This window comes from Lissotriton vulgaris, chromosome 4_1, assembly GCF_964263255.1.
Source record: "Lissotriton vulgaris chromosome 4_1, aLisVul1.2, whole genome shotgun sequence".
NCBI lineage: Eukaryota > Metazoa > Chordata > Amphibia > Caudata > Salamandridae > Lissotriton > Lissotriton vulgaris.
In genome coordinates, this window is record NC_141691.1 from 1,084,465,671 (window position 1) to 1,084,609,849 (window position 144,179).

The window sequence follows — 144,179 nt, forward strand, 5'->3', positions numbered from 1 at the left end:
GCGCAGTACTGATCCTGAAAAGCGTTTCCAACCCCACTTACAAGTAAAACTAGCTAAAATGTGCCTGGCTTCTCTTCACTGAAAAGCTCATTCTGAGTACATTTTTAGCATATGTTTGCTCCTGCCGAGTCAGCTGAGCAGCGAATTTCTATTTAACCACCTGCTATCATGAGAGACCTCAGGGCTGCATGTTTTGAGCCCAGTACTGATCCTGAAAAGCGTTTCCAACCCCACCTACAAGTAAAACTAGCTAAAATGTGCCTGGCTGCTATTCACTGAAAAGCTCATTCTGAGTACATTTTTGGCATACGTTTGCTCCTACCGGGTCAGCTGAGCAGCGAATTTCTATTTAACCACCTTCTTTCATGAGAGACCTCAGGGCTGCATGTTTTGATCCCAGTCATGAGCCTGAAAAGCGTTTCCAACCCCACTTACAAGTAAAACTAGCTAAAATGTGCCTGGCTTCTCTTCACTGAAAAGCTCATTCTGAGTACATTTTTAGCATACGTTTGCTCCTACCGGGTCAGCTGAGCAGCGAATTTCTATTTAACCACCTGCTTTCATGAGAGACCTCAGGGCTGCATGTTTTGAGCCCAGTACTGAGCCTGAAAAGCGTTTCCAACCCCACTTACAAGTAAAACTAGCAAAAATGTGCCTGGCTTCTCTTCACTGAAAAGCTCATTCTGAGTACATTTTTGGCATACGTTTGCTCCTGCCGGGTCAGCTGAGCAGCGAATTTCTATTTAACCACCTGCTATCATTAGAGACCTCAGAGCTGCATGTTTTGAGCGCAGTACTGATCCTGAAAAGCGTTTCCAACCCCACTTACGAGTAAAACTAGCTAAAATGTGCCTGGCTTCTCTTCACTGAAAAGCTCATTCTGAGTACATTTTTAGCATACGTTTGCTCCTGCCGAGTCAGCTGAGCAGCGAATTTCTATTTAACCACCTGCTATCATGAGAGACCTCAGGGCTGCATGTTTTGAGCCCAGTACTGATCCTGAAAAGCGTTTCCAACCCCACTTACAAGTAAAACTAGCTAAAATGTGCCTGGCTGCTATTCACTGAAAAGCTCATTCTGAGTACATTTTTGGCATACGTTTGCTCCTACCGGGTCAGCTGAGCAGCGAATTTCTATTTAACCACCTTCTTTCATGAGAGACCTCAGGGCTGCATGTTTTGAGCCCAGTACTGAGCCTGAAAAGCGTTTCCAACCCCACTTACAAGTAAAACTAGCTAAAATGTGCCTGGCTTCTCTTCACTGAAAAGCTCATTCTGAGTACATTTTTAGCATACGTTTGCTCCTGCCGGGTCAGCTGAGCAGCGAATTTCTATTTAACAACCTGCTATCATGAGAGACCTCAGGGCTGCATGTTTTGAGCCCAGTACTGATCCTGAAAAGCGTTTCCAACCCCACTTACAAGTAAAACTAGCTAAAGTGCCTGGCTGCTAATCACTGACAAGCTCATTCTGTGTACATTTTTGGCATACGTTTGCTCCTACCGGGTCAGCTGAGCAGCGAATTTCTATTTAACCACCTGCTTTCATGAGAGACCTCAGGGCTGCATGTTTTGAGCCCAGTACTGAGCCTGAAAAGCGTTTTCAACCCCACTTACAAGTAAAACTAGCTAAAATGTGCCTGGCTTCTCTTCACTGAAAAGCTCATTCTGAGTACATTTTTAGCATACGTTTGCTCCTGCCGGGTCAGCTGAGCAGCGAATTTCTATTTAACCACCTGCTATCATGAGAGACCTCAGGGCTGCATGTTGTGAGCCCAGTACTGATCCTGAAAAGCATTTCCAACCCCACTTACAAGTAAAACTAGCTAAAATGTGCCTGGCTGCTATTCACTGAAAAGCTTATTCTGTGTACATTTTTGGCATACGTTTGCTCCTACCGGGTCAGCTGAGCAGCGAATTTCTATTTAACCACCTGCTTTCATGAAAGACCTCATGGCTGCATGTTTTGAGCCCAGTACTGAGCCTGAAAAGCATTTCCAACCCCACTTACAAGTAAAACTAGCTAAAATGTGCCTGGCTTCTCTTCACTAAAAAGCTCATTCTGAGTACATTTTTAGCATACGTTTGCTCCTGCCGGGTCATCTGAGCAGGGAATTTCTATTTAACCACCTGCTATCATGAGAGACCTCAGGGCTGCATGTTTTGAGCCCAGTACTGATCCTGAAAAGCGTTTCCAACCCCACTTACAAGTAAAACTAGTTAAAATGTGCCTGGCTGCTATTCACTGAAAAGCTCATTCTGTGTACATTTTTGGCATACGTTTGCTCCTACCGGGTCAGCTGAGCAGCGAATTTCTATTTAACCCCCTGCTTTCATGAGAGACCTCAGGGCTGCATGTTTTGAGCCCAGTACTGAGCCTGAAAAGCATTTCCAACGCCACTTACAAGTAAAACTAGCTAAAATGTGCCTGGCTTCTCTTCACTGAAAAGCTCATTCTGAGTACATTTTTAGCATAAGTTTGCTCCTGCCGGGTTAGCTGAGCAGCGAATTTCTATTTAACCACCTGCTTTCATGAGAGACCTCAGGGCTGCATGTTTTGAGCCCATTACTGAGCCTGAAAAGCATTTCCAACCCCACTTACAAGTAAAACTAGCTAAAATGTGCCTGGCTTCTCTTCACTGAAAAGCTCATTCTGTGTACATTTTTAGCATACGTTTGCTCCTACCTGGTCAGCTGAGCAGCGAATTTCTATTTAACCACCTGCTTTCATGAGAGACCTCAGGGCTGCATGTTTTGAGCCCAGTACTGAGCCTGAAAAGCATTTCCAACCCCACTTACAAGTAAAACTAACTAAAATGTGCCTGGCTGCTATTCACTGAAAAGCTCATTCTGTGTACATTTTTGGCATACGTTTGCTCCTACCGGGTCAGCTGAGCAGCGAATTTCTATTTAACCACCTGCTTTCATGAGAGACCTCAGGGCTGCATGTTTTGAGCCCAGTACTGAGCCTGAAAAGCGTTTCCAACCCCACTTACAAGTAAAACTAGCTAAAATGTGTCTGGCTTCTCTTCACTGAAAAGCTCATTCTGAGTACATTTTTGGCATACGTTTGCTCCTGCCGGGTCAGCTGAGCAGCGAATTTCTATTTAACCACCTGCTATCATGAGAGACCTCAGGGCTGCATGTTTTGAGCCCAGTACTGATCCTGAAAAGGGTTTCCAACCCCACTTACAAGTAAAACTAGCTAAAATGTGCCTGGCTGCTATTCACTGAAAAGCTCATTCTGTGTACATTTTTGGCATACATTTTCTCCTACCGGGTCAGCTGAGCAGCGAATTTCTATTTAACCACCTGCTTTCATGAGAGACCTCAAGGCTGCATGTTTTGAGCCCAGTACTGATCCTGAAAAGCGTTTCCAACCCCACTTACAAGTAAAACTAGCTAAAATGTGCCTGGCTGCTATTCACTGAAAAGCTCTTTCTGTGTACATTTTTGGCATATGTTTGCTCCTACCGGGTCAGCTGAGCAGCGAATTTCTATTTAACCACCTGCTTTCATGAGAGACCTCAGGGCTGCATGTTTTGAGCCCAGTACTGATCCTGAAAAGCATTTCCAACCCCACTTACAAGTAAAACTAGCTCAAATGTGCCTGGCTTCTCTTCACTGAAAAGCTCATTCTGTGTACATTTTTGGCATACGTTTGCTCCTACCGGGTCAGCTGAGCAGCGAATTTCTATTTAACCACCTGCTTTCATGAGAGACCTCAGGGCTGCATGTTTTGAGCCCAGTACTGAGCCTGAAAAGCATTTCCAACCCCACTTACAAGTAAAACTAGCTAAAATGTGCCTGGCTGCTATTCACTGAAAAGCTCATTCTGTGTACATTTTTGGCATACGTTTGCTCCTACCGGGTCAGCTGAGCAGCGAATTTCTATTTAACCACCTGCTTTCATGAGAGACCTCAGGGCTGCATGTTTTGAGCCCAGTACTGAGCCTGAAAAGCATTTCCAACCCCACTTACAAGTAAAACTAGCTAAAATGTGCCTGGCTTCTCCACTGAAAAGCTCATTCTGAGTACATTTTTAGCATACGTTTGCTCCTGCCGGGTCAGCTGAGCAGCGAATTTCTATTTAACCACCTGCTATCATGAGAGACCTCAGGGCTGCATGTTTTGAGCCCAGTACTGATCCTGAAAAGCGTTTCCAACCCCACTTACAAGTAAAACTAGCTAAAATGTGCCTGGCTGCTATTCACTGAAAAGCTCATTCTGTGTACATTTTTGGCATACGTTTGCTCCTACCGGGTCAGCTGAGCAGCGAATTTCTATTTAACCACTTGCTTTCATGAGAGACCTCAGGGCTGCATGTTTTGAGCCCAGTACTGAGCCTGAAAAGCGTTTCCAACCCCACTTACAAGTAAAACTAGCTAAAATGTGCCTGGCTTCTCTCCACTGAAAAGCTCATTCTGAGTACATTTTTAGCATACGTTTGCTCCTGCCGGGTGAGCTGAGCAGTGAATTTCTATTTAACCACCTGCTATCATGAGAGACCTCAGGGCTGCATGTTTTGAGCCCAGTACTGATCCTGAAAAGCGTTTCCAACCCCACTTACAAGTAAAACTAGCTAAAATGTGCCTGGCTGCTATTCACTGAAAAGCTCATTCTGTGTACATTTTTGGCATACGTTTGCTCCTTACCGGGTCAGCTGAGCAGCAAATTTTTATTTAACCACATGCTTTCATGAGAGACCTCAGGGCTGCATGTTTTGAGCCCAGTACTGAGCCTGAAAAGCATTTCCAACCCCACTTACAAGTAAAACTAGCCAAAATGTGCCTGGCTGCTCTTCACTGAAAAGCTCATTCTGAGTACATTTTTGGCATACGTTTGCTCCTACCGGGTCAGCTGAGCAGCGAATTTCTATTTAACCACCTGCTTTCATGAGAGACCTCAGGGCTGCATGTTTTGAGCCCAGTACTGAACCTGAAAAGCATTTCCAACCCCACTTACAAGTAAAACTAGCTAAAATGTGCCTGGCTTCTCTTCACTGAAAAGCTCATTCTGAGTACATTTTTAGCATACGTTTTCTCCTGCCGGGTCAGCTGAGCAGAGAATATCTATTTAACCACCTGCTATCATGAGAGACCTCAGGGCTGCATGTTTTGAGCCCAGTACTGATCCGGAAAAGCGTTTCCAACCCCACTTACAAGTAAAACTTGCTAGAATGTGCCTGGCTGCTCTTCACTGAAAATCTCATTCCGCGTACATTTTTGGCATACATTTGCTCCTGCCGGGTCAGCTGAGCAGCGAATTTCTATTTAACCACCTGCTATCATGAGAGACCTCAGGGCTGCATGTTTTGAGCCCAGTACTGATCCTGAAAAGCGTTTCCAACCCCACTTACAAGTAAAACTAGCTAAAATGTGCCTGGCTGCTCTTCACTGAAAATCTCATTCTGCGTACATTTTTGGCATACATTTGCTCCTGCCGGGTCAGCTGAGCAGCGAAGTTTTACTTAACTACCTTCTATCAGGAGAGACCTTAGGGCTGCATGTTTTGAGCCCAGTACTGAGCCTGAAAAGCATTTATAACCCCACTTACAAGTAAAACTAGCTAAAATGTGCCTGGCTGCTATTCACTGAAAATCTCATTCTGGGTAAATTTTTGGCATACGTTTGCTCCTTCCGGGTCAGCTGAGCAGCGAATTTCTATTTAACCACCTGCTATCATGAGAGACCTCAGGGCTACATGATTTAAGCCCAGTACTGATCTTGAAAAGCGTTTCCAACCCCACTTACAAGTAAAACTAGCTAAAATGTGCCTGGCTGCTATTCACTGAAAAGCTCATTCTGTGTACATTTTTGGCATACGTTTGCTCCTGCTGGGTCAGCCAAGTGGCAAATTTCTACTTAACCACGTGCTATCATGAGAGACCACAGGGCTGCATCTTTTGAGCGCAGTACTGAGCCTGAAAAACGTTTCCAACCCCACTTACAAGTAAAACTTGCTAGAATGTGCCTGGCTGCTCTTCATTGAAAAGCTTATTCTGCGTACATTTTTGGCATACGTTTGCTCCTGCTGGGTCAGCCAAGTGGCAAATTTCTACTTAACCACCTGCTATCATGAGAGACCTCAGGGCTGCATGTTTTGAGCCCAGTACTGATCCTAAAAAGCGTTTCCAACCCCACTTACAAGTAAAACTAGCTAAAATGTGCCTGGCTGCTATTCACTGAAAAGCTCATTCTGCGTACATTTTTGGCATACGTTTGCTCCTGCCGGGTCAGCTGAGCAGCGAATTTCTATTTAACCACCTGCTATCATTAGAGACCTCAGAGCTGCATGTTTTGAGCGCAGTACTGATCCTGAAAAGCGTTTCCAACCCCACTTACAAGTAAAACTAGCTAAAATGTGTCTGGCTTCTCTTCACTGAAAAGCTCATTCTGAGTACATTTTTAGCATATGTTTGCTCCTGCCGAGTCAGCTGAGCAGCGAATTTCTATTTAACCACCTGCTATCATGAGAGACCTCAGGGCTGCATGTTTTGAGCCCAGTACTGATCCTGAAAAGCGTTTCCAACCCCACTTACAAGTAAAACTAGCTAAAATGTGCCTGGCTGCTATTCACTGAAAAGCTCATTCTGAGTACATTTTTGGCATACGTTTGCTCCTACCGGGTCAGCTGAGCAGCGAATTTCTATTTAACCACCTTCTTTCATGAGAGACCTCAGGGCTGCATGTTTTGATCCCAGTCATGAGCCTGAAAAGCGTTTCCAACCCCACTTACAAGTAAAACTAGCTAAAATGTGCCTGGCTTCTCTTCACTGAAAAGCTCATTCTGAGTACATTTTTAGCATACGTTTGCTCCTGCCGGGTCAGCTGAGCAGCGAATTTCTATTTAACCACCTGCTATCATGAGAGACCTCAGGGCTGCATGTTTTGAGCCCAGTACTGATCCTGAAAAGCGTTTCCAACCCCACTTACAAGTAAAACTAGCTAAAGTGCCTGGCTGCTATTCACTGAAAAGCTCATTCTGTGTACATTTTTGGCATACGTTTGCACCTACCGGGTCAGCTGAGCAGCGAATTTCTATTTAACCACCTGCTTTCATGAGAGACCTCAGGGCTGCATGTTTTGAGCCCAGTACTGAGCCTGAAAAGCGTTTTCAACCCCACTTACAAGTAAAACTAGCTAAAATGTGCCTGGCTTCTCTTCACTGAAAAGCTCATTCTGAGTACATTTTTAGCATACGTTTGCTCCTGCCGGGTCAGCTGAGCAGCGAATTTCTATTTAACCACCTGCTATCATGAGAGACCTCAGGGCTGCATGTTGTGAGCCCAGTACTGATCCTGAAAAGCATTTCCAACCCCACTTACAAGTAAAACTAGCTAAAATGTGCCTGGCTGCTATTCACTGAAAAGCTCATTCTGTGTACATTTTTGGCATACGTTTGCTCCTACCGGGTCAGCTGAGCAGCGAATTTCTATTTAACCACCTGCTTTCATGAGAGACCTCAGGGCTGCATGTTTTGAGCCCAGTACTGAGCCTGAAAAGCGTTTCCAACCCCACTTACAAGTAAAACTAGCTAAAATGTGCCTGGCTTCTCTTCACTGAAAAGCTCATTCTGAGTACATTTTTGGCATACGTTTGCTCCTGCCGGGTCAGCTGAGCAGCGAATTTCTATTTAACCACCTGCTATCATTAGAGACCTCAGAGCTGCATGTTTTGAGCGCAGTACTGATCCTGAAAAGCGTTTCCAACCCCACTTACAAGTAAAACTAGCTAAAATGTGCCTGGCTTCTCTTCACTGAAAAGCTCATTCTGAGTACATTTTTAGCATACGTTTGCTCCTGCCGAGTCAGCTGAGCAGCGAATTTCTATTTAACCACCTGCTATCATGAGAGACCCCAGGGCTGCATGTTTTGAGCCCAGTACTGATCCTGAAAAGCGTTTCCAACCCCACTTACAAGTAAAACTAGCTAAAATGTGCCTGGCTGCTATTCACTGAAAAGCTCATTCTGAGTACATTTTTGGCATACGTTTGCTCCTACCGGGTCAGCTGAGCAGCGAATTTCTATTTAACCACCTTCTTTCATGAGAGACCTCAGGGCTGCATGTTTTGAGCCCAGTACTGAGCCTGAAAAGCGTTTCCAACCCCACTTACAAGTAAAACTAGCTAAAATGTGCCTGGCTTCTCTTCACTGAAAAGCTCATTCTGAGTACATTTTTAGCATACGTTTGCTCCTGCCGGGTCAGCTGAGCAGCGAATTTCTATTTAACCACCTGCTATCATGAGAGACCTCAGGGCTGCATGTTTTGAGCCCAGTACTGATCCTGAAAAGCGTTTCCAACCCCACTTACAAGTAAAACTAGCTAAAGTGCCTGGCTGCTATTCACTGACAAGCTCATTCTGTGTACATTTTTGGCATACGTTTGCTCCTACCGGGTCAGCTGAGCAGCGAATTTCTATTTAACCACCTGCTTTCATGACAGACCTCAGGGCTGCATGTTTTGAGCCCAGTACTGAGCCTGAAAAGCGTTTTCAACCCCACTTACAAGTAAAACTAGCTAAAATGTGCCTGGCTTCTCTTCACTGAAAAGCTCATTCTGAGTACATTTTTAGCATACGTTTGCTCCTGCCGGGTCAGCTGAGCAGCGAATTTCTATTTAACCACCTGCTATCATGAGAGACCTCAGGGCTGCATGTTGTGAGCCCAGTACTGATCCTGAAAAGCATTTCCAACCCCACTTACAAGTAAAACTAGCTAAAATGTGCCTGGCTGCTATTCACTGAAAAGCTCATTCTGTGTACATTTTTGGCATACGTTTGCTCCTACCGGGTCAGCTGAGCAGTGAATTTCTATTTAACCACCTGCTTTCATGAGAGACCTCATGGCTGCATGTTTTGAGCCCAGTACTGAGCCTGAAAAGCATTTCCAACCCCACTTACAAGTAAAACTAGCTAAAATGTGCCTGGCTTCTCTTCACTAAAAAGCTCATTCTGAGTACATTTTTAGCATACGTTTGCTCCTGCCGGGTCATCTGAGCAGGGAATTTCTATTTAACCACCTGCTATCATGAGAGACCTCAGGGCTGCATGTTTTGAGCCCAGTACTGATCCTGAAAAGCGTTTCCAACCCCACTTACAAGTAAAACTAGTTAAAATGTGCCTGGCTGCTATTCACTGAAAAGCTCATTCTGTGTACATTTTTGGCATACGTTTGCTCCTACCGGGTCAGCTGAGCAGTGAATTTCTATTTAACCCCCTGCTTTCATGAGAGACCTCAGGGCTGCATGTTTTGAGCCCAGTACTGAGCCTGAAAAGCATTTCCAACCCCACTTACAAGTAAAACTAGCTAAAATGTGCCTGGCTTCTCTTCACTGAAAAGCTCATTCTGAGTACATTTTTAGCATAAGTTTGCTCCTGCCGGGTTAGCTGAGGAGCGAATTTCTATTTAACCACCTGCTATCATGAGAGACCTCAGGGCTGCATGTTTTGAGCCCAGTACTGATCCTGAAAAGCGTTTCCAACCCCACTTACAAGTAAAACTAGCTAAAATGTGCCTGGCTGCTATTCACTGAAAAGCTCATTCTGTGTACATTTTTGGCATACGTTTGCTCCTGCTGGGTCAGCTGAGCAGCGAATTTCTATTTAACCACCTGCTTTCATGAGAGACCTCAGGGCTGCATGTTTTGAGCCCATTACTGAGCCTGAAAAGCATTTCCAACCCCACTTACAAGTAAAACTAGCTAAAATGTGCCTGGCTTCTCTTCACTGAAAAGCTCATTCTGTGTACATTTTTGGCATACGTTTGCTCCTACCTGGTCAGCTGAGCAGCGAATTTCTATTTAACCACCTGCTTTCATGAGAGACCTCAGGGCTGCATGTTTTTAGCCCAGTACTGAGCCTGAAAAGCATTTCCAACCCCACTTACAAGTAAAACTAGCTAAAATGTGCCTGGCTGCTATTCACTGAAAAGCTCATTCTGTGTACATTTTTGGCATACGTTTGCTCCTACCGGGTCAGCTGAGCAGCGAATTTCTATTTAACCACCTGCTTTCGTGAGAGACCTCAGGGCTGCATGTTTTGAGCCCAGTACTGAGCCTGAAAAGCGTTTCCAACCCCACTTACAAGTAAAACTAGCTAAAATGTGCCTGGCTTCTCTTCACTGAAAAGCTCATTCTGAGTACATTTTTGGCATACGTTTGCTCCTGCCGGGTCAGCTGAGCAGCAAATTTCTATTTAACCACCTGCTATCATGAGAGACCTCAGGGCTGCATGTTTTGAGCCCAGTACTGATCCTGAAAAGGGTTTCCAACCCCACTTACAAGTAAAACCAGCTAAAATGTGCCTGGCTGCTATTCACTGAAAAGCTCATTCTGTGTACATTTTTGGCATACATTTTCTCCTACCGGGTCAGCTGAGCAGCGAATTTCTATTTAACCACCTGCTTTCATGAGAGACCTCAAGGCTGCATATTTTGAGCCCAGTACTGATCCTGAAAAGCGTTTCCAACCCCACTTACAAGTAAAACTAGCTAAAATGTGCCTGGCTGCTATTCACTGAAAAGCTCTTTCTGTGTACATTTTTGGCATATGTTTGCTCCTACCGGGTCAGCTGAGCAGCGAATTTCTATTTAACCACCTGCTTTCATGAGAGACCTCAGGGCTGCATGTTTTGAGCCCAGTACTGATCCTGAAAAGCATTTCCAACCCCACTTACAAGTAAAACTAGCTCAAATGTGCCTGGCTTCTCTTCACTGAAAAGCTCATTCTGTGTACATTTTTGGCGTACGTTTGCTCCTACCGGGTCAGCTGAGCAGCGAATTTCTATTTAACCACCTGCTTTCATGAGAGACCTCAGGGCTGCATGTTTTGAGCCCAGTACTGAGCCTGAAAAGCGTTTCCAACCCCACTTACAAGTAAAACTAGCTAAAATGTGCCTGGCTGCTATTCACTGAAAAGCTCATTCTGTGTACATTTTTGGCATACGTTTGCTCCTACCGGGTCAGCTGAGCAGCGAATTTCTATTTAACCACCTGCTTTCATGAGAGACCTCAGGGCTGCATGTTTTGAGCCCAGTACTGAGCCTGAAAAGCATTTCCAACCCCACTTACAAGTAAAACTAGCTAAAATGTGCCTGGCTTCTCCACTGAAAAGCTCATTCTGAGTACATTTTTAGCATACGTTTGCTCCTGCCGGGTCAGCTGAGCAGCGAATTTCTATTTAACCACCTCCTATCATGAGAGACCTCAGGGCTGCATGTTTTGAGCCCAGTACTGATCCTGAAAAGCGTTTCCAACCCCACTTACAAGTAAAACTAGCTAAAATGTGCCTGGCTGCTATTCACTGAAAAGCTCATTCTGTGTACATTTTTGGCATACGTTTGCTCCTACCGGGTCAGCTGAGCAGCGAATTTCTATTTAACCACCTGCTTTCATGAGAGACCTCAGGGCTGCATGTTTTGAGCCCAGTACTGAGCCTGAAAAGCGTTTCCAACCCCACTTACAAGTAAAACTAGCTAAAATGTGCCTGGCTTCTCTCCACTGAAAAGCTCATTCTGAGTACATTTTTAGCATACGTTTGCTCCTGCCGGGTGAGCTGAGCAGCGAATTTCTATTTAACCACCTGCTATCATGAGAGACCTCAGGGCTGCATGTTTTGAGCCCAGTACTGATCCTGAAAAGCGTTTCCAACCCCACTTACAAGTAAAACTAGCTAAAATGTGCCTGGCTGCTATTCACTGAAAAGCTCATTCTGTGTACATTTTTGGCATACGTTTGCTCCTTACCGGGTCAGCTGAGCAGCAAATTTTTATTTAACCACCTGCTTTCATGAGAGACCTCAGGGCTGCATGTTTTGAGCCCAGTACTGAGCCTGAAAAGCATTTCCAACCCCACTTACAAGTAAAACTAGCCAAAATGTGCCTGGCTGCTCTTCACTGAAAAGCTCATTCTGAGTACATTTTTGGCATACGTTTGCTCCGGCCGGGTCAGCTGAGCAGCAAATTTCTATTTAGCCACCTGCTATCATGAGAGACCTCAGGGCTGCATGTTTTGAGCCCAGTACTGATCCTGAAAAGCATTTCCAAACCCACTTACAAGTAAAATTAGCTAAAATGTGCCTGGCTGCTATTCACTGAAAAGCTCATTCTGAGTACATTTTTGGCATACGTTTGCTCCTACCGGGTCAGCTGAGCAGCGAATTTCTATTTAACCACCTGCTTTCATGAGAGACCTCAGGGCTGCATGTTTTGAGCCCAGTACTGAACCTGAAAAGCATTTCCAACCCCACTTACAAGTAAAACTAGCCAAAATGTGCCTGGCTGCTCTTCACTGAAAAGCTCATTCTGAGTACATTTTTGGCATACGTTTGCTCCGGCCGGGTCAGCTGAGCAGCAAATTTCTATTTAGCCACCTGCTATCATGAGAGACCTCAGGGCTGCATGTTTTGAGCCCAGTACTGATCCTGAAAAGCATTTCCAAACCCACTTACAAGTAAAATTAGCTAAAATGTGCCTGGCTGCTATTCACTGAAAAGCTCATTCTGAGTACATTTTTGGCATACGTTTGCTCCTACCGGGTCAGCTGAGCAGCGAATTTCTATTTAACCACCTGCTTTCATGAGAGACCTCAGGGCTGCATGTTTTGAGCCCAGTACTGAACCTGAAAAGCATTTCCAACCCCACTTACAAGTAAAACTAGCTAAAATGTGCCTGGCTTCTCTTCACTGAAAAGCTCATTCTGAGTACATTTTTGGCATACGTTTGCTCCTGCCGGGTCAGCTGAGCAGCAAATTTCTATTTAACCACCTGCTATCATGAGAGACCTCAGGGCTGCATGTTTTGAGCCCAGTACTGATCCTGAAAAGGGTTTCCAACCCCACTTACAAGTAAAACCAGCTAAAATGTGCCTGGCTGCTATTCACTGAAAAGCTCATTCTGTGTACATTTTTGGCATACATTTTCTCCTACCGGGTCAGCTGAGCAGCGAATTTCTATTTAACCACCTGCTTTCATGAGAGACCTCAAGGCTGCATATTTTGAGCCCAGTACTGATCCTGAAAAGCGTTTCCAACCCCACTTACAAGTAAAACTAGCTAAAATGTGCCTGGCTGCTATTCACTGAAAAGCTCTTTCTGTGTACATTTTTGGCATATGTTTGCTCCTACCGGGTCAGCTGAGCAGCGAATTTCTATTTAACCACCTGCTTTCATGAGAGACCTCAGGGCTGCATGTTTTGAGCCCAGTACTGATCCTGAAAAGCATTTCCAACCCCACTTACAAGTAAAACTAGCTCAAATGTGCCTGGCTTCTCTTCACTGAAAAGCTCATTCTGTGTACATTTTTGGCGTACGTTTGCTCCTACCGGGTCAGCTGAGCAGCGAATTTCTATTTAACCACCTGCTTTCATGAGAGACCTCAGGGCTGCATGTTTTGAGCCCAGTACTGAGCCTGAAAAGCGTTTCCAACCCCACTTACAAGTAAAACTAGCTAAAATGTGCCTGGCTGCTATTCACTGAAAAGCTCATTCTGTGTACATTTTTGGCATACGTTTGCTCCTACCGGGTCAGCTGAGCAGCGAATTTCTATTTAACCACCTGCTTTCATGAGAGACCTCAGGGCTGCATGTTTTGAGCCCAGTACTGAGCCTGAAAAGCATTTCCAACCCCACTTACAAGTAAAACTAGCTAAAATGTGCCTGGCTTCTCCACTGAAAAGCTCATTCTGAGTACATTTTTAGCATACGTTTGCTCCTGCCGGGTCAGCTGAGCAGCGAATTTCTATTTAACCACCTCCTATCATGAGAGACCTCAGGGCTGCATGTTTTGAGCCCAGTACTGATCCTGAAAAGCGTTTCCAACCCCACTTACAAGTAAAACTAGCTAAAATGTGCCTGGCTGCTATTCACTGAAAAGCTCATTCTGTGTACATTTTTGGCATACGTTTGCTCCTACCGGGTCAGCTGAGCAGCGAATTTCTATTTAACCACCTGCTTTCATGAGAGACCTCAGGGCTGCATGTTTTGAGCCCAGTACTGAGCCTGAAAAGCGTTTCCAACCCCACTTACAAGTAAAACTAGCTAAAATGTGCCTGGCTTCTCTCCACTGAAAAGCTCATTCTGAGTACATTTTTAGCATACGTTTGCTCCTGCCGGGTGAGCTGAGCAGCGAATTTCTATTTAACCACCTGCTATCATGAGAGACCTCAGGGCTGCATGTTTTGAGCCCAGTACTGATCCTGAAAAGCGTTTCCAACCCCACTTACAAGTAAAACTAGCTAAAATGTGCCTGGCTGCTATTCACTGAAAAGCTCATTCTGTGTACATTTTTGGCATACGTTTGCTCCTTACCGGGTCAGCTGAGCAGCAAATTTTTATTTAACCACCTGCTTTCATGAGAGACCTCAGGGCTGCATGTTTTGAGCCCAGTACTGAGCCTGAAAAGCATTTCCAACCCCACTTACAAGTAAAACTAGCCAAAATGTGCCTGGCTGCTCTTCACTGAAAAGCTCATTCTGAGTACATTTTTGGCATACGTTTGCTCCGGCCGGGTCAGCTGAGCAGCAAATTTCTATTTAGCCACCTGCTATCATGAGAGACCTCAGGGCTGCATGTTTTGAGCCCAGTACTGATCCTGAAAAGCATTTCCAAACCCACTTACAAGTAAAATTAGCTAAAATGTGCCTGGCTGCTATTCACTGAAAAGCTCATTCTGAGTACATTTTTGGCATACGTTTGCTCCTACCGGGTCAGCTGAGCAGCGAATTTCTATTTAACCACCTGCTTTCATGAGAGACCTCAGGGCTGCATGTTTTGAGCCCAGTACTGAACCTGAAAAGCATTTCCAACCCCACTTACAAGTAAAACTAGCTAAAATGTGCCTGGCTTCTCTTCACTGAAAAGCTCATTCTGAGTACATTTTTAGCATACGTTTTCTCCTGCCGGGTCAGCTGAGCAGAGAATATCTATTTAACCACCTGCTATCATGAGAGACCTCAGGGCTGCATGTTTAAGCCCAGTACTGATCCGGAAAAGCGTTTCCAACCCCACTTACAAGTAAAACTTGCTAGAATGTGCCTGGCTGCTCTTCACTGAAAATCTCATTCCGCGTACATTTTTGGCATACATTTGCTCCTGCCGGGTCAGCTGAGCAGCGAATTTCTATTTAACCACCTGCTATCATGAGAGACCTCAGGGCTGCATGTTTTGAGCCCAGTACTGATCCTGAAAAGCGTTTCCAACCCCACTTACAAGTAAAACTAGCTAAAATGTGCCTGGCTGCTCTTCACTGAAAATCTCATTCTGCGTACATTTTTGGCATACATTTGCTCCTGCCGGGTCAGCTGAGCAGCGAAGTTCTACTTAACTACCTCCTATCAGGAGAGACCTTAGGGCTGCATGTTTTGAGCCCAGTACTGAGCCTGAAAAGCATTTATAACCCCACTTACAAGTAAAACTAGCTAAAATGTGCCTGGCTGCTATTCACTGAAAATCTCATTCTGGGTACATTTTTGGCATACGTTTGCTCCTTCCGGGTCAGCTGAGCAGCGAATTTCTATTTAACCACCTGCTATCATGAGAGACCTCAGGGCTACATGATTTAAGCCCAGTACTGATCTTGAAAAGCGTTTCCAACCCCACTTACAAGTAAAACTAGCTAAAATGTGCCTGGCTGCTATTCACTGAAAAGCTCATTCTGTGTACATTTTTGGCATACGTTTGCTCCTGCTGGGTCAGCCAAGTGGCAAATTTCTACTTAACCACGTGCTATCATGAGAGACCACAGGGCTGCATCTTTTGAGCGCAGTACTGAGCCTGAAAAACGTTTCCAACCCCACTTACAAGTAAAACTTGCTAGAATTTGCCTGGCTGCTCTTCATTGAAAAGCTCATTCTGCGTACATTTTTGGCATACGTTTGCACCTGCTGGGTCAGCCAAGTGGCAAATTTCTACTTAACCACCTGCTATCATGAGAGACCTCAGGGCTGCATGTTTTGAGCCCAGTACTGATCCTAAAAAGCGTTTCCAACCCCACTTACAAGTAAAACTAGCTAAAATGTGCCTGGCTGCTATTCACTGAAAAGCTCATTCTGCGTACATTTTTGGCATACGTTTGCTCCTGCCGGGTCAGCTGAGCAGCGAATTTCTATTTAACCACCTGCTATCATTAGAGACCTCAGAGCTGCATGTTTTGAGCGCAGTACTGATCCTGAAAAGCGTTTCCAACCCCACTTACAAGTAAAACTAGCTAAAATGTGCCTGGCTTCTCTTCACTGAAAAGCTCATTCTGAGTACATTTTTGGCATACGTTTGCTCCTGCCGGGTCAGCTGAGCAGCGAATTTCTATTTAACCACCTGCTATCATTAGAGACCTCAGAGCTGCATGTTTTGAGCGCAGTACTGATCCTGAAAAGCGTTTCCAAACCCACTTACAAGTAAAACTAGCTAAAATGTGCCTGGCTTCTCTTCACTGAAAAGGTCATTCTGAGTACATTTTTAGCATACGTTTGCTCCTGCCGAGTCAGCTGAGCAGCAAATTTCTATTTAACCACCTGCTATCATGAGAGACCCCAGGGCTGCATGTTTTGAGCCCAGTACTGAGCCTGAAAAGCGTTTCCAACCCCACTTACAAGTAAAACTAGCTAAAATGTGCCTGGCTGCTATTCACTGAAAAGCTCATTCTGAGTACATTTTTGGCATACGTTTGCTCCTACCGGGTCAGCTGAGCAGCGAATTTCTATTTAACCACCTTCTTTCATGAGAGACCTCAGGGCTGCATGTTTTGAGCCCAGTACTGAGCCTGAAAAGCGTTTCCAACCCCACTTACAAGTAAAACTAGCTAAAATGTGCCTGGCTTCTCTTCACTGAAAAGCTCATTCTGAGTACATTTTTAGCATACGTTTGCTCCTGCCGGGTCAGCTGAGCAGCGAATTTCTATTTAACCACCTGCTGTCATGAGAGACCTCAGGGCTGCATGTTTTGAGCCCAGTACTGATCCTGAAAAGCGTTTCCAACCCCACTTACAAGTAAAACTAGCTAAAGTGCCTGGCTGCTATTCACTGAAAAGCTCATTCTGTGTACATTTTTGGCATACGTTTGCTCCTACCGGGTCAGCTGAGCAGCGAATTTCTATTTAACCACCTGCTTTCATGAGAGACCTCAGGGCTGCATGTTTTGAGCCCAGTACTGAGCCTGAAAAGCGTTTCCAACCCCACTTACAAGTAAAACTAGCTAAAATGTGCCTGGCTTCTCTTCACTGAAAAGCTCATTCTGAGTACATTTTTGGCATACGTTTGCTCCTGCCGGGTCAGCTGAGCAGCGAATTTCTATTTAACCACCTGCTATCATTAGAGACCTCAGAGCTGCATGTTTTGAGCGCAGTACTGATCCTGAAAAGCGTTTCCAAACCCACTTACAAGTAAAACTAGCTAAAATGTGCCTGGCTTCTCTTCACTGAAAAGGTCATTCTGAGTACATTTTTAGCATACGTTTGCTCCTGCCGAGTCAGCTGAGCAGCAAATTTCTATTTAACCACCTGCTATCATGAGAGACCCCAGGGCTGCATGTTTTGAGCCCAGTACTGATCCTGAAAAGCGTTTCCAACCCCACTTACAAGTAAAACTAGCTAAAATGTGCCTGGCTGCTATTCACTGAAAAGCTCATTCTGAGTACATTTTTGGCATACGTTTGCTCCTACCGGGTCAGCTGAGCAGCGAATTTCTATTTAACCACCTTCTTTCATGAGAGACCTCAGGGCTGCATGTTTTGAGCCCAGTACTGAGCCTGAAAAGCGTTTCCAACCCCACTTACAAGTAAAACTAGCTAAAATGTGCCTGGCTTCTCTTCACTGAAAAGCTCATTCTGAGTACATTTTTAGCATACGTTTGCTCCTGCCGGGTCAGCTGAGCAGCGAATTTCTATTTAACCACCTGCTGTCATGAGAGACCTCAGGGCTGCATGTTTTGAGCCCAGTACTGATCCTGAAAAGCGTTTCCAACCCCACTTACAAGTAAAACTAGCTAAAGTGCCTGGCTGCTATTCACTGACAAGCTCATTCTGTGTACATTTTTGGCATACGTTTGCTCCTACCGGGTCAGCTGAGCAGCGAATTTCTATTTAACCACCTGCTTTCATGAGAGACCTCAGGGCTGCATGTTTTGAGCCCAGTACTGAGCCTGAAAAGCGTTTTCAACCCCACTTACAAGTAAAACTAGCTAAAATGTGCCTGGCTTCTCTTCACTGAAAAGCTCATTCTGAGTACATTTTTAGCATACGTTTGCTCCTGCCGGGTCAGCTGAGCAGCGAATTTCTATTTAACCACCTGCTATCATGAGAGACCTCAGGGCTGCATGTTGTGAGCCCAGTACTGATCCTGAAAAGCATTTCCAACCCCACTTACAAGTAAAACTAGCTAAAATGTGCCTGGCTGCTATTCACTGAAAAGCTCATTCTGTGTACATTTTTGGCATACGTTTGCTCCTACCGGGTCAGCTGAGCAGCGAATTTCTATTTAACCACCTGCTTTCATGAGAGACCTCATGGCTGCATGTTTTGAGCCCAGTACTGAGCCTGAAAAGCATTTCCAACCCCACTTACAAGTAAAACTAGCTAAAATGTGCCTGGCTTCTCTTCACTAAAAAGCTCATTCTGAGTACATTTTTAGCATACGTTTGCTCCTGCCGGGTCATCTGAGCAGGGAATTTCTATTTAACCACCTGCTATCATGAGAGACCTCAGGGCTGCATGTTTTGAGCCCAGTACTGATCCTGAAAAGCGTTTCCAACCCCACTTACAAGTAAAACTAGTTAAAATGTGCCTGGCTGCTATTCACTGAAAAGCTCATTCTGTGTACATTTTTGGCATACGTTTGCTCCTACCGGGTCAGCTGAGCAGCGAATTTCTATTTAACCCCCTGCTTTCATGAGAGACCTCAGGGCTGCATGTTTTGAGCCCAGTACTGAGCCTGAAAAGCATTTCCAACCCCACTTACAAGTAAAACTAGCTAAAATGTGCCTGGCTTCTCTTCACTGAAAAGCTCATTCTGAGTACATTTTTAGCATAAGTTTGCTCCTGCCGGGTTAGCTGAGCAGCGAATTTCTATTTAACCACCTGCTATCATGAGAGACCTCAGGGCTGCATGTTTTGAGCCCAGTACTGATCCTGAAAAGCGTTTCCAACCCCACTTACAAGTAAAACTAGCTAAAATGTGCCTGGCTGCTATTCACTGAAAAGCTCATTCTGTGTACATTTTTGGCATACGTTTGCTCCTGCCGGGTCAGCTGAGCAGCGAATTTCTATTTAACCACCTGCTTTCATGAGAGACCTCAGGGCTGCATGTTTTGAGCCCATTACTGAGCCTGAAAAGCATTTCCAACCCCACTTACAAGTAAAACTAGCTAAAATGTGCCTGGCTTCTCTTCACTGAAAAGCTCATTCTGTGTACATTTTCGGCATACGTTTGCTCCTACCTGGTCAGCTGAGCAGCGAATTTCTATTTAACCACCTGCTTTCATGAGAGACCTCAGGGCTGCATGTTTTGAGCCCAGTACTGAGCCTGAAAAGCATTTCCAACCCCACTTACAAGTAAAACTAGCTAAAATGTGCCTGGCTGCTATTCACTGAAAAGCTCATTCTGTGTACATTTTTGGCATACGTTTGCTCCTACCGGGTCAGCTGAGCAGCGAATTTCTATTTAACCACCTGCTTTCATGAGAGACCTCAGGGCTGCATGTTTTGAGCCCAGTACTGAGCCTGAAAAGCGTTTCCAACCCCACTTACAAGTAAAACTAGCTAAAATGTGCCTGGCTTCTCTTCACTGAAAAGCTCATTCTGAGTACATTTTTGGCATACGTTTGCTCCTGCCGGGTCAGCTGAGCAGCGAATTTCTATTTAACCACCTGCTATCATGAGAGACCTCAGGGCTGCATGTTTTGAGCCCAGTACTGATCCTGAAAAGGGTTTCCAACCCCACTTACAAGTAAAACTAGCTAAAATGTGCCTGGCTGCTATTCACTGAAAAGCTCATTCTGTGTACATTTTTGGCATACATTTTCTCCTACCGGGTCAGCTGAGCAGCGAATTTCTATTTAACCACCTGCTATCATGAGAGACCTCAGGGCTGCATGTTTTGAGCCCAGTACTGAGCCTGAAAAGCGTTTCCAACCCCACTTACAAGTAAAACTAGCTAAAATGTGCCTGGCTTCTCTCCACTAAAAATCTCATTCTGAGTACATTTTTAGCATAGGTTTGCTCCTGCCGGGTGAGCTGAGCAGCGAATTTCTATTTAACCACCTGCTATCATGAGAGACCTCAGGGCTGCATGTTTTGAGCCCAGTACTGATCCTGAAAAGCGTTTCCAACCCCACTTACAAGTAAAACTAGCTAAAATGTGCCTGGCTGCTATTCACTGAAAAGCTCATTCTGTGTACATTTTTGGCATACGTTTGCTCCTTACCGGGTCAGCTGAGCAGCAAATTTTTATTTAACCACCTGCTTTCATGAGAGACCTCAGGGCTGCATGTTTTGAGCCCAGTACTGAGCCTGAAAAGCATTTCCAACCCCACTTACAAGTAAAACTAGCTAAAATGTGCCTGGCTGCTCTTCACTGAAAAGCTCATTCTGAGTACATTTTTGGCATACGTTTGCTCCGGCCGGGTCAGCTGAGCAGCAAATTTCTATTTAGCCACCTGCTATCATGAGAGACCTCAGGGCTGCATGTTTTGAGCCCAGTACTGATCCTGAAAAGCATTTCCAAACCCACTTACAAGTAAAATTAGCTAAAATGTGCCTGGCTGCTATTCACTGAAAAGCTCATTCTGAGTACATTTTTGGCATACGTTTGCTCCTACCGGGTCAGCTGAGCAGCGAATTTCTATTTAACCACCTGCTTTCATGAGAGACCTCAGGGCTGCATGTTTTGAGCCCAGTACTGAACCTGAAAAGCATTTCCAACCCCACTTACAAGTAAAACTAGCTAAAATGTGCCTGGCTTCTCTTCACTGAAAAGCTCATTCTGAGTACATTTTTAGCATACGTTTGCTCCTGCCGGGTCAGCTGAGCAGAGAATATCTATTTAACCACCTGCTATCATGAGAGACCTCAGGGCTGCATGTTTTGAGCCCAGTACTGATCCGGAAAAGCGTTTCCAACCCCACTTACAAGTAAAACTTGCTAGAATGTGCCTGGCTGCTCTTCACTGAAAATCTCATTCCGCGTACATTTTTGGCATACATTTGCTCCTGCCGGGTCAGCTGAGCAGCGAATTTCTATTTAACCACCTGCTATCATGAGAGACCTCAGGGCTGCATGTTTTGAGCCCAGTACTGATCCTGAAAAGCATTTCCAACCCCACTTACAAGTAAAACTAGCTAAAATGTGCCTGGCTGCTCTTCACTGAAAATCTCATTTTGCGTACATTTTTGGCATACATTTGCTCCTGCCGGGTCAGCTGAGCAGCGAAGTTCTACTTAACTACCTCCTATCAGGAGAGACCTTAGGGCTGCATGTTTTGAGCCCAGTACTGAGCCTGAAAAGCATTTATAACCCCACTTACAAGTAAAACTAGCTAAAATGTGCCTGGCTGCTATTCACTGAAAATCTCATTCTGGGTACATTTTTGGCATACGTTTGCTCCTTCCGGGTCAGCTGAGCAGCGAATTTCTATTTAACCACCTGCTATCATGAGAGACCTCAGGGCTACATGATTTAAGCCCAGTACTGATCTTGAAAAGCGTTTCCAACCCCACTTACAAGTAAAACTAGCTAAAATGTGCCTGGCTGCTATTCATTGAAAAGCTCATTCTGTGTACATTTTTGGCATACGTTTGCTCCTGCTGGGTCAGCCAAGTGGCAAATTTCTACTTAACCACGTGCTATCATGAGAGACCACAGGGCTGCATCTTTTGAGCGCAGTACTGAGCCTGAAAAACGTTTCCAACCCCACTTACAAGTAAAACTTGCTAGAATGTGCCTGGCTGCTCTTCATTGAAAAGCTCATTCTGCGTACATTTTTGGCATACGTTTGCTCCTGCTGGGTCAGCCAAGTGGCAAATTTCTACTTAACCACCTGCTATCATGAGAGACCTCAGGGCTGCATGTTTTGAGCCCAGTACTGATCCTAAAAAGCGTTTCCAACCCCACTTACAAGTAAAACTAGCTAAAATGTGCCTGGCTGCTATTCACTGAAAAGCTCATTCTGCGTACATTTTTGGCATACGTTTGCTCCTGCCGGGTCAGCTGAGCAGCGAATTTCTATTTAACCACCTGCTATCATTAGAGACCTCAGAGCTGCATGTTTTGAGCGCAGTACTGATCCTGAAAAGCGTTTCCAACCCCACTTACAAGTAAAACTAGCTAAAATGTGCCTGGCTTCTCTTCACTGAAAAGCTCATTCTGAGTACATTTTTAGCATACGTTTGCTCCTGCCGAGTCAGCTGAGCAGCGAATTTCTATTTAACCACCTGCTATCATGAGAGACCTCAGGGCTGCATGTTTTGAGCCCAGTACTGATCCTGAAAAGCGTTTCCAACCCCACTTACAAGTAAAACTAGCTAAAATGTGCCTGGCTGCTATTCACTGAAAAGCTCATTCTGAGTACATTTTTGGCATACGTTTGCTCCTACCGGGTCAGCTGAGCAGCGAATTTCTATTTAACCACCTTCTTTCATGAGAGACCTCAGGGCTGCATGTTTTGAGCCCAGTACTGAGCCTGAAAAGCGTTTCCAACCCCACTTACAAGTAAAACTAGCTAAAATGTGCCTGGCTTCTCTTCACTGAAAAGCTCATTCTGAGTACATTTTTAGCATACGTTTGCTCCTGCCGGGTCAGCTGAGCAGCGAATTTCTATTTAACCACCTGCTATCATGAGAGACCTCAGGGCTGCATGTTTTGAGCCCAGTACTGATCCTGAAAAGCGTTTCCAACCCCACTTACAAGTAAAACTAGCTAAAGTGCCTGGCTGCTATTCACTGAAAAGCTCATTCTGTGTACATTTTTGGCATACGTTTGCTCCTACCGGGTCAGCTGAGCAGCGAATTTCTATTTAACCACTTGCTTTCATGAGAGACCTCAGGGCTGCATGTTTTGAGCCCAGTACTGATCCTGAAAAGCGTTTCCAACCCCACTTACAAGTAAAACTAGCTAAAATGTGCCTGGCTTCTCTTCACTGAAAAGCTCATTCTGAGTACATTTTTAGCATACGTTTGCTCCTGCCGGGTCAGCTGAGCAGCGAATTTCTATTTAACCACCTGCTATCATGAGAGACCTCAGGGCTGCATGTTTTGAGCCCAGTACTGATCCTGAAAAGCGTTTCCAACCCCACTTACAAGTAAAACTAGCTAAAGTGCCTGGCTGCTATTCACTGAAAAGCTCATTCTGTGTACATTTTTGGCATACGTTTGCTCCTACCGGGTCAGCTGAGCAGCGAATTTCTATTTAACCACCTGCTTTCATGAGAGACCTCAGGGCTGCATGTTTTGAGCCCAGTACTGAGCCTGAAAAGCGTTTTCAACCCCACTTACAAGTAAAACTAGCTAAAATGTGCCTGGATTCTCTTCACTGAAAAGCTCATTCTGAGTACATTTTTAGCATACGTTTGCTCCTGCCGGGTCAGCTGAGCAGCGAATTTCTATTTAACCACCTGCTATCATGAGAGACCTCAGGGCTGCATGTTGTGAGCCCAGTACTGATCCTGAAAAGCATTTCCAACCCCACTTACAAGTAAAACTAGCTAAAATGTGCCTGGCTGCTATTCACTGAAAAGCTCATTCTGTGTACATTTTTGGCCTACGTTTGCTCCTACCGGGTCAGCTGAGCAGCGAATTTCTATTTAACCACCTGCTTTCATGAGAGACCTCAGGGCTGCATCTTTTGAGCCCAGTACTGAGCCTGAAAAGCATTTCCAACCCCACTTACAAGTAAAACTAGCTAAAATGTGCCTGGCTTCTACTCACTAAAAAGCTCATTCTGAGTACATTTTTAGCATACGTTTGCTCCTGCCGGGTCATCTGAGCAGGGAATTTCTATTTAACCACCTGCTATCATGAGAGACCTCAGGGCTGCATGTTTTGAGCCCAGTACTGAGCCTGAAAAGCATTTCCAACCCCACTTACAAGTAAAACTAGCTAAAATGTGCCTGGCTTCTCTTCACTAAAAAGCTCATTCTGAGTACATTTTTAGCATACGTTTGCTCCTGCCGGGTCATCTGAGCAGGGAATTTCTATTTAACCACCTGCTATCATGAGAGACCTCAGGGCTGCATGTTTTGAGCCCAGTACTGATCCTGAAAAGCGTTTCCAACCCCACTTACAAGTAAAACTAGTTAAAATGTGCCTGGCTGCTATTCACTGAAAAGCTCATTCTGTGTACATTTTTGGCATACGTTTGCTCCTACCGGGTCAGCTGAGCAGCGAATTTCTATTTAACCCCCTGCTTTCATGAGAGACCTCAGGGCTGCATGTTTTGAGCCCAGTACTGAGCCTGAAAAGCATTTCCAACCCCACTTACAAGTAAAACTAGCTAAAATGTGCCTGGCTTCTCTTCACTGAAAAGCTCATTCTGAGTACATTTTTAGCATAAGTTTGCTCCTGCCGGGTTAGCTGAGCAGCGAATTTCTATTTAACCACCTGCTATCATGAGAGACCTCAGGGCTGCATGTTTTGAGCCCAGTACTGATCCTGAAAAGCGTTTCCAACCCCACTTACAAGTAAAACTAGCTAAAATGTGCCTGGCTGCTATTCACTGAAAAGCTCATTCTGTGTACATTTTTGGCATACGTTTGCTCCTGCCGGGTCAGCTGAGCAGCGAATTTCTATTTAACCACCTGCTTTCATGAGAGACCTCAGGGCTGCATGTTTTGAGCCCATTACTGAGCCTGAAAAGCATTTCCAACCCCACTTACAAGTAAAACTAGCTAAAATGTGCCTGGCTTCTCTTCACTGAAAAGCTCATTCTGTGTACATTTTCGGCATACGTTTGCTCCTACCTGGTCAGCTGAGCAGCGAATTTCTATTTAACCACCTGCTTTCATGAGAGACCTCAGGGCTGCATGTTTTGAGCCCAGTACTGAGCCTGAAAAGCATTTCCAACCCCACTTACAAGTAAAACTAGCTAAAATGTGCCTGGCTGCTATTCACTGAAAAGCTCATTCTGTGTACATTTTTGGCATACGTTTGCTCCTACCGGGTCAGCTGAGCAGCGAATTTCTATTTAACCACCTGCTTTCATGAGAGACCTCAGGGCTGCATGTTTTGAGCCCAGTACTGAGCCTGAAAAGCGTTTCCAACCCCACTTACAAGTAAAACTAGCTAAAATGTGCCTGGCTTCTCTTCACTGAAAAGCTCATTCTGAGTACATTTTTGGCATACGTTTGCTCCTGCCGGGTCAGCTGAGCAGCGAATTTCTATTTAACCACCTGCTATCATGAGAGACCTCAGGGCTGCATGTTTTGAGCCCAGTACTGATCCTGAAAAGGGTTTCCAACCCCACTTACAAGTAAAACTAGCTAAAATGTGCCTGGCTGCTATTCACTGAAAAGCTCATTCTGTGTACATTTTTGGCATACATTTTCTCCTACCGGGTCAGCTGAGCAGCGAATTTCTATTTAACCACCTGCTATCATGAGAGACCTCAGGGCTGCATGTTTTGAGCCCAGTACTGAGCCTGAAAAGCGTTTCCAACCCCACTTACAAGTAAAACTAGCTAAAATGTGCCTGGCTTCTCTCCACTAAAAATCTCATTCTGAGTACATTTTTAGCATAGGTTTGCTCCTGCCGGGTGAGCTGAGCAGCGAATTTCTATTTAACCACCTGCTATCATGAGAGACCTCAGGGCTGCATGTTTTGAGCCCAGTACTGATCCTGAAAAGCGTTTCCAACCCCACTTACAAGTAAAACTAGCTAAAATGTGCCTGGCTGCTATTCACTGAAAAGCTCATTCTGTGTACATTTTTGGCATACGTTTGCTCCTTACCGGGTCAGCTGAGCAGCAAATTTTTATTTAACCACCTGCTTTCATGAGAGACCTCAGGGCTGCATGTTTTGAGCCCAGTACTGAGCCTGAAAAGCATTTCCAACCCCACTTACAAGTAAAACTAGCTAAAATGTGCCTGGCTGCTCTTCACTGAAAAGCTCATTCTGAGTACATTTTTGGCATACGTTTGCTCCGGCCGGGTCAGCTGAGCAGCAAATTTCTATTTAGCCACCTGCTATCATGAGAGACCTCAGGGCTGCATGTTTTGAGCCCAGTACTGATCCTGAAAAGCATTTCCAAACCCACTTACAAGTAAAATTAGCTAAAATGTGCCTGGCTGCTATTCACTGAAAAGCTCATTCTGAGTACATTTTTGGCATACGTTTGCTCCTACCGGGTCAGCTGAGCAGCGAATTTCTATTTAACCACCTGCTTTCATGAGAGACCTCAGGGCTGCATGTTTTGAGCCCAGTACTGAACCTGAAAAGCATTTCCAACCCCACTTACAAGTAAAACTAGCTAAAATGTGCCTGGCTTCTCTTCACTGAAAAGCTCATTCTGAGTACATTTTTAGCATACGTTTGCTCCTGCCGGGTCAGCTGAGCAGAGAATATCTATTTAACCACCTGCTATCATGAGAGACCTCAGGGCTGCATGTTTTGAGCCCAGTACTGATCCGGAAAAGCGTTTCCAACCCCACTTACAAGTAAAACTTGCTAGAATGTGCCTGGCTGCTCTTCACTGAAAATCTCATTCCGCGTACATTTTTGGCATACATTTGCTCCTGCCGGGTCAGCTGAGCAGCGAATTTCTATTTAACCACCTGCTATCATGAGAGACCTCAGGGCTGCATGTTTTGAGCCCAGTACTGATCCTGAAAAGCATTTCCAACCCCACTTACAAGTAAAACTAGCTAAAATGTGCCTGGCTGCTCTTCACTGAAAATCTCATTTTGCGTACATTTTTGGCATACATTTGCTCCTGCCGGGTCAGCTGAGCAGCGAAGTTCTACTTAACTACCTCCTATCAGGAGAGACCTTAGGGCTGCATGTTTTGAGCCCAGTACTGAGCCTGAAAAGCATTTATAACCCCACTTACAAGTAAAACTAGCTAAAATGTGCCTGGCTGCTATTCACTGAAAATCTCATTCTGGGTACATTTTTGGCATACGTTTGCTCCTTCCGGGTCAGCTGAGCAGCGAATTTCTATTTAACCACCTGCTATCATGAGAGACCTCAGGGCTACATGATTTAAGCCCAGTACTGATCTTGAAAAGCGTTTCCAACCCCACTTACAAGTAAAACTAGCTAAAATGTGCCTGGCTGCTATTCATTGAAAAGCTCATTCTGTGTACATTTTTGGCATACGTTTGCTCCTGCTGGGTCAGCCAAGTGGCAAATTTCTACTTAACCACGTGCTATCATGAGAGACCACAGGGCTGCATCTTTTGAGCGCAGTACTGAGCCTGAAAAACGTTTCCAACCCCACTTACAAGTAAAACTTGCTAGAATGTGCCTGGCTGCTCTTCATTGAAAAGCTCATTCTGCGTACATTTTTGGCATACGTTTGCTCCTGCTGGGTCAGCCAAGTGGCAAATTTCTACTTAACCACCTGCTATCATGAGAGACCTCAGGGCTGCATGTTTTGAGCCCAGTACTGATCCTAAAAAGCGTTTCCAACCCCACTTACAAGTAAAACTAGCTAAAATGTGCCTGGCTGCTATTCACTGAAAAGCTCATTCTGCGTACATTTTTGGCATACGTTTGCTCCTGCCGGGTCAGCTGAGCAGCGAATTTCTATTTAACCACCTGCTATCATTAGAGACCTCAGAGCTGCATGTTTTGAGCGCAGTACTGATCCTGAAAAGCGTTTCCAACCCCACTTACAAGTAAAACTAGCTAAAATGTGCCTGGCTTCTCTTCACTGAAAAGCTCATTCTGAGTACATTTTTAGCATACGTTTGCTCCTGCCGAGTCAGCTGAGCAGCGAATTTCTATTTAACCACCTGCTATCATGAGAGACCTCAGGGCTGCATGTTTTGAGCCCAGTACTGATCCTGAAAAGCGTTTCCAACCCCACTTACAAGTAAAACTAGCTAAAATGTGCCTGGCTGCTATTCACTGAAAAGCTCATTCTGAGTACATTTTTGGCATACGTTTGCTCCTACCGGGTCAGCTGAGCAGCGAATTTCTATTTAACCACCTTCTTTCATGAGAGACCTCAGGGCTGCATGTTTTGAGCCCAGTACTGAGCCTGAAAAGCGTTTCCAACCCCACTTACAAGTAAAACTAGCTAAAATGTGCCTGGCTTCTCTTCACTGAAAAGCTCATTCTGAGTACATTTTTAGCATACGTTTGCTCCTGCCGGGTCAGCTGAGCAGCGAATTTCTATTTAACCACCTGCTATCATGAGAGACCTCAGGGCTGCATGTTTTGAGCCCAGTACTGATCCTGAAAAGCGTTTCCAACCCCACTTACAAGTAAAACTAGCTAAAGTGCCTGGCTGCTATTCACTGAAAAGCTCATTCTGTGTACATTTTTGGCATACGTTTGCTCCTACCGGGTCAGCTGAGCAGCGAATTTCTATTTAACCACTTGCTTTCATGAGAGACCTCAGGGCTGCATGTTTTGAGCCCAGTACTGATCCTGAAAAGCGTTTCCAACCCCACTTACAAGTAAAACTAGCTAAAATGTGCCTGGCTTCTCTTCACTGAAAAGCTCATTCTGAGTACATTTTTAGCATACGTTTGCTCCTGCCGGGTCAGCTGAGCAGCGAATTTCTATTTAACCACCTGCTATCATGAGAGACCTCAGGGCTGCATGTTTTGAGCCCAGTACTGATCCTGAAAAGCGTTTCCAACCCCACTTACAAGTAAAACTAGCTAAAGTGCCTGGCTGCTATTCACTGAAAAGCTCATTCTGTGTACATTTTTGGCATACGTTTGCTCCTACCGGGTCAGCTGAGCAGCGAATTTCTATTTAACCACCTGCTTTCATGAGAGACCTCAGGGCTGCATGTTTTGAGCCCAGTACTGAGCCTGAAAAGCGTTTTCAACCCCACTTACAAGTAAAACTAGCTAAAATGTGCCTGGATTCTCTTCACTGAAAAGCTCATTCTGAGTACATTTTTAGCATACGTTTGCTCCTGCCGGGTCAGCTGAGCAGCGAATTTCTATTTAACCACCTGCTATCATGAGAGACCTCAGGGCTGCATGTTGTGAGCCCAGTACTGATCCTGAAAAGCATTTCCAACCCCACTTACAAGTAAAACTAGCTAAAATGTGCCTGGCTGCTATTCACTGAAAAGCTCATTCTGTGTACATTTTTGGCCTACGTTTGCTCCTACCGGGTCAGCTGAGCAGCGAATTTCTATTTAACCACCTGCTTTCACGAGAGACCTCAGGGCTGCATCTTTTGAGCCCAGTACTGAGCCTGAAAAGCATTTCCAACCCCACTTACAAGTAAAACTAGCTAAAATGTGCCTGGCTTCTCTTCACTGAAAAGCTCATTCTGAGTACATTTTTAGCATACGTTTGCTCCTGCCGGGTCAGCTGAGCAGCGAATTTCTATTTAACCACCTGCTATCATGAGAGACCTCAGGGCTGCATGTTTTGAGCCCAGTACTGATCCTGAAAAGCGTTTCCAACCCCACTTACAAGTAAAACTAGCTAAAGTGCCTGGCTGCTATTCACTGAAAAGCTCATTCTGTGTACATTTTTGGCCTACGTTTGCTCCTACCGGGTCAGCTGAGCAGCGAATTTCTATTTAACCACCTGCTTTCATGAGAGACCTCAGGGCTGCATGTTTTGAGCCCAGTACTGAACCTGAAAAGCATTTCCAACCCCACTTACAAGTAAAACTAGCTAAAATGTGCCTGGCTTCTCTTCACTGAAAAGCTCATTCTGAGTACATTTTTAGCATACGTTTGCTCCTGCCGGGTCAGCTGAGCAGAGAATATCTATTTAACCACCTGCTATCATGAGAGACCTCAGGGCTGCATGTTTTGAGCCCAGTACTGATCCGGAAAAGCGTTTCCAACCCCACTTACAAGTAAAACTTGCTAGAATGTGCCTGGCTGCTCTTCACTGAAAATCTCATTCCGCGTACATTTTTGGCATACATTTGCTCCTGCCGGGTCAGCTGAGCAGCGAATTTCTATTTAACCACCTGCTATCATGAGAGACCTCAGGGCTGCATGTTTTGAGCCCAGTACTGATCCTGAAAAGCATTTCCAACCCCACTTACAAGTAAAACTAGCTAAAATGTGCCTGGCTGCTCTTCACTGAAAATCTCATTTTGCGTACATTTTTGGCATACATTTGCTCCTGCCGGGTCAGCTGAGCAGCGAAGTTCTACTTAACTACCTCCTATCAGGAGAGACCTTAGGGCTGCATGTTTTGAGCCCAGTACTGAGCCTGAAAAGCATTTATAACCCCACTTACAAGTAAAACTAGCTAAAATGTGCCTGGCTGCTATTCACTGAAAATCTCATTCTGGGTACATTTTTGGCATACGTTTGCTCCTTCCGGGTCAGCTGAGCAGCGAATTTCTATTTAACCACCTGCTATCATGAGAGACCTCAGGGCTACATGATTTAAGCCCAGTACTGATCTTGAAAAGCGTTTCCAACCCCACTTACAAGTAAAACTAGCTAAAATGTGCCTGGCTGCTATTCATTGAAAAGCTCATTCTGTGTACATTTTTGGCATACGTTTGCTCCTGCTGGGTCAGCCAAGTGGCAAATTTCTACTTAACCACGTGCTATCATGAGAGACCACAGGGCTGCATCTTTTGAGCGCAGTACTGAGCCTGAAAAACGTTTCCAACCCCACTTACAAGTAAAACTTGCTAGAATGTGCCTGGCTGCTCTTCATTGAAAAGCTCATTCTGCGTACATTTTTGGCATACGTTTGCTCCTGCTGGGTCAGCCAAGTGGCAAATTTCTACTTAACCACCTGCTATCATGAGAGACCTCAGGGCTGCATGTTTTGAGCCCAGTACTGATCCTAAAAAGCGTTTCCAACCCCACTTACAAGTAAAACTAGCTAAAATGTGCCTGGCTGCTATTCACTGAAAAGCTCATTCTGCGTACATTTTTGGCATACGTTTGCTCCTGCCGGGTCAGCTGAGCAGCGAATTTCTATTTAACCACCTGCTATCATTAGAGACCTCAGAGCTGCATGTTTTGAGCGCAGTACTGATCCTGAAAAGCGTTTCCAACCCCACTTACAAGTAAAACTAGCTAAAATGTGCCTGGCTTCTCTTCACTGAAAAGCTCATTCTGAGTACATTTTTAGCATACGTTTGCTCCTGCCGAGTCAGCTGAGCAGCGAATTTCTATTTAACCACCTGCTATCATGAGAGACCTCAGGGCTGCATGTTTTGAGCCCAGTACTGATCCTGAAAAGCGTTTCCAACCCCACTTACAAGTAAAACTAGCTAAAATGTGCCTGGCTGCTATTCACTGAAAAGCTCATTCTGAGTACATTTTTGGCATACGTTTGCTCCTACCGGGTCAGCTGAGCAGCGAATTTCTATTTAACCACCTTCTTTCATGAGAGACCTCAGGGCTGCATGTTTTGAGCCCAGTACTGAGCCTGAAAAGCGTTTCCAACCCCACTTACAAGTAAAACTAGCTAAAATGTGCCTGGCTTCTCTTCACTGAAAAGCTCATTCTGAGTACATTTTTAGCATACGTTTGCTCCTGCCGGGTCAGCTGAGCAGCGAATTTCTATTTAACCACCTGCTATCATGAGAGACCTCAGGGCTGCATGTTTTGAGCCCAGTACTGATCCTGAAAAGCGTTTCCAACCCCACTTACAAGTAAAACTAGCTAAAGTGCCTGGCTGCTATTCACTGAAAAGCTCATTCTGTGTACATTTTTGGCATACGTTTGCTCCTACCGGGTCAGCTGAGCAGCGAATTTCTATTTAACCACTTGCTTTCATGAGAGACCTCAGGGCTGCATGTTTTGAGCCCAGTACTGATCCTGAAAAGCGTTTCCAACCCCACTTACAAGTAAAACTAGCTAAAATGTGCCTGGCTTCTCTTCACTGAAAAGCTCATTCTGAGTACATTTTTAGCATACGTTTGCTCCTGCCGGGTCAGCTGAGCAGCGAATTTCTATTTAACCACCTGCTATCATGAGAGACCTCAGGGCTGCATGTTTTGAGCCCAGTACTGATCCTGAAAAGCGTTTCCAACCCCACTTACAAGTAAAACTAGCTAAAGTGCCTGGCTGCTATTCACTGAAAAGCTCATTCTGTGTACATTTTTGGCATACGTTTGCTCCTACCGGGTCAGCTGAGCAGCGAATTTCTATTTAACCACCTGCTTTCATGAGAGACCTCAGGGCTGCATGTTTTGAGCCCAGTACTGAGCCTGAAAAGCGTTTTCAACCCCACTTACAAGTAAAACTAGCTAAAATGTGCCTGGATTCTCTTCACTGAAAAGCTCATTCTGAGTACATTTTTAGCATACGTTTGCTCCTGCCGGGTCAGCTGAGCAGCGAATTTCTATTTAACCACCTGCTATCATGAGAGACCTCAGGGCTGCATGTTGTGAGCCCAGTACTGATCCTGAAAAGCATTTCCAACCCCACTTACAAGTAAAACTAGCTAAAATGTGCCTGGCTGCTATTCACTGAAAAGCTCATTCTGTGTACATTTTTGGCCTACGTTTGCTCCTACCGGGTCAGCTGAGCAGCGAATTTCTATTTAACCACCTGCTTTCACGAGAGACCTCAGGGCTGCATCTTTTGAGCCCAGTACTGAGCCTGAAAAGCATTTCCAACCCCACTTACAAGTAAAACTAGCTAAAATGTGCCTGGCTTCTACTCACTAAAAAGCTCATTCTGAGTACATTTTTAGCATACGTTTGCTCCTGCCGGGTCATCTGAGCAGGGAATTTCTATTTAACCACCTGCTATCATGAGAGACCTCAGGGCTGCATGTTTTGAGCCCAGTACTGATCCTGAAAAGCGTTTCCAACCCCACTTACAAGTAAAACTAGTTAAAATGTGCCTGGCTGCTATTCACTGAAAAGCTCATTCTGTGTACATTTTTGGCATACGTTTGGTCCTACCGGGTCAGCTGAGCAGCGAATTTCTATTTAACCCCCTGCTTTCATGAGAGACCTCAGGGCTGCATGTTTTGAGCCCAGTACTGAGCCTGAAAAGCATTTCCAACCCCACTTACAAGTAAAACTAGCTAAAACGTGCCTGGCTTCTCTTCACTTAAAAGCTCATTCTGAGTACATTTTTAGCATACGTTTGCTCCTGCCGGGTCAGCTGAGCAGCGAATTTCTATTTAACCACCTGCTATCATGAGAGACCTCAGGGCTGCATGTTTTGAGCCCAGAACTGATCCTGAAAAGCGTTTCCAACCCCACTTACAAGTAAAACTAGCTAAAATGTGCCTGGCTGCTATTCACTGAAAAGCTCATTCTGTGTACATTTTTGGCATACGTTTGCTCCTGCCGGGTCAGCTGAGCAGCGAATTTCTATTTAACCACCTGCTTTCATGAGAGACCTCAGGGCTGCATGTTTTGAGACCATTACTGAGCCTGAAAAGAATTTCCAACCCCACTTACAAGTAAAACTAGCTAAAATGTGCCTGGCTTCTCTTCACTGAAAAGCTCATTCTGAGTACATTTTTGGCATACGTTTGCTCCTGCCGGGTCAGCTGAGCAGCGAATTTCTATTTAACCACCTGCTATCATTAGAGACCTCAGAGCTGCATGTTTTGAGCGCAGTACTGATCCTGAAAAGCGTTTCCAACCCCACTTACAAGTAAAACTAGCTAAAATGTGCCTGGCTTCTCTTCACTGAAAAGCTCATTCTGAGTACATTTTTAGCATACGTTTGCTCCTGCCAAGTCAGCTGAGCAGCGAATTTCTATTTAACCACCTGCAATCATGAGAGACCTCAGGGCTGCATGTTTTGAGCCCAGTACTGATCCTGAAAAGCGTTTCCAACCCCACTTACAAGTAAAACTAGCTAAAATGTGCCTGGCTGCTATTCACTGAAAAGCTCATTCTGAGTACATTTTTGGCATACGTTTGCTCCTACCGGGTCAGCTGAGCAGCGAATTTCTATTTAACCTCCTTCTTTCATGAGAGACCTCAGGGCTGATGTTTTGAGCCCAGTACTGAGCCTGAAAAGCGTGTCCAACCCCACTTACAAGTAAAACTAGCTAAAATGTGCCTGGCTTCTCTTCACTGAAAAGCTCATTCTGAGTACATTTTTAGCATACGTTTGCTCCTGCCGGGTCAGCTGAGCAGCGAATTTCTATTTAACCACCTGCTATCATGAGAGACCTCAGGGCTGCATGTTTTGAGCCCAGTACTGATCCTGAAAAGCGTTTCCAACCCCACTTACAAGTAAAACTAGCTAAAGTGCCTGGCTGCTATTCACTGAAAAGCTCATTCTGTGTACATTTTTGGCATACGTTTGCTCCTACCGGGTCAGCTGAGCAGCGAATTTCTATTTAACCACCTGCTTTCATGAGAGACCTCAGGGCTGCATGTTTTGAGCCCAGTACTGAGCCTGAAAAGCGTTTTCAACCCCACTTACAAGTAAAACTAGCTAAAATGTGCCTGGCTTCTCTTCACTGAAAAGCTCATTCTGAGTACATTTTTAGCATACGTTTGCTCCTGCCGGGTCAGCTGAGCAGCGAATTTCTATTTAACCACCTGCTATCATGAGAGACCTCAGGGCTGCATGTTGTGAGCCCAGTACTGATCCTGAAAAGCATTTCCAACCCCACTTACAAGTAAAACTAGCTAAAATGTGCCTGGCTGCTATTCACTGAAAAGCTCATTCTGTGTACATTTTTGGCATACGTTTGCTCCTACCGGGTCAGCTGAGCAGCGAATTTCTATTTAACCACCTGCTTTCATGAGAGACCTCAGGGCTGCATGTTTTGAGCCCAGTACTGAGCCTGAAAAGCATTTCCAACCCCACTTACAAGTAAAACTAGCTAAAATGTGCCTGGCTTCTCTTCACTAAAAAGCTCATTCTGAGTACATTTTTAGCATACGTTTGCTCCTGCCGGGTCATCTGAGCAGGGAATTTCTATTTAACCACCTGCTATCATGAGAGACCTCAGGGCTGCATGTTTTGAGCCCAGTACTGATCCTGAAAAGCGTTTCCAACCCCACTTACAAGTAAAACTAGTTAAAATGTGCCTGGCTGCTATTCACTGAAAAGGTCATTCTGTGTACATTTTTGGCATACGTTTGCTCCTACCGGGTCAGCTGAGCAGCGAATTTCTATTTAACCCCCTGCTTTCATGAGAGACCTCAGGGCTGCATGTTTTGAGCCCAGTACTGAGCCTGAAAAGCATTTCCAACCCCACTTACAAGTAAAACTAGCTAAAATGTGCCTGGCTTCTCTTCACTGAAAAGCTCATTCTGAGTACATTTTTAGCATAAGTTTGCTCCTGCCGGGTCAGCTGAGCAGCGAATTTCTATTTAACCACCTGCTATCATGAGAGACCTCAGGGCTGCATGTTTTGAGCCCAGTACTGATCCTGAAAAGCGTTTCCAACCCCACTTACAAGTAAAACTAGCTAAAATGTGCCTGGCTGCTATTCACTGAAAAGCTCATTCTGTGTACATTTTTGGCATACGTTTGCTCCTGCCGGGTCAGCTGAGCAGCGAATTTCTATTTAACCACCTGCTTTCATGAGAGACCTCAGGGCTGCATGTTTTGAGCCCATTACTGAGCCTGAAAAGCGTTTCCAACCCCACTTACAAGTAAAACTAGCTAAAATGTGCCTGGCTTCTCTTCACTGAAAAGCTCATTCTGTGTACATTTTTGGCATACGTTTGCTCCTACCTGGTCAGCTGAGCAGCGAATTTCTATTTAACCACCTGCTTTCATGAGAGACCTCAGGGCTGCATGTTTTGAGCCCAGTACTGAGCCTGAAAAGCATTTCCAACCCCACTTACAAGTAAAACTAGCTAAAATGTGCCTGGCTGCTATTCACTGAAAAGCTCATTCTGTGTACATTTTTGGCATACGTTTGCTCCTACCGGGTCAGCTGAGCAGCGAATTTCTATTTAACCACCTGCTTTCATGAGAGACCTCAGGGCTGCATGTTTTGAGCCCAGTACTGATCCTGAAAAGCGTTTCCAACCCCACTTACAAGTAAAACTAGCTAAAATGTGCCTGGCTGCTATTCACTGAAAAGCTCATTCTGTGTACATTTTTGGCATACGTTTGCTCCTACCGGGTCAGCTGAGCAGCGAATTTCTATTTAACCACCTGCTTTCATGAGAGACCTCAGGGCTGCATGTTTTGAGCCCAGTACTGATCCTGAAAAGCGTTTCCAACCCCACTTACAAGTAAAACTAGCTAAAATGTACCTGGCTGCTATTCACTGAAAAGCTCATTCTGTGTACATTTTTGGCATATGTTTGCTCCTACCGGGTCAGCTGAGCAGTGAATTTCTATTTAACCACCTGCTTTCATGAGAGACCTCAGGGCTGCATGTTTTGAGCCCAGTACTGATCCTGAAAAGCGTTTCCAACCCCACTTACAAGTAAAACTAGCTCAAATGTGCCTGGCTTCTCTTCACTGAAAAGCTCATTCTGTGTACATTTTTGGCATACGTTTGCTCCTACCGGGTCAGCTGAGCAGCGAATTTCTATTTAACCACCTGCTTTCATGAGAGACCTCAGGGCTGCATGTTTTGAGCCCAGTACTGAGCCTGAAAAGCGTTTCCAACCCCACTTACAAGTAAAACTAGCTAAAATGTGCCTGGATGCTCTTCACTGAAAAGCTCATTCTGAGTACATTTTTGGCATACGTTTGCTCCTGCCGGGTCAGCTGAGCAGCGAATTTCTATTTAGCCACCTGCTATCATGAGAGACCTCAGGGCTGCATGTTTTGAGCCCAGTACTGATCCTGAAAAGCATTTCCAACCCCACTTACAAGTAAAATTAGCTAAAATGTGCCTGGCTGCTATTCACTGAAAAGCTCATTCTGAGTACATTTTTGGCATACGTTTGCTCCTACCGGGTCAGCTGAGCAGCGAATTTCTATTTAACCACCTGCTTTCATGAGAGACCTCAGGGCTGCATGTTTTGAGCCCAGTACTGAACCTGAAAAGCATTTCCAACCCCACTTACAAGTAAAAATAGCTAAAATGTGCCTGGCTTCTCTTCACTGAAAAGCTCATTCTGAGTACATTTTTAGCATACGTTTGCTCCTGCCGGGTCAGCTGAGCAGCGAATTTCTATTTAACCACCTGCTATCATGAGAGACCTCAGGGCTGCATGTTTTGAGCCCAGTACTGATCCGGAAAAGCGTTTCCAACCCCACTTACAAGTAAAACTTGCTAGAATGTGCCTGGCTGCTCTTCACTGAAAATCTCATTCCGCGTACATTTTTGGCATACATTTGCTCCTGCCGGGTCAGCTGAGCAGCGAATTTCTATTTAACCACCTGCTATCATGAGAGACCTCAGGGCTGCATGTTTTGAGCCCAGTACTGATCCTGAAAAGCGTTTCCAACCCCACTTACAAGTAAAACTAGCTAAAATGTGCCTGGCTGCTCTTCACTGAAAATCTCATTCTGCGTACATTTTTGGCATACATTTGCTCCTGCCGGGTCAGCTGAGCAGCGAAGTTCTACTTAACTACCTCCTATCAGGAGAGACCTTAGGGCTGCATGTTTTGAGCCCAGTACTGAGCCTGAAAAGCATTTATAACCCCACTTACAAGTAAAACTAGCTAAAATGTGCCTGGCTGCTATTCACTGAAAATCTCATTCTGGGTACATTTTTGGCATACGTTTGCTCCTTCCGGGCCAGCTGATCAGCAAATTTCTATTTAACCACCTGCTATCATGAGAGACCTCAGGGCTACATGATTTAAGCCCAGTACTGATCCTGAAAAGCGTTTCCAACCCCACTTACAAGTAAAACTTGCTAGAATGTGCCTGGCTGCTCTTCATTGAAAAGCTCATTCTGCGTACATTTTTGGCATACGTTTGCTCCTGCTGGGTCAGCCAAGTGGCAAATTTCTACTTAACCACCTGCTATCATGAGAGACCTCAGGGCTGCATGTTTTGAGCCCAGTACTGATCCTAAAAAGCGTTTCAAACCCCACTTACAAGTAAAACTAGCTAAAATGTGCCTGGCTTCTCTTCACTGAAAAGCTCATTCTGAGTACATTTTTGGCATACGTTTGCTCCTGCCGGGTCAGCTGAGCAGCGAATTTCTATTTAACCACCTGCTATCATGAGAGACCTCAGGGCTGCATGTTTTGAGCCCAGTACTGATCCTGAAAAGCGTTTCCAACCCCACTTACAAGTAAAACTAGCTAAAATGTGCCTGGCTGCTATTCACTGAAAAGCTCATTCTGTGTACATTTTTGGCATACGTTTGCTCCTACCGGGTCAGCTGAGCAGCGAATTTCTATTTAACCACCTGCTTTCATGAGAGACCTCAGGGCTGCATGTTTTGAGCCCAGTACTGATCCTGAAAAGCGTTTCCAACCCCACTTACAAGTAAAACTAGCTAAAATGTACCTGGCTGCTATTCACTGAAAAGCTCATTCTGTGTACATTTTTGGCATATGTTTGCTCCTACCGGGTCAGCTGAGCAGCGAATTTCTATTTAACCACCTGCTTTCGTGAGAGACCTCAGGGCTGCATGTTTTGAGCCCAGTACTGATCCTGAAAAGCGTTTCCAACCCCACTTACAAGTAAAACTAGCTCAAATGTGCCTGGCTTCTCTTCACTGAAAAGCTCATTCTGTGTACATTTTTGGCATACGTTTGCTCCTACCGGGTCAGCTGAGCAGCGAATTTCTATTTAACCACCTGCTTTCATGAGAGACCTCAGGGCTGCATGTTTTGAGCCCAGTACTGAGCCTGAAAAGCGTTTCCAACCCCACTTACAAGTAAAACTAGCTAAAATGTGCCTGGCTGCTATTCACTGAAAAGCTCATTCTGTGTACATTTTTGGCATACGTTTGCTCCTACCGGGTCAGCTGAGCAGCGAATTTCTATTTAACCACCTGCTTTCATGAGAGACCTCAGGGCTGCATGTTTTGAGCCCAGTACTGAGCCTGAAAAGCATTTCCAACCCCACTTACAAGTAAAACTAGCTAAAATGTGCCTGGCTTCTCCACTGAAAAGGTCATTCTGAGTATATTTTTAGCATACGTTTGCTCCTGCCGGGTCAGCTGAGCAGCGAATTTCTATTTAACCACCTGCTATCATGAGAGACCTCAGGGCTGCATGTTTTGAGCCCAGTACTGATCCTGAAAAGCGTTTCCAACCCCACTTACAAGTAAAACTAGCTAAAATGTGCCTGGCTGCTATTCACTGAAAAGCTCATTCTGTGTACATTTTTGGCATACGTTTGCTCCTACCGGGTCAGCTGAGCAGCGAATTTCTATTTAACCACCTGCTTTCATGAGAGACCTCAGGGCTGCATGTTTTGAGCTCAGTACTGAGCCTGAAAAGCGTTTCCAACCCCACTTACAAGTAAAACTAGCTAAAATGTGCCTGGCTTCTCTCCACTGAAAAGCTCATTCTGAGTACATTTTTAGCATACGTTTGCTCCTGCCGGGTGAGCTGAGCAGCAAATTTCTATTTAACCACCTGCTATCATGAGAGACCTCAGGGCCGCATGTTTTGAGCCCAGTACTGATCCTGAAAAGCGTTTCCAACCCCACTTACAAGTAAAACTAGCTAAAATGTGCCTGGCTGCTATTCACTGAAAAGCTCATTCTGTGTACATTTTTGGCATACGTTTGCTCCTTACCGGGTCAGCTGAGCAGCAAATTTTTATTTAACCACCTGCTTTCATGAGAGACCTCAGGGCTGCATGTTTTGAGCCCAGTACTGAGCCTGAAAAGCATTTCCAACCCCACTTACAAGTAAAACTAGCTGAAATGTGCCTGGCTGCTCTTCACTGAAAAGCTCATTCTGAGTACATTTTTGGCATACGTTTGCTCCTGCCGGGTCAGCTGAGCAGCGAATTTCTATTTAGCCACCTGCTATCATGAGAGACCTCAGGGCTGCATGTTTTGAGCGCAGTACTGATCCTGAAAAGCATTTCCAACCCCACTTACAAGTAAAATTAGCTAAAATGTGCCTGGCTGCTATTCACTGAAAAGCTCATTCTGAGTACATTTTTGGCATACGTTTGCTCCTACCGGGTCAGCTGAGCAGCGAATTTCTATTTAACCACCTGCTTTCATGAGAGACCTCAGGGCTGCATGTTTTGAGCCCAGTACTGAACCTGAAAAGCATTTCCAACCCCACTTACAAGTAAAACTAGCTGAAATGTGCCTGGCTTCTCTTCACTGAAAAGCTCATTCTGAGTACATTTTTAGCATACGTTTGCTCCTGCCGGGTCAGCTGAGCAGCGAATTTCTATTTAACCACCTGCTATCATGAGAGAACTCAGGCCTGCATGTTTTGAGCCCAGTACTGATCCGGAAAAGCGTTTTCAACCCCACTTACAAGTAAAACTTGCTAGAATGTGCCTGGCTGCTCTTCACTGAAAACCTCATTCCGCGTACATTTTTGGCATACATTTGCTCCTGCCGGGTCAGCTGAGCAGCGAATTTCTATTTAACCACCTGCTATCATGAGAGACCTCAGGGCTGCATGTTTTGAGCCCAGTACTGATCCTGAAAAGCGTTTCCAACCCCACTTACAAGTAAAACTAGCTAAAATGTGCCTGGCTGCTCTTCACTGAAAATCTCATTCTGTGTACATTTTTGGCATACATTTGCTCCTGCCGGGTCAGCTGAGCAGCGAAGTTCTACTTAACTACCTCCTACCAGGAGAGACCTTAGGGCTGCATGTTTTGAGCCCAGTACTGAGCCTGAAAAGCATTTATAACCCCACTTACAAGTAAAACTAGCTAAAATGTGCCTGGCTGCTATTCACTGAAAATCTCATTCTGGGTACATTTTTGGCATACGTTTGCTCCTTCCAGGTCAGCTGAGCAGCAAATTTCTATTTAACCACCTGCTATCATGAGAGACCTCAGGGCTACATGATTTCAGCCCAGTACTGATCCTGAAAAGCGTTTCCAACCCCACTTACAAGTAAAACTAGCTAAAATGTGCCTGGCTGCTATTCACTGAAAAGCTCATTCTGTGTACATTTTTGGCATACGTTTGCTCCTGCTGGGTCAGCCAAGTGGCAAATTTCTACTTAACCACGTGCTATCATGAGAGACCACAGGGCTGCATCTTTTGAGCGCAGTACTGAGCCTGAAAAGCGTTTCCAACCCCACTTACAAGTAAAACTTGCTAGAATGTGCCTGGCTGCTCTTCATTGAAAAGCTCATTCTGTGTACATTTTTGGCATACGTTTGCTCCTGCTGGGTCAGCCAAGTGGCAAATTTCTACTTAACCACCTGCTATCATGAGAGACCTCAGGGCTGCATGTTTTGAGCCCAGTACTGATCCTAAAAAGCGTTTCCAACCCCACTTACAAGTAAAACTAGCTAAAATGTGCCTGGCTGCTATTCACTGAAAAGCTCATTCTGCGTACATTTTTGGCATACGTTTGCTCCTGCCGGGTCAGCTGAGCAGCGAATTTCTATTTAACCACCTGCTATCATTAGAGACCTCAGAGCTGCATGTTTTGAGCGCAGTACTGATCCTGAAAAGCGTTTCCAACCCGACTGACAAGTAAAACTAGCTAAAATGTGCCTGGCTTCTCTTCACTGAAAAGCTCATTCTGAGTACATTTTTAGCATACGTTTGCTCCTGCCGAGTCAGCTGAGCAGCGAATTTCTATTTAACCACCTGCTATCATGAGAGACCTCAGGGCTGCATGTTTTGAGCCCAGTACTGATCCTGAAAAGCGTTTCCAACCCCACTTACAAGTAAAACTAGCTAAAATGTGCCTGGCTGCTATTCACTGAAAAGCTCATTCTGTGTACATTTTTGGCATACGTTTGCTCCTACCGGGTCAGCTGAGCAGCGAATTTCTATTTAACCACCTGCTATCATTAGAGACCTCAGAGCTGCATGTTTTGAGCGCAGTACTGAGCCTGAAAAGCGTTTCCAACCCCATTTACAAGTAAAACTAGCTAAAATGTGCCTGGCTTCTCTTGACTGAAAAGCTCATTCTGAGTACATTTTTAGCATACGTTTGCTCCTGCCGGGTCAGCTGAGCAGCGAATTTCTATTTAACCACCTGCTATCATGAGAGACCTCAGGGCTGCATGTTTTGAGCCCAGTACTGATCCTGAAAAGTGTTTCCAACCCCACTTACAAGTAAAACTAGCTAAAGTGCCTGGCTGCTATTCACTGAAAACCTCATTCTGTGTACATTTTTGGCATACGTTTGCTCCTACCGGGTCAGCTGAGCAGCGAATTTCTATTTAACCACCTGCTTTCATGAGAGACCTCAGGGCTGCATGTTTTGAGCCCAGTACTGAGCCTGAAAAGCGTTTTCAACCCCACTTACAAGTAAAACTAGCTAAAATGTGCCTGGCTTCTCTCCACTGAAAAGCTCATTCTGAGTACATTTTTAGCATACGTTTGCTCCTGCCGGGTGAGCTGAGCAGCAAATTTCTATTTAACCACCTGCTATCATGAGAGACCTCAGGGCCGCATGTTTTGAGCCCAGTACTGATCCTGAAAAGCGTTTCAGACCCCACTTACAAGTAAAACTAGCTAAAATGTGCCTGGCTGCTATTCACTGAAAAGCTCATTCTGTGTACATTTTTGGCATACGTTTGCTCCTTACCGGGTCAGCTGAGCAGCAAATTTTTATTTAACCACCTGCTTTCATGAGAGACCTCAGGGCTGCATGTTTTGAGCCCAGTACTGATCCTGAAAAGCATTTCCAACCCCACTTACAAGTAAAATTAGCTAAAATGTGCCTGGCTGCTATTCACTGAAAAGCTCATTCTGAGTACATTTTTGGCGTACGTTTGCTCCTACCGGGTCAGCTGAGCAGCGAATTTCTATTTAACCACCTGCTTTCATGAGAGACCTCAGGGCTGCATGTTTTGAGCCCAGTACTGAACCTGAAAAGCATTTCCAACCCCACTTACAAGTAAAACTAGCTGAAATGTGCCTGGCTTCTCTTCACTGAAAAGCTCATTCTGAGTACATTTTTAGCATACGTTTGCTCCTGCCGGGTCAGCTGAGCAGCGAATTTCTATTTAACCACCTGCTATCATGAGAGAACTCAGGGCTGCATGTTTTGAGCCCAGTACTGATCCGGAAAAGCGTTTTCAACCCCACTTACAAGTAAAACTTGCTAGAATGTGCCTGGCTGCTCTTCACTGAAAATCTCATTCCGCGTACATTTTTGGCATACATTTGCTCCTGCCGGGTCAGCTGAGCAGCGAATTTCTATTTAACCACCTGCTATCATGAGAGACCTCAGGGCTGCATGTTTTGAGCCCAGTACTGATCCTGAAAAGCGTTTCCAACCCCACTTACAAGTAAAACTAGCTAAAATGTGCCTGGCTGCTCTTCACTGAAAATCTCATTCTGCGTACATTTTTGGCATACATTTGCTCCTGCCGGGTCAGCTGAGCAGCGAAGTTCTACTTAACTACCTCCTACCAGGAGAGACCTTAGGGCTGCATGTTTTGAGCCCAGTACTGAGCCTGAAAAGCATTTATAACCCCACTTACAAGTAAAACTAGCTAAAATGTGCCTGGCTGCTATTCACTGAAAATCTCATTCTGGGTACATTTTTGGCATACGTTTGCTCCTTCCGGGTCAGCTGAGCAGCAAATTTCTATTTAACCACCTGCTATCATGAGAGACCTCAGGGCTACATGATTTAAGCCCAGTACTGATCCTGAAAAGCGTTTCCAACCCCACTTACAAGTAAAACTAGCTAAAATGTGCCTGGCTGCTATTCACTGAAAAGCTCATTCTGTGTACATTTTTGGCATACGTTTGCTCCTGCTGGGTCAGCCAAGTGGCAAATTTCTACTTAACCACGTGCTATCATGAGAGACCACAGGGCTGCATCTTTTGAGCGCAGTACTGAGCCTGAAAAGCGTTTCCAACCCCACTTACAAGTAAAACTTGCTAGAATGTGCCTGGCTGCTCTTCATTGAAAAGCTCATTCTGTGTACATTTTTGGCATACGTTTGCTCCTGCTGGGTCAGCCAAGTGGCAAATTTCTACTTAACCACCTGCTATCATGAGAGACCTCAGGGCTGCATGTTTTGAGCCCAGTACTGATCCTAAAAAGCGTTTCCAACCCCACTTACAAGTAAAACTAGCTAAAATGTGCCTGGCTGCTATTCACTGAAATGCTCATTCTGCGTACATTTTTGGCATACGTTTGCTCCTGCCGGGTCAGCTGAGCAGCGAATTTCTATTTAACCACCTGCTATCATTAGAGACCTCAGAGCTGCATGTTTTGAGCGCAGTACTGATCCTGAAAAGCGTTTCCAACCCCACTTACAAGTAAAACTAGCTAAAATGTGCCTGGCTTCTCTTCACTGAAAAGCTCATTCTGAGTACATTTTTAGCATACGTTTGCTCCTGCCGAGTCAGCTGAGCAGCGAATTTCTATTTAACCACCTGCTATCATGAGAGACCTCAGGGCTGCATGTTTTGAGCCCAGTACTGATCCTGAAAAGCGTTTCCAACCCCACTTACAAGTAAAACTAGCTAAAATGTGCCTGGCTGCTATTAATTGAAAAGCTCATTCTGAGTACATTTTTGGCATACGTTTGCTCCTACTGGGTCAGCTGAGCAGCGAATTTCTATTTAACCACCTTCTTTCACGAGAGACCTCAGGGCTGCATGTTTTGAGCGCAGTACTGATCCTGAAAAGCATTTCCAACCCCACTTACAAGTAAAATTAGCTAAAATGTGCCTGGCTGCTATTCACTGAAAAGCTCATTCTGAGTACATTTTTGGCATACGTTTGCTCCTACCGGGTCAGCTGAGCAGCGAATTTCTATTTAACCACCTGCTTTCATGAGAGACCTCAGGGCTGCATGTTTTGAGCCCAGTACTGAACCTGAAAAGCATTTCCAACCCCACTTACAAGTAAAACTAGCTGAAATGTGCCTGGCTTCTCTTCACTGAAAAGCTCATTCTGAGTACATTTTTAGCATACGTTTGCTCCTGCCGGGTCAGCTGAGCAGCGAATTTCTATTTAACCACCTGCTATCATGAGAGAACTCAGGCCTGCATGTTTTGAGCCCAGTACTGATCCGGAAAAGCGTTTTCAACCCCACTTACAAGTAAAACTTGCTAGAATGTGCCTGGCTGCTCTTCACTGAAAACCTCATTCCGCGTACATTTTTGGCATACATTTGCTCCTGCCGGGTCAGCTGAGCAGCGAATTTCTATTTAACCACCTGCTATCATGAGAGACCTCAGGGCTGCATGTTTTGAGCCCAGTACTGATCCTGAAAAGCGTTTCCAACCCCACTTACAAGTAAAACTAGCTAAAATGTGCCTGGCTGCTCTTCACTGAAAATCTCATTCTGTGTACATTTTTGGCATACATTTGCTCCTGCCGGGTCAGCTGAGCAGCGAAGTTCTACTTAACTACCTCCTACCAGGAGAGACCTTAGGGCTGCATGTTTTGAGCCCAGTACTGAGCCTGAAAAGCATTTATAACCCCACTTACAAGTAAAACTAGCTAAAATGTGCCTGGCTGCTATTCACTGAAAATCTCATTCTGGGTACATTTTTGGCATACGTTTGCTCCTTCCAGGTCAGCTGAGCAGCAAATTTCTATTTAACCACCTGCTATCATGAGAGACCTCAGGGCTACATGATTTCAGCCCAGTACTGATCCTGAAAAGCGTTTCCAACCCCACTTACAAGTAAAACTAGCTAAAATGTGCCTGGCTGCTATTCACTGAAAAGCTCATTCTGTGTACATTTTTGGCATACGTTTGCTCCTGCTGGGTCAGCCAAGTGGCAAATTTCTACTTAACCACGTGCTATCATGAGAGACCACAGGGCTGCATCTTTTGAGCGCAGTACTGAGCCTGAAAAGCGTTTCCAACCCCACTTACAAGTAAAACTTGCTAGAATGTGCCTGGCTGCTCTTCATTGAAAAGCTCATTCTGTGTACATTTTTGGCATACGTTTGCTCCTGCTGGGTCAGCCAAGTGGCAAATTTCTACTTAACCACCTGCTATCATGAGAGACCTCAGGGCTGCATGTTTTGAGCCCAGTACTGATCCTAAAAAGCGTTTCCAACCCCACTTACAAGTAAAACTAGCTAAAATGTGCCTGGCTGCTATTCACTGAAAAGCTCATTCTGCGTACATTTTTGGCATACGTTTGCTCCTGCCGGGTCAGCTGAGCAGCGAATTTCTATTTAACCACCTGCTATCATTAGAGACCTCAGAGCTGCATGTTTTGAGCGCAGTACTGATCCTGAAAAGCGTTTCCAACCCGACTGACAAGTAAAACTAGCTAAAATGTGCCTGGCTTCTCTTCACTGAAAAGCTCATTCTGAGTACATTTTTAGCATACGTTTGCTCCTGCCGAGTCAGCTGAGCAGCGAATTTCTATTTAACCACCTGCTATCATGAGAGACCTCAGGGCTGCATGTTTTGAGCCCAGTACTGATCCTGAAAAGCGTTTCCAACCCCACTTACAAGTAAAACTAGCTAAAATGTGCCTGGCTGCTATTCACTGAAAAGCTCATTCTGTGTACATTTTTGGCATACGTTTGCTCCTACCGGGTCAGCTGAGCAGCGAATTTCTATTTAACCACCTGCTATCATTAGAGACCTCAGAGCTGCATGTTTTGAGCGCAGTACTGAGCCTGAAAAGCGTTTCCAACCCCATTTACAAGTAAAACTAGCTAAAATGTGCCTGGCTTCTCTTGACTGAAAAGCTCATTCTGAGTACATTTTTAGCATACGTTTGCTCCTGCCGGGTCAGCTGAGCAGCGAATTTCTATTTAACCACCTGCTATCATGAGAGACCTCAGGGCTGCATGTTTTGAGCCCAGTACTGATCCTGAAAAGTGTTTCCAACCCCACTTACAAGTAAAACTAGCTAAAGTGCCTGGCTGCTATTCACTGAAAACCTCATTCTGTGTACATTTTTGGCATACGTTTGCTCCTACCGGGTCAGCTGAGCAGCGAATTTCTATTTAACCACCTGCTTTCATGAGAGACCTCAGGGCTGCATGTTTTGAGCCCAGTACTGAGCCTGAAAAGCGTTTTCAACCCCACTTACAAGTAAAACTAGCTAAAATGTGCCTGGCTTCTCTCCACTGAAAAGCTCATTCTGAGTACATTTTTAGCATACGTTTGCTCCTGCCGGGTGAGCTGAGCAGCAAATTTCTATTTAACCACCTGCTATCATGAGAGACCTCAGGGCCGCATGTTTTGAGCCCAGTACTGATCCTGAAAAGCGTTTCAGACCCCACTTACAAGTAAAACTAGCTAAAATGTGCCTGGCTGCTATTCACTGAAAAGCTCATTCTGTGTACATTTTTGGCATACGTTTGCTCCTTACCGGGTCAGCTGAGCAGCAAATTTTTATTTAACCACCTGCTTTCATGAGAGACCTCAGGGCTGCATGTTTTGAGCCCAGTACTGATCCTGAAAAGCATTTCCAACCCCACTTACAAGTAAAATTAGCTAAAATGTGCCTGGCTGCTATTCACTGAAAAGCTCATTCTGAGTACATTTTTGGCGTACGTTTGCTCCTACCGGGTCAGCTGAGCAGCGAATTTCTATTTAACCACCTGCTTTCATGAGAGACCTCAGGGCTGCATGTTTTGAGCCCAGTACTGAACCTGAAAAGCATTTCCAACCCCACTTACAAGTAAAACTAGCTGAAATGTGCCTGGCTTCTCTTCACTGAAAAGCTCATTCTGAGTACATTTTTAGCATACGTTTGCTCCTGCCGGGTCAGCTGAGCAGCGAATTTCTATTTAACCACCTGCTATCATGAGAGAACTCAGGGCTGCATGTTTTGAGCCCAGTACTGATCCGGAAAAGCGTTTTCAACCCCACTTACAAGTAAAACTTGCTAGAATGTGCCTGGCTGCTCTTCACTGAAAATCTCATTCCGCGTACATTTTTGGCATACATTTGCTCCTGCCGGGTCAGCTGAGCAGCGAATTTCTATTTAACCACCTGCTATCATGAGAGACCTCAGGGCTGCATGTTTTGAGCCCAGTACTGATCCTGAAAAGCGTTTCCAACCCCACTTACAAGTAAAACTAGCTAAAATGTGCCTGGCTGCTCTTCACTGAAAATCTCATTCTGCGTACATTTTTGGCATACATTTGCTCCTGCCGGGTCAGCTGAGCAGCGAAGTTCTACTTAACTACCTCCTACCAGGAGAGACCTTAGGGCTGCATGTTTTGAGCCCAGTACTGAGCCTGAAAAGCATTTATAACCCCACTTACAAGTAAAACTAGCTAAAATGTGCCTGGCTGCTATTCACTGAAAATCTCATTCTGGGTACATTTTTGGCATACGTTTGCTCCTTCCGGGTCAGCTGAGCAGCAAATTTCTATTTAACCACCTGCTATCATGAGAGACCTCAGGGCTACATGATTTAAGCCCAGTACTGATCCTGAAAAGCGTTTCCAACCCCACTTACAAGTAAAACTAGCTAAAATGTGCCTGGCTGCTATTCACTGAAAAGCTCATTCTGTGTACATTTTTGGCATACGTTTGCTCCTGCTGGGTCAGCCAAGTGGCAAATTTCTACTTAACCACGTGCTATCATGAGAGACCACAGGGCTGCATCTTTTGAGCGCAGTACTGAGCCTGAAAAGCGTTTCCAACCCCACTTACAAGTAAAACTTGCTAGAATGTGCCTGGCTGCTCTTCATTGAAAAGCTCATTCTGTGTACATTTTTGGCATACGTTTGCTCCTGCTGGGTCAGCCAAGTGGCAAATTTCTACTTAACCACCTGCTATCATGAGAGACCTCAGGGCTGCATGTTTTGAGCCCAGTACTGATCCTAAAAAGCGTTTCCAACCCCACTTACAAGTAAAACTAGCTAAAATGTGCCTGGCTGCTATTCACTGAAATGCTCATTCTGCGTACATTTTTGGCATACGTTTGCTCCTGCCGGGTCAGCTGAGCAGCGAATTTCTATTTAACCACCTGCTATCATTAGAGACCTCAGAGCTGCATGTTTTGAGCGCAGTACTGATCCTGAAAAGCGTTTCCAACCCCACTTACAAGTAAAACTAGCTAAAATGTGCCTGGCTTCTCTTCACTGAAAAGCTCATTCTGAGTACATTTTTAGCATACGTTTGCTCCTGCCGAGTCAGCTGAGCAGCGAATTTCTATTTAACCACCTGCTATCATGAGAGACCTCAGGGCTGCATGTTTTGAGCCCAGTACTGATCCTGAAAAGCGTTTCCAACCCCACTTACAAGTAAAACTAGCTAAAATGTGCCTGGCTGCTATTAATTGAAAAGCTCATTCTGAGTACATTTTTGGCATACGTTTGCTCCTACTGGGTCAGCTGAGCAGCGAATTTCTATTTAACCACCTTCTTTCACGAGAGACCTCAGGGCTGCATGTTTTGAGCCCAGTACTGAGCCTGAAAAGCGTTTCCAACCCCACTTACAAGTAAAACTAGCTAAAATGTGCCTGGCTTCTCTTCACTGAAAAGCTCATTCTGAGTACATTTTTAGCATACGTTTGCTCCTGCCGGGTCAGCTGAGCAGCGAATTTCTATTTAACCACCTGCTATCATGAGAGACCTCAGGGCTGCATGTTTTGAGCCCAGTACTGATCCTGAAAAGTGTTTCCAACCCCACTTACAAGTAAAACTAGCTAAAGTGCCTGGCTGCTATTCACTGAAAACCTCATTCTGTGTACATTTTTGGCATACGTTTGCTCCTACCGGGTCAGCTGAGCAGCGAATTTCTATTTAACGAATTTCTATTTAACTAACCTGCATTGCGCCTCGCACCCGGCGCTCGGATTCTTCTTGGCTGCCCCTTCCCTGCATGCGACCAGGGACCAGACCGCCGCCGCTCATCGCCCCCTCCTCGCCTGACTCTCGGAGGGGACGGGCGGCTCCACCATCTTGGGCGGGTCTGGCCTCGGCGCTGCAGCGCTTTGGCTCCTCCCCCCCTGGGCTGACCTCTTAAGGAGCTCACTCACCTGGGCTCGCTGACCTGCTGCTGATCTCCCGAGGCGTCTCCGGGAGCAACGTGACTTTTTAGCAACTTTTGCTTTTAAAACCTGCACACTAACCTGCATTGCGCCTCGCACCCGGCGCTCGGATTCTTCTTGGCTGCCCCTTCCCTGCATGCGACCAGGGACCAGACCGCCGCCGCTGATCGCCCCCTCCTCGCCTGACTCTCGGAGGGGACGGGCGGCTCCACCATCTTGGGCGGGTCTGGCCTCGGCGCTGCAGCGCTTTGGCTCCTCCCCCCCTGGGCTGACCTCTTAAGGAGCTCACTCACCTGGGCTCGCTGACCTGCTGCTGATCTCCCGAGGCGTCTCCGGGAGCAACGTGACTTTTTAGCAACTTTTGCTTTTAAAACCTGCACACTAACCTGCATTGCGCCTCGCACCCGGCGCTCGAATTCTTCTTGGCTGCCCCTTCCCTGCATGCGACCAGGGACCAGACCGCCGCCGCTGATCGCCCCCTCCTCGCCTGACTCTCGGAGGGGACGGGTGGCTCCACCATCTTGGGCGGGTCTGGCCTCGGCGCTGCAGCGCTTTGGCTCCTCCACCCCCTGTCACGCCCCCTTGCTCCTCCCTCGCCATGTGTCGTCCCCTCATAACTGTTCCTGTCTTCCGGCGGCGCAGCGGGCGGGCGCAGCGGGCGCGACGAAGGCGCGCCGAAGTTGCGCCTAAGTTAAGCCCGTCTGCGCCCGTCCGCGACGGGCCGGGACCAGGGGCCACACACTCTGCCTCTCGTTTGGTTTACACTGCTGCCCAACTTACTGCCCTATCCGCCTTTCCTTCGCTCTCCCCTCTTCCCTCTCATCACCTACAATCACTCGGTATTCTCTCTTCTTCTTTACCCCACCCTACCCTTCTTCCTTCTGATTCCCCCCTCTCCCCTCTATTTTACCTACGGTTCCTTGTCCCCCTCCTGCCCCTACGGTTGCCTCTGCTTATCTACTTAACACCCGGTCCGCAGTTAAACACCAGACTGCACTTTTCAACCTCTTAACCACTGATTTTCCTGATTTTTTATTTCTGACTGAAACCTGGTTCACTACTGACTCCCTTCCTGATCTTCTAGCCATCCTCCCTGACACCTACTATGCCCTCCGAGCTGACCGCCCGGATGGTAAGGCAGGTGGGGGGGTGGCAATGATTGTCCGGTCGCAACTGAAATTTCAGCTTCTTCCTCACCCCCCCATTTCTAACGTGGACTACCTGGTGGCCCGTTCCCTCAACCTCCCTTCCCCTCTCACTGTGGTTCTTGTCTATCGCCCCCCTCAATCGATGCCTTCTTTTGTAGCCTCTATTCAGGAGTTGCTGGCCACCCTGGTGGTCAATAACTCCTCTGTACTTCTGCTTGGTGACTTCAATTTCCGGCCAGGAGACCCTAAGGAAGACTTTTCTTCCAAAGACTTCTCTGCCACTCTTCACTGTCTGAACTTTACTTCTCACGTCACTGTCCCGACCCACGTGCATGGCCATATACTTGACCAAATCTGGTCGTCTTGCCCCCTAGCCTCACCTCCCTCCATCTCTCCTTGTATCTGGTCCGATCACTTTATCATTTCTTTTTCTGTTCACCTAGGTGTGGTTGACAAACCCTCCCCCCCTAAAAACCTTCTAGCCCGTAATTGGAATCAAACCGATCTGGATTCCCTCTCACTTTCTCTGGTTTCCTCTGCTCCTGACCTTACCTGTCTACCCCTTGAATCCCAGGCCAAAGCCTTGGGTTCATGGCTTGCTGCTTCGTGTGACCATGTGGCCCGCTTAAAAAGATCAAAGCGGTTCGCCCATACGACGCGCACAAATGGTTCTCCACTGAGCTCAAGGCACTAAAACTTGATCTCAGGCGGGCGGAACGCCTCTGGAGACGCCAGTATTCCCCTCCTCTGCGCGTTCAGTATAGACAACTTCTTACCAACTACAAAAAAGCAGTCCTTAATGCCAAAACCTCTTATTTCACGGAGAGAGTATCGCTCTCCGTGAATAAACCCCTCGAAATCTTCTCTTTGGTCCGCAATCTTGCCACTTCCGATCGCTCCTCCCCCGGCTTGGTTCCCTCTCAATCCCTCTGTCTTTCACTCAATAACTTTTTTATTGACAAGAGTGGGAAAATTAAAGCTAACATTCCTTCTGTGCCTCAGCCTATCCTCACCAGCCCTGTCACTCCCTCTTCCTCTTCCCTCGACATTTTTCCCCCTATCTCCTCTGACTTGTTTCACAACTACCTGATTAAAGTCAAATCTGGCTCTCCTGTGGACGGCGCTCCTGCGCGCATTCTCAAAACCCTTTTCACCAATTGTCCTGGCCCTCCCCTCACTCTTCTCAATTCCTCACTGGCCTCCGGTGCTGTCCCCTCTTCCTTTAAATCTGCTGTTGTCCTCCCTATTCTAAAAAAATCTGGCCTAGATCCCTCCCTTCCCGCTAACTTCCGTCCCATTTCCCTTCTCCCCTACCTGGGTAAGATCCTAGAGACCCACGTTACCTCCTGCCTCTCCTAATACATCGAGGACAATGGCCTCTTAGCTTCCCACCAGGCAGGCTTCCGCCCTGGCCACTCTACAGAAGCGGTGGTTCTCGCGGTTTTGGATGAACTTAAGGGCAAGGCAGATGTTAACCTTCCCCAAGCCCTGGTGCTTCTCGACTTGTCCGCTGCGTTTGACACGGTCGACCACTCTATTCTTCTCGACCGTGTCAGCGCAGCGGGCATTCGGGGCGCGGCCTTCTCCTGGCTAGCATCCTTTCTTCAGGATAGACATCAGGCCGTTCATCTCTCTGGTTTCTCTGCCCCCTCCCGTCCGGTCACCTGTGGTGTTCCTCAGGGCTCCTCTCTTTCCCCTCTCCTCTTTAATCTGTACATTTGTCCTCTTGTTTCTTCCCTTCTCAAGCTGGGGGTCTCTGTATATAACTACGCAGATGACCTCCAGCTTGTCTTTGATCTGTCTTCTTCTCCCGACTCTATTCCCAAGTTCAGCTCCACTCTTATTTTTATCTCTGAGTGGATGAGCGCTAACCATCTTAAGCTCAACCCTGATAAAACGGAACTTGTCCTCACGGGTGGCCCTTCCAACCCTTGGTCCCCTGCTCACTGGCCCCCTTCTTTTGGCCCTCCCCCCACGCCCTCCTCCTCCGTTCGTACCCTTGGTATTAAAGTCAGCTCTGACTTAACCATGCACAGCCAGATTAGCTCTGTTGTGTCCTCATGTTTCCTTTCCCTTCGCCTTATCCGCAAAATCTCTCGTTTTTTTACCATCGACGCGCTTAAAACCATAGTCCTGGCTTTAGTCATCTCTCGCCTCGACTATGGCAATGGTCTGTACGTGGGCATCCCTTCCCACGAATCTCGACGTTTACAGGCCATTCAAAACCAAGCTGCTCGCCTTATTCTCTCCCTCCCCAAATCCTCTCGCATCACTCCGGCTTTGAAATCCCTTCACTGGCTCCCCATCCGCTTCAGATCTCTTTTCAAATTAGCCTGCTTTGCCTTTCGTGCCCACTCTCGCTCTGCCCCAGCTTACATCACTTCCCTTATTTCTTCCTACGTTCCTAGTCGTACCCTCCGGTCTTCTTCTCTCTCCCTTCTTCACATTCCCCGTTTCCGCAAAGCCAGATCCGGGGGCACTCGTCTTTCTGTCTTGGCCCCCCAGTTCTGGAACAGTCTCCCACTTCATCTTCGCTCCATCCCGATCTTCAGTCATTTACGTAAAGCCTTAAAACCTTTTCTTTTTTCTTTGGCTTTTCCTTCTTAGGTTCCCTGTGTCCCCCTCTGTGAGTTCTGACCCAGGTCTCCCAGCGCCTGGAAGCCGCTTGGCAGCAGTGCGCTTTATTAAATATTGTTTTCTTTCTTTCTTTCTTTCTTTCTGCTTTCATGAGAGATCTCAGGGCTGCATGTTTTGAGCCCAGTACTGAGCCTGAAAAGCGTTTTCAACCCCACTTACAAGTAAAACTAGCTAAAATGTGCCTGGCTTCTCTTCACTGAAAAGCTCATTCTGAGTACATTTTTAGCATACGTTTGCTCCTGCCGGGTCAGCTGAGCAGCGAATTTCTATTTAACCACCTGCTATCATGAGAGACCTCAGGGCTGCATGTTGTGAGCCCAGTACTGATCCTGAAAAGCATTTCCAACCCCACTTACAAGTAAAACTAGCTAAAATGTGCCTGGCTGCTATTCACTGAAAAGCTCATTCTGTGTACATTTTTGGCATACGTTTGCTCCTACCGGGTCAGCTGAGCAGCGAATTTCTATTTAACCGCATCGCTGCGGCGACTTTTCCCGATGTGCTCGGCATTTTCAAAAATCCCGCGTAACGTGACAAAGCCAGCTCGTCATCCGCGCAGCGCAGGTAACGCCCATGACGAGCTGGCTTTGTCATTAGCGTCGAAGGGGTTAACCACCTGCTTTCATGAGAGACCTCAGGGCTGCATGTTTTGAGCCCAGTACTGAGCCTGAAAAGCATTTCCAACCCCACTTACAAGTAAAACTAGCTAAAATGTGCCTGGCTTCTACTCACTAAAAAGCTCATTCTGAGTACATTTTTAGCATACGTTTGCTCCTGCCGGGTCATCTGAGCAGGGAATTCTATTTAACCACCTGCTATCATGAGAGACCTCAGGGCTGCATGTTTTGAGCCCAGTACTGATCCTGAAAAGCGTTTCCAACCCCACTTACAACTAAAACTAGTTAAAATGTGCCTGGCTGCTATTCACTGAAAAGCTCATTCTGTGTACATTTTTGGCATACGTTTGCTCCTACCGGGTCAGCTGAGCAGCGAATTTCTATTTAACCCCCTGCTTTCATGAGAGACCTCAGGGCTGCATGTTTTGAGCCCAGTACTGAGCCTGAAAAGCATTTCCAACCCCACTTACAAGTAAAACTAGCTAAAATGTGCCTGGCTGCTATTCACTGAAAAGCTCATTCTGTGTACATTTTTGGCATACGTTGCTCCTACCGGGTCAGCTGAGCAGCGAATTTCTATTTAACCACCTGCTTTCATGAGAGACCTCAGGGCTGCATGTTTTGAGCCCAGTACTGAGCCTGAAAAGCGTTTCCAACCCCACTTACAAGTAAAACTAGCTAAAATGTGCCTGGCTTCTCTTCACTGAAAAGCTCATTCTGAGTACATTTTTAGCATACGTTTGCTCCTGCCGGGTCAGCTGAGCAGCGAATTTCTATTTAACCACCTGCTATCATGAGAGACCTCAGGGCTGCATGTTTTGAGCCCAGTACTGATCCTGAAAAGCGTTTCCAACCCCACTTACAAGTAAAACTAGCTAAAGTGCCTGGCTGCTATTCACTGAAAAGCTCATTCTGTGTACATTTTTGGCATACGTTTGCTCCTACCGGGTCAGCTGAGCAGCGAATTTCTATTTAACCACCTGCTTTCATGAGAGACCTCAGGGCTGCATGTTTTGAGCCCAGTACTGAGCCTGAAAAGCGTTTTCAACCCCACTTACAAGTAAAACTAGCTAAAATGTGCCTGGCTTCTCTTCACTGAAAAGCTCATTCTGAGTACATTTTTAGCATACGTTTGCTCCTGCCGGGTCAGCTGAGCAGCGAATTTCTATTTAACCACCTGCTATCATGAGAGACCTCAGGGCTGCATGTTGTGAGCCCAGTACTGATCCTGAAAAGCATTTCCAACCCCACTTACAAGTAAAACTAGCTAAAATGTGCCTGGCTGCTATTCACTGAAAAGCTCATTCTGTGTACATTTTTGGCATACGTTTGCTCCTACTGGGTCAGCTGAGCAGCGAATTTCTATTTAACCACCTGCTTTCATGAGAGACCTCAGGGCTGCATGTTTTGAGCCCAGTACTGAGCCTGAAAAGCATTTCCAACCCCACTTACAAGTAAAACTAGCTAAAATGTGCCTGGCTTTTCTTCACTAAAAAGCTCATTCTGAGTACATTTTTAGCATACGTTTGCTCCTGCCGGGTCATCTGAGCAGGGAATTTCTATTTAACCACCTGCTATCATGAGAGACCTCAGGGCTGCATGTTTTGAGCCCAGTACTGATCCTGAAAAGCGTTTCCAACCCCACTTACAAGTAAAACTAGTTAAAATGTGCCTGGCTGCTATTCACTGAAAAGCTCATTCTGTGTACATTTTTGGCATACGTTTGCTCCTACCGGGTCAGCTGAGCAGCGAATTTCTATTTAACCCCCTGCGTTCATGAGAGACCTCAGGGCTGCATGTTTTGAGCCCAGTACTGAGCCTGAAAAGCATTTCCAACCCCACTTACAAGTAAAACTAGCTAAAATGTGCCTGGCTGCTATTCACTGAAAAGCTCATTCTGTGTACATTTTTGGCACACGTTTGCTCCTGCCGGGTCAGCTGAGCAGCAAATTTCTATTTAACCACCTGCTTTCATGAGAGACCTCAGGGCTGCATGTTTTGAGCCCATTACTGAGCCTGAAAAGCATTTCCAACCCCACTTACAAGTAAAACTAGCTTAATTGTGCCTGGCTTCTCTTCACTGAAAAGCTCATTCTGTTTACATTTTTGGCATACGTTTGCTCCTACCTGGTCAGCTGAGCAGCGAATTTCTATTTAACCACCTGCTTTCATGAGAGACCTCAGGGCTGCATGTTTTGAGCCCAGTACTGAGCCTGAAAAGCATTTCCAACCCCACTTACAAGTAAAACTAGCTAAAATGTGCCTGGCTGCTATTCACTGAAAAGCTCATTCTGCGTACATTTTTGGCATACGTTTGCTCCTGCCGGGTCAGCTGAGCAGCAAATTTCTATTTAACCACCTGCTTTCATGAGAGACCTCAGGGCTGCATGTTTTGAGCCCATTACTGAGCCTGAAAAGCATTTCCAACCCCACTTACAAGTAAAACTAGCTTAATTGTGCCTGGCTTCTCTTCACTGAAAAGCTCATTCTGTGTACATTTTTGGCATACGTTTGCTCCTACCTGGTCAGCTGAGCAGCGAATTTCTATTTAACCACCTGCTTTCATGAGAGACCTCAGGGCTGCATGTTTTGAGCCCAGTACTGAGCCTGAAAAGCATTTCCAACCCCACTTACAAGTAAAACTAGCTAAAATGTGCCTGGCTGCTATTCACTGAAAAGCTCATTCTGTGTACATTTTTGGCATACGTTTGCTCCTACCGGGTCAGCTGAGCAGCGAATTTCTATTTAACCACCTGCTTTCATGAGAGACCTCAGGGCTGCATGTTTTGAGCCCAGTACTGATCCTGAAAAGCGTTTCCAACCCCACTTACAAGTAAAACTAGCTAAAATGTGCCTGGCTGCTATTCACTGAAAAGGTCATTCTGTGTACATTTTTGGCATACGTTTGCTCCTACCGGGTCAGCTGAGCAGCGAATTTCTATTTAACCACCTGCTTTCATGAGAGACCTCAGGGCTGCATGTTTTGAGCCCAGTACTGATCCTGAAAAGCGTTTCCAACCCCACTTACAAGTAAAACTAGCTAAAATGTACCTGGCTGCTATTCACTGAAAAGCTCATTCTGTGTACATTTTTGGCATATGTTTGCTCCTACCGGGTCAGCTGAGCAGCGAATTTCTATTTAACCACCTGCTTTCATGAGAGACCTCAGGGCTGCATGTTTTGAGCCCAGTACTGATCCTGAAAAGCGTTTCCAACCCCACTTACAAGTAAAACTAGCTCAAATGTGCCTGGCTTCTCTTCACTGAAAAGCTCATTCTGTGTACATTTTTGGCATATGTTTGCTCCTACCGGGTCAGCTGAGCAGCGAATTTCTATTTAACCACCTGCTTTCATGAGAGACCTCAGGGCTGCATGTTTTGAGCCCAGTACTGAGCCTGAAAAGCGTTTCCAACCCCACTTACAAGTAAAACTAGCTAAAATGTGCCTGGCTACTATTCACTGAAAAGCTCATTCTGTGTACATTTTTGGCATACGTTTGCTCCTACCGGGTCAGCTGAGCAGCGAATTTCTATTTAACCACCTGCTTTCATGTGAGACCTCAGGGCTGCATGTTTTGAGCCCAGTACTGAGCCTGAAAAGCATTTCCAACCCCACTTACAAGTAAAACTAGCTAAAATGTGCCTGGCTTCTCCACTGAAAAGCTCATTCTGAGTACATTTTTAGCATACGTTTGCTCCTGCCGGGTCAGCTGAGCAGCAAATTTCTATTTAACCACCTGCTTTCATGAGAGACCTCAGGGCTGCATGTTTTGAGCCCAGTACTGAGCCTGAAAAGCGTTTCCAACCCCACTTACAAGTAAAACTAGCTAAAATGTGCCTGGCTGCTATTCACTGAAAAGCTCATTCTGTGTACATTTTTGGCATAGGTTTGCTCCTACCGGGTCAGCTGAGCAGCGAATTTCTATTTAACCACCTGCTTTCATGAGAGACCTCAGGGCTGCATGTTTTGAGCCCAGTACTGATCCTGAAAAGCGTTTCCAACCCCACTTACAAGTAAAACTAGCTAAAATGTACCTGGCTGCTATTCACTGAAAAGCTCATTCTGTGTACATTTTTGGCATATGTTTGCTCCTACCGGGTCAGCTGAGCAGCGAATTTCTATTTAACCACCTGCTTTCATGAGAGACCTCAGGGCTGCATGTTTTGAGCCCAGTACTGATCCTGAAAAGCGTTTCCAACCCCACTACAAGTAAAACTAGCTCAAATGTGCCTGGCTGCTAATCACTGAAAAGCTCATTCTGTGTACATTTTTGGCATACGTTTGCTCTTACCGGGTCAGCTGAGCAGCGAATTTCTATTTAACCACCTGCTTTCATGAGAGACCTCAGGGCTGCATGTTTTGAGCCCAGTACTGATCCTGAAAAGCGTTTCCAACCCCACTTACAAGTAAAACTAGCTAAAATGTACCTGGCTGCTATTCACTGAAAAGCTCATTCTGTGTACATTTTTGGCATATGTTTGCTCCTACCGGGTCAGCTGAGCAGCGAATTTCTATTTAACCACCTGCTTTCATGAGAGACCTCAGGGCTGCATGTTTTGAGCCCAGTACTGATCCTGAAAAGCGTTTCCAACCCCACTTACAAGTAAAACTAGCTCAAATGTGCCTGGCTTCTCTTCACTGAAAAGCTCATTCTGTGTACATTTTTGGCATATGTTTGCTCCTACCGGGTCAGCTGAGCAGCGAATTTCTATTTAACCACCTGCTTTCATGAGAGACCTCAGGGCTGCATGTTTTGAGCCCAGTACTGAGCCTGAAAAGCATTTCCAACCCCACTTACAAGTAAAACTAGCTAAAATGTGCCTGGCTGCTATTCACTGAAAAGCTCATTCTGTGTACATTTTTGGCATACGTTTGCTCCTACCGGGTCAGCTGAGCAGCAAATTTCTATTTAACCACCTGCTTTCATGAGAGACCTCAGGGCTGCATGTTTTGAGCCCAGTACTGAGCCTGAAAAGCGTTTCCAACCCCACTTACAAGTAAAACTAGCTAAAATGTGCCTGGCTTCTCTTCACTGAAAAGCTCATTCTGAGTACATTTTTGGCATACGTTTGCTCCTGCCGGGTCAGCTGAGCAGCGAATTTCTATTTAACCACCTGCTATCATGAGAGACCTCAGGGCTGCATGTTTTGAGCCCAGTACTGATCCTGAAAAGCGTTTCCAACCCCACTTACAAGTAAAACTAGCTAAAATGTGCCTGGCTGCTATTCACTGAAAAGCTCATTCTGTGTACATTTTTGGCATACGTTTGCTCCTACCGGGTCAGCTGAGCAGCGAATTTCTATTTAACCACCTGCTTTCATGAGAGACCTCAGGGCTGCATGTTTTGAGCCCAGTACTGATCCTGAAAAGCGTTTCCAACCCCATTTACAAGTAAAACTAGCTAAAATGTACCTGGCTGCTATTCACTGAAAAGCTCATTCTGTGTACATTTTCGGCATATGTTTGCTCCTACCGGGTCAGCTGAGCAGCAAATTTCTATTTAGCCACCTGCTTTCATGAGAGACCTCAGGGCTGCATGTTTTGAGCCCAATACTGATCCTGAAAACGTTTCCAACCCCACTTACAAGTAAAACTAGCTCAAATGTGCCTGGCTTCTCTTCACTGAAAAGCTCATTCTGTGTACATTTTTGGCATATGTTTGCTCCTACCGGGTCAGCTGAGCAGCGAATTTCTATTTAACCACCTGCTTTCATGAGAGACCTCAGGGCTGCATGTTTTGAGCCCAGTACTGAGCCTGAAAAGCGTTTCCAACCCCACTTACAAGTAAAACTAGCTAAAATGTGCCTGGCTGCTATTCACTGAAAAGCTCATTCTGTGTACATTTTTGGCATACGTTTGCTCCTACCGGGTCAGCTGAGCAGCGAATTTCTATTTAACCACCTGCTTTCATGAGAGACCTCAGGGCTGCATGTTTTGAGCCCAGTACTGAGCCTGAAAAGCATTTCCAACCCCACTTACAAGTAAAACTAGCTAAAATGTGCCTGGCTTCTCCACTGAAAAGCTCATTCTGAGTACATTTTTAGCATACGTTTGCTCCTGCCGGGTGAGCTGAGCAGCGAATTTCTATTTAACCACCTGCTATCATGAGAGACCTCAGGGCTGCATGTTTTGAGCCCAGTACTGATCCTAAAAAGCATTTCCAACCCCACTCACAAGTAAAACTAGCTAAAATGTGCCTGGCTGCTATTCACTGAAAAGCTCATTCTGTGTACATTTTTGGCATACGTTTGCTCCTTACTGGGTCAGCTGAGCAGCAAATGTTTATTTAACCACCTGCTTTCATGAGAGACCTCAGGGCTGCATGTTCTGAGCCCAGTACTGAGCCTGAAAAGCATTTCCAACCCCACTTACAAGTAAAACTAGCTAAAATGTGCCTTGCTGGTCTTCACTGAAAAGCTCATTCTGAGTACATTTTTGGCATACGTTTGCTCCTGCCGGGTCAGCTGAGCAGCGAATTTCTATTTAGCCACCTGCTATCATGAGAGACCTCAGGGCTGCATGTTTTAAGCCCAGTACTTATCCTGAAAAGCATTTCCAACCCCACTTACAAGTAAAATTAGCTAAAATGTGCCTGGCTGCTATTTACTGAAAAGCTCATTCTGAGTACATTTTTGGCATACGTTTGCTCCTACCGGGTCAGCTGAGCAGCGAATTTCTATTTAACCACCTGCTACCATGAGAGACCTCAGGGCTGCATGTTTTGAGCCCAGTACTGATCCGGAAAAGCGTTTCCAACCCCACTTACAAGTAAAACTTGCTAGAATGTGCCTGGCTGCTCTTCACTGAAAATCTCATTCCGCGTACATTTTTGGCATACATTTGCTCCTGCCGGGTCAGCTGAGCAGCGAATTTCTATTTAACCACCTGCTATCATGAGAGACCTCAGGGCTGCATGTTTTGAGCCCAGTACTGATCCTGAAAAGCGTTTCCAACCCCACTTACAAGTAAAACTAGCTAAAATGTGCCTGGCTGCTCTTCACTGAAAATCTCATTCTGCGTACATTTTTGGCATACATTTGCTCCTGCCGGGTCAGCTGAGCAGCGAAGTTCTACTTAACTACCTCCCATCAGGAGAGACCTTAGGGCTGCATGTTTTGAGCCCAGTACTGAGCCTGAAAAGCATTTATAACCCCACTTACAAGTAAAACTAGCTAAAATGTGCCTGGCTGCTATTCACTGAAAATCTCATTCTGGGTACATTTTTGGCATACGTTTGCTCCTTCCGGGTCAGCTGAGCAGCGAATTTCTATTTAACCACCTGCTATCATGAGAGACCTCAGGGCTACATGATTTAAGCCCAGTACTGATCCTGAAAAGCGTTTCCAACCCCACTTACAAGTAAAACTAGCTAAAATGTGCCTGGCTGCTATTCACTGAAAAGCTCATTCTGTGTACATTTTTGGCATACCTTTGCTCCTGCTGGGTCAGCCAAGTGGCGAATTTCTACTTAACCACGTGCTATCATGAGAGACCACAGGGCTGCATCTTTTGAGCGCAGTACTGAGCCTAAAAGCGTTTCCAACCCCACTTACAAGTAAAACTTGCTAGAATGTGCCTGGCTGCTCTTCATTGAAAAGCTCATTCTGCGTACATTTGTGGCATACGTTTGCTCCTGCTGGGTCAGCCAAGCGGCAAATTTCTACTTAACCACCTGCTATCACGAGAGACCTCAGGGCTGCATGTTTTGAGCCCAGTACTGATCCTAAAAAGCGTTTCCAACCCCACTTACAAGTAAAACTAGCTAAAATGTGCCTGGCTGCTATTCACTGAAAAGCTCATTCTGCGTACATTTTTGGCATACGTTTGCTCCTGCCGGGTCAGCTGAGCAGCGAATTTCTATTTAACAACCTTCTTTCATGAGAGACCTCAGGGCTGCATGTTTTGAGCCCAGTACTGAGCCTGAAAAGCGTTTCCAACCCCACTTACAAGTAAAACTAGCTAAAATGTGCCTGGCTTCTCTTCACTGAAAAGCTCATTCTGAGTACATTTTTAGCATACGTTTGCTCCTGCCGGGTCAGCTGAGCAGCGAATTTCTATTTAACCACCTGCTATCATGAGAGACCTCAGGGCTGCATGTTTTGAGCCCAGTACTGAGCCTGAAAAGCGTTTTCAACCCCACTTACAAGTAAAACTAGCTAAAATGTGCCTGGCTTCTCTTCACTGAAAAGCTCATTCTGTGTACATTTTTGGCATACGTTTGCTCCTACCTGGTCAGCTGAGCAGCGAATTTCTATTTAACCACCTGCTTTCATGAGAGAACTCAGGGCTGCATGTTTTGAGCCCAGTACTGAGCCTGAAAAGCATTTCCAACCCCACTTACAAGTAAAACTAGCTAAAATGTGCCTGGCTGCTATTCACTGAAAAGCTCATTCTGTGTACATTTTTGGCATACGTTTGCTCCTACCGGGTCAGCTGAGCAGCGAATTTCTATTTAACCACCTGCTTTCATGAGAGACCTCAGGGCTGCATGTTTTGAGCCCAGTACTGAGCCTGAAAAGCGTTTCCAACCCCACTTACAAGTAAAACTAGCTAAAATGTGCCTGGCTTCTCTTCACTGAAAAGCTCATTCTGAGTACATTTTTGGCATACGTTTGCTCCTGCCGGGTCAGCTGAGCAGCGAATTTCTATTTAACCACCTGCTATCATGAGAGACCTCAGGGCTGCATGTTTTGAGCCCAGTACTGATCCTGAAAAGCGTTTCCAACCCCACTTACTAGTAAAACTAGCTAAAATGTGCCTGGCTGCTATTCACTGAAAAGCTCATTCTGTGTACATTTTTGGCATACGTTTGCTCCTACCGGGTCAGTTGAGCAGCGAATTTCTATTTAACCACCTGCTTTCATGAGAGACCTCAGGGCTGCATGTTTTGAGCCCAGTACTGATCCTGAAAAGCGTTTCCAACCCCACTTACAAGTAAAACTAGCTAAAATGTACCTGGCTGCTATTCACTGAAAAGCTCATTCTGTGTACATTTTTGGCATATGTTTGCTCCTACCGGGTCAGCTGAGCAGCGAATTTCTATTTAACCACCTGCTTTCATGAGAGACCTCAGGGCTGCATGTTTAGAGCCCAGTACTGATCCTGAAAAGCGTTTCCAACCCCACTTACAAGTAAAACTAGCTCAAATGTGCCTGGCTTCTCTTCACTGAAAAGCTCATTCTGTGTACATTTTTGGCATATGTTTGCTCCTACCGGGTCAGCTGAGCAGCGAATTTCTATTTAACCACCTGCTTTCATGAGAGACCTCAGGGCTGCATGTTTTGAGCCTAGTACTGAGCCTGAAAAGCGTTTCCAACCCCACTTACAAGTAAAACTAGCTAAAATGTGCCTGGCTGCTATTCACTGAAAAGCTCATTCTGTGTACATTTTTGGCATACGTTTGCTCCTACCGGGTCAGCTGAGCAGCGAATTTCTATTTAACCACCTGCTTTCATGAGAGCCCTCAGGGCTGCATGTTTTGAGCCCAGTACTGAGCCTGAAAAGCATTTCCAACCCCACTTACAAGTAAAACTAGCTAAAATGTGCCTGGCTTCTCCACTGAAAAGCTCATTCTGAGTACATTTTTAGCATACGTTTGCTCCTACCGGGTCAGCTGAGCAGCGAATTTCTATTTAACCACCTGCTTTCATGAGAGACCTCAGGGCTGCATGTTTTGAGCCCATTACTGAGCCTGAAAAGCATTTCCAACCCCACTTACAAGTAAAACTAGCTTAATTGTGCCTGGCTTCTCTTCACTGAAAAGCTCATTCTGTGTACATTTTTGGCATACGTTTGCGCCTACCTGGTCAGCTGAGCAGCGAATTTCTATTTAACCACCTGCTTTCATGAGAGACCTCAGGGCTGCATGTTTTGAGCCCAGTACTGAGCCTGAAAAGCATTTCCAACCCCACTTACAAGTAAAACTAGCTAAAATGTGCCTGGCTGCTATTCACTGAAAAGCTCATTCTGTGTACATTTTTGGCATACGTTTGCTCCTACCGGGTCAGCTGAGCAGCGAATTTCTATTTAACCACCTGCTTTCATGAGAGACCTCAGGGCTGCATGTTTTGAGCCCAGTACTGATCCTGAAAAGCGTTTCCAACCCCACTTACAAGTAAAACTAGCTAAAATGTGCCTGGCTGCTATTCACTGAAAAGCTCATTCTGTGTACATTTTTGGCATACGTTTGCTCCTACCGGGTCAGCTGAGCAGCGAATTTCTATTTAACCACCTGCTTTCATGAGAGGCCTCAGGGCTGCATGTTTTGAGCTCAGTACTGAGCCTGAAAAGCGTTTCCAACCCCACTTACAAGTAAAACTAGCTAAAATGTGCCTGGCTTCTCTCCACTGAAAAGCTCATTCTGAGTACATTTTTAGCATACGTTTGCTCCTGCCGGGTGAGCTGAGCAGCAAATTTCTATTTAACCACCTGCTATCATGAGAGACCTCAGGGCCGCATGTTTTGAGCCCAGTACTGATCCTGAAAAGCGTTTCCAACCCCACTTACAAGTAAAACTAGCTAAAATGTGCCTGGCTGCTATTCACTGAAAAGCTCATTCTGTGTACATTTTTGGCATACGTTTGCTCCTTACCGGGTCAGCTGAGCAGCAAATTTTTATTTAACCACCTGCTTTCATGAGAGACCTCAGGGCTGCATGTTTTGAGCCCAGTACTGAGCCTGAAAAGCATTTCCAACCCCACTTACAAGTAAAACTAGCTGAAATGTGCCTGGCTGCTCTTCACTGAAAAGCTCATTCTGAGTACATTTTTGGCATACGTTTGCTCCTGCCGGGTCAGCTGAGCAGCGAATTTCTATTTAGCCACCTGCTATCATGAGAGACCTCAGGGCTGCATGTTTTGAGCGCAGTACTGATCCTGAAAAGCATTTCCAACCCCACTTACAAGTAAAATTAGCTAAAATGTGCCTGGCTGCTATTCACTGAAAAGCTCATTCTGAGTACATTTTTGGCATACGTTTGCTCCTACCGGGTCAGCTGAGCAGCGAATTTTTATTTAACCACCTGCTTTCATGAGAGACCTCAGGGCTGCATGTTTTGAGCCCAGTACTGAACCTGAAAAGCATTTCCAACCCCACTTACAAGTAAAACTAGCTGAAATGTGCCTGGCTTCTCTTCACTGAAAAGCTCATTCTGAGTACATTTTTAGCATACGTTTGCTCCTGCCGGGTCAGCTGAGCAGCGAATTTCTATTTAACCACCTGCTATCGTGAGAGAACTCAGGCCTGCATGTTTTGAGCGCAGTACTGATCCGGAAAAGCGTTTTCAACCCCACTTACAAGTAAAACTTGCTAGAATGTGCCTGGCTGCTCTTCACTGAAAACCTCATTCCGCGTACATTTTTGGCATACGTTTGCTCCTACCGGGTCAGCTGAGCAGCGAATTTTTATTTAACCACCTGCTATCATGAGAGACCTCAGGGCTGCATGTTTTGAGCCCAGTACTGATCCTGAAAAGCGTTTCCAACCCCACTTACAAGTAAAACTAGCTAAAATGTGCCTGGCTGCTCTTCACTGAAAATCTCATTCTGCGTACATTTTTGGCATACATTTGCTCCTGCCGGGTCAGCTGAGCAGCGAAGTTCTACTTAACTACCTCCTACCAGGAGAGACCTTAGGGCTGCATGTTTTGAGCCCAGTACTGAGCCTGAAAAGCATTTATAACCCCACTTACAAGTAAAACTAGCTAAAATGTGCCTGGCTGCTATTCACTGAAAATCTCATTCTGGGTACATTTTTGGCATACGTTTGCTCCTTCCGGGTCAGCTGAGCAGCAAATTTCTATTTAACCACCTGCTATCATGAGAGACCTCAGGGCTACATGATTTCAGCCCAGTACTGATCCTGAAAAGCGTTTCCAACCCCACTTACAAGTAAAACTAGCTAAAATGTGCCTGGCTGCTATTCACTGAAAAGCTCATTCTGTGTACATTTTTGGCATACGTTTGCTCCTGCTGGGTCAGCCAAGTGGCAAATTTCTACTTAACCACGTGCTATCATGAGAGACCACAGGGCTGCATCTTTTGAGCGCAGTACTGAGCCTGAAAAGCGTTTCCAACCCCACTTACAAGTAAAACTTGCTAGAATGTGCCTGGCTGCTCTTCATTGAAAAGCTCATTCTGTGTACATTTTTGGCATACGTTTGCTCCTGCTGGGTCAGCCAAGTGGCAAATTTCTACTTAACCACCTGCTATCATGAGAGACCTCAGGGCTGCATGTTTTGAGCCCAGTACTGATCCTAAAAAGCGTTTCCAACCCCACTTACAAGTAAAACTAGCTAAAATGTGCCTGGCTGCTATTCACTGAAAAGCTCATTCTGCGTACATTTTTGGCATACGTTTGCTCCTGCCGGGTTAGCTGAGCAGCGAATTTCTATTTAACCACCTGCTATCATTAGAGACCTCAGAGCTGCATGTTTTGAGCGCAGTACTGATCCTGAAAAGCGTTTCCAACCCCACTTACAAGTAAAACTAGCTAAAATGTGCCTGGCTTCTCTTCACTGAAAAGCTCATTCTGAGTACATTTTTAGCATACGTTTGCTCCTGCCGAGTCAGCTGAGCAGCGAATTTCTATTTAACCACCTGCTATCATGAGAGACCTCAGGGCTGCATGTTTTGAGCCCAGTACTGATCCTGAAAAGCGTTTCCAACCCCACTTACAAGTAAAACTAGCTAAAATGTGCCTGGCTGCTATTAATTGAAAAGCTCATTCTGAGTACATTTTTGGCATACGTTTGCTCCTACTGGGTCAGCTGAGCAGCGAATTTCTATTTGACCACCTTCTTTCACGAGAGACCTCAGGGCTGCATGTTTTGAGCCGAGTACTGAGCCTGAAAAGCGTTTCCAACCCCATTTACAAGTAAAACTAGCTAAAATGTGCCTGGCTTCTCTTCACTGAAAAGCTCATTCTGAGTACATTTTTAGCATACGTTTGCTCCTGCCGGGTCAGCTGAGCAGCGAATTTCTATTTAACCACCTGCTATCATGAGAGACCTCAGGGCTGCATGTTTTGAGCCCAGTACTGATCCTGAAAAGTGTTTCCAACCCCACTTACAAGTAAAACTAGCTAAAGTGCCTGGCTGCTATTCACTGAAAACCTCATTCTGTGTACATTTTTGGCATACGTTTGCTCCTACCGGGTCAGCTGAGCAGCAAATTTCTATTTAACCACCTGCTTTCATGAGAGACCTCAGGGCTGCATGTTTTGAGCCCAGTACTGAGCCTGAAAAGCGTTTTAAACCCCACTTACAAGTAAAACTAGCTAAAATGTGCCTGGCTTCTCTCCACTGAAAAGCTCATTCTGAGTACATTTTTAGCATACGTTTGCTCCTGCCGGGTGAGCTGAGCAGCAAATTTCTATTTAACCACCTGCTATCATGAGAGACCTCAGGGCCGCATGTTTTGAGCCCAGTACTGATCCTGAAAAGCGTTTCCAACCCCACTTACAAGTAAAACTAGCTAAAATGTGCCTGGCTGCTATTCACTGAAAAGCTCATTCTGTGTACATTTTTGGCATACGTTTGCTCCTTACCGGGTCAGCTGAGCAGCAAATTTTTATTTAACCACCTGCTTTCATGAGAGACCTCAGGGCTGCACGTTTTGAGCCCAGTACTGATCCTGAAAAGCATTTCCAACCCCACTTACAAGTAAAATTAGCTAAAATGTGCCTGGCTGCTATTCACTGAAAAGCTCATTCTGAGTACATTTTTGGCATACGTTTGCTCCTACCGGGTCAGCTGAGCAGCGAATTTCTATTTAACCACCTGCTTTCATGAGAGACCTCAGGGCTGCATGTTTTGAGCCCAGTACTGAACCTGAAAAGCATTTCCAACCCCACTTACAAGTAAAACTAGCTGAAATGTGCCTGGCTTCTCTTCACTGAAAAGCTCATTCTGAGTACATTTTTAGCATACGTTTGCTCCTGCCGGGTCAGCTGAGCAGCGAATTTCTATTTAACCACCTGCTATCATGAGAGAACTCAGGGCTGCATGTTTTGAGCCCAGTACTGATCCGGAAAAGCGTTTTCAACCCCACTTACAAGTAAAACTTGCTAGAATGTGCCTGGCTGCTCTTCACTGAAAATCTCATTCCGCGTACATTTTTGGCATACATTTGCTCCTGCCGGGTCAGCTGAGCAGCGAATTTCTATTTAACCACCTGCTATCATGAGAGACCTCAGGGCTGCATGTTTTGAGCCCAGTACTGATCCTGAAAAGCGTTTCCAACCCCACTTACAAGTAAAACTAGCTAAAATGTGCCTGGCTGCTCTTCACTGAAAATCTCATTCTGCGTACATTTTTGGCATACATTTGCTCCTGCCGGGTCAGCTGAGCAGCGAAGTTCTACTTAACTACCTCCTACCAGGAGAGACCTTAGGGCTGCATGTTTTGAGCCCAGTACTGAGCCTGAAAAGCATTTATAACCCCACTTACAAGTAAAACTAGCTAAAATGTGCCTGGCTGCTATTCACTGAAAATCTCATTCTGGGTACATTTTTGGCATACGTTTGCTCCTTCCGGGTCAGCTGAGCAGCAAATTTCTATTTAACCACCTGCTATCATGAGAGACCTCAGGGCTACATGATTTAAGCCCAGTACTGATCCTGAAAAGCGTTTCCAACCCCACTTACAAGTAAAACTAGCCAAAATGTGCCTGGCTGCTATTCACTGAAAAGCTCATTCTGTGTACATTTTTGGCATACGTTTGCTCCTGCTGGGTCAGCCAAGTGGCAAATTTCTACTTAACCACGTGCTATCATGAGAGACCACAGGGCTGCATCTTTTGAGCGCAGTACTGAGCCTGAAAAGCGTTTCCAACCCCACTTACAAGTAAAACTTGCTAGAATGTGCCTGGCTGCTCTTCATTGAAAAGCTCATTCTGTGTACATTTTTGGCATACGTTTGCTCCTGCTGGGTCAGCCAAGTGGCAAATTTCTACTTAACCACCTGCTATCATGAGAGACCTCAGGGCTGCATGTTTTGAGCCCAGTACTGATCCTAAAAAGCGTTTCCAACCCCACTTACAAGTAAAACTAGCTAAAATGTGCCTGGCTGCTATTCACTGAAATGCTCATTCTGCGTACATTTTTGGCATACGTTTGCTCCTGCCGGGTCAGCTGAGCAGCGAATTTCTATTTAACCACCTGCTATCATTAGAGACCTCAGAGCTGCATGTTTTGAGCGCAGTACTGATCCTGAAAAGCGTTTCCAACCCCACTTACAAGTAAAACTAGCTAAAATGTGCCTGGCTTCTCTTCACTGAAAAGCTCATTCTGAGTAAATTTTTAGCATACGTTTGCTCCTGCCGAGTCAGCTGAGCAGCGAATTTCTATTTAACCACCTGCTATCATGAGAGACCTCAGGGCTGCATGTTTTGAGCCCAGTACTGATCCTGAAAAGCGTTTCCAACCCCACTTACAAGTAAAACTAGCTAAAATGTGCCTGGCTGCTATTAATTGAAAAGATCACTCTGAGTACATTTTTGGCATACGTTTGCTCCTACTGGGTCAGCTGAGCAGCGAATTTCTATTTAACCACCTTCTTTCACGAGAGACCTCAGGGCTGCATGTTTTGAGCCCAGTACTGAGCCTGAAAAGCGTTTCCAACCTAACTTACAAGTAAAACTAGCTAAAATGTGCCTGGCTTCTCTTCACTGAAAAGCTCATTCTGAGTACATTTTTAGCATACGTTTGCTCCTGCCGGGTCAGCTGAGCAGCGAATTTCTATTTAACCACCTGCTATCATGAGAGACCTCAGGGCTGCATGTTTTGAGCCCAGTACTGATCCTGAAAAGTGTTTCCAACCCCACTTACAAGTAAAACTAGCTAAAGTGCCTGGCTGCTATTCACTGAAAACCTCATTCTGTGTACATTTTTGGCATACGTTTGCTCCTACCGGGTCAGCTGAGCAGCGAATTTCTATTTAACGAATTTCTATTTAACTAACCTGCATTGCGCCTCGCACCCGGCGCTCGGATTCTTCTTGGCTGCCCCTTCCCTGCATGCGACCAGGGACCAGACCGCCGCCGCTGATCGCCCCCTCCTCGCCTGACTCTCGGAGGGGACGGGCGGCTCCACCATCTTGGGCGGGTCTGGCCTCGGCGCTGCAGCGCTTTGGCTCCTCCCCCCCTGGGCTGACCTCTTAAGGAGCTCACTCACCTGGGCTCGCTGACCTGCTGCTGATCTCCCGAGGCGTCTCCGGGAGCAACGTGACTTTTTAGCAACTTTTGCTTTTAAAACCTGCACACTAACCTGCATTGCGCCTCGCACCCGGCGCTCGAATTCTTCTTGGCTGCCCCTTCCCTGCATGCGACCAGGGACCAGACCGCCGCCGCTGATCGCCCCCTCCTCGCCTGACTCTCGGAGGGGACGGGCGGCTCCACCATCTTGGGCGGGTCTGGCCTCGGCGCTGCAGCGCTTTGGCTCCTCCCCCCCTGGGCTGACCTCTTAAGGAGCTCACTCACCTGGGCTCGCTGACCTGCTGCTGATCTCCCGAGGCGTCTCCGGGAGCAACGTGACTTTTTAGCAACTTTTGCTTTTAAAACCTGCACACTAACCTGCATTGCGCCTCGCACCCGGCGCTCGAATTCTTCTTGGCTGCCCCTTCCCTGCATGCGACCAGGGACCAGACCGCCGCCGCTGATCGCCCCCTCCTTGCCTGACTCTCGGAGGGGACGGGTGGCTCCACCATCTTGGGCGGGTCTGGCCTCGGCGCTGCAGCGCTTTGGCTCCTCCACCCCCTGTCACGCCCCCTTGCTCCTCCCTCGCCATGTGTTGTCCCCTCATAACTGTTCCTGTCTTCCGGCGGCGCAGCGGGCGGGCGCAGCGGGCGCGACGAAGGCGCGACGAAGTTGCGCCTAAGTTAAGCCCGTCTGCGCCCATCCGCGACGGGCCGGGACCAGGGGCCACACACTCTGCCTCTCGTTTGGTTTACACTGCTGCCCAACTTACTGCCCTATCCGCCTTTCCTTCGCTCTCCCCTCTTCCCTCTCATCACCTACAATCACTCGGTATTCTCTCTTCTTCTTCTTTACCCCACCCTACCCTTCTTCCTTCTGATTCCCCCCCTCTCCCCTCTATTTTACCTCCGGTTCCTTGTCCCCCTCCTGCCCCTACGGTTGCCTCTGCTTATCTACTTAACACCCGGTCCGCAGTTAAACACCAGACTGCACTTTTCAACCTCTTAACCACTGATTTTCCTGATTTTTTATTTCTGACTGAAACCTGGTTCACTACTGACTCCCTTCCTGATCTTCTAGCCATCCTCCCTGACACCTACTATGCCCTCCGAGCTGACCGCCCGGATGGTAAGGCAGGTGGGGGGGTGGCAATGATTGTCCGGTCGCAACTGAAATTTCAGCTTCTTCCTCACCCCCCCATTTCTAACGTGGACTACCTGGTGGCCCGTTCCCTCAACCTCCCTTCCCCTCTCACTGTGGTTCTTGTCTATCGCCCCCCTCAATCGATGCCTTCTTTTGTAGCCTCTATTCAGGAGTTGCTGGCCACCCTGGTGGTCAATAACTCCTCTGTACTTCTGCTTGGTGACTTCAATTTCTGGCCAGGAGACCCTAAGGAAGACTTTTCTTCCAAAGACTTCTCTGCCACTCTTCACTGTCTGAACTTTACTTCTCACGTCACTGTCCCGACCCACGTGCATGGCCATATACTTGACCAAATCTGGTCGTCTTGCCCCCTAGCCTCACCTCCCTCCATCTCTCCTTGTATCTGGTCCGATCACTTTATCATTTCTTTTTCTGTTCACCTAGGTGTGGTTGACAAACCCTTCCCCCCTAAAAACCTTCTAGCCCGTAATTGGAATCAAACCGATCTGGATTCCCTCTCACTTTCTCTGGTTTCCTCCGCTCCTGACCTTACCTGTCTTCCCCTTGAATCCCAGGCCAAAGCCTTGGGTTCATGGCTTGCTGCTTCGTGTGACCGTGTGGCCCGCTTAAAAAGATCAAAGCGGTTCGCCCATACGACGCGCACAAATGGTTCTCCACTGAGCTCAAGGCACTAAAACTTGATCTCAGGCGGGCGGAACGCCTCTGGAGACGCCAGTATTCCCCTCCTCTGCGCGTTCAGTATAGACAACTTCTTACCAACTACAAAAAAGCAGTCCTTAATGCCAAAACCTCTTATTTCACGGAGAGAGTATCGCTCTCCGTGAATAAACCCCTCGAAATCTTCTCTTTGGTCCGCAATCTTGCCACTTCCGATCGCTCCTCCCCCGGCTTGGTTCCCTCTCAATCCCTCTGTCTTTCACTCAATAACTTTTTTATTGACAAGATTGCGAAAATTAAAGCTAACATTCCTTCTGTGCCTCAGCCTATCCTCACCAGCCCTGTCACTCCCTCTTCCTCTTCCCTCGACATTTTTCCCCCTATCTCCTCTGACTTGTTTCACAACTACCTGATTAAAGTCAAATCTGGCTCTCCTGTGGACGGCGCTCCTGCGCGCATTCTCAAAACCCTTTTCACCAATTGTCCTGGCCCTCCCCTCACTCTTCTCAATTCCTCACTGGCCTCCGGTGCTGTCCCCTCTTCCTTTAAATCTGCTGTTGTCCTCCCTATTCTAAAAAAATCTGGCCTAGATCCCTCCCTTCCCGCTAACTTCCGTCCCATTTCCCTTCTCCCCTACCTGGGTAAGATCCTAGAGACCCACGTTACCTCCTGCCTCTCCTCATACATCGAGGACAATGGCCTCTTAGCTTCCCACCAGGCAGGCTTCCGCCCTGGCCACTCTACAGAAGCGGTGGTTCTCGCGGTTTTGGATGAACTTAAGGGCAAGGCAGATGTTAACCTTCCCCAAGCCCTGGTGCTTCTCGACTTGTCCGCTGCGTTTGACACGGTCGACCACTCTATTCTTCTCGACCGTGTCAGCGCAGCGGGCATTCGGGGCGCGGCCTTCTCCTGGCTAGCATCCTTTCTTCAGGATAGACATCAGGCCGTTCATCTCTCTGGTTTCTCTGCCCCCTCCCGTCCGGTCACCTGTGGTGTTCCTCAGGGCTCCTCTCTTTCCCCTCTCCTCTTTAATCTGTACATTTGTCCTCTTGTTTCTTCCCTTCTCAAGCTGGGGGTCTCTGTATATAACTACGCAGATGACCTCCAGCTTGTCTTTGATCTGTCTTCTTCTCCCGACTCTATTCCCAAGTTCAGCTCCACTCTTATTTTTATCTCTGAGTGGATGAGCGCTAACCATCTTAAGCTCAACCCTGATAAAACGGAACTTGTCCTCACGGGTGGCCCTTCCAACCCTTGGTCCCCTGCTCACTGGCCCCCCTCTTTTGGTCCTCCCCCCACGCCCTCCTCCTCCGTTCGTACCCTTGGTATTAAAGTCAGCTCTGACTTAACCATGCACAGCCAGATTAGCTCTGTTGTGTCCTCATGTTTCCTTTCCCTTCGCCTTATCCGCAAAATCTCTCGTTTTTTTACCATCGACGCGCTTAAAACCATAGTCCTGGCTTTAGTCATCTCTCGCCTCGACTATGGCAATGGCCTGTACGTGGGCATCCCTTCCCACGAATCTCGACGTTTACAGGCCATTCAAAACCAAGCTGCTCGCCTCATTCTCTCCCTCCCCAAATCCTCTCGCATCACTCCGGCTTTGAAATCCCTTCACTGGCTCCCCATCCGCTTCAGATCTCTTTTCAAATTAGCCTGCTTTGCCTTTCATGCCCACTCTCGCTCTGCCCCAGCTTACATCACTTCCCTTATTTCTTCCTACGTTCCTAGTCGTACCCTCCGTTCTTCTTCTCTCTCCCTTCTTCACATTCCCCGTTTCCGCAAAGCCAGATCCGGGGGCACTCGTCTTTCTGTCTTGGCCCCCCAGTTCTGGAACAGTCTCCCACTTCATATTCGCTCCATCCCGATCTTCAGTCATTTCCGTAAAGCCTTAAAAACTTTTCTTTTTTCTTTGGCTTTTCCTTCTTAGGCTCCCTGTGTCCCCCTCTGTGAGTTCTGACCCAGGTCTCCCAGCGCCTGGAAGCCGCTTGGCAGCAGTGCGCTTTATTAAATATTGTTTTCTTTCTTTCTTTCTTTCTTTCTGCTTTCATGAGAGATCTCAGGGCTGCATGTTTTGAGCCCAGTACTGAGCCTGAAAAGCGTTTTCAACCCCACTTACAAGTAAAACTAGCTAAAATGTGTTTGCTCCTACCGGGTCAGCTGAGCAGCGAATTTCTATTTAACCGCATCGCTGCGGCGGCTTTTCCCGATGTGCTCAGCATTTTCAAAAATCCCGCGTAACGTGACAAAGCCAGCTCGTCATCCGCGCAGCGCAGGTAACGCCCATGACGAGCTGGCTTTGTCATTAGCGTCGAAGGGGTTAACCACCTGCTTTCATGAGAGACCTCAGGGCTGCATGTTTTGAGCCCAGTACTGAGCCTGAAAAGCATTTCCAACCCCACTTACAAGTAAAACTAGCTAAAATGTGCCTGGCTTCTACTCACTAAAAAGCTCATTCTGAGTACATTTTTAGCATACGTTTGCTCCTGCCGGGTCATCTGAGCAGGGAATTCTATTTAACCACCTGCTATCATGAGAGACCTCAGGGCTGCATGTTTTGAGCCCAGTACTGATCCTGAAAAGCGTTTCCAACCCCACTTACAACTAAAACTAGTTAAAATGTGCCTGGCTGCTATTCACTGAAAAGCTCATTCTGTGTACATTTTTGGCATACGTTTGCTCCTACCGGGTCAGCTGAGCAGCGAATTTCTATTTAACCCCCTGCTTTCATGAGAGACCTCAGGGCTGCATGTTTTGAGCCCAGTACTGAGCCTGAAAAGCATTTCCAACCCCACTTACAAGTAAAACTAGCTAAAATGTGCCTGGCTGCTATTCACTGAAAAGCTCATTCTGTGTACATTTTTGGCATACGTTTGCTCCTACCGGGTCAGCTGAGCAGCGAATTTCTATTTAACCACCTGCTTTCATGAGAGACCTCAGGGCTGCATGTTTTGAGCCCAGTACTGAGCCTGAAAAGCGTTTCCAACCCCACTTACAAGTAAAACTAGCTAAAATGTGCCAGGCTTCTCTTCACTGAAAAGCTCATTCTGAGTACATTTTTAGCATACGTTTGCTCCTGCCGGGTCAGCTGAGCAGCGAATTTCTATTTAACCACCTGCTATCATGAGAGACCTCAGGGCTGCATGTTTTGAGCCCAGTACTGATCCTGAAAAGCGTTTCCAACCCCACTTACAAGTAAAACTAGCTAAAGTGCCTGGCTGCTATTCACTGAAAAGCTCATTCTGTGTACATTTTTGGCATACGTTTGCTCCTACCGGGTCAGCTGAGCAGCGAATTTCTATTTAACCACCTGCTTTCATGAGAGACCTCAGGGCTGCATGTTTTGAGCCCAGTACTGAGCCTGAAAAGCGTTTTCAACCCCACTTACAAGTAAAACTAGCTAAAATGTGCCTGGCTTCTCTTCACTGAAAAGCTCATTCTGAGTACATTTTTAGCATACGTTTGCTCCTGCCGGGTCAGCTGAGCAGCGAATTTCTATTTAACCACCTGCTATCATGAGAGACCTCAGGGCTGCATGTTGTGAGCCCAGTACTGATCCTGAAAAGCATTTCCAACCCCACTTACAAGTAAAACTAGCTAAAATGTGCCTGGCTGCTATTCACTGAAAAGCTCATTCTGTGTACATTTTTGGCATACGTTTGCTCCTACTGGGTCAGCTGAGCAGCGAATTTCTATTTAACCACCTGCTTTCATGAGAGACCTCAGAGCTGCATGTTTTGAGCCCAGTACTGAGCCTGAAAAGCATTTCCAACCCCACTTACAAGTAAAACTAGCTAAAATGTGCCTGGCTTTTCTTCACTAAAAAGCTCATTCTGAGTACATTTTTAGCATACGTTTGCTCCTGCCGGGTCATCTGAGCAGGGAATTTCTATTTAACCACCTGCTATCATGAGAGACCTCAGGGCTGCATGTTTTGAGCCCAGTACTGATCCTGAAAAGCGTTTCCAACCCCACTTACAAGTAAAACTAGTTAAAATGTGCCTGGCTGCTATTCACTGAAAAGCTCATTCTGTGTACATTTTTGGCATACGTTTGCTCCTACCGGGTCAGCTGAGCAGCGAATTTCTATTTAACCCCCTGCGTTCATGAGAGACCTCAGGGCTGCATGTTTTGAGCCCAGTACTGAGCCTGAAAAGCATTTCCAACCCCACTTACAAGTAAAACTAGCTAAAATGTGCCTGGCTGCTATTCACTGAAAAGCTCATTCTGTGTACATTTTTGGCATACGTTTGCTCCTGCCGGGTCAGCTGAGCAGCAAATTTCTATTTAACCACCTGCTTTCATGAGAGACCTCAGGGCTGCATGTTTTGAGCCCATTACTGAGCCTGAAAAGCATTTCCAACCCCACTTACAAGTAAAACTAGCTTAATTGTGCCTGGCTTCTCTTCACTGAAAAGCTCATTCTGTGTACATTTTTGGCATACGTTTGCTCCTACCTGGTCAGCTGAGCAGCAAATTTCTATTTAACCACCTGCTTTCATGAGAGACCTCAGGGCTGCATGTTTTGAGCCCAGTACTGAGCCTGAAAAGCATTTCCAACCCCACTTACAAGTAAAACTAGCTAAAATGTGCCTGGCTGCTATTCACTGAAAAGCTCATTCTGTGTACATTTTTGGCATACGTTTGCTCCTACTGGGTCAGCTGAGCAGCGAATTTCTATTTAACCACCTGCTTTCATGAGAGACCTCAGGGCTGCATGTTTTGAGCCCAGTACTGATCCTGAAAAGCGTTTCCAACCCCACTTACAAGTAAAACTAGCTAAAATGTGCCTGGCTGCTATTCACTGAAAAGGTCATTCTGTGTACATTTTTGGCATACGTTTGCTCCTACCGGGTCAGCTGAGCAGCGAATTTCTATTTAACCACCTGCTTTCATGAGAGACCTCAGGGCTGCATGTTTTGAGCCCAGTACTGATCCTGAAAAGCGTTTCCAACCCCACTTACAAGTAAAACTAGCTAAAATGTACCTGGCTGCTATTCACTGAAAAGCTCATTCTGTGTACATTTTTGGCATATGTTTGCTCCTACCGGGTCAGCTGAGCAGCGAATTTCTATTTAACCACCTGCTTTCATGAGAGACCTCAGGGCTGCATGTTTTGAGCCCAGTACTGATCCTGAAAAGCGTTTCCAACCCCACTTACAAGTAAAACTAGCTCAAATGTGCCTGGCTTCTCTTCACTGAAAAGCTCATTCTGTGTACATTTTTGGCATATGTTTGCTCCTACCGGGTCAGCTGAGCAGCGAATTTCTATTTAACCCCCTGCGTTCATGAGAGACCTCAGGGCTGCATGTTTTGAGCCCAGTACTGAGCCTGAAAAGCATTTCCAACCCCACTTACAAGTAAAACTAGCTAAAATGTGCCTGGCTGCTAATTACTGAAAAGCTCATTCTGTGTACATTTTTGGCATACGTTTGCTCCTGCCGGGTCAGCTGAGCAGCAAATTTCTATTTAACCACCTGCTTTCATGAGAGACCTCAGGGCTGCATGTTTTGAGCCCATTACTGAGCCTGAAAAGCATTTCCAACCCCACTTACAAGTAAAACTAGCTTAATTGTGCCTGGCTTCTCTTCACTGAAAAGCTCATTCTGTGTACATTTTTGGCATACGTTTGCTCCTACCTGGTCAGCTGAGCAGCGAATTTCTATTTAACCTCCTGCTTTCATGAGAGACCTCAGGGCTGCATGTTTTGAGCCCAGTACTGAGCCTGAAAAGCATTTCCAATCCCACTTACAAGTAAAACTAGCTAAAATGTGCCTGGCTGCTATTCACTGAAAAGCTCATTCTGTGTACATTTTTGGCATACGTTTGCTCCTACCGGGTCAGCTGAGCAGCGAATTTCTATTTAACCACCTGCTTTCATGAGAGACCTCAGGGCTGCATGTTTTGAGCCCAGTACTGATCCTGAAAAGCGTTTCCAACCCCACTTACAAGTAAAACTAGCTAAAATGTGCCTGGCTGCTATTCACTGAAAAGGTCATTCTGTGTACATTTTTGGCATACGTTTGCTCCTACCGGGTCAGCTGAGCAGCGAATTTCTATTTAACCACCTGCTTTCATGAGAGACCTCAGGGCTGCATGTTTTGAGCCCAGTACTGATCCTGAAAAGCGTTTCCAACCCCACTTACAAGTAAAACTAGCTAAAATGTACCTGGCTGCTATTCACTGAAAAGCTCATTCTGTGTACATTTTTGGCATATGTTTGCTCCTACCGGGTCAGCTGAGCAGCGAATTTCTATTTAACCACCTGCTTTCATGAGAGACCTCAGGGCTGCATGTTTTGAGCCCAGTACTGATCCTGAAAAGCGTTTCCAACCCCACTTACAAGTAAAACTAGCTCAAATGTGCCTGGCTTCTCTTCACTGAAAAGCTCATTCTGTGTACATTTTTGGCATATGTTTGCTCCTACCGGGTCAGCTGAGCAGCGAATTTCTATTTAACACCTGCTTTCATGAGAGACCTCAGGGCTGCATGTTTTGAGCCCAGTACTGAGCCTGAAAAGCGTTTCCAACCCCACTTACAAGTAAAACTAGCTAAAATGTGCCTGGCTACTATTCACTGAAAAGCTCATTCTGTGTACATTTTTGGCATACGTTTGCTCCTACCGGGTCAGCTGAGCAGCGAATTTCTATTTAACCACCTGCTTTCATGTGAGACCTCAGGGCTGCATGTTTTGAGCCCAGTACTGAGCCTGAAAAGCATTTCCAACCCCACTTACAAGTAAAACTAGCTAAAATGTGCCTGGCTTCTCCACTGAAAAGCTCATTCTGAGTACATTTTTAGCATACGTTTGCTCCTGCCGGGTCAGCTGAGCAGCGAATTTCTATTTAACCACCTGCTTTCATGAGAGACCTCAGGGCTGCATGTTTTGAGCCCAGTACTGAGCCTGAAAAGCGTTTCCAACCCCACTTACAAGTAAAACTAGCTAAAATGTGCCTGGCTGCTATTCACTGAAAAGCTCATTCTGTGTACATTTTTGGCATAGGTTTGCTCCTACCGGGTCAGCTGAGCAGCGAATTTCTATTTAACCACCTGCTTTCATGAGAGACCTCAGGGCTGCATGTTTTGAGCCCAGTACTGATCCTGGAAAGCGTTTCCAACCCCACTTACAAGTAAAACTAGCTAAAATGTACCTTGCTGCTATTCACTGAAAAGCTCATTCTGTGTACATTTTTGGCATATGTTTGCTCCTACCGGGTCAGCTGAGCAGCGAATTTCTATTTAACCACCTGCTTTCATGAGAGACCTCAGGGCTGCATGTTTTGAGCCCAGTACTGATCCTGAAAAGCGTTTCCAACCCCACTTACAAGTAAAACTAGCTCAAATGTGCCTGGCTGCTATTCACTGAAAAGCTCATTCTGTGTACATTTTTGGCATACGTTTGCTCTTACCGGGTCAGCTGAGCAGCGAATTTCTATTTAACCACCTGCTTTCATGAGAGACCTCAGGGCTGCATGTTTTGAGCCCAGTACTGATCCTGAAAAGCGTTTCCAACCCCACTTACAAGTAAAACTAGCTAAAATGTACCTGGCTGCTATTCACTGAAAAGCTCATTCTGTGTACATTTTTGGCATATGTTTGCTCCTACCGGGTCAGCTGAGCAGCGAATTTCTATTTAACCACCTGCTTTCATGAGAGACCTCAGGGCTGCATGTTTTGAGCCCAGTACTGATCCTGAAAAGCGTTTCCAACCCCACTTACAAGTAAAACTAGCTCAAATGTGCCTGGCTTCTCTTCACTGAAAAGCTCATTCTGTGTACATTTTTGGCATATGTTTGCTCCTACCGGGTCAGCTGAGCAGCGAATTTCTATTTAACCACCTGCTTTCATGAGAGACCTCAGGGCTGCATGTTTTGAGCCCAGTACTGAGCCTGAAAAGCGTTTCCAACCCCACTTACAAGTAAAACTAGCTAAAATGTGCCTGGCTGCTATTCACTGAAAAGCTCATTCTGTGTACATTTTTGGCATACGTTTGCTCCTACCGGGTCAGCTGAGCTGCGAATTTCTATTTAACCACCTGCTTTCATGAGAGACCTCAGGGCTGCATGTTTTGAGCCCAGTACTGAGCCTGAAAAGCATTTCCAACCCCACTTACAAGTAAAACTAGCTAAAATGTGCCTGGCTGCTATTCACTGAAAAGCTCATTCTGTGTACATTTTTGGCATACGTTTGCTCCTACCGGGTCAGCTGAGCAGCAAATTTCTATTTAACCACCTGCTTTCATGAGAGACCTCAGGGCTGCATGTTTTGAGCCCAGTACTGAGCCTGAAAAGCGTTTCCAACCCCACTTACAAGTAAAACTAGCTAAAATGTGCCTGGCTTCTCTTCACTGAAAAGCTCATTCTGAGTACATTTTTGGCATACGTTTGCTCCTGCCGGGTCAGCTGAGCAGCGAATTTCTATTTAACCACCTGCTATCATGAGAGACCTCAGGGCTGCATGTTTTGAGCCCAGTACTGATCCTGAAAAGCGTTTCCAACCCCACTTACAAGTAAAACTAGCTAAAATGTGCCTGGCTGCTATTCACTGAAAAGCTCATTCTGTGTACATTTTTGGCATACGTTTGCTCCTACCGGGTCAGCTGAGCAGCGAATTTCTATTTAACCACCTGCTTTCATGAGAGACCTCAGGGCTGCATGTTTTGAGCCCAGTACTGATCCTGAAAAGCGTTTCCAACCCCATTTACAAGTAAAACTAGCTAAAATGTACCTGGCTGCTATTCACTGAAAAGCTCATTCTGTGTACATTTTTGGCATATGTTTGCTCCTACCGGGTCAGCTGAGCAGCAAATTTCTATTTAGCCACCTGCTTTCATGAGAGACCTCAGGGCTGCATGTTTTGAGCCCAGTACTGATCCTGAAAACGTTTCCAACCCCACTTACAAGTAAAACTAGCTCAAATGTGCCTGGCTTCTCTTCACTGAAAAGCTCATTCTGTGTACATTTTTGGCATATGTTTGCTCCTACCGGGTCAGCTGAGCAGCGAATTTCTATTTAACCACCTGCTTTCATGAGAGACCTCAGGGCTGCATGTTTTGAGCCCAGTACTGAGCCTGAAAAGCGTTTCCAACCCCACTTACAAGTAAAACTAGCTAAAATGTGCCTGGCTGCTATTCACTGAAAAGCTCATTCTGTGTACATTTTTGGCATACGTTTGCTCCTACCGGGTCAGCTGAGCAGCGAATTTCTATTTAACCACCTGCTTTCATGAGAGACCTCAGGGCTGCATGTTTTGAGCCCAGTACTGAGCCTGAAAAGCATTTCCAACCCCACTTACAAGTAAAACTAGCTAAAATGTGCCTGGCTTCTCCACTGAAAAGCTCATTCTGAGTACATTTTTAGCATACGTTTGCTCCTGCCGGGTGAGCTGAGCAGCGAATTTCTATTTAACCACCTGCTATCATGAGAGACCTCAGGGCTGCATGTTTTGAGCCCAGTACTGATCCTAAAAAGCGTTTCCAACCCCACTCACAAGTAAAACTAGCTAAAATGTGCCTGGCTGCTATTCACTGAAAAGCTCATTCTGTGTACATTTTTGGCATACAATTGCTCCTTACTGGGTCAGCTGAGCAGCAAATTTTTATTTAACCACCTGCTTTCATGAGAGACCTCAGGGCTGCATGTTCTGAGCCCAGTACTGAGCCTGAAAAGCATTTCCAACCCCACTTACAAGTAAAACTAGCTAAAATGTGCCTTGCTGGTCTTCACTGAAAAGCTCATTCTGAGTACATTTTTGGCATACGTTTGCTCCTGCCGGGTCAGCTGAGCAGCGAATTTCTATTTAGCCACCTGCTATCATGAGAGACCTCAGGGCTGCATGTTTTAAGCCCAGTACTGATCCTGAAAAGCATTTCCAACCCCACTTACAAGTAAAATTAGCTAAAATGTGCCTGGCTGCTATTTACTGAAAAGCTCATTCTGAGTACATTTTTGGCATACGTTTGCTCCTACCGGGTCAGCTGAGCAGCGAATTTCTATTTAACCACCTGCTACCATGAGAGACCTCAGGGCTGCATGTTTTGAGCCCAGTACTGATCCGGAAAAGCGTTTCCAACCCCACTTACAAGTAAAACTTGCTAGAATGTGCCTGGCTGCTCTTCACTGAAAATCTCATTCCGCGTACATTTTTGGCATACATTTGCTCCTGCCGGGTCAGCTGAGCAGCGAATTTCTATTTAACCACCTGCTATCATGAGAGACCTCAGGGCTGCATGTTTTGAGCCCAGTACTGATCCTGAAAAGCGTTTCCAACCCCACTTACAAGTAAAACTAGCTAAAATGTGCCTGGCTGCTCTTCACTGAAAATCTCATTCTGCGTACATTTTTGGCATACATTTGCTCCTGCCGGGTCAGCTGAGCAGCGAAGTTCTACTTAACTACCTCCTATCAGGAGAGACCTTAGGGCTGCATGTTTTGAGCCCAGTACTGAGCCTGAAAAGCATTTATAACCCCACTTACAAGTAAAACTAGCTAAAATGTGCCTGGCTGCTATTCACTGAAAATCTCATTCTGGGTACATTTTTGGCATACGTTTGCTCATTCCGGGTCAGCTGAGCAGCGAATTTCTATTTAACCACCTGCTATCATGAGAGACCTCAGGGCTACATGATTTAAGCCCAGTACTGATCCTGAAAAGCGTTTCCAACCCCACTTACAAGTAAAACTAGCTAAAATGTGCCTGGCTGCTATTCACTGAAAAGCTCATTCTGTGTACATTTTTGGCATACCTTTGCTCCTGCTGGGTCAGCCAAGTGGCGAATTTCTACTTAACCACGTGCTATCATGAGAGACCACAGGGCTGCATCTTTTGAGCGCAGTACTGAGACTAAAAGCGTTTCCAACCCCACTTACAAGTAAAACTTGCTAGAATGTGCCTGGCTGCTCTTCATTGAAAAGCTCATTCTGCGTACATTTGTGGCATACGTTTGCTCCTGCTGGGTCAGCCAAGTGGCAAATTTCTACTTAACCACCTGCTATCACGAGAGACCTCAGGGCTGCATGTTTTGAGCCCAGTACTGATCCTAAAAAGCGTTTCCAAACCCACTTACAAGTAAAACTAGCTAAAATGTGCCTGGCTGCTATTCACTGAAAAGCTCATTCTGCGTACATTTTTGGCATACGTTTGCTCCTGCCGGGTCAGCTGAGCAGCGAATTTCTATTTAACAACCTTCTTTCATGAGAGACCTCAGGGCTGCATGTTTTGAGCCCAGTACTGAGCCTGAAAAGCGTTTCCAACCCCACTTACAAGTAAAACTAGCTAAAATGTGCCTGGCTTCTCTTCACTGAAAAGCTCATTCTGAGTACATTTTTAGCATACGTTTGCTCCTGCCGGGTCAGCTGAGCAGCGAATTTCTATTTAACCACCTGCTATCATGAGAGACCTCAGGGCTGCATGTTTTGAGCCCAGTACTGAGCCTGAAAAGCGTTTTCAACCCCACTTACAAGTAAAACTAGCTAAAATGTGCCTGGCTTCTCTTCACTGAAAAGCTCATTCTGTGTACATTTTTGGCATACGTTTGCTCCTACCTGGTCAGCTGAGCAGCGAATTTCTATTTAACCACCTGCTTTCATGAGAGAACTCAGGGCTGCATGTTTTGAGCCCAGTACTGAGCCTGAAAAGCATTTCCAACCCCACTTACAAGTAAAACTAGCTAAAATGTGCCTGGCTGCTATTCACTGAAAAGCTCATTCTGTGTACATTTTTGGCATACGTTTGCTCCTACCGGGTCAGCTGAGCAGCGAATTTCTATTTAACCACCTGCTTTCATGAGAGACCTCAGGGCTGCATGTTTTGAGCCCAGTACTGAGCCTGAAAAGCGTTTCCAACCCCACTTACAAGTAAAACTAGCTAAAATGTGCCTGGCTTCTCTTCACTGAAAAGCTCATTCTGAGTACATTTTTGGCATACGTTTGCTCCTGCCGGGTCAGCTGAGCAGCGAATTTCTATTTAACCACCTGCTATCATGAGAGACCTCAGGGCTGCATGTTTTGAGCCCAGTACTGATCCTGAAAAGCGTTTCCAACCCCACATACTAGTAAAACTAGCTAAAATGTGCCTGGCTGCTATTCACTGAAAAGCTCATTCTGTGTACATTTTTGGCATACGTTTGCTCCTACCGGGTCAGTTGAGCAGCGAATTTCTATTTAACCACCTGCTTTCATGAGAGACCTCAGGGCTGCATGTTTTGAGCCCAGTACTGATCCTGAAAAGCGTTTCCAACCCCACTTACAAGTAAAACTAGCTAAAATGTACCTGGCTGCTATTCACTGAAAAGCTCATTCTGTGTACATTTTTGGCATATGTTTGCTCCTACCGGGTCAGCTGAGCAGCGAATTTCTATTTAACCACCTGCTTTCATGAGAGACCTCAGGGCTGCATGTTTAGAGCCCAGTACTGATCCTGAAAAGCGTTTCCAACCCCACTTACAAGTAAAACTAGCTCAAATGTGCCTGGCTTCTCTTCACTGAAAAGCTCATTCTGTGTACATTTTTGGCATATGTTTGCTCCTACCGGGTCAGCTGAGCAGCGAATTTCTATTTAACCACCTGCTTTCATGAGAGACCTCAGGGCTGCATGTTTTGAGCCTAGTACTGAGCCTGAAAAGCGTTTCCAACCCCACTTACAAGTAAAACTAGCTAAAATGTGCCTGGCTGCTATTCACTGAAAAGCTCATTCTGTGTACATTTTTGGCATACGTTTGCTCCTACCGGGTCAGCTGAGCAGCGAATTTCTATTTAACCACCTGCTTTCATGAGAGCCCTCAGGGCTGCATGTTTTGAGCCCAGTACTGAGCCTGAAAAGCATTTCCAACCCCACTTACAAGTAAAACTAGCTAAAATGTGCCTGGCTTCTCCACTGAAAAGCTCATTCTGAGTACATTTTTAGCATACGTTTGCTCCTACCGGGTCAGCTGAGCAGCGAATTTCTATTTAACCACCTGCTTTCATGAGAGACCTCAGGGCTGCATGTTTTGAGCCCATTACTGAGCCTGAAAAGCATTTCCAACCCCACTTACAAGTAAAACTAGCTTAATTGTGCCTGGCTTCTCTTCACTGAAAAGCTCATTCTGTGTACATTTTTGGCATACGTTTGCTCCTACCTGGTCAGCTGAGCAGCGAATTTCTATTTAACCACCTGCTTTCATGAGAGACCTCAGGGCTGCATGTTTTGAGCCCAGTACTGAGCCTGAAAAGCATTTCCAACCCCACTTACAAGTAAAACTAGCTAAAATGTGCCTGGCTGCTATTCACTGAAAAGCTCATTCTGTGTACATTTTTGGCATACGTTTGCTCCTACCGGGTCAGCTGAGCAGCGAATTTCTATTTAACCACCTGCTTTCATGAGAGACCTCAGGGCTGCATGTTTTGAGCCCAGTACTGATCCTGAAAAGCGTTTCCAACCCCACTTAGAAGTAAAACTAGCTAAAATGTGCCTGGCTGCTATTCACTGAAAAGGTCATTCTGTGTACATTTTTGGCATACGTTTGCTCCTACCGGGTCAGCTGAGCAGCGAATTTCTATTTAACCACCTGCTTTCATGAGAGACCTCAGGGCTGCATGTTTTGAGCCCAGTACTGATCCTGAAAAGCGTTTCCAACCCCACTTACAAGTAAAACTAGCTAAAATGTACCTGGCTGCTATTCACTGAAAAGCTCATTCTGTGTACATTTTTGGCATATGTTTGCTCCTACTGGGTCAGCTGAGCAGCAAATTTCTATTTAACCACCTGCTTTCATGAGAGACCTCAGGGCTGCATGTTTTGAGCCCAGTACTGATCCTGAAAAGCGTTTCCAACCCCACTTACAAGTAAAACTAGCTCAAATGTGCCTGGCTTCTCTTCACTGAAAAGCTCATTCTGTGTACATTTTTGGCATATGTTTGCTCCTACCGGGTCAGCTGAGCAGCGAATTTCTATTTAACCACCTGCTTTCATGAGAGACCTCAGGGCTGCATGTTTTGAGCCCAGTACTGAGCCTGAAAAGCGTTTCCAACCCCACTTACAAGTAAAACTAGCTAAAATGTGCCTGGCTACTATTCACTGAAAAGCTCATTCTGTGTACATTTTTGGCATACGTTTGCTCCTACCGGGTCAGCTGAGCAGCGAATTTCTATTTAACCACCTGCTTTCATGTGAGACCTCAGGGCTGCATGTTTTGAGCCCAGTACTGAGCCTGAAAAGCATTTCCAACCCCACTTACAAGTAAAACTAGCTAAAATGTGCCTGGCTTCTCCACTGAAAAGCTCATTCTGAGTACATTTTTAGCATACGTTTGCTCCTGCCGGGTCAGCTGAGCAGCGAATTTCTATTTAACCACCTGCTTTCATGAGAGACCTCAGGGCTGCATGTTTTGAGCCCAGTACTGAGCCTGAAAAGTGTTTCCAACCCCACTTACAAGTAAAACTAGCTAAAATGTGCCTGGCTGCTATTCACTGAAAAGCTCATTCTGTGTACATTTTTGGCATAGGTTTGCTCCTACCTGGTCAGCTGAGCAGCGAATTTCTATTTAACCACCTGCTTTCATGAGAGACCTCAGGGCTGCATGTTTTGAGCCCAGTACTGATCCTGAAAAGCGTTTCCAACCCCACTTACAAGTAAAACTAGCTAAAATGTACCTGGCTGCTATTCACTGAAAAGCTCATTCTGTGTACATTTTTGGCATATGTTTGCTCCTACCGGGTCAGCTGAGCAGCGAATTTCTATTTAACCACCTGCTTTCATGAGAGACCTCAGGGCTGCATGTTTTGAGCCCAGTACTGATCCTGAAAAGCGTTTCCAACCCCACTTACAAGTAAAACTAGCTCAAATGTGCCTGGCTGCTATTCACTGAAAAGCTCATTCTGTGTACATTTTTGGCATACGTTTGCTCTTACCGGGTCAGCTGAGCAGCGAATTTCTATTTAACCACCTGCTTTCATGAGAGACCTCAGGGCTGCATGTTTTGAGCCCAGTACTGATCCTGAAAAGCGTTTCCAACCCCACTTACAAGTAAAACTAGCTAAAATGTACCTGGCTGCTATTCACTGAAAAGCTCATTCTGTGTACATTTTTGGCATATGTTTGCTCCTACCGGGTCAGCTGAGCAGCGAATTTCTATTTAACCACCTGCTTTCATGAGAGACCTCAGGGCTGCATGTTTTGAGCCCAGTACTGATCCTGAAAAGCGTTTCCAACCCCACTTACAAGTAAAACTAGCTCAAATGTGCCTGGCTTCTCTTCACTGAAAAGCTCATTCTGTGTACATTTTTGGCATATGTTTGCTCCTACCGGGTCAGCTGAGCAGCGAATTTCTATTTAACCACCTGCTTTCATGAGAGACCTCAGGGCTGCATGTTTTGAGCCCAGTACTGAGCCTGAAAAGCGTTTCCAACCCCACTTACAAGTAAAACTAGCTAAAATGTGCCTGGCTGCTATTCACTGAAAAGCTCATTCTGTGTACATTTTTGGCATACGTTTGCTCCTACCGGGTCAGCTGAGCAGCGAATTTCTATTTAACCACCTGCTTTCATGAGAGACCTCAGGGCTGCATGTTTTGAGCCCAGTACTGAGCCTGAAAAGCATTTCCAACCCCACTTACAAGTAAAACTAGCTAAAATGTGCCTGGCTGCTATTCACTGAAAAGCTCATTCTGTGTACATTTTTGGCATACGTTTGCTCCTACCGGGTCAGCTGAGCAGCAAATTTCTATTTAACCACCTGCTATCACGAGAGACCTCAGGGCTGCCACTTTTGAGCCCAGTACTGAGCCTGAAAAGCGTTTCCAACCCCACTTACAAGTAAAACTAGCTCAAATGTGCCTGGCTGCTATTCACTGAAAAGCTCATTCTGTGTACATTTTTGGCATACGTTTGCTCCTACCGGGTCAGCTGAGCAGCGAATTTCTATTTAACCACCTGCTTTCATGAGAGACCTCAGGGCTGCATGTTTTGAGCCCAGTACTGATCCTGAAAAGCGTTTCCAACCCCATTTACAAGTAAAACTAGCTAAAATGTACCTGGCTGCTATTCACTGAAAAGCTCATTCTGTGTACATTTTTGGCATATGTTTGCTCCTACCGGGTCAGCTGAGCAGCAAATTTCTATTTAGCCACCTGCTTTCATGAGAGACCTCAGGGCTGCATGTTTTGAGCCCAGTACTGATCCTGAAAACGTTTCCAACCCCACTTACAAGTAAAACTAGCTCAAATGTGCCTGGCTTCTCTTCACTGAAAAGCTCATTCTGTGTACATTTTTGGCATATGTTTGCTCCTACCGGGTCAGCTGAGCAGCGAATTTCTATTTAACCACCTGCTTTCATGAGAGACCTCAGGGCTGCATGTTTTGAGCCCAGTACTGAGCCTGAAAAGCGTTTCCAACCCCACTTACAAGTAAAACTAGCTAAAATGTGCCTGGCTGCTATTCACTGAAAAGCTCATTCTGTGTACATTTTTGGCATACGTTTGCTCCTACCGGGTCAGCTGAGCAGCGAATTTCTATTTAACCACCTGCTTTCATGAGAGACCTCAGGGCTGCATGTTTTGAGCCCAGTACTGAGCCTGAAAAGCATTTCCAACCCCACTTACAAGTAAAACTAGCTAAAATGTGCCTGGCTTCTCCACTGAAAAGCTCATTCTGAGTACATTTTTAGCATACGTTTGCTCCTGCCGGGTGAGCTGAGCAGCGAATTTCTATTTAACCACCTGCTATCATGAGAGACCTCAGGGCTGCATGTTTTGAGCCCAGTACTGATCCTAAAAAGCGTTTCCAACCCCACTCACAAGTAAAACTAGCTAAAATGTGCCTGGCTGCTATTCACTGAAAAGCTCATTCTGTGTACATTTTTGGCATACGTTTGCTCCTTACTGGGTCAGCTGAGCAGCAAATTTTTATTTAACCACCTGCTTTCATGAGAGACCTCAGGGCTGCATGTTCTGAGCCCAGTACTGAGCCTGAAAAGCATTTCCAACCCCACTTACAAGTAAAACTAGCTAAAATGTGCCTTGCTGGTCTTCACTGAAAAGCTCATTCTGAGTACATTTTTGGCATACGTTTGCTCCTGCCGGGTCAGCTGAGCAGCGAATTTCTATTTAGCCACCTGCTATCATGAGAGACCTCAGGGCTGCATGTTTTAAGCCCAGTACTGATCCTGAAAAGCATTTCCAACCCCACTTACAAGTAAAATTAGCTAAAATGTGCCTGGCTGCTATTTACTGAAAAGCTCATTCTGAGTACATTTTTGGCATACGTTTGCTCCTACCGGGTCAGCTGAGCAGCGAATTTCTATTTAACCACCTGCTACCATGAGAGACCTCAGGGCTGCATGTTTTGAGCCCAGTACTGATCCGGAAAAGCGTTTCCAACCCCACTTACAAGTAAAACTTGCTAGAATGTGCCTGGCTGCTCTTCACTGAAAATCTCATTCCGCGTACATTTTTGGCATACATTTGCTCCTGCCGGGTCAGCTGAGCAGCGAATTTCTATTTAACCACCTGCTATCATGAGAGACCTCAGGGCTGCATGTTTTGAGCCCAGTACTGATCCTGAAAAGCGTTTCCAACCCCATTTACAAGTAAAACTAGCTAAAATGTGCCTGGCTGCTCTTCACTGAAAATCTCATTCTGCGTACATTTTTGGCATACATTTGCTCCTGCCGGGTCAGCTGAGCAGCGAAGTTCTACTTAACTACCTCCTATCAGGAGAGACCTTAGGGCTGCATGTTTTGAGCCCAGTACTGAGCCTGAAAAGCATTTATAACCCCACTTACAAGTAAAACTAGCTAAAATGTGCCTGGCTGCTATTCACTGAAAATCTCATTCTGGGTACATTTTTGGCATACGTTTGCTCCTTCCGGGTCAGCTGAGCAGCGAATTTCTATTTAACCACCTGCTATCATGAGAGACCTCAGGGCTACATGATTTAAGCCCAGTACTGATCCTGAAAAGCGTTTCCAACCCCACTTACAAGTAAAACTAGCTAAAATGTGCCTGGCTGCTATTCACTGAAAAGCTCATTCTGTGTACATTTTTGGCATACCTTTGCTCCTGCTGGGTCAGCCAAGTGGCGAATTTCTACTTAACCACGTGCTATCATGAGAGATCACAGGGCTGCATCTTTTGAGCGCAGTACTGAGCCTAAAAGCGTTTCCAACCCCACTTACAAGTAAAACTTGCTAGAATGTGCCTGGCTGCTCTTCATTGAAAAGGTCATTCTGCGTACATTTGTGGCATACGTTTGCTCCTGCTGGGTCAGCCAAGTGGCAAATTTCTACTTAACCACCTGCTATCACGAGAGACCTCAGGGCTGCATGTTTTGAGCCCAGTACTGATCCTAAAAAGCGTTTCCAACCCCACTTACAAGTAAAACTAGCTAAAATGTGCCTGGCTGCTATTCACTGAAAAGCTCATTCTGCGTACATTTTTGGCATACGTTTGCTCCTGCCGGGTCAGCTGAGCAGCGAATTTCTATTTAACAACCCTCTTTCATGAGAGACCTCAGGGCTGCATGTTTTGAGCCCAGTACTGAGCCTGAAAAGCGTTTCCAACCCCACTTACAAGTAAAACTAGCTAAAATGTGCCTGGCTTCTCTTCACTGAAAAGCTCATTCTGAGTACATTTTTAGCATACGTTTGCTCCTGCCGGGTCAGCTGAGCAGCGAATTTCTATTTAACCACCTGCTATCATGAGAGACCTCAGGGCTGCATGTTTTGAGCCCAGTACTGAGCCTGAAAAGCGTTTTCAACCCCACTTACAAGTAAAACTAGCTAAAATGTGCCTGGCTTCTCTTCACTGAAAAGCTCATTCTGTGTACATTTTTGGCATACGTTTGCTCCTACCTGGTCAGCTGAGCAGCGAATTTCTATTTAACCACCTGCTTTCATGAGAGAACTCAGGGCTGCATGTTTTGAGCCCAGTACTGAGCCTGAAAAGCATTTCCAACCCCACTTACAAGTAAAACTAGCTAAAATGGGCCTGGCTGCTATTCACTGAAAAGCTCATTCTGTGTACATTTTTGGCATACGTTTGCTCCTACCGGGTCAGCTGAGCAGCGAATTTCTATTTAACCACCTGCTTTCATGAGAGACCTCAGGGCTGCATGTTTTGAGCCCAGTACTGAGCCTGAAAAGCGTTTCCAACCCCACTTACAAGTAAAACTAGCTAAAATGTGCCTGGCTTCTCTTCACTGAAAAGCTCATTCTGAGTACATTTTTGGCATACGTTTGCTCCTGCCGGGTCAGCTGAGCAGCGAATTTCTATTTAACCACCTGCTATCATGAGAGACCTCAGGGCTGCATGTTTTGAGCCCAGTACTGATCCTGAAAAGCGTTTCCAACCCCACTTACTAGTAAAACTAGCTAAAATGTGCCTGGCTGCTATTCACTGAAAAGCTCATTCTGTGTACATTTTTGGCATACGTTTGCTCCTACCGGGTCAGTTGAGCAGCGAATTTCTATTTAACCACCTGCTTTCATGAGAGACCTCAGGGCTGCATGTTTTGAGCCCAGTACTGATCCTGAAAAGCGTTTCCAACCCCACTTACAAGTAAAACTAGCTAAAATGTACCTGGCTGCTATTCACTGAAAAGCTCATTCTGTGTACATTTTTGGCATATGTTTGCTCCTACCGGGTCAGCTGAGCAGCGAATTTCTATTTAACCACCTGCTTTCATGAGAGACCTCAGGGCTGCATGTTTAGAGCCCAGTACTGATCCTGAAAAGCGTTTCCAACCCCACTTACAAGTAAAACTAGCTCAAATGTGCCTGGCTTCTCTTCACTGAAAAGCTCATTCTGTGTACATTTTTGGCATATGTTTGCTCCTACCGGGTCAGCTGAGCAGCGAATTTCTATTTAACCACCTGCTTTCATGAGAGACCTCAGGGCTGCATGTTTTGAGCCTAGTACTGAGCCTGAAAAGCGTTTCCAACCCCACTTACAAGTAAAACTAGCTAAAATGTGCCTGGCTGCTATTCACTGAAAAGCTCATTCTGTGTACATTTTTGGCATACGTTTGCTCCTACCGGGTCAGCTGAGCAGCGAATTTCTATTTAACCACCTGCTTTCATGAGAGCCCTCAGGGCTGCATGTTTTGAGACCATTACTGAGCCTGAAAAGCATTTCCAACCCCACTTACAAGTAAAACTAGCTAAAATGTGCCTGGCTTCTCCACTGAAAAGCTCATTCTGAGTACATTTTTAGCATACGTTTGCTCCTGCCGGGTCAGCTGAGCAGCGAATTTCTATTTAACCACCTGCTATCATGAGAGACCTCAGGGCTGCATGTTTTGAGCCCAGTACTGATCCTGAAAAGCGTTTCCAACCCTACTTACAAGTAAAACTAGCTAAAATGTGCCTGGCTGCTATTCACTGAAAAGCTCATTCTGTGTACATTTTTGGCATACGTTTGCTCCTACCGGGTCAGCTGAGCAGCGAATTTCTATTTAACCAACTGCTTTCATGAGAGACCTCAGGGCTGCATGTTTTGAGCCCAGTACTGAGCCTGAAAAGCGTTTCCAACCCCACTTACAAGTAAAACTAGCTAAAATGTGCCTGGCTTCTCTCCACTGAAAAGCTCATTCTGAGTACATTTTTAGCATACGTTTGCTCCTGCCGGGTGAGCTGAGCAGCGAATTTCTATTTAACCACCTGCTATCATGAGAGACCTCAGGGCTGCATGTTTTGAGCCCAGTACTGATCCTGAAAAGCGTTTCCAACCCCACTTACAAGTAAAACTAGCTAAAATGTGCCTGGCTGCTATTCACTGAAAAGCTCATTCTGTGTACATTTTTGACATACGTTTGCTCCTTACCGGGTCAGCTGAGCAGCAAATTTCTATTTAGCCAACTGCTATCATGAGAGACCTCAGGGCTGCATGTTTTGAGCCCAGTACTGATCCTGAAAAGCATTTCCAACCCCACTTACAAGTAAAATTAGCTAAAATGTGCCTGGCTGCTATTCACTGAAAAGCTCATTCTGAGTACATTTTTGGCATACGTTTGCTCCTACCGGGTCAGCTGAGCAGCGAATTTCTATTTAACCACCTGCTTTCATGAGAGACCTCAGGGCTGCATGTTTTGAGCCCAGTACTGAACCTGAAAAGCATTTCCAACCCCACTTACAAGTAAAACTAGCTAAAATGTGCCTGGCTTCTCCACTGAAAAGCTCATTCTGAGTACATTTTTAGCATACGTTTGCTCCTGCCGGGTCAGCTGAGCAGCGAATTTCTATTTAACCACCTGCTATCATGAGAGACCTCAGGGCTGTATGTTTTGAGCCCAGTACTGATCCGGAAAAGCGTTTCCAACCCCACTTACAAGTAAAACTTGCTAGAATGTGCCTGGCTGCTCTTCACTGAAAATCTCATTCCGCGTACATTTTTGGCATACATTTGCTCCTGCCGGGTCAGCTGAGCAGCGAATTTCTATTTAACCACGTGCTATCATGAGAGACCACAGGGCTGCATCTTTTGAGCGCAGTACTGAGCCTGAAAAGCGTTTCCAACCCCACTTACAAGTAAAACTAGCTAAAATGTGCCTGGCTTCTCTTCACTGAAAAGCTCATTCTGAGTACATTTTTGGCATACGTTTGCTCCTGCCGGGTCAGCTGAGCAGCGAATTTCTATTTAACCACCTGCTATCATGAGAGACCTCAGGGCTGCATGTTTTGAGCCCAGTACTGATCCTGAAAAGCGTTTCCAACCCCACTTACAAGTAAAACTAGCTAAAATGTGCCTGGCTGCTATTCACTGAAAAGCTCATTCTGTGTACATTTTTGGCATACGTTTGCTCCTACCGGGTCAGCTGAGCAGCGAATTTCTATTTAACCACCTGCTTTCATGAGAGACCTCAGGGCTGCATGTTTTGAGCCCAGTACTGATCCTGAAAAGCGTTTCCAACCCCATTTACAAGTAAAACTAGCTAAAATGTACCTGGCTGCTATTCACTGAAAAGCTCATTCTGTGTACATTTTCGGCATATGTTTGCTCCTACCGGGTCAGCTGAGCAGCAAATTTCTATTTAGCCACCTGCTTTCATGAGAGACCTCAGGGCTGCATGTTTTGAGCCCAATACTGATCCTGAAAACGTTTCCAACCCCACTTACAAGTAAAACTAGCTCAAATGTGCCTGGCTTCTCTTCACTGAAAAGCTCATTCTGTGTACATTTTTGGCATATGTTTGCTCCTACCGGGTCAGCTGAGCAGCGAATTTCTATTTAACCACCTGCTTTCATGAGAGACCTCAGGGCTGCATGTTTTGAGCCCAGTACTGAGCCTGAAATGCGTTTCCAACCCCACTTACAAGTAAAACTAGCTAAAATGTGCCTGGCTGCTATTCACTGAAAAGCTCATTCTGTGTACATTTTTGGCATACGTTTGCTCCTACCGGGTCAGCTGAGCAGCGAATTTCTATTTAACCACCTGCTTTCATGAGAGACCTCAGGGCTGCATGTTTTGAGCCCAGTACTGAGCCTGAAAAGCATTTCCAACCCCACTTACAAGTAAAACTAGCTAAAATGTGCCTGGCTTCTCCACTGAAAAGCTCATTCTGAGTACATTTTTAGCATACGTTTGCTCCTGCCGGGTGAGCTGAGCAGCGAATTTCTATTTAACCACCTGCTATCATGAGAGACCTCAGGGCTGCATGTTTTGAGCCCAGTACTGATCCTAAAAAGCATTTCCAACCCCACTCACAAGTAAAACTAGCTAAAATGTGCCTGGCTGCTATTCACTGAAAAGCTCATTCTGTGTACATTTTTGGCATACGTTTGCTCCTTACTGGGTCAGCTGAGCAGCAAATGTTTATTTAACCACCTGCTTTCATGAGAGACCTCAGGGCTGCATGTTCTGAGCCCAGTACTGAGCCTGAAAAGCATTTCCAACCCCACTTACAAGTAAAACTAGCTAAAATGTGCCTTGCTGGTCTTCACTGAAAAGCTCATTCTGAGTACATTTTTGGCATACGTTTGCTCCTGCCGGGTCAGCTGAGCAGCGAATTTCTATTTAGCCACCTGCTATCATGAGAGACCTCAGGGCTGCATGTTTTAAGCCCAGTACTTATCCTGAAAAGCATTTCCAACCCCACTTACAAGTAAAATTAGCTAAAATGTGCCTGGCTGCTATTTACTGAAAAGCTCATTCTGAGTACATTTTTGGCATACGTTTGCTCCTACCGGGTCAGCTGAGCAGCGAATTTCTATTTAACCACCTGCTACCATGAGAGACCTCAGGGCTGCATGTTTTGAGCCCAGTACTGATCCGGAAAAGCGTTTCCAACCCCACTTACAAGTAAAACTTGCTAGAATGTGCCTGGCTGCTCTTCACTGAAAATCTCATTCCGCGTACATTTTTGGCATACATTTGCTCCTGCCGGGTCAGCTGAGCAGCGAATTTCTATTTAACCACCTGCTATCATGAGAGACCTCAGGGCTGCATGTTTTGAGCCCAGTACTGATCCTGAAAAGCGTTTCCAACCCCACTTACAAGTAAAACTAGCTAAAATGTGCCTGGCTGCTCTTCACTGAAAATCTCATTCTGCGTACATTTTTGGCATACATTTGCTCCTGCCGGGTCAGCTGAGCAGCGAAGTTCTACTTAACTACCTCCTATCAGGAGAGACCTTAGGGCTGCATGTTTTGAGCCCAGTACTGAGCCTGAAAAGCATTTATAACCCCACTTACAAGTAAAACTAGCTAAAATGTGCCTGGCTGCTATTCACTGAAAATCTCATTCTGGGTACATTTTTGGCATACGTTTGCTCCTTCCGGGTCAGCTGAGCAGCGAATTTCTATTTAACCACCTGCTATCATGAGAGACCTCAGGGCTACATGATTTAAGCCCAGTACTGATCCTGAAAAGCGTTTCCAACCCCACTTACAAGTAAAACTAGCTAAAATGTGCCTGGCTGCTATTCACTGAAAAGCTCATTCTGTGTACATTTTTGGCATACCTTTGCTCCTGCTGGGTCAGCCAAGTGGCGAATTTCTACTTAACCACGTGCTATCATGAGAGACCACAGGGCTGCATCTTTTGAGCGCAGTACTGAGCCTAAAAGCGTTTCCAACCCCACTTACAAGTAAAACTTGCTAGAATGTGCCTGGCTGCTCTTCATTGAAAAGCTCATTCTGCGTACATTTGTGGCATACGTTTGCTCCTGCTGGGTCAGCCAAGCGGCAAATTTCTACTTAACCACCTGCTATCACGAGAGACCTCAGGGCTGCATGTTTTGAGCCCAGTACTGATCCTAAAAAGCGTTTCCAACCCCACTTACAAGTAAAACTAGCTAAAATGTGCCTGGCTGCTATTCACTGAAAAGCTCATTCTGCGTACATTTTTGGCATACGTTTGCTCCTGCCGGGTCAGCTGAGCAGCGAATTTCTATTTAACAACCTTCTTTCATGAGAGACCTCAGGGCTGCATGTTTTGAGCCCAGTACTGAGCCTGAAAAGCGTTTCCAACCCCACTTACAAGTAAAACTAGCTAAAATGTGCCTGGCTTCTCTTCACTGAAAAGCTCATTCTGAGTACATTTTTAGCATACGTTTGCTCCTGCCGGGTCAGCTGAGCAGCGAATTTCTATTTAACCACCTGCTATCATGAGAGACCTCAGGGCTGCATGTTTTGAGCCCAGTACTGAGCCTGAAAAGCGTTTTCAACCCCACTTACAAGTAAAACTAGCTAAAATGTGCCTGGCTTCTCTTCACTGAAAAGCTCATTCTGTGTACATTTTTGGCATACGTTTGCTCCTACCTGGTCAGCTGAGCAGCGAATTTCTATTTAACCACCTGCTTTCATGAGAGAACTCAGGGCTGCATGTTTTGAGCCCAGTACTGAGCCTGAAAAGCATTTCCAACCCCACTTACAAGTAAAACTAGCTAAAATGTGCCTGGCTGCTATTCACTGAAAAGCTCATTCTGTGTACATTTTTGGCATACGTTTGCTCCTACCGGGTCAGCTGAGCAGCGAATTTCTATTTAACCACCTGCTTTCATGAGAGACCTCAGGGCTGCATGTTTTGAGCCCAGTACTGAGCCTGAAAAGCGTTTCCAACCCCACTTACAAGTAAAACTAGCTAAAATGTGCCTGGCTTCTCTTCACTGAAAAGCTCATTCTGAGTACATTTTTGGCATACGTTTGCTCCTGCCGGGTCAGCTGAGCAGCGAATTTCTATTTAACCACCTGCTATCATGAGAGACCTCAGGGCTGCATGTTTTGAGCCCAGTACTGATCCTGAAAAGCGTTTCCAACCCCACTTACTAGTAAAACTAGCTAAAATGTGCCTGGCTGCTATTCACTGAAAAGCTCATTCTGTGTACATTTTTGGCATACGTTTGCTCCTACCGGGTCAGTTGAGCAGCGAATTTCTATTTAACCACCTGCTTTCATGAGAGACCTCAGGGCTGCATGTTTTGAGCCCAGTACTGATCCTGAAAAGCGTTTCCAACCCCACTTACAAGTAAAACTAGCTAAAATGTACCTGGCTGCTATTCACTGAAAAGCTCATTCTGTGTACATTTTTGGCATATGTTTGCTCCTACCGGGTCAGCTGAGCAGCGAATTTCTATTTAACCACCTGCTTTCATGAGAGACCTCAGGGCTGCATGTTTAGAGCCCAGTACTGATCCTGAAAAGCGTTTCCAACCCCACTTACAAGTAAAACTAGCTCAAATGTGCCTGGCTTCTCTTCACTGAAAAGCTCATTCTGTGTACATTTTTGGCATATGTTTGCTCCTACCGGGTCAGCTGAGCAGCGAATTTCTATTTAACCACCTGCTTTCATGAGAGACCTCAGGGCTGCATGTTTTGAGCCTAGTACTGAGCCTGAAAAGCGTTTCCAACCCCACTTACAAGTAAAACTAGCTAAAATGTGCCTGGCTGCTATTCACTGAAAAGCTCATTCTGTGTACATTTTTGGCATACGTTTGCTCCTACCGGGTCAGCTGAGCAGCGAATTTCTATTTAACCACCTGCTTTCATGAGAGCCCTCAGGGCTGCATGTTTTGAGCCCAGTACTGAGCCTGAAAAGCATTTCCAACCCCACTTACAAGTAAAACTAGCTAAAATGTGCCTGGCTTCTCCACTGAAAAGCTCATTCTGAGTACATTTTTAGCATACGTTTGCTCCTACCGGGTCAGCTGAGCAGCGAATTTCTATTTAACCACCTGCTTTCATGAGAGACCTCAGGGCTGCATGTTTTGAGCCCATTACTGAGCCTGAAAAGCATTTCCAACCCCACTTACAAGTAAAACTAGCTTAATTGTGCCTGGCTTCTCTTCACTGAAAAGCTCATTCTGTGTACATTTTTGGCATACGTTTGCGCCTACCTGGTCAGCTGAGCAGCGAATTTCTATTTAACCACCTGCTTTCATGAGAGACCTCAGGGCTGCATGTTTTGAGCCCAGTACTGAGCCTGAAAAGCATTTCCAACCCCACTTACAAGTAAAACTAGCTAAAATGTGCCTGGCTGCTATTCACTGAAAAGCTCATTCTGTGTACATTTTTGGCATACGTTTGCTCCTACCGGGTCAGCTGAGCAGCGAATTTCTATTTAACCACCTGCTTTCATGAGAGACCTCAGGGCTGCATGTTTTGAGCCCAGTACTGATCCTGAAAAGCGTTTCCAACCCCACTTACAAGTAAAACTAGCTAAAATGTGCCTGGCTGCTATTCACTGAAAAGCTCATTCTGTGTACATTTTTGGCATACGTTTGCTCCTACCGGGTCAGCTGAGCAGCGAATTTCTATTTAACCACCTGCTTTCATGAGAGGCCTCAGGGCTGCATGTTTTGAGCTCAGTACTGAGCCTGAAAAGCGTTTCCAACCCCACTTACAAGTAAAACTAGCTAAAATGTGCCTGGCTTCTCTCCACTGAAAAGCTCATTCTGAGTACATTTTTAGCATACGTTTGCTCCTGCCGGGTGAGCTGAGCAGCAAATTTCTATTTAACCACCTGCTATCATGAGAGACCTCAGGGCCGCATGTTTTGAGCCCAGTACTGATCCTGAAAAGCGTTTCCAACCCCACTTACAAGTAAAACTAGCTAAAATGTGCCTGGCTGCTATTCACTGAAAAGCTCATTCTGTGTACATTTTTGGCATACGTTTGCTCCTTACCGGGTCAGCTGAGCAGCAAATTTTTATTTAACCACCTGCTTTCATGAGAGACCTCAGGGCTGCATGTTTTGAGCCCAGTACTGAGCCTGAAAAGCATTTCCAACCCCACTTACAAGTAAAACTAGCTGAAATGTGCCTGGCTGCTCTTCACTGAAAAGCTCATTCTGAGTACATTTTTGGCATACGTTTGCTCCTGCCGGGTCAGCTGAGCAGCGAATTTCTATTTAGCCACCTGCTATCATGAGAGACCTCAGGGCTGCATGTTTTGAGCGCAGTACTGATCCTGAAAAGCATTTCCAACCCCACTTACAAGTAAAATTAGCTAAAATGTGCCTGGCTGCTATTCACTGAAAAGCTCATTCTGAGTACATTTTTGGCATACGTTTGCTCCTACCGGGTCAGCTGAGCAGCGAATTTTTATTTAACCACCTGCTTTCATGAGAGACCTCAGGGCTGCATGTTTTGAGCCCAGTACTGAACCTGAAAAGCATTTCCAACCCCACTTACAAGTAAAACTAGCTGAAATGTGCCTGGCTTCTCTTCACTGAAAAGCTCATTCTGAGTACATTTTTAGCATACGTTTGCTCCTGCCGGGTCAGCTGAGCAGCGAATTTCTATTTAACCACCTGCTATCGTGAGAGAACTCAGGCCTGCATGTTTTGAGCGCAGTACTGATCCGGAAAAGCGTTTTCAACCCCACTTACAAGTAAAACTTGCTAGAATGTGCCTGGCTGCTCTTCACTGAAAACCTCATTCCGCGTACATTTTTGGCATACATTTGCTCCTGCCGGGTCAGCTGAGCAGCGAATTTCTATTTAACCACCTGCTATCATGAGAGACCTCAGGGCTGCATGTTTTGAGCCCAGTACTGATCCTGAAAAGCGTTTCCAACCCCACTTACAAGTAAAACTAGCTAAAATGTGCCTGGCTGCTCTTCACTGAAAATCTCATTCTGCGTACATTTTTGGCATACATTTGCTCCTGCCGGGTCAGCTGAGCAGCGAAGTTCTACTTAACTACCTCCTACCAGGAGAGACCTTAGGGCTGCATGTTTTGAGCCCAGTACTGAGCCTGAAAAGCATTTATAACCCCACTTACAAGTAAAACTAGCTAAAATGTGCCTAGCTGCTATTCACTGAAAATCTCATTCTGGGTACATTTTTGGCATACGTTTGCTCCTTCCGGGTCAGCTGAGCAGCAAATTTCTATTTAACCACCTGCTATCATGAGAGACCTCAGGGCTACATGATTTCAGCCCAGTACTGATCCTGAAAAGCGTTTCCAACCCCACTTACAAGTAAAACTAGCTAAAATGTGCCTGGCTGCTATTCACTGAAAAGCTCATTCTGTGTACATTTTTGGCATACGTTTGCTCCTGCTGGGTCAGCCAAGTGGCAAATTTCTACTTAACCACGTGCTATCATGAGAGACCACAGGGCTGCATCTTTTGAGCGCAGTACTGAGCCTGAAAAGCGTTTCCAACCCCACTTACAAGTAAAACTTGCTAGAATGTGCCTGGCTGCTCTTCATTGAAAAGCTCATTCTGTGTACATTTTTGGCATACATTTGCTCCTGCTGGGTCAGCCAAGTGGCAAATTTCTACTTAACCACCTGCTATCATGAGAGACCTCAGGGCTGCATGTTTTGAGCCCAGTACTGATCCTAAAAAGCGTTTCCAACCCCACTTACAAGTAAAACTAGCTAAAATGTGCCTGGCTGCTATTCACTGAAAAGCTCATTCTGCGTACATTTTTGGCATACGTTTGCTCCTGCCGGGTTAGCTGAGCAGCGAATTTCTATTTAACCACCTGCTATCATTAGAGACCTCAGAGCTGCATGTTTTGAGCGCAGTACTGATCCTGAAAAGCGTTTCCAACCCCACTTACAAGTAAAACTAGCTAAAATGTGCCTGGCTTCTCTTCACTGAAAAGCTCATTCTGAGTACATTTTTAGCATACGTTTGCTCCTGCCGAGTCAGCTGAGCAGCGAATTTCTATTTAACCACCTGCTATCATGAGAGACCTCAGGGCTGCATGTTTTGAGCCCAGTACTGATCCTGAAAAGCGTTTCCAACCCCACTTACAAGTAAAACTAGCTAAAATGTGCCTGGCTGCTATTAATTGAAAAGCTCATTCTGAGTACATTTTTGGCATACGTTTGCTCCTACTGGGTCAGCTGAGCAGCGAATTTCTATTTGACCACCTTCTTTCACGAGAGACCTCAGGGCTGCATGTTTTGAGCCGAGTACTGAGCCTGAAAAGCGTTTCCAACCCCATTTACAAGTAAAACTAGCTAAAATGTGCCTGGCTTCTCTTCACTGAAAAGCTCATTCTGAGTACATTTTTAGCATACGTTTGCTCCTGCCGGGTCAGCTGAGCAGCGAATTTCTATTTAACCACCTGCTATCATGAGAGACCTCAGGGCTGCATGTTTTGAGCCCAGTACTGATCCTGAAAAGTGTTTCCAACCCCACTTACAAGTAAAACTAGCTAAAGTGCCTGGCTGCTATTCACTGAAAACCTCATTCTGTGTACATTTTTGGCATACGTTTGCTCCTACCGGGTCAGCTGAGCAGCAAATTTCTATTTAACCACCTGCTTTCATGAGAGACCTCAGGGCTGCATGTTTTGAGCCCAGTACTGAGCCTGAAAAGCGTTTTAAACCCCACTTACAAGTAAAACTAGCTAAAATGTGCCTGGCTTCTCTCCACTGAAAAGCTCATTCTGAGTACATTTTTAGCATACGTTTGCTCCTGCCGGGTGAGCTGAGCAGCAAATTTCTATTTAACCACCTGCTATCATGAGAGACCTCAGGGCCGCATGTTTTGAGCCCAGTACTGATCCTGAAAAGCGTTTCCAACCCCACTTACAAGTAAAACTAGCTAAAATGTGCCTGGCTGCTATTCACTGAAAAGCTCATTCTGTGTACATTTTTGGCATACGTTTGCTCCTTACCGGGTCAGCTGAGCAGCAAATTTTTATTTAACCACCTGCTTTCATGAGAGACCTCAGGGCTGCACGTTTTGAGCCCAGTACTGATCCTGAAAAGCATTTCCAACCCCACTTACAAGTAAAATTAGCTAAAATGTGCCTGGCTGCTATTCACTGAAAAGCTCATTCTGAGTACATTTTTGGCATACGTTTGCTCCTACCGGGTCAGCTGAGCAGCGAATTTCTATTTAACCACCTGCTTTCATGAGAGACCTCAGGGCTGCATGTTTTGAGCCCAGTACTGAACCTGAAAAGCATTTCCAACCCCACTTACAAGTAAAACTAGCTGAAATGTGCCTGGCTTCTCTTCACTGAAAAGCTCATTCTGAGTACATTTTTAGCATACGTTTGCTCCTGCCGGGTCAGCTGAGCAGCGAATTTCTATTTAACCACCTGCTATCATGAGAGAACTCAGGGCTGCATGTTTTGAGCCCAGTACTGATCCGGAAAAGCGTTTTCAACCCCACTTACAAGTAAAACTTGCTAGAATGTGCCTGGCTGCTCTTCACTGAAAATCTCATTCCGCGTACATTTTTGGCATACATTTGCTCCTGCCGGGTCAGCTGAGCAGCGAATTTCTATTTAACCACCTGCTATCATGAGAGACCTCAGGGCTGCATGTTTTGAGCCCAGTACTGATCCTGAAAAGCGTTTCCAACCCCACTTACAAGTAAAACTAGCTAAAATGTGCCTGGCTGCTCTTCACTGAAAATCTCATTCTGCGTACATTTTTGGCATACATTTGCTCCTGCCGGGTCAGCTGAGCAGCGAAGTTCTACTTAACTACCTCCTACCAGGAGAGACCTTAGGGCTGCATGTTTTGAGCCCAGTACTGAGCCTGAAAAGCATTTATAACCCCACTTACAAGTAAAACTAGCTAAAATGTGCCTGGCTGCTATTCACTGAAAATCTCATTCTGGGTACATTTTTGGCATACGTTTGCTCCTTCCGGGTCAGCTGAGCAGCAAATTTCTATTTAACCACCTGCTATCATGAGAGACCTCAGGGCTACATGATTTAAGCCCAGTACTGATCCTGAAAAGCGTTTCCAACCCCACTTACAAGTAAAACTAGCCAAAATGTGCCTGGCTGCTATTCACTGAAAAGCTCATTCTGTGTACATTTTTGGCATACGTTTGCTCCTGCTGGGTCAGCCAAGTGGCAAATTTCTACTTAACCACGTGCTATCATGAGAGACCACAGGGCTGCATCTTTTGAGCGCAGTACTGAGCCTGAAAAGCGTTTCCAACCCCACTTACAAGTAAAACTTGCTAGAATGTGCCTGGCTGCTCTTCATTGAAAAGCTCATTCTGTGTACATTTTTGGCATACGTTTGCTCCTGCTGGGTCAGCCAAGTGGCAAATTTCTACTTAACCACCTGCTATCATGAGAGACCTCAGGGCTGCATGTTTTGAGCCCAGTACTGATCCTAAAAAGCGTTTCCAACCCCACTTACAAGTAAAACTAGCTAAAATGTGCCTGGCTGCTATTCACTGAAATGCTCATTCTGCGTACATTTTTGGCATACGTTTGCTCCTGCCGGGTCAGCTGAGCAGCGAATTTCTATTTAACCACCTGCTATCATTAGAGACCTCAGAGCTGCATGTTTTGAGCGCAGTACTGATCCTGAAAAGCGTTTCCAACCCCACTTACAAGTAAAACTAGCTAAAATGTGCCTGGCTTCTCTTCACTGAAAAGCTCATTCTGAGTAAATTTTTAGCATACGTTTGCTCCTGCCGAGTCAGCTGAGCAGCGAATTTCTATTTAACCACCTGCTATCATGAGAGACCTCAGGGCTGCATGTTTTGAGCCCAGTACTGATCCTGAAAAGCGTTTCCAACCCCACTTACAAGTAAAACTAGCTAAAATGTGCCTGGCTGCTATTAATTGAAAAGATCATTCTGAGTACATTTTTGGCATACGTTTGCTCCTACTGGGTCAGCTGAGCAGCGAATTTCTATTTAACCACCTTCTTTCACGAGAGACCTCAGGGCTGCATGTTTTGAGCCCAGTACTGAGCCTGAAAAGCGTTTCCAACCTAACTTACAAGTAAAACTAGCTAAAATGTGCCTGGCTTCTCTTCACTGAAAAGCTCATTCTGAGTACATTTTTAGCATACGTTTGCTCCTGCCGGGTCAGCTGAGCAGCGAATTTCTATTTAACCACCTGCTATCATGAGAGACCTCAGGGCTGCATGTTTTGAGCCCAGTACTGATCCTGAAAAGTGTTTCCAACCCCACTTACAAGTAAAACTAGCTAAAGTGCCTGGCTGCTATTCACTGAAAACCTCATTCTGTGTACATTTTTGGCATACGTTTGCTCCTACCGGGTCAGCTGAGCAGCGAATTTCTATTTAACGAATTTCTATTTAACTAACCTGCATTGCGCCTCGCACCCGGCGCTCGGATTCTTCTTGGCTGCCCCTTCCCTGCATGCGACCAGGGACCAGACCGCCGCCGCTGATCGCCCCCTCCTCGCCTGACTCTCGGAGGGGACGGGCGGCTCCACCATCTTGGGCGGGTCTGGCCTCGGCGCTGCAGCGCTTTGGCTCCTCCCCCCCTGGGCTGACCTCTTAAGGAGCTCACTCACCTGGGCTCGCTGACCTGCTGCTGATCTCCCGAGGCGTCTCCGGGAGCAACGTGACTTTTTAGCAACTTTTGCTTTTAAAACCTGCACACTAACCTGCATTGCGCCTCGCACCCGGCGCTCGAATTCTTCTTGGCTGCCCCTTCCCTGCATGCGACCAGGGACCAGACCGCCGCCGCTGATCGCCCCCTCCTCGCCTGACTCTCGGAGGGGACGGGCGGCTCCACCATCTTGGGCGGGTCTGGCCTCGGCGCTGCAGCGCTTTGGCTCCTCCCCCCCTGGGCTGACCTCTTAAGGAGCTCACTCACCTGGGCTCGCTGACCTGCTGCTGATCTCCCGAGGCGTCTCCGGGAGCAACGTGACTTTTTAGCAACTTTTGCTTTTAAAACCTGCACACTAACCTGCATTGCGCCTCGCACCCGGCGCTCGAATTCTTCTTGGCTGCCCCTTCCCTGCATGCGACCAGGGACCAGACCGCCGCCGCTGATCGCCCCCTCCTCGCCTGACTCTCGGAGGGGACGGGTGGCTCCACCATCTTGGGCGGGTCTGGCCTCGGCGCTGCAGCGCTTTGGCTCCTCCACCCCCTGTCACGCCCCCTTGCTCCTCCCTCGCCATGTGTTGTCCCCTCATAACTGTTCCTGTCTTCCGGCGGCGCAGCGGGCGGGCGCAGCGGGCGCGACGAAGGCGCGACGAAGTTGCGCCTAAGTTAAGCCCGTCTGCGCCCGTCCGCGACGGGCCGGGACCAGGGGCCACACACTCTGCCTCTCGTTTGGTTTACACTGCTGCCCAACTTACTGCCCTATCCGCCTTTCCTTCGCTCTCCCCTCTTCCCTCTCATCACCTACAATCACTCGGTATTCTCTCTTCTTCTTCTTTACCCCACCCTACCCTTCTTCCTTCTGATTCCCCCCCTCTCCCCTCTATTTTACCTCCGGTTCCTTGTCCCCCTCCTGCCCCTACGGTTGCCTCTGCTTATCTACTTAACACCCGGTCCGCAGTTAAACACCAGACTGCACTTTTCAACCTCTTAACCACTGATTTTCCTGATTTTTTATTTCTGACTGAAACCTGGTTCACTACTGACTCCCTTCCTGATCTTCTAGCCATCCTCCCTGACACCTACTATGCCCTCCGAGCTGACCGCCCGGATGGTAAGGCAGGTGGGGGGGTGGCAATGATTGTCCGGTCGCAACTGAAATTTCAGCTTCTTCCTCACCCCCCCATTTCTAACGTGGACTACCTGGTGGCCCGTTCCCTCAACCTCCCTTCCCCTCTCACTGTGGTTCTTGTCTATCGCCCCCCTCAATCGATGCCTTCTTTTGTAGCCTCTATTCAGGAGTTGCTGGCCACCCTGGTGGTCAATAACTCCTCTGTACTTCTGCTTGGTGACTTCAATTTCTGGCCAGGAGACCCTAAGGAAGACTTTTCTTCCAAAGACTTCTCTGCCACTCTTCACTGTCTGAACTTTACTTCTCACGTCACTGTCCCGACCCACGTGCATGGCCATATACTTGACCAAATCTGGTCGTCTTGCCCCCTAGCCTCACCTCCCTCCATCTCTCCTTGTATCTGGTCCGATCACTTTATCATTTCTTTTTCTGTTCACCTAGGTGTGGTTGACAAACCCTTCCCCCCTAAAAACCTTCTAGCCCGTAATTGGAATCAAACCGATCTGGATTCCCTCTCACTTTCTCTGGTTTCCTCCGCTCCTGACCTTACCTGTCTTCCCCTTGAATCCCAGGCCAAAGCCTTGGGTTCATGGCTTGCTGCTTCGTGTGACCGTGTGGCCCGCTTAAAAAGATCAAAGCGGTTCGCCCATACGACGCGCACAAATGGTTCTCCACTGAGCTCAAGGCACTAAAACTTGATCTCAGGCGGGCGGAACGCCTCTGGAGACGCCAGTATTCCCCTCCTCTGCGCGTTCAGTATAGACAACTTCTTACCAACTACAAAAAAGCAGTCCTTAATGCCAAAACCTCTTATTTCACGGAGAGAGTATCGCTCTCCGTGAATAAACCCCTCGAAATCTTCTCTTTGGTCCGCAATCTTGCCACTTCCGATCGCTCCTCCCCCGGCTTGGTTCCCTCTCAATCCCTCTGTCTTTCACTCAATAACTTTTTTATTGACAAGATTGCGAAAATTAAAGCTAACATTCCTTCTGTGCCTCAGCCTATCCTCACCAGCCCTGTCACTCCCTCTTCCTCTTCCCTCGACATTTTTCCCCCTATCTCCTCTGACTTGTTTCACAACTACCTGATTAAAGTCAAATCTGGCTCTCCTGTGGACGGCGCTCCTGCGCGCATTCTCAAAACCCTTTTCACCAATTGTCCTGGCCCTCCCCTCACTCTTCTCAATTCCTCACTGGCCTCCGGTGCTGTCCCCTCTTCCTTTAAATCTGCTGTTGTCCTCCCTATTCTAAAAAAATCTGGCCTAGATCCCTCCCTTCCCGCTAACTTCCGTCCCATTTCCCTTCTCCCCTACCTGGGTAAGATCCTAGAGACCCACGTTACCTCCTGCCTCTCCTCATACATCGAGGACAATGGCCTCTTAGCTTCCCACCAGGCAGGCTTCCGCCCTGGCCACTCTACAGAAGCGGTGGTTCTCGCGGTTTTGGATGAACTTAAGGGCAAGGCAGATGTTAACCTTCCCCAAGCCCTGGTGCTTCTCGACTTGTCCGCTGCGTTTGACACGGTCGACCACTCTATTCTTCTCGACCGTGTCAGCGCAGCGGGCATTCGGGGCGCGGCCTTCTCCTGGCTAGCATCCTTTCTTCAGGATAGACATCAGGCCGTTCATCTCTCTGGTTTCTCTGCCCCCTCCCGTCCGGTCACCTGTGGTGTTCCTCAGGGCTCCTCTCTTTCCCCTCTCCTCTTTAATCTGTACATTTGTCCTCTTGTTTCTTCCCTTCTCAAGCTGGGGGTCTCTGTATATAACTACGCAGATGACCTCCAGCTTGTCTTTGATCTGTCTTCTTCTCCCGACTCTATTCCCAAGTTCAGCTCCACTCTTATTTTTATCTCTGAGTGGATGAGCGCTAACCATCTTAAGCTCAACCCTGATAAAACGGAACTTGTCCTCACGGGTGGCCCTTCCAACCCTTGGTCCCCTGCTCACTGGCCCCCCTCTTTTGGTCCTCCCCCCACGCCCTCCTCCTCCGTTCGTACCCTTGGTATTAAAGTCAGCTCTGACTTAACCATGCACAGCCAGATTAGCTCTGTTGTGTCCTCATGTTTCCTTTCCCTTCGCCTTATCCGCAAAATCTCTCGTTTTTTTACCATCGACGCGCTTAAAACCATAGTCCTGGCTTTAGTCATCTCTCGCCTCGACTATGGCAATGGCCTGTACGTGGGCATCCCTTCCCACGAATCTCGACGTTTACAGGCCATTCAAAACCAAGCTGCTCGCCTCATTCTCTCCCTCCCCAAATCCTCTCGCATCACTCCGGCTTTGAAATCCCTTCACTGGCTCCCCATCCGCTTCAGATCTCTTTTCAAATTAGCCTGCTTTGCCTTTCATGCCCACTCTCGCTCTGGCCCAGCTTACATCACTTCCCTTATTTCTTCCTACGTTCCTAGTCGTACCCTCCGTTCTTCTTCTCTCTCCCTTCTTCACATTCCCCGTTTCCGCAAAGCCAGATCCGGGGGCACTCGTCTTTCTGTCTTGGCCCCCCAGTTCTGGAACAGTCTCCCACTTCATATTCGCTCCATCCCGATCTTCAGTCATTTCCGTAAAGCCTTAAAAACTTTTCTTTTTTCTTTGGCTTTTCCTTCTTAGGTTCCCTGTGTCCCCCTCTGTGAGTTCTGACCCAGGTCTCCCAGCGCCTGGAAGCCGCTTGGCAGCAGTGCGCTTTATTAAATATTGTTTTCTTTCTTTCTTTCTTTCTTTCTGCTTTCATGAGAGATCTCAGGGCTGCATGTTTTGAGCCCAGTACTGAGCCTGAAAAGCGTTTTCAACCCCACTTACAAGTAAAACTAGCTAAAATGTGTTTGCTCCTACCGGGTCAGCTGAGCAGCGAATTTCTATTTAACCGCATCGCTGCGGCGGCTTTTCCCGATGTGCTCAGCATTTTCAAAAATCCCGCGTAACGTGACAAAGCCAGCTCGTCATCCGCGCAGCGCAGGTAACGCCCATGACGAGCTGGCTTTGTCATTAGCGTCGAAGGGGTTAACCACCTGCTTTCATGAGAGACCTCAGGGCTGCATGTTTTGAGCCCAGTACTGAGCCTGAAAAGCATTTCCAACCCCACTTACAAGTAAAACTAGCTAAAATGTGCCTGGCTTCTACTCACTAAAAAGCTCATTCTGAGTACATTTTTAGCATACGTTTGCTCCTGCCGGGTCATCTGAGCAGGGAATTCTATTTAACCACCTGCTATCATGAGAGACCTCAGGGCTGCATGTTTTGAGCCCAGTACTGATCCTGAAAAGCGTTTCCAACCCCACTTACAACTAAAACTAGTTAAAATGTGCCTGGCTGCTATTCACTGAAAAGCTCATTCTGTGTACATTTTTGGCATACGTTTGCTCCTACCGGGTCAGCTGAGCAGCGAATTTCTATTTAACCCCCTGCTTTCATGAGAGACCTCAGGGCTGCATGTTTTGAGCCCAGTACTGAGCCTGAAAAGCATTTCCAACCCCACTTACAAGTAAAACTAGCTAAAATGTGCCTGGCTGCTATTCACTGAAAAGCTCATTCTGTGTACATTTTTGGCATACGTTTGCTCCTACCGGGTCAGCTGAGCAGCGAATTTCTATTTAACCACCTGCTTTCATGAGAGACCTCAGGGCTGCATGTTTTGAGCCCAGTACTGAGCCTGAAAAGCGTTTCCAACCCCACTTACAAGTAAAACTAGCTAAAATGTGCCTGGCTTCTCTTCACTGAAAAGCTCATTCTGAGTACATTTTTAGCATACGTTTGCTCCTGCCGGGTCAGCTGAGCAGCGAATTTCTATTTAACCACCTGCTATCATGAGAGACCTCAGGGCTGCATGTTTTGAGCCCAGTACTGATCCTGAAAAGCGTTTCCAACCCCACTTACAAGTAAAACTAGCTAAAGTGCCTGGCTGCTATTCACTGAAAAGCTCATTCTGTGTACATTTTTGGCATACGTTTGCTCCTACCGGGGTCAGCTGAGCAGCGAATTTCTATTTAACCACCTGCTTTCATGAGAGACCTCAGGGCTGCATGTTTTGAGCCCAGTACTGAGCCTGAAAAGCGTTTTCAACCCCACTTACAAGTAAAACTAGCTAAAATGTGCCTGGCTTCTCTTCACTGAAAAGCTCATTCTGAGTACATTTTTAGCATACGTTTGCTCCTGCCGGGTCAGCTGAGCAGCGAATTTCTATTTAACCACCTGCTATCATGAGAGACCTCAGGGCTGCATGTTGTGAGCCCAGTACTGATCCTGAAAAGCATTTCCAACCCCACTTACAAGTAAAACTAGCTAAAATGTGCCTGGCTGCTATTCACTGAAAAGCTCATTCTGTGTACATTTTTGGCATACGTTTGCTCCTACTGGGTCAGCTGAGCAGCGAATTTCTATTTAACCACCTGCTTTCATGAGAGACCTCAGAGCTGCATGTTTTGAGCCCAGTACTGAGCCTGAAAAGCATTTCCAACCCCACTTACAAGTAAAACTAGCTAAAATGTGCCTGGCTTTTCTTCACTAAAAAGCTCATTCTGAGTACATTTTTAGCATACGTTTGCTCCTGCCGGGTCATCTGAGCAGGGAATTTCTATTTAACCACCTGCTATCATGAGAGACCTCAGGGCTGCATGTTTTGAGCCCAGTACTGATCCTGAAAAGCGTTTCCAACCCCACTTACAAGTAAAACTAGTTAAAATGTGCCTGGCTGCTATTCACTGAAAAGCTCATTCTGTGTACATTTTTGGCATACGTTTGCTCCTACCGGGTCAGCTGAGCAGCGAATTTCTATTTAACCCCCTGCGTTCATGAGAGACCTCAGGGCTGCATGTTTTGAGCCCAGTACTGAGCCTGAAAAGCATTTCCAACCCCACTTACAAGTAAAACTAGCTAAAATGTGCCTGGCTGCTATTCACTGAAAAGCTCATTCTGTGTACATTTTTGGCATACGTTTGCTCCTGCCGGGTCAGCTGAGCAGCAAATTTCTATTTAACCACCTGCTTTCATGAGAGACCTCAGGGCTGCATGTTTTGAGCCCATTACTGAGCCTGAAAAGCATTTCCAACCCCACTTACAAGTAAAACTAGCTTAATTGTGCCTGGCTTCTCTTCACTGAAAAGCTCATTCTGTGTACATTTTTGGCATACGTTTGCTCCTACCTGGTCAGCTGAGCAGCAAATTTCTATTTAACCACCTGCTTTCATGAGAGACCTCAGGGCTGCATGTTTTGAGCCCAGTACTGAGCCTGAAAAGCATTTCCAACCCCACTTACAAGTAAAACTAGCTAAAATGTGCCTGGCTGCTATTCACTGAAAAGCTCATTCTGTGTACATTTTTGGCATACGTTTGCTCCTACTGGGTCAGCTGAGCAGCGAATTTCTATTTAACCACCTGCTTTCATGAGAGACCTCAGGGCTGCATGTTTTGAGCCCAGTACTGATCCTGAAAAGCGTTTCCAACCCCACTTACAAGTAAAACTAGCTAAAATGTGCCTGGCTGCTATTCACTGAAAAGGTCATTCTGTGTACATTTTTGGCATACGTTTGCTCCTACCGGGTCAGCTGAGCAGCGAATTTCTATTTAACCCCCTGCGTTCATGAGAGACCTCAGGGCTGCATGTTTTGAGCCCAGTACTGAGCCTGAAAAGCATTTCCAACCCCACTTACAAGTAAAACTAGCTAAAATGTGCCTGGCTGCTATTCACTGAAAAGCTCATTCTGTGTACATTTTTGGCATACGTTTGCTCCTACCGGGTCAGCTGAGCAGCGAATTTCTATTTAACCACCTGCTTTCATGAGAGACCTCAGGGCTGCATGTTTTGAGCCCAGTACTGATCCTGAAAAGCGTTTCCAACCCCACTTACAAGTAAAACTAGCTAAAATGTGCCTGGCTGCTATTCACTGAAAAGGTCATTCTGTGTACATTTTTGGCATACGTTTGCTCCTACCGGGTCAGCTGAGCAGCGAATTTCTATTTAACCACCTGCTTTCATGAGAGACCTCAGGGCTGCATGTTTTGAGCCCAGTACTGATCCTGAAAAGCGTTTCCAACCCCACTTACAAGTAAAACTAGCTAAAATGTACCTGGCTGCTATTCACTGAAAAGCTCATTCTGTGTACATTTTTGGCATATGTTTGCTCCTACCGGGTCAGCTGAGCAGCGAATTTCTATTTAACCACCTGCTTTCATGAGAGACCTCAGGGCTGCATGTTTTGAGCCCAGTACTGATCCTGAAAAGCGTTTCCAACCCCACTTACAAGTAAAACTAGCTCAAATGTGCCTGGCTTCTCTTCACTGAAAAGCTCATTCTGTGTACATTTTTGGCATATGTTTGCTCCTACCGGGTCAGCTGAGCAGCGAATTTCTATTTAACACCTGCTTTCATGAGAGACCTCAGGGCTGCATGTTTTGAGCCCAGTACTGAGCCTGAAAAGCGTTTCCAACCCCACTTACAAGTAAAACTAGCTAAAATGTGCCTGGCTACTATTCACTGAAAAGCTCATTCTGTGTACATTTTTGGCATACGTTTGCTCCTACCGGGTCAGCTGAGCAGCGAATTTCTATTTAACCACCTGCTTTCATGTGAGACCTCAGGGCTGCATGTTTTGAGCCCAGTACTGAGCCTGAAAAGCATTTCCAACCCCACTTACAAGTAAAACTAGCTAAAATGTGCCTGGCTTCTCCACTGAAAAGCTCATTCTGAGTACATTTTTAGCATACGTTTGCTCCTGCCGGGTCAGCTGAGCAGCGAATTTCTATTTAACCACCTGCTTTCATGAGAGACCTCAGGGCTGCATGTTTTGAGCCCAGTACTGAGCCTGAAAAGCGTTTCCAACCCCACTTACACTTAAAACTAGCTAAAATGTGCCTGGCTGCTATTCACTGAAAAGCTCATTCTGTGTACATTTTTGGCATAGGTTTGCTCCTACCGGGTCAGCTGAGCAGCGAATTTCTATTTAACCACCTGCTTTCATGAGAGACCTCAGGGCTGCATGTTTTGAGCCCAGTACTGATCCTGGAAAGCGTTTCCAACCCCACTTACAAGTAAAACTAGCTAAAATGTACCTGGCTGCTATTCACTGAAAAGCTCATTCTGTGTACATTTTTGGCATATGTTTGCTCCTACCGGGTCAGCTGAGCAGCGAATTTCTATTTAACCACCTGCTTTCATGAGAGACCTCAGGGCTGCATGTTTTGAGCCCAGTACTGATCCTGAAAAGCGTTTCCAACCCCACTTACAAGTAAAACTAGCTCAAATGTGCCTGGCTGCTATTCACTGAAAAGCTCATTCTGTGTACATTTTTGGCATACGTTTGCTCTTACCGGGTCAGCTGAGCAGCGAATTTCTATTTAACCACCTGCTTTCATGAGAGACCTCAGGGCTGCATGTTTTGAGCCCAGTACTGATCCTGAAAAGCGTTTCCAACCCCACTTACAAGTAAAACTAGCTAAAATGTACCTGGCTGCTATTCACTGAAAAGCTCATTCTGTGTACATTTTTGGCATATGTTTGCTCCTACCGGGTCAGCTGAGCAGCGAATTTCTATTTAACCACCTGCTTTCATGAGAGACCTCAGGGCTGCATGTTTTGAGCCCAGTACTGATCCTGAAAAGCGTTTCCAACCCCACTTACAAGTAAAACTAGCTCAAATGTGCCTGGCTTCTCTTCACTGAAAAGCTCATTCTGTGTACATTTTTGGCATATGTTTGCTCCTACCGGGTCAGCTGAGCAGCGAATTTCTATTTAACCACCTGCTTTCATGAGAGACCTCAGGGCTGCATGTTTTGAGCCCAGTACTGAGCCTGAAAAGCGTTTCCAACCCCACTTACAAGTAAAACTAGCTAAAATGTGCCTGGCTGCTATTCACTGAAAAGCTCATTCTGTGTACATTTTTGGCATACGTTTGCTCCTACCGGGTCAGCTGAGCTGCGAATTTCTATTTAACCACCTGCTTTCATGAGAGACCTCAGGGCTGCATGTTTTGAGCCCAGTACTGAGCCTGAAAAGCATTTCCAACCCCACTTACAAGTAAAACTAGCTAAAATGTGCCTGGCTGCTATTCACTGAAAAGCTCATTCTGTGTACATTTTTGGCATACGTTTGCTCCTACCGGGTCAGCTGAGCAGCAAATTTCTATTTAACCACCTGCTTTCATGAGAGACCTCAGGGCTGCATGTTTTGAGCCCAGTACTGAGCCTGAAAAGCGTTTCCAACCCCACTTACAAGTAAAACTAGCTAAAATGTGCCTGGCTTCTCTTCACTGAAAAGCTCATTCTGAGTACATTTTTGGCATACGTTTGCTCCTGCCGGGTCAGCTGAGCAGCGAATTTCTATTTAACCACCTGCTATCATGAGAGACCTCAGGGCTGCATGTTTTGAGCCCAGTACTGATCCTGAAAAGCGTTTCCAACCCCACTTACAAGTAAAACTAGCTAAAATGTGCCTGGCTGCTATTCACTGAAAAGCTCATTCTGTGTACATTTTTGGCATACGTTTGCTCCTACCGGGTTAGCTGAGCAGCGAATTTCTATTTAACCACCTGCTTTCATGAGAGACCTCAGGGCTGCATGTTTTGAGCCCAGTACTGATCCTGAAAAGCGTTTCCAACCCCATTTACAAGTAAAACTAGCTAAAATGTACCTGGCTGCTATTCACTGAAAAGCTCATTCTGTGTACATTTTTGGCATATGTTTGCTCCTACCGGGTCAGCTGAGCAGCAAATTTCTATTTAGCCACCTGCTTTCATGAGAGACCTCAGGGCTGCATGTTTTGAGCCCAGTACTGATCCTGAAAACGTTTCCAACCCCACTTACAAGTAAAACTAGCTCAAATGTGCCTGGCTTCTCTTCACTGAAAAGCTCATTCTGTGTACATTTTTGGCATATGTTTGCTCCTACCGGGTCAGCTGAGCAGCGAATTTCTATTTAACCACCTGCTTTCATGAGAGACCTCAGGGCTGCATGTTTTGAGCCCAGTACTGAGCCTGAAAAGCGTTTCCAACCCCACTTACAAGTAAAACTAGCTAAAATGTGCCTGGCTGCTATTCACTGAAAAGCTCATTCTGTGTACATTTTTGGCATACGTTTGCTCCTACCGGGTCAGCTGAGCAGCGAATTTCTATTTAACCACCTGCTTTCATGAGAGACCTCAGGGCTGCATGTTTTGAGCCCAGTACTGAGCCTGAAAAGCATTTCCAACCCCACTTACAAGTAAAACTAGCTAAAATGTGCCTGGCTTCTCCACTGAAAAGCTCATTCTGAGTACATTTTTAGCATACGTTTGCTCCTGCCGGGTGAGCTGAGCAGCGAATTTCTATTTAACCACCTGCTATCATGAGAGACCTCAGGGCTGCATGTTTTGAGCCCAGTACTGATCCTAAAAAGCGTTTCCAACCCCACTCACAAGTAAAACTAGCTAAAATGTGCCTGGCTGCTATTCACTGAAAAGCTCATTCTGTGTACATTTTTGGCATACAATTGCTCCTTACTGGGTCAGCTGAGCAGCAAATTTTTATTTAACCACCTGCTTTCATGAGAGACCTCAGGGCTGCATGTTCTGAGCCCAGTACTGAGCCTGAAAAGCATTTCCAACCCCACTTACAAGTAAAACTAGCTAAAATGTGCCTTGCTGGTCTTCACTGAAAAGCTCATTCTGAGTACATTTTTGGCATACGTTTGCTCCTGCCGGGTCAGCTGAGCAGCGAATTTCTATTTAGCCACCTGCTATCATGAGAGACCTCAGGGCTGCATGTTTTAAGCCCAGTACTGATCCTGAAAAGCATTTCCAACCCCACTTACAAGTAAAATTAGCTAAAATGTGCCTGGCTGCTATTTACTGAAAAGCTCATTCTGAGTACATTTTTGGCATACGTTTGCTCCTACCGGGTCAGCTGAGCAGCGAATTTCTATTTAACCACCTGCTACCATGAGAGACCTCAGGGCTGCATGTTTTGAGCCCAGTACTGATCCGGAAAAGCGTTTCCAACCCCACTTACAAGTAAAACTTGCTAGAATGTGCCTGGCTGCTCTTCACTGAAAATCTCATTCCGCGTACATTTTTGGCATACATTTGCTCCTGCCGGGTCAGCTGAGCAGCGAATTTCTATTTAACCACCTGCTATCATGAGAGACCTCAGGGCTGCATGTTTTGAGCCCAGTACTGATCCTGAAAAGCGTTTCCAACCCCACTTACAAGTAAAACTAGCTAAAATGTGCCTGGCTGCTCTTCACTGAAAATCTCATTCTGCGTACATTTTTGGCATACATTTGCTCCTGCCGGGTCAGCTGAGCAGCGAAGTTCTACTTAACTACCTCCTATCAGGAGAGACCTTAGGGCTGCATGTTTTGAGCCCAGTACTGAGCCTGAAAAGCATTTATAACCCCACTTACAAGTAAAACTAGCTAAAATGTTTCTGGCTGCTATTCACTGAAAATCTCATTCTGGGTACATTTTTGGCATACGTTTGCTCATTCCGGGTCAGCTGAGCAGCGAATTTCTATTTAACCACCTGCTATCATGAGAGACCTCAGGGCTACATGATTTAAGCCCAGTACTGATCCTGAAAAGCGTTTCCAACCCCACTTACAAGTAAAACTAGCTAAAATGTGCCTGGCTGCTATTCACTGAAAAGCTCATTCTGTGTACATTTTTGGCATACCTTTGCTCCTGCTGGGTCAGCCAAGTGGCGAATTTCTACTTAACCACGTGCTATCATGAGAGACCACAGGGCTGCATCTTTTGAGCGCAGTACTGAGCCTAAAAGCGTTTCCAACCCCACTTACAAGTAAAACTTGCTAGAATGTGCCTGGCTGCTCTTCATTGAAAAGCTCATTCTGCGTACATTTGTGGCATACGTTTGCTCCTGCTGGGTCAGCCAAGTGGCAAATTTCTACTTAACCACCTGCTATCACGAGAGACCTCAGGGCTGCATGTTTTGAGCCCAGTACTGATCCTAAAAAGCGTTTCCAAACCCACTTACAAGTAAAACTAGCTAAAATGTGCCTGGCTGCTATTCACTGAAAAGCTCATTCTGCGTACATTTTTGGCATACGTTTGCTCCTGCCGGGTCAGCTGAGCAGCGAATTTCTATTTAACAACCTTCTTTCATGAGAGACCTCAGGGCTGCATGTTTTGAGCCCAGTACTGAGCCTGAAAAGCGTTTCCAACCCCACTTACAAGTAAAACTAGCTAAAATGTGCCTGGCTTCTCTTCACTGAAAAGCTCATTCTGAGTACATTTTTAGCATACGTTTGCTCCTGCCGGGTCAGCTGAGCAGCGAATTTCTATTTAACCACCTGCTATCATGAGAGACCTCAGGGCTGCATGTTTTGAGCCCAGTACTGAGCCTGAAAAGCGTTTTCAACCCCACTTACAAGTAAAACTAGCTAAAATGTGCCTGGCTTCTCTTCACTGAAAAGCTCATTCTGTGTACATTTTTGGCATACGTTTGCTCCTACCTGGTCAGCTGAGCAGCGAATTTCTATTTAACCACCTGCTTTCATGAGAGAACTCAGGGCTGCATGTTTTGAGCCCAGTACTGAGCCTGAAAAGCATTTCCAACCCCACTTACAAGTAAAACTAGCTAAAATGTGCCTGGCTGCTATTCACTGAAAAGCTCATTCTGTGTACATTTTTGGCATACGTTTGCTCCTACCGGGTCAGCTGAGCAGCGAATTTCTATTTAACCACCTGCTTTCATGAGAGACCTCAGGGCTGCATGTTTTGAGCCCAGTACTGAGCCTGAAAAGCGTTTCCAACCCCACTTACAAGTAAAACTAGCTAAAATGTGCCTGGCTTCTCTTCACTGAAAAGCTCATTCTGAGTACATTTTTGGCATACGTTTGCTCCTGCCGGGTCAGCTGAGCAGCGAATTTCTATTTAACCACCTGCTATCATGAGAGACCTCAGGGCTGCATGTTTTGAGCCCAGTACTGATCCTGAAAAGCGTTTCCAACCCCACATACTAGTAAAACTAGCTAAAATGTGCCTGGCTGCTATTCACTGAAAAGCTCATTCTGTGTACATTTTTGGCATACGTTTGCTCCTACCGGGTCAGTTGAGCAGCGAATTTCTATTTAACCACCTGCTTTCATGAGAGACCTCAGGGCTGCATGTTTTGAGCCCAGTACTGATCCTGAAAAGCGTTTCCAACCCCACTTACAAGTAAAACTAGCTAAAATGTACCTGGCTGCTATTCACTGAAAAGCTCATTCTGTGTACATTTTTGGCATATGTTTGCTCCTACCGGGTCAGCTGAGCAGCGAATTTCTATTTAACCACCTGCTTTCATGAGAGACCTCAGGGCTGCATGTTTAGAGCCCAGTACTGATCCTGAAAAGCGTTTCCAACCCCACTTACAAGTAAAACTAGCTCAAATGTGCCTGGCTTCTCTTCACTGAAAAGCTCATTCTGTGTACATTTTTGGCATATGTTTGCTCCTACCGGGTCAGCTGAGCAGCGAATTTCTATTTAACCACCTGCTTTCATGAGAGACCTCAGGGCTGCATGTTTTGAGCCTAGTACTGAGCCTGAAAAGCGTTTCCAACCCCACTTACAAGTAAAACTAGCTAAAATGTGCCTGGCTGCTATTCACTGAAAAGCTCATTCTGTGTACATTTTTGGCATACGTTTGCTCCTACCGGGTCAGCTGAGCAGCGAATTTCTATTTAACCACCTGCTTTCATGAGAGCCCTCAGGGCTGCATGTTTTGAGCCCAGTACTGAGCCTGAAAAGCATTTCCAACCCCACTTACAAGTAAAACTAGCTAAAATGTGCCTGGCTTCTCCACTGAAAAGCTCATTCTGAGTACATTTTTAGCATACGTTTGCTCCTACCGGGTCAGCTGAGCAGCGAATTTCTATTTAACCACCTGCTTTCATGAGAGACCTCAGGGCTGCATGTTTTGAGCCCATTACTGAGCCTGAAAAGCATTTCCAACCCCACTTACAAGTAAAACTAGCTTAATTGTGCCTGGCTTCTCTTCACTGAAAAGCTCATTCTGTGTACATTTTTGGCATACGTTTGCTCCTACCTGGTCAGCTGAGCAGCGAATTTCTATTTAACCACCTGCTTTCATGAGAGACCTCAGGGCTGCATGTTTTGAGCCCAGTACTGAGCCTGAAAAGCATTTCCAACCCCACTTACAAGTAAAACTAGCTAAAATGTGCCTGGCTGCTATTCACTGAAAAGCTCATTCTGTGTACATTTTTGGCATACGTTTGCTCCTACCGGGTCAGCTGAGCAGCGAATTTCTATTTAACCACCTGCTTTCATGAGAGACCTCAGGGCTGCATGTTTTGAGCCCAGTACTGATCCTGAAAAGCGTTTCCAACCCCACTTACAAGTAAAACTAGCTAAAATGTGCCTGGCTGCTATTCACTGAAAAGGTCATTCTGTGTACATTTTTGGCATACGTTTGCTCCTACCGGGTCAGCTGAGCAGCGAATTTCTATTTAACCACCTGCTTTCATGAGAGACCTCAGGGCTGCATGTTTTGAGCCCAGTACTGATCCTGAAAAGCGTTTCCAACCCCACTTACAAGTAAAACTAGCTAAAATGTACCTGGCTGCTATTCACTGAAAAGCTCATTCTGTGTACATTTTTGGCATATGTTTGCTCCTACTGGGTCAGCTGAGCAGCAAATTTCTATTTAACCACCTGCTTTCATGAGAGACCTCAGGGCTGCATGTTTTGAGCCCAGTACTGATCCTGAAAAGCGTTTCCAACCCCACTTACAAGTAAAACTAGCTCAAATGTGCCTGGCTTCTCTTCACTGAAAAGCTCATTCTGTGTACATTTTTGGCATATGTTTGCTCCTACCGGGTCAGCTGAGCAGCGAATTTCTATTTAACCACCTGCTTTCATGAGAGACCTCAGGGCTGCATGTTTTGAGCCCAGTACTGAGCCTGAAAAGCGTTTCCAACCCCACTTACAAGTAAAACTAGCTAAAATGTGCCTGGCTACTATTCACTGAAAAGCTCATTCTGTGTACATTTTTGGCATACGTTTGCTCCTACCGGGTCAGCTGAGCAGCGAATTTCTATTTAACCACCTGCTTTCATGTGAGACCTCAGGGCTGCATGTTTTGAGCCCAGTACTGAGCCTGAAAAGCATTTCCAACCCCACTTACAAGTAAAACTAGCTAAAATGTGCCTGGCTTCTCCACTGAAAAGCTCATTCTGAGTACATTTTTAGCATACGTTTGCTCCTGCCGGGTCAGCTGAGCAGCGAATTTCTATTTAACCACCTGCTTTCATGAGAGACCTCAGGGCTGCATGTTTTGAGCCCAGTACTGAGCCTGAAAAGTGTTTCCAACCCCACTTACAAGTAAAACTAGCTAAAATGTGCCTGGCTGCTATTCACTGAAAAGCTCATTCTGTGTACATTTTTGGCATAGGTTTGCTCCTACCGGGTCAGCTGAGCAGCGAATTTCTATTTAACCACCTGCTTTCATGAGAGACCTCAGGGCTGCATGTTTTGAGCCCAGTACTGATCCTGAAAAGCGTTTCCAACCCCACTTACAAGTAAAACTAGCTAAAATGTACCTGGCTGCTATTCACTGAAAAGCTCATTCTGTGTACATTTTTGGCATATGTTTGCTCCTACCGGGTCAGCTGAGCAGCGAATTTCTATTTAACCACCTGCTTTCATGAGAGACCTCAGGGCTGCATGTTTTGAGCCCAGTACTGATCCTGAAAAGCGTTTCCAACCCCACTTACAAGTAAAACTAGCTCAAATGTGCCTGGCTGCTATTCACTGAAAAGCTCATTCTGTGTACATTTTTGGCATACGTTTGCTCTTACCGGGTCAGCTGAGCAGCGAATTTCTATTTAACCACCTGCTTTCATGAGAGACCTCAGGGCTGCATGTTTTGAGCCCAGTACTGATCCTGAAAAGCGTTTCCAACCCCACTTACAAGTAAAACTAGCTAAAATGTACCTGGCTGCTATTCACTGAAAAGCTCATTCTGTGTACATTTTTGGCATATGTTTGCTCCTACCGGGTCAGCTGAGCAGCGAATTTCTATTTAACCACCTGCTTTCATGAGAGACCTCAGGGCTGCATGTTTTGAGCCCAGTACTGATCCTGAAAAGCGTTTCCAACCCCACTTACAAGTAAAACTAGCTCAAATGTGCCTGGCTTCTCTTCACTGAAAAGCTCATTCTGTGTACATTTTTGGCATATGTTTGCTCCTACCGGGTCAGCTGAGCAGCGAATTTCTATTTAACCACCTGCTTTCATGAGAGACCTCAGGGCTGCATGTTTTGAGCCCAGTACTGAGCCTGAAAAGCGTTTCCAACCCCACTTACAAGTAAAACTAGCTAAAATGTGCCTGGCTGCTATTCACTGAAAAGCTCATTCTGTGTACATTTTTGGCATACGTTTGCTCCTACCGGGTCAGCTGAGCAGCGAATTTCTATTTAACCACCTGCTTTCATGAGAGACCTCAGGGCTGCATGTTTTGAGCCCAGTACTGAGCCTGAAAAGCATTTCCAACCCCACTTACAAGTAAAACTAGCTAAAATGTGCCTGGCTGCTATTCACTGAAAAGCTCATTCTGTGTACATTTTTGGCATACGTTTGCTCCTACCGGGTCAGCTGAGCAGCAAATTTCTATTTAACCACCTGCTATCATGAGAGACCTCAGGGCTGCCACTTTTGAGCCCAGTACTGAGCCTGAAAAGCGTTTCCAACCCCACTTACAAGTAAAACTAGCTCAAATGTGCCTGGCTGCTATTCACTGAAAAGCTCATTCTGTGTACATTTTTGGCATACGTTTGCTCCTACCGGGTCAGCTGAGCAGCGAATTTCTATTTAACCACCTGCTTTCATGAGAGACCTCAGGGCTGCATGTTTTGAGCCCAGTACTGATCCTGAAAAGCGTTTCCAACCCCATTTACAAGTAAAACTAGCTAAAATGTACCTGGCTGCTATTCACTGAAAAGCTCATTCTGTGTACATTTTTGGCATATGTTTGCTCCTACCGGGTCAGCTGAGCAGCAAATTTCTATTTAGCCACCTGCTTTCATGAGAGACCTCAGGGCTGCATGTTTTGAGCCCAGTACTGATCCTGAAAACGTTTCCAACCCCACTTACAAGTAAAACTAGCTCAAATGTGCCTGGCTTCTCTTCACTGAAAAGCTCATTCTGTGTACATTTTTGGCATATGTTTGCTCCTACCGGGTCAGCTGAGCAGCGAATTTCTATTTAACCACCTGCTTTCATGAGAGACCTCAGGGCTGCATGTTTTGAGCCCAGTACTGAGCCTGAAAAGCGTTTCCAACCCCACTTACAAGTAAAACTAGCTAAAATGTGCCTGGCTGCTATTCACTGAAAAGCTCATTCTGTGTACATTTTTGGCATACGTTTGCTCCTACCGGGTCAGCTGAGCAGCGAATTTCTATTTAACCACCTGCTTTCATGAGAGACCTCAGGGCTGCATGTTTTGAGCCCAGTACTGAGCCTGAAAAGCATTTCCAACCCCACTTACAAGTAAAACTAGCTAAAATGTGCCTGGCTTCTCCACTGAAAAGCTCATTCTGAGTACATTTTTAGCATACGTTTGCTCCTGCCGGGTGAGCTGAGCAGCGAATTTCTATTTAACCACCTGCTATCATGAGAGACCTCAGGGCTGCATGTTTTGAGCCCAGTACTGATCCTAAAAAGCGTTTCCAACCCCACTCACAAGTAAAACTAGCTAAAATGTGCCTGGCTGCTATTCACTGAAAAGCTCATTCTGTGTACATTTTTGGCATACGTTTGCTCCTTACTGGGTCAGCTGAGCAGCAAATTTTTATTTAACCACCTGCTTTCATGAGAGACCTCAGGGCTGCATGTTCTGAGCCCAGTACTGAGCCTGAAAAGCATTTCCAACCCCACTTACAAGTAAAACTAGCTAAAATGTGCCTTGCTGGTCTTCACTGAAAAGCTCATTCTGAGTACATTTTTGGCATACGTTTGCTCCTGCCGGGTCAGCTGAGCAGCGAATTTCTATTTAGCCACCTGCTATCATGAGAGACCTCAGGGCTGCATGTTTTAAGCCCAGTACTGATCCTGAAAAGCATTTCCAACCCCACTTACAAGTAAAATTAGCTAAAATGTGCCTGGCTGCTATTTACTGAAAAGCTCATTCTGAGTACATTTTTGGCATACGTTTGCTCCTACCGGGTCAGCTGAGCAGCGAATTTCTATTTAACCACCTGCTACCATGAGAGACCTCAGGGCTGCATGTTTTGAGCCCAGTACTGATCCGGAAAAGCGTTTCCAACCCCACTTACAAGTAAAACTTGCTAGAATGTGCCTGGCTGCTCTTCACTGAAAATCTCATTCCGCGTACATTTTTGGCATACATTTGCTCCTGCCGGGTCAGCTGAGCAGCGAATTTCTATTTAACCACCTGCTATCATGAGAGACCTCAGGGCTGCATGTTTTGAGCCCAGTACTGATCCTGAAAAGCGTTTCCAACCCCATTTACAAGTAAAACTAGCTAAAATGTGCCTGGCTGCTCTTCACTGAAAATCTCATTCTGCGTACATTTTTGGCATACATTTGCTCCTGCCGGGTCAGCTGAGCAGCGAAGTTCTACTTAACTACCTCCTATCAGGAGAGACCTTAGGGCTGCATGTTTTGAGCCCAGTACTGAGCCTGAAAAGCATTTATAACCCCACTTACAAGTAAAACTAGCTAAAATGTGCCTGGCTGCTATTCACTGAAAATCTCATTCTGGGTACATTTTTGGCATACGTTTGCTCCTTCCGGGTCAGCTGAGCAGCGAATTTCTATTTAACCACCTGCTATCATGAGAGACCTCAGGGCTACATGATTTAAGCCCAGTACTGATCCTGAAAAGCGTTTCCAACCCCACTTACAAGTAAAACTAGCTAAAATGTGCCTGGCTGCTATTCACTGAAAAGCTCATTCTGTGTACATTTTTGGCATACCTTTGCTCCTGCTGGGTCAGCCAAGTGGCGAATTTCTACTTAACCACGTGCTATCATGAGAGATCACAGGGCTGCATCTTTTGAGCGCAGTACTGAGCCTAAAAGCGTTTCCAACCCCACTTACAAGTAAAACTTGCTAGAATGTGCCTGGCTGCTCTTCATTGAAAAGGTCATTCTGCGTACATTTGTGGCATACGTTTGCTCCTGCTGGGTCAGCCAAGTGGCAAATTTCTACTTAACCACCTGCTATCACGAGAGACCTCAGGGCTGCATGTTTTGAGCCCAGTACTGATCCTAAAAAGCGTTTCCAACCCCACTTACAAGTAAAACTAGCTAAAATGTGCCTGGCTGCTATTCACTGAAAAGCTCATTCTGCGTACATTTTTGGCATACGTTTGCTCCTGCCGGGTCAGCTGAGCAGCGAATTTCTATTTAACAACCCTCTTTCATGAGAGACCTCAGGGCTGCATGTTTTGAGCCCAGTACTGAGCCTGAAAAGCGTTTCCAACCCCACTTACAAGTAAAACTAGCTAAAATGTGCCTGGCTTCTCTTCACTGAAAAGCTCATTCTGAGTACATTTTTAGCATACGTTTGCTCCTGCCGGGTCAGCTGAGCAGCGAATTTCTATTTAACCACCTGCTATCATGAGAGACCTCAGGGCTGCATGTTTTGAGCCCAGTACTGAGCCTGAAAAGCGTTTTCAACCCCACTTACAAGTAAAACTAGCTAAAATGTGCCTGGCTTCTCTTCACTGAAAAGCTCATTCTGTGTACATTTTTGGCATACGTTTGCTCCTACCTGGTCAGCTGAGCAGCGAATTTCTATTTAACCACCTGCTTTCATGAGAGAACTCAGGGCTGCATGTTTTGAGCCCAGTACTGAGCCTGAAAAGCATTTCCAACCCCACTTACAAGTAAAACTAGCTAAAATGGGCCTGGCTGCTATTCACTGAAAAGCTCATTCTGTGTACATTTTTGGCATACGTTTGCTCCTACCGGGTCAGCTGAGCAGCGAATTTCTATTTAACCACCTGCTTTCATGAGAGACCTCAGGGCTGCATGTTTTGAGCCCAGTACTGAGCCTGAAAAGCGTTTCCAACCCCACTTACAAGTAAAACTAGCTAAAATGTGCCTGGCTTCTCTTCACTGAAAAGCTCATTCTGAGTACATTTTTGGCATACGTTTGCTCCTGCCGGGTCAGCTGAGCAGCGAATTTCTATTTAACCACCTGCTATCATGAGAGACCTCAGGGCTGCATGTTTTGAGCCCAGTACTGATCCTGAAAAGCGTTTCCAACCCCACTTACTAGTAAAACTAGCTAAAATGTGCCTGGCTGCTATTCACTGAAAAGCTCATTCTGTGTACATTTTTGGCATACGTTTGCTCCTACCGGGTCAGTTGAGCAGCGAATTTCTATTTAACCACCTGCTTTCATGAGAGACCTCAGGGCTGCATGTTTTGAGCCCAGTACTGATCCTGAAAAGCGTTTCCAACCCCACTTACAAGTAAAACTAGCTAAAATGTACCTGGCTGCTATTCACTGAAAAGCTCATTCTGTGTACATTTTTGGCATATGTTTGCTCCTACCGGGTCAGCTGAGCAGCGAATTTCTATTTAACCACCTGCTTTCATGAGAGACCTCAGGGCTGCATGTTTAGAGCCCAGTACTGATCCTGAAAAGCGTTTCCAACCCCACTTACAAGTAAAACTAGCTCAAATGTGCCTGGCTTCTCTTCACTGAAAAGCTCATTCTGTGTACATTTTTGGCATATGTTTGCTCCTACCGGGTCAGCTGAGCAGCGAATTTCTATTTAACCACCTGCTTTCATGAGAGACCTCAGGGCTGCATGTTTTGAGCCTAGTACTGAGCCTGAAAAGCGTTTCCAACCCCACTTACAAGTAAAACTAGCTAAAATGTGCCTGGCTGCTATTCACTGAAAAGCTCATTCTGTGTACATTTTTGGCATACGTTTGCTCCTACCGGGTCAGCTGAGCAGCGAATTTCTATTTAACCACCTGCTTTCATGAGAGCCCTCAGGGCTGCATGTTTTGAGACCATTACTGAGCCTGAAAAGCATTTCCAACCCCACTTACAAGTAAAACTAGCTAAAATGTGCCTGGCTTCTCCACTGAAAAGCTCATTCTGAGTACATTTTTAGCATACGTTTGCTCCTGCCGGGTCAGCTGAGCAGCGAATTTCTATTTAACCACCTGCTATCATGAGAGACCTCAGGGCTGCATGTTTTGAGCCCAGTACTGATCCTGAAAAGCGTTTCCAACCCTACTTACAAGTAAAACTAGCTAAAATGTGCCTGGCTGCTATTCACTGAAAAGCTCATTCTGTGTACATTTTTGGCATACGTTTGCTCCTACCGGGTCAGCTGAGCAGCGAATTTCTATTTAACCAACTGCTTTCATGAGAGACCTCAGGGCTGCATGTTTTGAGCCCAGTACTGAGCCTGAAAAGCGTTTCCAACCCCACTTACAAGTAAAACTAGCTAAAATGTGCCTGGCTTCTCTCCACTGAAAAGCTCATTCTGAGTACATTTTTAGCATACGTTTGCTCCTGCCGGGTGAGCTGAGCAGCGAATTTCTATTTAACCACCTGCTATCATGAGAGACCTCAGGGCTGCATGTTTTGAGCCCAGTACTGATCCTGAAAAGCGTTTCCAACCCCACTTACAAGTAAAACTAGCTAAAATGTGCCTGGCTGCTATTCACTGAAAAGCTCATTCTGTGTACATTTTTGGCATACGTTTGCTCCTTACCGGGTCAGCTGAGCAGCAAATTTCTATTTAGCCAACTGCTATCATGAGAGACCTCAGGGCTGCATGTTTTGAGCCCAGTACTGATCCTGAAAAGCATTTCCAACCCCACTTACAAGTAAAATTAGCTAAAATGTGCCTGGCTGCTATTCACTGAAAAGCTCATTCTGAGTACATTTTTGGCATACGTTTGCTCCTACCGGGTCAGCTGAGCAGCGAATTTCTATTTAACCACCTGCTTTCATGAGAGACCTCAGGGCTGCATGTTTTGAGCCCAGTACTGAACCTGAAAAGCATTTCCAACCCCACTTACAAGTAAAACTAGCTAAAATGTGCCTGGCTTCTCCACTGAAAAGCTCATTCTGAGTACATTTTTAGCATACGTTTGCTCCTGCCGGGTCAGCTGAGCAGCGAATTTCTATTTAACCACCTGCTATCATGAGAGACCTCAGGGCTGTATGTTTTGAGCCCAGTACTGATCCGGAAAAGCGTTTCCAACCCCACTTACAAGTAAAACTTGCTAGAATGTGCCTGGCTGCTCTTCACTGAAAATCTCATTCCGCGTACATTTTTGGCATACATTTGCTCCTGCCGGGTCAGCTGAGCAGCGAATTTCTATTTAACCACGTGCTATCATGAGAGACCACAGGGCTGCATCTTTTGAGCGCAGTACTGAGCCTGAAAAGCGTTTCCAACCCCACTTACAAGTAAAACTTTCTAGAATATGCCTGGCTGCTCTTCATTGAAAAGCTCATTCTGCGTACATTTTTGGCATACGTTTGCTCCTGCTGGGTCAGCCAAGTGGCAAATTTCTACTTAACCACCTGCTATCATGAGAGACCTCAGGGCTGCATGTTTTGAGCCCAGTACTGATCCTAAAAAGCGTTTCCAACCCCACTTACAAGTAAAACTAGCTAAAATGTGCCTGGCTGCTATTCACTGAAAAGCTCATTCTGCGTACATTTTAGGCATACGTTTGCTCCTACCGGGTCAGCTGAGCAGCGAATTTCTATTTAACAACCTTCTTTCATGAGAGACCTCAGGGCTGCATGTTTTGAGCCCAGTACTGAGCCTGAAAAGCGTTTCCAACCCCACTTACAAGTAAAACTAGCTAAAATGTGCCTGGCTTCTCTTCACTGAAAAGCTCATTCTGAGTACATTTTTAGCATACGTTTGCTCCTGCCGGGTCAGCTGAGCAGCGAATTTCTATTTAACCACCTGCTATCATGAGAGACCTCAGGGCTGCATGTTTTGAGCCCAGTACTGAGCCTGAAAAGCGTTTTCAACCCTACTTACAAGTAAAACTAGCTAAAATGTGGCTGGCTTCTCTTCACTGAAAAGCTCATTCTGTGTAGATTTTTGGCATACGTTTGCTCCTACCTGGTCGGCTGAGCAGCGAATTTCTATTTAACCACCTGCTTTCATGAGAGACCTCAGGGCTGCATGTTTTGAGCCCAGTACTGAGCCTGAAAAGCATTTCCAACCCCACTTACAAGTAAAACTAGCTAAAATGTGCCTGGCTGCTATTCACTGAAAAGCTCATTCTGTGTACATTTTTGGCATACGTTTGCTCCTACCGGGTCAGCTGAGCAGCGAATTTCTATTTAACCACCTGCTTTCATGAGAGACCTCAGGGCTGCATGTTTTGAGCCCAGTACTGAGCCTGAAAAGCGTTTCCAACCCCACTTACAAGTAAAACTAGCTAAAATGTGCCTGGCTTCTCTTCACTGAAAAGCTCATTCTGATTACATTTTTGGCATACGTTTGCTCCTGCCGGGTCAGCTGAGCAGCGAATTTCTATTTAACCACCTGCTATCATGAGAGACCTCAGGGCTGCATGTTTTGAGCCCAGTACTGATCCTGAAAAGCGTTTCCAACCCCACTTACTAGTAAAACTAGCTAAAATGTGCCTGGCTGCTATTCACTGAAAAGCTCATTCTGTGTACATTTTTGGCATACGTTTGCTCCTACCGGGTCAGCTGAGCAGCGAATTTCTATTTAACCACCTGCTTTCATGAGAGACCTCAGGGCTGCATGTTTTGAGCCCAGTACTGATCCTGAAAAGCGTTTCCAACCCCACTTACAAGTAAAACTAGCTAAAATGTACCTGGCTGCTATTCACTGAAAAGCTCATTCTGTGTACATTTTTGGCATATGTTTGCTCCTACCGGGTCAGCTGAGCAGCAAATTTCTATTTAACCACCTGCTTTCATGAGAGCCCTCAGGGCTGCATGTTTTGAGCCCAGTACTGAGCCTGAAAAGCATTTCCAACCCCACTTACAAGTAAAACTAGCTAAAATGTGCCTGGCTTCTCCACTGAAAAGCTCATTCTGAGTACATTTTTAGCATACGTTTGCTCCTGCCGGGTCAGCTGAGCAGCGAATTTCTATTTAACCACCTGCTATCATGAGAGACCTCAGGGCTGCATGTTTTGAGCCCAGTACTGATCCTGAAAAGCGTTTCCAACCCTACTTACAAGTAAAACTAGCTAAAATGTGCCTGGCTGCTATTCACTGAAAAGCTCATTCTGTGTACATTTTTGGCATACGTTTGCTCCTACCGGGTCAGCTGAGCAGCGAATTTCTATTTAACCACCTGCTTTCATGAGAGACCTCAGGGCTGCATGTTTTGAGCCCAGTACTGAGCCTGAAAAGCGTTTCCAACCCCACTTACAAGTAAAACTAGCTAAAATGTGCCTGGCTTCTCTCCACTGAAAAGCTCATTCTGAGTACATTTTTAGCATACGTTTGCTCCTGCCGGGTGAGCTGAGCAGCGAATTTCTATTTAACCACCTGCTATCATGAGAGACCTCAGGGCTGCATGTTTTGAGCCCAGTACTGATCCTGAAAAGCGTTTCCAACCCCACTTACAAGTAAAACTAGCTAAAATGTGCCTGGCTGCTATTCACTGAAAAGCTCATTCTGTGTACATTTTTGGCATACGTTTGCTCCTTACCGGGTCAGCTGAGCAGCAAATTTCTATTTAGCCACCTGCTATCATGAGAGACCTCAGGGCTGCATGTTTTGAGCCCAGTACTGATCCTGAAAAGCATTTCCAACCCCACTTACAAGTAAAATTAGCTAAAATGTGCCTGGCTGCTATTCACTGAAAAGCTCATTCTGTGTACATTTTTGGCCTACGTTTGCTCCTGCTGGGTCAGCCAAGTGGCAAATTTCTACTTAACCACGTGCTATCATGAGAGACCACAGGGCTGCATCTTTTGAGCGCAGTACTGAGCCTGAAAAGCGTTTCCAACCCCACTTACAAGTAAAACTTGCTAGAATGTGCCTGGCTGCTCTTCATTGAAAAGCTCATTCTGCGTACATTTTTGGCATACGTTTGCTCCTGCTGGGTCAGCCAAGTGGCAAATTTCTACTTAACCACCTGCTATCATGAGAGACCTCAGGGCTGCATGTTTTGAGCGAAGTACTGATCCTAAAAAGCGTTTCCAACCCCACTTACAAGTAAAACTAGCTAAAATGTGCCTGGCTGCTATTCACTGAAAAGCTCATTCTGCGTACATTTTTGGCATACGTTTGCTCCTGCCGGGTCAGCTGAGCAGCGAATTTCTATTTAACCACCTGCTATCATTAGAGACCTCAGAGCTGCAGGTTTTGAGCGCAGTACTGATCCTGAAAAGCGTTTCCAACCCCACTTACAAGTAAAACTAGCTAAAATGTGCCTGGCTTCTCTTCACTGAAAAGCTCATTCTGAGTAAATTTTTAGCATACGTTTGCTCCTGCCGAGTCAGCTGAGCAGCGAATTTCTATTTAACCACCTGCTATCATGAGAGACCTCAGGGCTGCATGTTTTGAGCCCAGTACTGATCCTGAAAAGCGTTTCCAACCCCACTTACAAGTAAAACTAGCTAAAATGTGCCTGGCTGCTATTCACTGAAAAGCTCATTCTGAGTACATTTTTGGCATACGTTTGCTCCTACCGGGTCAGCTGAGCAGCGAATTTCTATTTAACAACCTTCTTTCATGAGAGACCTCAGGGCTGCATGTTTTGAGCCCAGTACTGAGCCTGAAAAGCGTTTCCAACCCCACTTACAAGTAAAACTAGCTAAAATGTGCCTGGCTTCTCTTCACTAAAAAGCTCATTCTGAGTACATTTTTAGCATACGTTTGCTCCTGCCGGGTCAACTGAGCAGCGAATTTCTATTTAACCACCTGCTATCATGAGAGACCTCAGGGCTGCATGTTTTGAGCCCAGTACTGAGCCTGAAAAGCGTTTTCAACCCCACTTACAAGTAAAACTAGCTAAAATGTGCCTGGCTTCTCTTCACTGAAAAGCTCATTCTGAGTACATTTTTAGCATACGTTTGCTCCTGCCGGGTCAGCTGAGCAGCGAATTTCTATTTAACCACCTGCTATCATGAGAGACCTTAGGGCTGCATGTTTTGAGCCCAGTACTGATCCTGAAAAGCGTTTCCAACCCCACTTACAAGTAAAACTAGCTAAAATGTGCCTGGCTTCTCTTCACTGAAAAACTCATTCTGTGTACATTTTTGGCATACGTTTGCTCCTACCTGGTCAGCTGAGCAGCGAATTTCTATTTAACCACCTGCTTTCATGAGAGACCTCAGGGCTGCATGTTTTGAGCCCAGTACTGAGCCTGAAAAGCATTTCCAACCCCACTTACAAGTAAAACTAGCTAAAATGTGCCTGGCTGCTATTCACTGAAAAGCTCATTTTGTGTACATTTTTGGCATACGTTTGCTCCTACCGGGTCAGCTGAGCAGCGAATTTCTATTTAACCACCTGCTTTCATGAGAGACCTCAGGGCTGCATGTTTTGAGCCCATTACTGAGCCTGAAAAGCGTTTCCAACCCCACTTACAAGTAAAACTAGCTAAAATGTGCCTGGCTTCTCTTCACTGAAAAGCTCATTCTGAGAACATTTTTGGCATACGTTTGCTCCTGCCGGGTCAGCTGAGCAGCGAATTTCTATTTAACCACCTGCTATCATGAGAGACCTCAGGGCTGCATGTTTTGAGCCCAGTACTGATCCTGAAAAGCGTTTCCAACCCCACTTACAAGTAAAACTAGCTAAAATGTGCCTGGCTGCTATTCACTGAAAAGCTCATTCTGTGTACATTTTTGGCATACGTTTGCTCCTACCGGGTCAGCTGAGCAGCGAATTTCAATTTAACCACCTGCTTTCATGAGAGACCTCAGGGCCGCATGTTTTGAGCCCAGTACTGATCCTGAAAAGCGTTTCCAACCCCACTTACAAGTAAAACTATCTAAAATGTGCCTGGCTGCTATTCACTGAAAAGCTCATTCTGTGTACATTTTTGGCATACGTTTGCTCCTACCGGGTCAGCTGAGCAGCAAATTTCTATTTAACCACCTGCTTTCATGAGAGACCTCAGGGCTGCATGTTTTGAGCCCAGTACTGATCCTGAAAAGCGTTTCCAACCCCACTTACAAGTAAAACTAGCTAAAATGTGCCTGGCTTCTCTTCACTGAAAAGCTCATTCTGTGTACATTTTTGGCATACGTTTGCTTCTACCGGGTCAGCTGAGCAGCGAATTTCTATTTAACCACCTGCTTTCATGAGAGACCTCAGGGCTGCATGTTTTGAGCCCAGTACTGAGCCTGAAAAGCGTTTCCAACCCCACTTACAAGTAAAACTAGCTAAAATGTGCCTGGCTGCTATTCACTGAAAAGCTCATTCTGTGTACATTTTTGGCATTCGTTTGCTCCTACCGGGTCAGCTGAGCAGCGAATTTCTATTTAACCACCTGCTTTCATGAGAGACCTCAGGGCTGCATGTTTTGAGCCCAGTACTGAGCCTGAAAAGCATTTCCAACCCCACTTACAAGTAAAACTAGCTAAAATGTGCCTGGCTTCTCCACTGAAAAGCTCATTCTGAGTACATTTTTAGCATACGTTTGCTCCTGCCGGGTCAGCTGAGCAGCGAATTTCTATTTAACCACCTGCTATCATGAGAGACCTCAGGGCTGCATGTTTTGAGCCCAGTACTGATCCTGAAAAGCGTTTCCAACCCCACTTACAAGTAAAACTAGCTAAAATGTGCCTGGCTGCTATTCACTGAAAAGCTCATTCTGTGTACATTTTTGGCATACGTTTGCTCCTACCGGGTCAGCTGAGCAGCGAATTTCTATTTAACCACCTGCTTTCATGAGAGACCTCAGGGCTGCATGTTTTGAGCCCAGTACTGAGCCTGAAAAGCATTTCCAACCCCACTTACAAGTAAAACTAGCTAAAATGTGCCTGGCTTCTCTCCACTGAAAAGCTCATTTTGAGTACATTTTTAGCATACGTTTGCTCCTGCCGGGTGAGCTGAGCAGCGAATTTCTATTTAACCACCTGCTATCTTGAGAGACCTCAGGGCTGCATGTTTTGAGCCCAGTACTGATCCTGAAAAGCATTTCCAACCCCACTTACCAGTAAAACTAGCTAAAATGTGCCTGGCTGCTATTCACTGAAAAGCTCAATCTGAGTACATTTTTGGCATACGTTTGCTCCTACCGGTTCAGCTGAGCAGCAAATTTCTATTTAACCACCTGCTTTCATGAGAGACCTCAGGGCTGCATGTTTTGAGCCCAGTACTGAGCCTGAAAAGCTTTTCCAACCCCACTTACAAGTAAAACTAGCTAAAATGTGCCTGGCTTCTCTTCACTGAAAAGCTCATTCTGAGTACATTTTTAGCATACGTTTGCTCCTGCTGGGTCAGCTGAGCAGTGAATGTCTATTTAACCACCTGCTATTATGAGAGACCTCAGGGCTGCATGTTTTGAGCCCAGTACTGATCCGGAAAAGCGTTTCCAACCCCACTTACAAGTAAAACTAGCTAAAATGTGCCTGGCTGCATTCTGTGTGAAAAGCTCATTCTGTGTACATTTTTGGCATACGTTTGCTCCTGCCGGGTCAGCTGAGCAGCGAATTTCTATTTAACCACCTGCTTTCATGAGAGACCTCAGGGCTGCATGCTTTGAGCCCAGTACTGATCCTGAAAAGCGTTTCCAACCCCACTTACAAGTAAAACTAGCTAAAATGTGCCTGGCTTCTCTTCACTGAAAAGCTCATTCTGTGTACATTTTTGGCATACGTTTGCTCCTACCGGGTCAGCTGAGCAGTGAATTTCTATTTAACCACCTGCTTTCATGAGAGACCTCAGGGCTGCATGTTTTGAGCCCAGTACTGAGCCTGAAAAGCGTTTCCAACCCCACTTACAAGTAAAACTAGCTGAAATGTGCCTGGCTGCTATTCACTGAAAAGCTCATTCTGTGTACATTTTTGGCATACGTTTGCTCCTACCGGGTCAGCTGAGCAGCGAATTTCTATTTAACCACCTGCTTTCATGAGAGACCTCAGGGCTGCATGTTTTGAGCCCAGTACTGAGCCTGAAAAGCATTTCCAACCCCACTTACAAGTAAAACTAGCTAAAATGTGCCTGGCTTCTCCACTGAAAAGCTCATTCTGAGTACATTTTTAGCATACGTTAGCTCCTGCCGGGTCAGCTCAGCAGCGAATTTCTATTTAATCACCTGCTATCATGAGAGACCTCAGGGCTGCATGTTTTGAGCCCAGTACTGATCCTGAAAAGCGTTTCCAACCCCACTTACAAGTAAAACTAGCTAAAATGTGCCTGGCTGCTATTCACTGAAAAGCTCATTCTGTGTACATTTTTGGCATACGTTTGCTCCTACCGGGTCAGCTGAGCAGCAAATTTCTATTTAACCACCTGCTTTCATGAGAGACCTCAGGGCTGCATGTTTTGAGCCCAGTACTGAGCCTGAAAAGCGTTTCCAACCCCACTTACAAGTAAAACTAGCTAAAATGTGCCTGGCTTCTCTCCACTGAAAAGCTCATTCTGAGTACATTTTTAGCATACTGCCAGGCTCCTGCCAGGTGAGATGAGCAGCGAATTTCTATTTAACCACCTGCTATCATGAGAGACCTCAGGGCTGCATGTTTTGAGCCCAGTACTGATCCTGAAAAGCGTTTCCAACCCCACTTACATGTAAAACTAGCTAAAATGTGCCTGGCTGCTATTCACTGAAAAGCTCATTCTGTGTACATTTTTGGCATACGTTTGCTCCTACCGGGTCAGCTGAGCAGCAAATTTCTATTTAACCACCTGCTTTCATGAGAGACCTCAGGGCTGCATGTTTTGAGCCCAGTACTGAGCCTGAAAAGCATTTCCAACCCCACTTACAAGTAAAACTAGCTAAAATGTGCCTGGCTGCTCTTCACTGAAAAGCTCATTCTGAGTACATTTTTGGCATACGTTTGCACCTGCCGGGTCAGCTGAGCAGCGAATTTCTATTTAGCCACCTGCTATCATGAGAGACCTCAGGGCTGCATGTTTTGAGCCCAGTACTGATCCTGAAAAGCATTTCCAACCCCACTTACAAGGAAAACTAGCTAAAATGTGCCTGGCTATTCACTGAAAAGCTCCTTCTGAGTACATTTTTGGCATACGTTTGCTCCTACCGGGTCAGCTGAGCAGCGAATTTCTATTTAACCACCTGCTTTAATGAGAGACCTCAGGGCTGCATGTTTTGAGCCCAGTACTGAGCCTGAAAAGCATTTCCAACCCCACTTACAATTAAAACTAGCTAAAATGTGCCTGGCTGCTATTCACTGAAAAGCTCATTCTGTGTACATTTTTGGCATACGTTTGCTCCTGCCGGGTCAGCTGAGCAGCGAATTTCTATTTAACCACCTGCTTTCATGAGAGACCTCAGGGCTGCATGTTTTGAGCCCAGTACTGAGACTGAAAAGCATTTCCAACCCCACTTACAAGTAAAACTAGCTAAAATGTGCCTGGCTGCTCTTCACTGAAAAGCTCATTCTGAGTACATTTTTGGCATACGTTTGCTCCTGCCGGGTCAGCTGAGCAGCGAATTTCTATTTAGCCACCTGCTATCATGAGAGACCTCAGGGCTGCATGTTTTGAGCCCAGTACTGATCCTGAAAAGCATTTCCAACCCCACTTACAAGTAAAACTAGCTAAAATGTGCCTGGCTGCTATTCACTGAAAAGCTCAATCTGAGTACATTTTTGGCATACGTTTGCTCCTACCGGTTCAGCTGAGCAGCAAATTTCTATTTAACCACCTGCTTTCATGAGAGACCTCAGGGCTGCATGTTTTGAGCCCAGTACTGAGCCTGAAAAGCTTTTCCAACCCCACTTACAAGTAAAACTAGCTAAAATGTGCCTGGCTTCTCTTCACTGAAAAGCTCCTGAGTACATTTTTAGCATACGTTTGCTCCTGCTGGGTCAGCTGAGCAGTGAATGTCTATTTAACCACCTGCTATTATGAGAGACCTCAGGGCTGCATGTTTTGAGCCCAGTACTGATCCGGAAAAGCGTTTCCAACCCCACTTACAAGTAAAACTAGCTAAAATGTGCCTGGCTGCATTCTGTGTGAAAAGCTCATTCTGTGTACATTTTTGGCATACGTTTGCTCCTGCCGGGTCAGCTGAGCAGCGAATTTCTATTTAACCACCTGCTTTCATGAGAGACCTCAGGGCTGCATGCTTTGAGCCCAGTACTGATCCTGAAAAGCGTTTCCTACCCCACTTACAAGTAAAACTAGCTAAAATGTGCCTGGCTTCTCTTCACTGAAAAGCTCATTCTGTGTACATTTTTGGCATACGTTTGCTCCTACCGGGTCAGCTGAGCAGTGAATTTCTATTTAACCACCTGCTTTCATGAGAGACCTCAGGGCTGCATGTTTTGAGCCCAGTACTGAGCCTGAAAAGCGTTTCCAACCCCACTTACAAGTAAAACTAGCTGAAATGTGCCTGGCTGCTATTCACTGAAAAGCTCATTCTGTGTACATTTTTGGCATACGTTTGCTCCTACCGGGTCAGCTGAGCAGCGAATTTCTATTTAACCACCTGCTTTCATGAGAGACCTCAGGGCTGCATGTTTTGAGCCCAGTACTGAGCCTGAAAAGCATTTCCAACCCCACTTACAAGTAAAACTAGCTAAAATGTGCCTGGCTTCTCCACTGAAAAGCTCATTCTGAGTAAATTTTTAGCATACGTTAGCTCCTGCCGGGTCAGCTCAGCAGCGAATTTCTATTTAATCACCTGCTATCATGAGAGACCTCAGGGCTGCATGTTTTGAGCCCAGTACTGATCCTGAAAAGCGTTTCCAACCCCACTTACAAGTAAAACTAGCTAAAATGTGCCTGGCTGCTATTCACTGAAAAGCTCATTCTGTGTACATTTTTGGCATACGTTTGCTCCTACCGGGTCAGCTGAGCAGCGAATTTCTATTTAACCACCTGCTTTCATGAGAGACCTCAGGGCTGCATGTTTTGAGCCCAGTACTGAGCCTGAAAAGCGTTTCCAACCCCACTTACAAGTAAAACTAGCTAAAATGTGCCTGGCTTCTCTCCACTGAAAAGCTCATTCTGAGTACATTTTTAGCATACGTTTGCTCCTGCCAGGTGAGATGAGCAGCGAATTTCTATTTAACCACCTGCTATCATGAGAGACCTCAGGGCTGCATGTTTTGAGCCCAGTACTGATCCTGAAAAGCGTTTCCAACCCCACTTACATGTAAAACTAGCTAAAATGTGCCTGGCTGCTATTCACTGAAAAGCTCATTCTGTGTACATTTTTGGCATACGTTTGCTCCTACCGGGTCAGCTGAGCAGCAAATTTCTATTTAACCACCTGCTTTCATGAGAGACCTCAGGGCTGCATGTTTTGAGCCCAGTACTGAGCCTGAAAAGCATTTCCAACCCCACTTACAAGTAAAACTAGCTAAAATGTGCCTGGCTGCTCTTCACTGAAAAGCTCATTCTGAGTACATTTTTGGCATACGTTTGCACCTGCCGGGTCAGCTGAGCAGCGAATTTCTATTTAGCCACCTGCTATCATGAGAGACCTCAGGGCTGCATGTTTTGAGCCCAGTACTGATCCTGAAAAGCATTTCCAACCCCACTTACAAGGAAAACTAGCTAAAATGTGCCTGGCTATTCACTGAAAAGCTCATTCTGAGTACATTTTTGGCATACGTTTGCTCCTACCGGGTCAGCTGAGCAGCGAATTTCTATTTAACCACCTGCTTTAATGAGAGACCTCAGGGCTGCATGTTTTGAGCCCAGTACTGAGCCTGAAAAGCATTTCCAACCCCACTTACAATTAAAACTAGCTAAAATGTGCCTGGCTGCTATTCACTGAAAAGCTCATTCTGTGTACATTTTTGGCATACGTTTGCTCCTGCCGGGTCAGCTGAGCAGCGAATTTCTATTTAACCACCTGCTTTCATGAGAGATCTCAGGGCTGCATGTTTTGAGCCCAGTACTGATCCTGAAAAGCGTTTCCAACCCCACTTACAAGTAAAACTAGCTAAAATGTGCCTGGCTGCTATTCACTGAAAAGCTCATTCTGTGTACATTTTTGGCATACGTTTGCTCCTACCGGGTCAGCTGAGCAGCGAATTTCTATTTAACCACCTGCTTTCATGAGAGACCTCAGGGCTGCATGTTTTGAGCCCAGTACTGAGCCTGAAAAGCATTTCCAACCCCACTTACAAGTAAAACTAGCTAAAATGTGCCTGGCTTCTCCACTGAAAAGCTCATTCTGAGTACATTTTTAGCATACGTTTGCTCCTGCCGAGTGAGCTGAGCAGCGAATTTCTATTTAACCACCTGCTATCATGAGAGACCTCAGGGCTGCATGTTTTGAGCCCAGTACTGATCCTGAAAAGCGTTTCCAACCCCACTTACAAGTAAAACTAGCTAAAATGTGCCTGGCTTCTCCACTGAAAAGCTCATTCTGAGTACATTTTTAGCATACGTTAGCTCCTGCCGGGTCAGCTCAGCAGCGAATTTCTATTTAATCACCTGCTATCATGAGAGACCTCAGGGCTGCATGTTTTGAGCCCAGTACTGATCCTGAAAAGCGTTTCCAACCCCACTTACAAGTAAAACTAGCTAAAATGTGCCTGGCTTCTCTCCACTGAAAAGCTCATTCTGAGTACATTTTTAGCATACGTTTGCTCCTGCCGGGTGAGCTGAGCAGCGAATTTCTATTTAACCACCTGCTATCATGAGAGACCTCAGGGCTGCATGTTTTGAGCCCAGTACTGATCCTGAAAAGCGTTTCCAACCCCACTTACAAGTAAAACTAGCTAAAATGTGCCTGGCTGCTATTCACTGAAAAGCTCATTCTGTGTACATTTTTGGCATACGTTTGCTCCTTACCGGGTCAGCTGAGCAGCAAATTTTTATTTAACCACCTGCTTTCATGAGAGACCTCAGGGCTGCATGTTTTGAGCCCAGTACTGAGCCTGAAAAGCGTTTCCAACCCCGCTTACAAGTAAAACTAGCTAAAATGTGCCTGGCTTCTCTCCACTGAAAAGCTCATTCTGAGTACATTTTTAGCATACGTTTGCTCCTACCGGGTCAGCTGAGCAGCGAATTTCTATTTAACCACCTGCTTTCATGAGAGACCTCAGGGCTGCATGTTTTGAGCCCAGTACTGAGCCTGAAAAGCGTTTCCAACCCCACTTACAAGTAAAACTAGCTAAAATGTGCCTGGCTGCTATTCACTGAAAAGCTCATTCTGTGTACATTTTTGGCATACGTTTGCTCCTGCCGGGTCAGCTGAGCAGCGAATTTCTATTTAACCACCTGCTTTCATGAGAGACCTCAGGGCTGCATGTTTTGAGCCCATTACTGAGCCTGAAAAGCATTTCCAACCCCACTTACAAGTAAAACTAGCTAAAATGTGCCTGGCTTCTCTTCACTGAAAAGCTCATTCTGTGTACATTTTTGGCATACGTTTGCTCCTACCTGGTCAGCTGAGCAGCGAATTTCTATTTAACCACCTGCTTTCATGAGAGACCTCAGGGCTGCATGTTTTGAGACCAGTACTGAGCCTGAAAAGCATTTCCAACCCCACTTACAAGTAAAACTAGCTAAAATGTGCCTGGCTGCTATTCACTGAAAAGCTCATTCTGTGTACATTTTTGGCATACGTTTGCTCCTCCCGGGTCAGCTGAGCAGCGAATTTCTATTTAACCACCTGCTTTCATGAGAGACCTCAGGGCTGCATGTTTTGAGCCCAGTACTGAGCCTGAAAAGCGTTTCCAACCCCACTTACAAGTAAAACTAGCTAAAATGTGCCTGGCTTCTCTTCACTGAAAAGCTCATTCTGAGTACATTTTTGGTATACGTTTGCTCCTGCCGGGTCAGCTGAGCAGCGAATTTCTATTTAACCACCTGCTATCATGAGAGACCTCAGGGCTGCATGTTTTGAGCCCAGTACTGATCCTGAAAAGCGTTTCCAACCCCACTTACAAGTAAAACTAGCTAAAATGTGCCTGGCTGCTATTCACTGAAAAGCTCATTCTGTGTACATTTTTGGCATACGTTTGCTCCTACCGGGTCAGCTGAGCAGCGAATTTCTATTTAACCACCTGCTTTCATGAGAGACCTCAGGGCTGCATGTTTTGAGCCCAGTACTGATCCTGAAAAGCGTTTCCAACCCCACTTACAAGTAAAACTATCTAAAATGTACCTGGCTGCTATTCACTGAAAAGCTCATTCTGTGTACATTTTTGGCATATGTTTGCTCCTACCGGGTCAGCTGAGCAGCGAATTTCCATTTAACCACCTGCTTTCATGAGAGACCTCAGGGCTGCATGTTTTGAGCCCAGTACTTATTCTGAAAAGCTTTTCCAACCCCACTTACAAGTAAAACTAGCTCAAATGTGCCTGGCTTCTCTTCACTGAAAAGCTCATTCTGTGTACATTTTTGGCATATGTTTGCTCCTACCGGGTCAGCTGAGCAGCGAATTTCTATTTAACCACCTGCTTTCATGAGAGACCTCAGGGCTGCATGTTTTGAGGCCAGTACTGAGCCTGAAAAGCGTTTCCAACCCCACTTACAAGTAAAACTAGCTAAAATGTGCCTGGCTGCTATTCACTGAAAAGCTCATTCTGTGTACATTTTTGGCATACGTTTGCTCCTACCGGGTCAGCTGAGCAGCAAATTTCTATTTAACCACCTGCTTTCATGAGAGACCTCAGGGCTGCATGTTTTGAGCCCAGTACTGAGCCTGAAAAGCATTTCCAACGCCACTTACAAGTAAAACTTGCTAAAATGTGCCTGGCTTCTCCACTGAAAAGCTCATTCTGAGTACATTTTTAGCATACGTTTGCTCCTGCCGGGTCAGCTGAGCAGCGAATTTCTATTTAACCACCTGCTATCATGAGAGACCTCAGGGCGGCATGTTTTGAGCCCAGTACTGATCCTGAAAAGCGTTTCCAACCCCACTTACAAGTAAAACTAGCTAAAATGTGCCTGGCTGCTATTCACTGAAAAGCTCATTCTGTGTACATTTTTGGCATATGTTTGCTCCTACCGGGTCAGCTGAGCAGCAAATTTCTATTTAACCACCTGCTTTCATGAGAGACCTCAGGGCTGCATGTTTTGAGCCCAGTACTGAGCCTGAAAAGCGTTTCCAACCCCACTTACAAGTAAAACTAGCTAAAATGTGCCTGGCTTCTCTCCACTGAAAAGCTCATTCTGAGTACATTTTTAGCATACGTTTGCTCCTGCCGGGTGAGCTGAGCAGCGAATTTCTATTTAACCACCTGCTATCATGAGAGACCTCAGGGCTGCATGTTTTGAGCCCAGTACTGATCCTGAAAAGCGTTTCCAACCCCACTTACAAGTAAAACTAGCTAAAATGTGCCTGGCTGCTATTCACTGAAAAGCTCATTCTGTGTACATTTTTGGCATACGTTTGCTCCTTACCGGGTCAGCTGAGCAGCAAATTTTTATTTAACCACCTGCTTTCATGAGAGACCTCAGGGCTGCATGTTTTGAGCCCAGTACTGAGCCTGAAAAGCATTTCCAACCCCACTTACAAGTAAAACTAGCTAAAATGTGCCTGGCTGCTCTTCACTGAAAAGCTCATTCTGAGTACATTTTTGGCATACGTTTGCTCCTGCCGGGTCAGCTGAGCAGCGAATTTCTATTTAGCCACCTGCTATCATGAGAGACCTCAGGGCTGCATGTTTTGAGCCCAGTACTGATCCTGAAAAGCATTTCCAACCCCACTTACAAGTAAAATTAGCTAAAATGTGCCTGGCTGCTATTCACTGAAAAGCTCATTCTGAGTACATTTTTGGCATACGTTTGCTCCTACCGGGTCAGCTGAGCAGCGAATTTCTATTTAACCACCTGCTTTCATGAGAGACCTCAGGGCTGCATGTTTTGAGCCCAGTACTGAACCTGAAAAGCATTTCCAACCCCACTTACAAGTAAAACTAGCTAAAATGTGCCTGGCTTCTCTTCACTGAAAAGCTCATTCTGAGTACATTTTTAGCATACGTTTGCTCCTGCCGGGTCAGCTGAGCAGCGAATTTCTATTTAACCACCTGCTATCATGAGAGACCTCAGGGCTGCATGTTTTGAGCCCAGTACTGATCCGGAAAAGCGTTTCCAACCCCACTTACAAGTAAAATTAGCTAAAATGTGCCTGGCTGCTATTCACTGAAAAGCTCATTCTGTGTACATTTTTGGCATACGTTTGCTCCTGCCGGGTCAGCTGAGCAGCGAATTTTTATTTAACCACCTGCTATCATGAGAGACCTCAGGGCTGCATGTTTTGAGCCCAGTACTGATCCTGAAAAGCGTTTCCAACCCCACTTACAAGTAAAACTAGCTAAAATGTGCCTGGCTGCTATTCACTGAAAAGCTCATTCTGTGTACATTTTTGGCATACGTTTGCTCCTACCGGGTCAGCTGAGCAGCGAATTTCTATTTAACCACCTGCTTTCATGAGAGACCTCAGGGCTGCATGTTTTGAGCCCAGTACTGAGCCTGAAAAGCGTTTCCAAACCCACTTACAAGTAAAACTAGCTAAAATGTGCCTGGCTTCTCTCCACTGAAAAGCTCATTCTGAGTACATTTTTAGCATACGTTTGCTCCTGCCGGGTGAGCTGAGCAGCGAATTTCTATTTAACCACCTGCTATCATGAGAGACCTCAGGGCTGCATGTTTTGAGCCCAGTACTGATCCTGAAAAGCGTTTCCAACCCCACTTACAAGTAAAACTAGCTAAAATGTGCCTGGCTGCTATTCACTGAAAAGCTCATTCTGTGTACATTTTTGGCATACGTTTGCTCCTACCGGGTCAGCTGAGCAGCAAATTTCTATTTAACCACCTGCTTTCATGAGAGACCTCAGGGCTGCATGTTTTGAGCCCAGTACTGAGCCTGAAAAGCATTTCCAACCCCACTTACAAGTAAAACTAGCTAAAATGTGCCTGGCTGCTCTTCACTGAAAAGCTCATTCTGAGTACATTTTTGGCATACGTTTGCTCCTGCCGGGTCAGCTGAGCAGCGAATTTCTATTTAGCCACCTGCTATCATGAGAGACCTCAGGGCTGCATGTTTTGAGCCCAGTACTGATCCTGAAAAGCGTTTCCAACCCCACTTACAAGTAAAACTAGCTAAAATGTGCCTGGCTGCTATTCACTGAAAAGCTCATTCTGTGTACATTTTTGGCATACGTTTGCTCCTACCGGGTCAGCTGAGCAGCGAATTTCTATTTAACCACCTGCTTTCATGAGAGACCTCAGGGCTGCATGTTTTGAGCCCAGTACTGAGCCTGAAAAGCGTTTCCAACCCCACTTACAAGTAAAACTAGCTAAAATGTGCCTGGCTTCTCTCCACTGAAAAGCTCATTCTGAGTACATTTTTAGCATACGTTTGCTCCTGCCGGGTGAGCTGAGCAGCGAATTTCTATTTAACCACCTGCTATCATGAGAGACCTCAGGGCTGCATGTTTTGAGCCCAGTACTGATCCTGAAAAGCGTTTCCAACCCCACTTACAAGTAAAACTAGCTAAAATGTGCCTGGCTGCTATTCACTGAAAAGCTCATTCTGTGTACATTTTTGGCATACGTTTGCTCCTCCCGGGTCAGCTGAGCAGCGAATTTCTATTTAACCACCTGCTTTCATGAGAGACCTCAGGGCTGCATGTTTTGAGCCCAGTACTGATCCTGAAAAGCGTTTCCAACCCCACTTACAAGTAAAACTATCTAAAATGTACCTGGCTGCTATTCACTGAAAAGCTCATTCTGTGTACATTTTTGGCATATGTTTGCTCCTACCGGGTCAGCTGAGCAGCGAATTTCTATTTAACCACCTGCTTTCATGAGAGACCTCAGGGCTGCATGTTTTGAGCCCAGTACTTATTCTGAAAAGCTTTTCCAACCCCACTTACAAG